We start from the raw sequence: 144,179 nt of genomic DNA, 5'->3' as shown, positions 1-144,179 counted from the left end.
GGGTCGTAATGGCATGGGCGTATTTCTGTTGGCGTGACGGTGGAGGTTTGGTCATCTCCAGTTTATCGCTGATGTGGCGGCCTTCAGTGGAGGTCGGGTTTTTGGCGGTTTGGCAGTTGTGGGTCAGAATGACCCTGGCGGGTTACCGCGGCCGCGGCGGTGTTATGGCGGTCTCCTGACCGGCGGTTACTGCCTTTTACCGCCAGGGTCAGAATGACCCCCTAAGTTATAAACATAATTGTTTAACGAGTTATCATATTTTCAAATGTCTTTCATTGCATGCCTTACCTGGCAATTAGTTCAATGGCTCTACTCTGCTATGAAATTGTTTTCTTGCCTTCTTCTACTATGAGCTCCTTACAGGTTCGAAAATGGATGTAGATAGTTGCCCTGTTTTAATGCTTATTCGCAGCTCCAGATGACCACCAGGCATCTTTTAACTAATGAAAAATGAATACTGAGTTGTAGATTTAGTATAACTGAAGCTGAAGTGAGCTTTAAAAAACAGGCTCAGATGGAGTAAATCCCATCCAGCCGAGATCCTAAGGTTTTGTTTTTCTTCAGCGTTTGGTCTCCTTTTCCTGTTGTTACAAATATTGCCCATGTGCATTGTGTCCCCTCCTTAGATCCACAAGCCATAGTAAGCTTCTTATTGGCTGGCCTTAACCTGTCAGGAACATTCCAGCTGCCATTGTGTTATATCAGGGTATGGTCTCCGGGGCTGAAATGTGGGCTGCAGTTCATTTTACTGGGTCATGGTAGGGGTACCTGACCGGGGATAGTGTAAATCTGCCTGAGGAATAAATAATTAGTAAAAAATTTGTAAAAAGGTTTTTTTTTTGGGTTTCCTAGATCCACTGATCCACTTGAGTATTCACACAGGGGGCCACACTGAGCCCATGGATCGATCCGCAGAACTCAGAAACTGCAAAAAAAGGGTATTTATGTATTTTCTACTAATCTTATAGAAGTTCATTACATTCATATGAAGCTCATATGAAGGTTCATTGCAACCTCCTTCAATTTTAGATCCGGGGAGCGGTGCACCTGCCATTTTGTTTTCTTGGAAAGGAAGCTAAAAGAGTCAGGGTACAGATTCCCTGACCGGAGGGGAGGAGGATGATATGAATATGGTAAAGTTGTAACTAGTTTGTAGTAAATACATAAATACTGTGGCCCTTGTTATTACATTGGCAATAATAACCACCTATCGCCGCAGTGACTGCCTCCAACATACGACCGCGGCGTCGACCAGCCGTCCACCAGATTATGAGCACTGCCTCACCTCCGCCACAATAAGGGTGGAAATCCAGCAGTGTTCATACTGGTGGACGGTGGTGACCTTGCACTGCTAACACCAGCACTGCCCCACCAGTAGAACACCACCAGACGTATTTTGTGCAGAAATACGGCCTGGCGGTGTTCTGCTGGCGGGCTGCTGCAGTCTGTAGCAATGCCCCTTCCTGTTCCATGCTGGATGACCTCATCGCTGTATAAGGTAAGTTGGGCATCAGACAGGGGACGGGGAGGATGGATGGTGTTTTTTGTGTGTGTGTCTGAGTGTGTGAGTGTGTGTGTGAATGCGTCTGTGTGTTGTGTTGTATGCGTGTAAGAATGGGGAAGTGAGTGTATGTCTGCATGTCAGTGTGTCTGTGTGTAAGAATGTGTGTGAGTATGTGTGGACGAATGCGTATGTGAATGCATGTATGCCAGTGAATTAGTGAATGCGTGTATGCTAGTGAATGAGTGAATGCGTGAATGCGTGTATCAGAGGGCGTGGGGGGTTTTTGGATGGGGGAATGGGGGTGTCAGGTGAGTGTTGGGATTGGTGGAGCTGCCTACTGGTGACACGGAAGAAACTCCCTGTCACCGGTAGGGCCTACTGACATGGTTTTCATGTCGTTGCTAACGCAATAGAAACCATGGTGATAGGCCGGCTCATAATGCTGCCGGCAGTAATCTGTGGGCCGCCGGGTAGGAGATTGACATCTGTGGCCTGGTGGCTCATACCGCCGTGGCAGTATGAGTGGAAAAGTAATGTGTTTACTGCAGCCAACCAACCACATTCACCATGTGGCAGTATGTACCGCCAGCCTGTTGGCGGTAATACCGCCACAATAACCCTGGCGGTCAAAAGACAAACAAAGGTTACAGGGACATTATAGTTAGGTTCAACATTACACACACAAAACAATAGAAATTCAGCGTTATAGTTACCTGAGCTAACTATAACGTGTGCCCCCCCAAATTCACAGCTTATTACCTCACATAGGACGTCACTGATGACATGCTCAGTGACACCACTAAGTTTAGTGTGGGTATGCGCTTTTGGGTGCAAGGGTATTTTTAGGGCTTTGGGTGGATATGGGCTTTTGGCTTTACATAAACATATGTGTGTGTGTGTATATATATTTATACATATGTGTGTGTGTATATATATATATATTTATATACAGTTACCTATAATATTTTACATCTGTTTACAACACATGTCTTTAGAATGAAAATATAAGAATTTTACAGGTAAATATAAATCATTATACATACAGTATATACATACAGAAAAAAGGAGTTATACTTACCTGTAAAATCCTTACTTTTTGTGGTAAAGGCATATTTATAGTAAAGAAAGTAACTGGAAAGACTTTCATTGACTTTCGATGTAAAGACGCATTAATTATTCAGGTGTTGTTGTAAAGAAATTTAGGCAGTCATGGTTCCATCATGCAACCATTTCCATTTGCTCACTGCCTGGAAGCTGCACAAAACAATTGGTTGCTGACTTCCTTTATGGATGTGGCTCCCAGATGGAAGTGTGATACATACATGTCAAGTGGGGGCAGGAATGGAACACTCAAATAATGGATCTTTTTAGAGCTCTGCACGTCTCAGTCAGTGTGAGAGCTCGGTCCATGTCTCAAGTAAGATGAAATGTAAAAGATCTGTGAAGTCTTTACAGTTTCATAGCCTTCTGAATTCTCACTAGCGTGCATCCTTCCAGATTTATTGCCCTGCGTATTGTAATTGTTTTAAGCATTAAATTGTAATTGTGCCCTTACCTAATGCAAGAGAAATACATCCTTTGTACCCTGTGCTTTTATTATGGGGGCACTCCATGGACAACTTCTAGGTTTCTGCAAAAAATAATCCAAAGGGTTGAAATTGTTCTTTAAACGTGCGACTCGGCTCACCCATGTTCTAATGAGAACCCTGGTAATCAAAATAGTATAGAACAGTGATTTCCTAGAATTGTTCCATACTTCTGTCAGGAAGGAACCTTGGGCCAGATGTAGCAAAAATGCAATTTGCGACTTGCAAATTGCGAGTCCCTGCGACTCGCAATTTGCAAGTCGCAAATTGCTATGCAGTACGGTGTCTCAGACACCGACTGCAACTCGCAATGGGGTCGCAATGACCCACCTCATGAATATTCATGAGGTGGGTCGCAAATTGCGGCCCCATTGCGAGTATAGGCACTCGCTAACATGGAGGCCTGCTGACGTCAGCAGGCCTCCATGTTAGCTACCTGCTGTTCAATAAAGCATTTTTTTTTTTTTTGAAGTGTAGCCCGTTTTCGCTAAGGGAAAACGAGCTGCACTACAAAAAAAAACGAAACCTTTAGTTTCGGATTTTTCAGGGCAGGGAGTGGTCCCTTGGACCACTCCCTGCCCTGAAAAAATAATATGGGGTCCAGTCACAAAGGGGAAGGGGTCCCATGGGGACCCCTTCCCGTTTGCGAGTGGGTTACCATCCACTTCAAGTGGATGGTAACTGCGACTCCATTTGCGACCGCGTACGCGGTCGCAAATGGAGTTGCATACCACTCCGACTCGCAAATAGGAAGGGAACACCCCTTCCTATTTGCGAGTCGCAAATGCATATTGCGAGTCGGTAACGACTCGCAATATGCATTTGTGAATTGCAAACCCACGTTTGCGAGTCGCAAACGGCGATTTTCGCCGTTTGCGACTCGCAAAAGGGTTGCTACATCTGGCCCCTTGTTTCCTACCCTTTCTTGAAACAAGTTGGTATCTTTTTATTTCTTTTTCCAAGTCAAGAAAAATCTGTATTCTGGACATCAGACTATGATTACACTCTTATTGTGTGTGACCTTTGAGATATATTGGGGCCTATTCACAAAGATGAATTTACATGTGAGTAAATCGCTACAAGTAAATTTACTCTAACACTCAGCAGTAAATTCACTATTACTACTTTTGGCCATTCACAATTTCCATTTTAGAACAAAGTGTAGATTGAAATGTCTACACCACCTGAACCCGGAGATGGAGCCAAAGTTATAAGCATAAATTTACACCTAGTAACATTTCACACGTAAGCAGAGTTCTCTTCCACCAGGGCGGAGATCTCCCTATGGGAAAGTATAGGGAAAATGTAAAAAGTTTATTAAACTAAGCAGAAGTATTCTTATGATAATATTAATGTAAATTAATGTTATATATATATTTTAAATGTGAACATGATAATAAAATGCTACTGCACTATTAGCTTCATTTTGGAATAGTTTTGATTAAAAATGTTTCCATGTATTTAATAATTATTTCTAATTACAAAGAGTTATGTATAGAATTAATTTAAATTAATTTAATTATTTTCTAAAATACATTTACATTTGTTTTTAAATGTAAAAAGGTTATCAGAATATGTTATCACAACATAATATTTATTTATAATTTTGTAGCATGAAGTTGAAATATATTAATTTATTTTAACATTATATCCCGTGGGGTTTTATTTTAAGTCCCGGCCTCCTTTATTTTGTATTGTAGGGTTTTGCAGTATCAGTGGATGGGTATGTGGTGATGGAGGTACCCCAGGTGCAAACTGCAATACATTTACTAGTTTTTCGGATCTTTTTTTAGCTCTAGCGAAGCATTTGAATAGCAATAGGTTTACTCTTTTGTGGGTGGGCATCTGTCCCTCTAATTTCCTACATTGCTCTTCTCAAACTCCTTACTCCACTCTAAACCCCTCCTATTGAGCAGTGAGCATTTTCAAGCCACTCCCCTATGTCCCTCCCACATTTTCTTCCAAGTAGCAAACTTACATTTGTGAGGATGTCCCCATAGAAAAGGTGGGAGATGTGGAGACAGAGATTTCCATTTGTAAGTTTGTGAATGCATTTCGTAATAAGTAAGAATTACTACCATAGTACACTTTACATACTACATAATGCAATTTGTGAATGAGGTCAATTTTGTCATCACAGCATTAGAACACTATTGTAAATTGGTGTTTCTACTTACCTTAATGCCACCACAATGCAGATCCTAAGCATCCTAAAGATGAAGTATTAGTATTACAAACCTAATGTTCTTCATTTTTATTGAACTTTGATGGATGACAATTTGAGGATTGTAAGGATTCATGTTAGAAGTTGGGTTTCCGGTTAGCAGAGGTGTGCACCCTGTCCAATGAGGAACCACAGTGCATCCTGTCCAAGCAGAAACCACAATCCTAGTCAGGGTAATTCAGATACACACCATGAATTAACCTGTGCTCACCCTCTGATAGCTTGGCACAGAGCAGTCAGGCTTAACTTAAGAGGCAATGTGTGAAGTATTTGTGCAAAACTTCAATCAGTAACAAAGTGAAAATACCATGAAAAGACTCCACACCAAGTTAAAACAATAGATTATAATTTTATGAGCAAAACAAAACCAAAAGGACAACAATCCAGTGAATAGAGCTCTAGATGTGAATTTGTAAAGAATGAATGTGCAAGTAGTGCTTACAAGCAATGAGTGCCTATTAGGACATCTAGTCATGCTGGACCGGGACAAAGTCAAAAGTTCAGGCTGCCTGCAATGGAGTGCAGGCTGGCTACAAGACCCACGCAGGGCCCACTGAGCAACAGTATCTTAATCCTTGTCACAGCACGAGATGAGCTGATGATCACCATGCAGTTGGGGTGTTTCTCTACACAACTGCGGCGATGCATCAGTTCTGAGGGTAATACGCTGATCCAAGTGCAGCAGTTTTAAATGTGATGCACCAGATTAATTCACATTGGAGGGGCGATGTGGCGATTTCTCCATGCAGTAGCGGGGATGTGTTGATTCTGAAGCTGTGGTTCTGGAGGTGATGCAGCTGTTCTGAGGGCGATGAGCCAGTCCAGTCCCTGCAGTAGCGGTGATGCATCGATTCAGATCTCACAGAAAGTGATGTGTTGGTTTTAATCAACGCTGCTGCATTGATGCGCAGGTTCTGGCAGATGCATCGCTTTATACTTACTTCCAAGGCCCTGGATTGGTTTGGCACCACTTGGCAGAGCAAGACTTGCAGCAAGCAAATTCCAGATGGTGTTTTTAGATGGGAGGGAAGACATTGATGTCCCTGAAACTTTAGGACAGGAGGCAAGCAGTGAAGCCCTTGGAGTCACTTTGGTCCTGGGATGTAGAGATGCAGGTCCAGTCCTTCTCACTCTCAGGCAAGAGGGCAGCAGGTCAGCTCAGCAAAGCAGAAGTCCAGCAGAGAAGCAGCTCAGGAGAGTGGCAGTACTTGTAGCAGCACAGCAGTCCTTCATCCTGGCAGAGTATCCACAGGTCCAGATGTGTACTGAGTTGGTGATGTCAGAGGTCCAGTACTTATACCCACTTATGCCTTTGAAGGGGGGGGACTTCAAAGAATAGTATTTGAAGTGCACAGAGGCCCTCTCTTCATGCGCTGGCTCCAGACCCACTAATAGGGTGTATGCAGCTCTTGGTGTGTGGCTGAACATTGCCCTTTCAGGTGTGTCAGCCCCTCCCACCGATCATGCTCAGGATTGCCTATCAGGATGTTGATGGCTTATTAGCCATATCTAAGCTCCCTTTGTGTGTGGCTGCCTAGAAGGAATACACATGCGCAGATGTTGTCCCACCCCAGACGTGTATTGGAGACAGGCAGCAGGCACCAAATGGTTAAAGTAAGAAAACACCAACTTTCTAAAAGTGGCATTTCCAGAACTGCAATTTAAAACTCAACTTCACTTTAAGTTGTGATGTTGGATTGTGAGTTCATAGACTCCAAACTTAACAAACTTCTAGATGAGGAATTACACTTATAAGATGTAATAATGTAGCCCCAGTGATATCATATGGGCGAGATAGGCCTTGCAGGAGTGGAAAACACATTTGGGAGTTTTTCACTATCAGAAAACTTAAAACTTAAAAGTACATGTCCTGCCTTTTAAATACATTGCACCCTGTCCCATGGGTCATATAGAGCCTAACGTAGGGGTGACCTATATGTATAAAAAGGGATGGTTTAGGCCTGACAACAGGTTCATCTCACTAGGTGGAAATTGCAGTGTAAAACTGCACAGACAGGCTCTGCAATTGCTTGCCAGAAACATGGTTAAGGAGCTACTTAGGTGAGTAGCACAATCAATCCTGCAGGCCCATTAGTAGCATTTAATTTGCAGGCCCTAGGCACTTGTAGTGCACTTTAATAGGGTCTTATAAGTACATTAAATATGCCAATTGGGGTTAAGCCAATGTTACCATGATTTAGTGTGAGACAGCACAAACACTTTAGCACTGGTTAGCAGTGGTCCACTGTACAGTGTCCTAACTCCAGCAAAAACGAGGTCAGAAAATGGAGGGAGACATGCATAACATTGGAGGAAGACGACCCTAAAGCTGTCTTGTGAGGCAAATGCAGTTTGCACACAGATATCTGAAGCAGCCACATAAACTAAAGATACTATTATACGGATGCAGATGAAATACACTACAAAACGACAAAAACAATTTTACCTACTATTGCCTACTTAGAGCCCTCAAACAATTATTTATACTTCTAGTAAACTTATGGACATCATCATACATGTTACATGAAAGCAAGAACAGCAACCAATTCAAGAATCATTGAAGAACGTCCAGAACTCCGGAACATACAGGTTTTCCAAATCTGAATGAATACAACTATACTCTCTAGGAGCCTATTCCAAGGTGTTAGATACAATTTGTGAAAAACTCAATGACATACTTTCAGTTCGTATTTAAAGAGTTCAAAGCGCTATAACAAGTGCTCAAATCGATGGGGTGGACTCAATACTCCAACAAAGTTCAAAGACCAAAACAGAATCACGTCTTCAAGGAAGAAAGCCGTGAAATATAACAAATCTATGACTTAGTGTGCACTTACCTGAGAGTTAAGTGCTTAGCCTTAACAGCACTTGAACTGGAACCAAAAACCACAGGAAACTCATGTAAGAAGCTCAGCAGAAGCCGGGCCATAGCTCATGAATGAAAGTACTAGAAGCGTTGCAGACGCCCAAGACAAGGAGTCATCAGAAAGGCTTTGAAGACCAAAGTGCTGTAAACTCCAGGCAAATCAGGAGACAATTGCAGGGAAGTGACTGACACAGGACTAGAATATTGGAAAGTTAGTACAGGAACAATGCACATAGGGCACAAGACGGAGTTGTGACAGTTGTGACAGTTTCCTCCCACAAAGGACAAATTACTGGGCATGGTTTGTTGGGTGGCAAGAATGAAATGACTGAATCAGACGAGGGGCATGAACATTACTGGATGGTTCCCAAGAATTCTCTCTGGGAACTCATCCTTTTCATGCAATGAGGTAAAATAAATGACCCTTAATGCATCATGAATCTAAAACCCTCTGAACTTTAAATTCAATATGGCCATCCAAGGTTACAAGTGGAGGAGGACGAGCAGGTCGTGTCTGTGTTTAAGGAGGGAAACTTGGAACACAGGATGAACAGGAAAATCATCAGGCAGTTGCAGCTGGACTTTTACAGGATTAATAACCTTTTCAATTGGAAAGGGACCAATAAACCAAAGTTGCAACTTGTAGGGACTAGGCAATCATAAATTCTTTGTGGCTAGCCAGACCTTATCTCTGCTTTTGTACTCTGGTGGTCTTTGACAATGTTTATTAGCATGTCTTTTCATATTAACCGTAGCCTGTCATGAGTGTTGTGCTACTTCTTGTTGTGAGGCAGCAAGTAACTTTACAAAATCTCATATTGCAGGTACATTGTCAGATGTTTTAACAATACTTTCAGGTAGCATTTGTGGATTGATGCCCGTTCAACAAAAAATGGGGATACCGCAGTACCCCAGTGGCAGAATGCTGTGAATTGTTATATGAAAACTCTACAAAGGGCAACAAGGACTTTGTCTCTTTCGGAGTTAAGGTTAGAAGACATCACAGTGTCTGTTTGAGTACTTAGGCCCTCATTTCAACATTGGCAGTACTGAACACCTACCGCCATGGTGACGGCCACCAACATACGGCCGCCGTGGCTACCAGCCGTCTACCGGCAACATGACCGCCGGCGGTATTCTGCCAGAATGATTGCAGAACACCGCCGACGGTCATGGGGGCAGACGGCGGTAAGGCGGCGCTGCTGACAGCAGCACCACCATGCCAGCAAAACACAGCCGACCGTATCAAGACCAATAACACAGCCTGGCGGTGTTTTGCTGGTGGACGCTGCTGCTGACAGCAGCACCACGGACCGTCTCCAGCCGGAGGACCCTCTCCAAGCAGGGAAGTCGGGTTCTCTGACCAGAGAGGGGAGTGGGGGGTGTTGTGTGTATGTGGGGGGTGTTGTGTGTATGTTTCGGAATGCGTGCATGCGGGTGTGAGTCGAGTTGAATGAACACGTGAATGAGTGATTGTGTGTTGTGGATGCATGTGTGTAACAAGGTATGTTGGTGTGTGTCGCGGTGTGTGGGTATGTATGTGTGCATGCATGGGTGGTGGTGGGTATGGGTGTGTGCATGTGTGTATATGTGCGGGGACAGGAGAGGGAGGGGGAGGTGGAGTATGGGGGAGGACTCTGGAGAGGGGGGCGGGGGCAACCCCTATCAGTGTCAGGGAAGGAATTCCCTGACACTGATAGTGCCTACCGCCATGGTTTTCGGCAGTATATTTGGCACGGAAACCATGGGGGTAGGCCGGGTCGTAATCCTGAGGGTGGGATTGTGGCGGCTGCTGGGCTGGAGACCGAAGTCTCCAGCCCAGCAGCTTTTACCACCCTGGCAGCCGGTGTGTTAAAGTGGTGGATTTGGATGGCGGTAACCGCCATGGTCCAAATCCCATTTTTTTTACCACCGGCCTGTTGGTGGTATTACCGCCGCTTTAACACCGATCGCCAGGGTTGTAATGAGGGCCTTAGTTTACTTGCTCTGTCTACCCATTGGTTTGTGGGTGATAGGCAGGTGAGAGTAGAGCATTCATTTCCAAAGATGTGCAAAGACTGAGCCAGAACCAGGAAATAAACTACGGATCCCTGTCAGAAAGTATAAAGGAGGGCAGACCGTAAAACCGCAGGATATATTGCACAAATAGGGTGGAAAGAGTCTTGGCACTGGGTATTTGTTTCAAGGCAATGAAGTGGGCCATTTTGGAAAGCAAATCAACCACCACCCAAATTGTTTTGTGACCGTTGAAGGTGGGCAACTCAGTGATAAAATCTATACTTATTGTATGCCAGGGATGTGGGGACACAGGCAGGGGCGGTGTGGGAAGCCTTGTTCTGAGAGCAAATGGGATAGGTCTGGAGATAATTATGCACATCCTTGGATACCACCAAAACAATCACTGACAAATGGCTAAGGTTTTTAGAAATCCAGGATGCCGTGCCAATGGGGTGTCATGACACCGAGTTAGAGCTTCTTGTCTTAATTCTTTTGTGAGAACAAATTAGGTGGTACCATGATACGGAAGATTGTTATGAATATGGTTATATTTGTCTGTCACCCACACTTCCTCCTAACTCACACTTTGTCTAATCACATTCACAAATTATTCTTGTACCTAGAGACTATTATGTGTTCAGATCCTATGATGATCTGTGGTGTCAATTCATGAATCTGATTCAAATAACCCCCCCTGGATAACAGATCAGCCTTAGTGCCTCCTTACAAGTTTGGCGGTGATGAGAACACCAACTCGCGGTGGCAGTTAAACCGCCACAGCTTTGGCAGTCTGACTGCCAAATTACGACTTTGACGGTCAGACAGCCAAAGGACCAATATCCTAACATTGTTCCACTGGTCAGCCCAGCAGGTACGCGTATTGCAATGGTACTGTTGGTCAGCGGCGGGAACATTTTAATATGCTCAGGGGAACGTCACACCTATGGCGGTGGCATCCTCACTGTGAGTTTGGCAGTCCTGTAGTGGGACTGCCAAACTTGTAATGAGGCCCTTAGTCTGTAGCATGCCTGGGCGATAGGTAATTATGAAACTGTATTTGCTAAAAAACAATAACCATTTTACTTGTCTAGGGGTCAAGGCCTTTAATGGTCGCACTAATTGGAGATTCTTATGATAAGTGTCAGGCTCTAACCAACACTCTTTTTGCAGGAGTGAAATGGGCACAACGGAGATTCCTGACTTTCCTGCAGGTCTAGCAGACTAAGAGTTAAAGATCTGGCCTGACCTACCAGGACAAAAGGAAGGTGGCAGATAGTCACCAGACTCTGAGTTGCCTTAACTCTTATAGCTTCTCCAAAATAAAACAGCAATATTTTAAAACTAAATATTCATAAATGTGAGTAGACTATTTAGAGGAAGAACTGACTCTTAGATTACCTTATGTTCCTTCCTCCTTCCGTCAGATGCACTGATATATCCAAGTGTACATTAACTCCTAGTAACCAAACATCTCTATATATTTTTTAACATACAGATCTATAAATATACATTGACCTGGTCTCACTAGCACATACCTATTGGTATTCTCGTATGTGTAGAATTTCTGCTATCAATCATACGCAAGTTGCACAAAATAAAATACGTAATCAGTTCATGTCATTCTAGAGTATATGAGAAACAACATGAACATAAGTAAGCAAATGCTAAACAAAAAAATAAATACTTAATGGAATCTTTGATGCTCTGGTTCCAAACTAATGTCCAAGGCCTTTCCAGAATTGAATAGGTGATCTTAAATATTTGTCTTTGTACGAATTATACTGGATCATTAATGCTAAAGTTCTTTCATAATTGATGGTTTCTTTCAGGCTTTTCACATCAAACAAAACATCTGATCCAACAGATATCCATCAGATAAGCATTTTCTATCAACAGTCCACAAGCGTCGTAAGCGTGTTACCCAGTTTGAAGACTTTCAAGGTTTTCAACGTTGTATTTTCTTTCTTGTCTTTCAGAGTCTGGCATCTTTCCGACTAAAACTTTGAGGAAATGAAGCCCGATGGGCCCAATGCAGGAAAATGACGAACCTGACAACAATATGTGGAGAACGTGGAGACAGCAGGTAAGTGAATGATCCAAAGAGGACTTCCGGAATGCAAGCAGTTATTCGTGGTGCAGTGCGCAGCCTTAAAGGCTACGTGCTCTGCCAATTAAAGGGACCACTCAGTCAGGGTGCCACTCATGCAGCACACCTGATAGTACATCCCCCTATGGTCCTCCCAACCGACATGGCTTTATCAGGATAATGATGATGACAAATGAGTAGAAGGTGGGCACGTACATTACATGCAGGTTCCCAAGTGTGATCTTTCAGACTGTACCCTTTCCATTGAATCAAATAGTATGGTCTTTGACATATTCGGTTTGAGTCCATTATTTCTTCAACTTTGAATTCATGTTCATTATCCACAAAAACATCTGGGGTGTTGGTGGAAGAACAGTTCCTTGTATAACAGTTTCTAATAGAGACACATGAAACACTGGATGCGCTTGTATTTGTGGAGGTAATTCTAATTTCATGGCGACGTCATTGACCTTCTTTACAATTGGATAACGGTCTATAACCATTAGTTGTAATTTCTGAGGTCCTTTCACATTAATATCCCATGTGGATAGTTATACTTGATCACCAACTTAATATTCCAGATTTGGTCTACAATGTCTATCTGCTTTTCATTTAAAAACAAGTTTAGCTTGGTCCAAATTGACTTGTGCTGTTTGTTATGTGCTTGTGCTTTGATCTGTTCCCAATAGTTCTGAACTGCAGGGACCTCTGAAGTGGAGGCAGGTGAAAATAACAAAAAAATGAGGGTGAAAACCATGATTACATTGGAAGGGCGTGATTTTAGTAGAACTATGCTGTACATTATCATAGTCAAACTCTGCTGCCCAAAGAAAGTTGTCCCAATCTGCAGTACTATTCAACACTTAAGGCCTCATTACGAATTTGCTGTCCTTTTCAAGGACCACCGAAGCCACTGCAACAATAGACCGCCAGTCCTGGAGATCTTTTGCCCACAGGCTGAAACAGCATTTTTGCCCTCTGGCCCAACGTAACACTCACCACAACATTGATGCCGGCTCATAATTGAGCCAGCAGCAATATTGTGGTGCGTTGAGTGTGACAGCACCCATCGCGCATTTCACTGCCTGTAATTCGGGCAGTGAAATGCACAATGGGGCTGTGCATGGGGCCCCCTGCACCGCCCATACTGAGTGCATGGGCAGTGCAGGGGCCCCCAGTGCTCTCCGATGCCCCTAATCCACTAGCCTTTCCATGACCGTAATTACCGCCATCAAAAGCTGGCGGATGGGGACTCGTAATCCCCAGGGCAGCGCTGCTTGCAGCGCTTCCTTGGCAGATTACAACCGCCGGGACCGCCAGGCTGCAGGGTGGCTGCAGTCTGGCGGTATCAGCGGTTTGACCGTGGCGGCTCCACCACGATCATAATGGGGTGGTTGACCGCCCTGCCTGTGGCGGTCCAACAGCCACACTGGTGATGAAGGCCTTGCTATTTTATGTACTGTTCTAAACACAGATTTAGGCCCGTATTTATACTTTTTGACGCTAAACTGCGCTAACGCAGTTTAGCCTCAAAAAGTTTAGCGCCGGCTAACGCCATTCTGAAGCGCCATGCGGGCGCCGTATTTATTGAATGGCGTTAGCCGGCGCTAGCAGACCGGCGCTGCCTGGTGTGCGTGGAAAAAAACCACGTACACCAGGCAGAGCCGGCGTTGGGGAAAATGGCGTTAGGGCGTCTTAAAAATGGTGCAAGTCAGGTTGACGCTAAAAAATCGCCTCCACCCGATTTGCGCGATTTTTAACGACGCCCAGACGCCATTTACATGACTCCTGTCTTAGTAAAGACAGGAGTCATGCCCCCTTGCCCAATGGCCATGCCCAGGGGACTTATGTCCCCTGGGCATGGTCATTGGGCATTGAGGCATGTAGGGGGTACAAATCAGGCCCCCCTATGCCAAAAAAATATATAAAAAAAAAAAAAATTGATACTTACCTGAACTTACCTGAATGTCCCTGGGATGGGTCCCTCCATCCTTGGGTGTCCTCCTGGGGTGGGCAAGGGTGGCAGGGGGGGTCCCTGGGGGCATGGGAGGGCAGCTGTGGGCTCATTTTGAGCCCACAGGTCCCTTAACGCCTGCCCTGACCCAGGCGGTAAAAAGAGGCGCAAATGCGGGGTTTTTTGCCCCGCCTACTCCCGGGCGTGATTTTTGCCCGGGAGTATAAATACGATGCATTTGTGTCGCAGTCATTTTTTTGGACGGGAACGCCTACCTTGCATCTCATTAACGCAAGGAAGGCGTTCACGCAAAAAAATTACGCTCTTTCCTCATACTTTGGCGCTAGACGCGTCTAACGCCAAAGTATAAATATGGCGTTGGTTTTGCGACGAATTTGCGTCGAAAAAAACTACGCTAATTCGGCGCAAACGGAGTATAAATATGCCCCTTAGTCTTTCTATCTGACCATCTGTTTGAGGATGATAACCGGTGGACAGATGAACCTCTGTTTGTAAAATCCCTCACAAGGCTCTCCAAAACTGTGAGTCAAATGGAGGACCATGGACAGACACAATTCTTGACAGTAGGCCATGTAAACGTACAATTGATTGTAAAAAGATATATGCAAGTTCCCTAAAAGTGGGCAACCCTAGTAATAGAGTAAAATGAGCCATCTTGGAAAACATATCTACTGTGACCATAACTGATGTGGGACCATGCTCTGTCTTTGGTAAACGAGTTATGAATTCCATGGAAGTAGTATGCCACAAAATTGAAGGATTAGGTAGTGGATGCAATAAATCTGTGGGTGCTTGATGTATGTCTTTGCTTTTTGTGCACCCGGTGCACCTTTGCACAAACTGTTTGGTGTCAAATACTAATGTAGGCCACCAAAAATGTGGCTGAACTAACTCTAAAGTCTTCTTTTCACCTGGATGGCCAGCTAATCTATGTGTATGACACCACAGTAACGTTTGTTACCCTAATGTAGATAAGGAAATAAATATTTGTTCTTGTATGTAGTATATATGATTTATTTGCTTTCTATCATGACTATGAATAATCTCTTCTGCTTCTTTGGTTTTCTGTGATGCAGCTACCACTGCTAAAAAGGAGTCTTCAGGAATCACTACCCCTAAGATGCGTTCTAGGGGTGCTATAGTAGAATGTTCTGTTTTGCATTCTCTAATCTCATGCCCAAGGCAGGATAATGTGTCAGCCCTGCCATGATCACAACCCAATTGAAATTGGATTACATAATCACAATCATTAAAGAAGTGGATCCATCTCAACTCTCTCATGGATAGGACCTTAGCGGGTTTTAGAAATTTAAGATTTCTATGATATGTAATCACAGTAATGGTAGGTAAGGCACTCATTAAATAATGCTGCCATTTATCAAACGCCTTTTTGATGGTTAATAATTCTTTGTCACCTACAGAATAGTTTTCTTCAGCTGGACTAAATCTGTGTGAAAATAACCTAGTGGGTGGAGCAGACTAGTTTCTTTGTGCTAGAACTGCACCTACAGGTACATGAGATGTGTATACCTCTACTATACATGATTGTGAAGTATCAGGATGTTGCAGAATTGTGGCAAAAGCCTTTTTCAGTTGCTGAAAGGTCTGTTCAGCTGGCAAGGTCCAGTGAAAAAAACACCCCTTTCTTCAATAACTACATTATAGGGGTTACCGCAGTGCAAAAGTGATCTATAAATTGTCACTAAAAATTGGTGAATCCCAAAAATCTCTGGACTTCTTTCACTGATTTAGGACACTTACATTGTGAATTTCACAAACAGCTTTTTATCTCTTAGTTGTTGTAAAATGTCTCTTACATGTTTCTTATATTCCATCATGGAGGGAGAGTATTTCAAAATGTCATCAATATAAGCAAACACACACATCCCAAAAATCTCTCAAGAGTTTACTAATAAAAAATTGAAATGCTGTAGGAGCATTACATAAACCAAAAGACATTACTAGATATTCATATGAGCCAAACCTAGTGCGAAAGGCTGTGTTTCACTCATCACCCTCCCTGACTTGCACCAGGTGGTAGGCACCCCATAAATACAGCTTAGTTAATACTTGAGCATCCTTCACCTGATCTAAAAAACTGGAAGCAAGAGGTAAAGGATAACGGTTCATAGTAGTTACATCATTGTGAGCGCTGCAGTCAATACAGGAGCACAGCTCATCCCCTTTTTATGTACAAGAACAAAGGGGATGAAGCAGGAGAACAAGATGGTTTGATAAGTCCTATTCCAAGCTTATCATCAAGGAATTCCCTAAGATGAATGTTTTCTTTCTCAATTAATGCATAAATTCTACTACACGGAATGTGAGCCCCAAGAACTAAATCGATTTGACAGCCAAAAGGTCGATGTGGCAGAAGGGTAGTTGCCTTTTGTTTATCATAGACATCTGCTAGATCTTAATAGCAAGGGGGAATCTGTGGACCGGCTTCATCTAACAATATTGCTACAGTTTTTTGTGCTCTGAACCAGAGGACAAATGTAAACAATGTTCCTTGCAAAATGTTGAACAAAAAGATAATGTACAGCCTTCCAAATCAATATCTGGATTATGGGGCTCTTTACAACTTTGGCAGCCGCCAAGCTGTAAACGCCGGGCGGCCGCCAATGCGGCCGCACTCCAGCAGTGCCTATTTTGACATGTGGGCCGCAACATGGGAGCCGGCTCCAAATGGAGCCGGCGATGTTGCGGCCGTGCGACGCGTGCAGTTGCACCCGTCGCGCTTTTCACTGTCTGCTATGCAGACAGTGAAAAGCTGCATGGGGCCCTGTCAGGCGGCCCCTGCACTGCCCATGCCAGTGACATGGGCAGTGGCATGGGCAGTGCAGGGGCCCCTGGGGCCCCACGACTCTCGTACGGCCAGACTTTTCCTGGCAGTTCAAACTGCCAGAAAAAGGCTGGCGGTCGGGGGCTCGTAATCCCCTGGGCAGCGCTGCTAGCAGCGCAGCCCAGGCGGATTATCACCGCCGGGGCAAATGTGGCGGAATTCCGCAGCGGTCATGATACCCCAGGAAGCACCGCCAGCCTCTTGGCGGTGCTTCTGTCATTTTAGCCCTGGCGGTCTCGTACCGCCAGGGTCAAAATGACCCCCTATGTGTTTCTAGCCATGGCTTGGAACTGTGGGGCTTGAATAAAACCAACTTTAATCTTTTCCTGTGGCTCTCCTGTACATTTAGCCACAAAGTAGTAGTGGAATCAGCAAATGACTAAAATGAGTAATAGGGCACTAACATTTATAGTTTTTACCTCATCAATCTGAGCTTTACTCTCAAAAGGAATACCATATAATAATGCTAAAGATTTGTCCATAAAATTTCCAGTAGCTCCTGAGTCTACCAACAGTTTCAAACAAACTGGACCGCCAACCAAAGACAATTGAGCTGTCACAAAATAGTGATGATATTGTTGTATAAAAGATGATTGAGCTAAGGTTTTCAAGTTTATATAATTTTGTAAACACTAAACACTTGCCTCCCTAGGTCTCGGGTAACCTAGGATCACAGTTCTCCTTTTTTCTTAGGTTTCCACGGACAATCACGTACAAAATGTCCCTTTTTGCCACAATACAAACAACATTTTTATACCCTACTTCTTTATCATTCTTCTTCACTCAGAGGGTCCCTAAGTCTCCCTATCTGCATGGGCTCAGGGTTATAAGTCTTTTCAGGGTCAGATCCCTTTTCCTTATAAACTACGGTTTTAGTGTCAGACCATCCTTTATCATGACAACGCTCCACCAGACGATGATCAAGTTTCACTATTAAGTCCATTAAATCATTACAAGTCTCCTGAGGATCTACTACTTGGACAAAGGGATCTTTTAAGTCATCTCAAAGTCCCTTATAAAATAAAGAAATCCCCTTACTTTTAGGCTAACCTGATTCTGCCACTAGTCTTTTAAATTAAATGTAGTTATGAAAGTCAATAGTTTCTTAGGTTATGTAATTAGGTGTCCACAATGTGAATAAAACCTTGGCAATCATGTACATTTTTAACTCTGCTTTAAAAGTGGGATAGTTGTACAACAATGGGTCATCTCTTCTACTAAAGTTATAGATCAAGTCGCAGTGGTGCCCCCTATATATGACAATATAAAAGGCACTTTTGATTGCTCATTAGGAAATCAACAGGTCTGCACATAAAATGAAAGTGACACTGGCTTATAAATATTTAAACTTTTGTAGGATCCCCAGAAAAATGTTCAGGGGGGCCAAGGGAATGGTGGGCGGAGTAGTGACATGAAGTATGGGAGCTCCTATACCCTGACTAGTTCCTGCAGCTGCAAACTGAGCAAATGTTTACTCTGAGGATTTCCCTCCCTGGCTTAAACTTTGGATATTACAATTTGTGTCAGTTACACCCTCTAAAGTATACACTCTCTGTGCTAAAGACCTAGGCCCTCATTACAACCCTGGCGGTCGGTGGAGAAGTGGCGGTAACACTGCAAACAGGCGGGCGGTAAAAAAAATGAAATTACAAGCATGGCGGTGACCGCCATGCAAAAACGCCACTTCTCCACTCCGACCGCTGGGCCGGAGACTTCGGTCTCCAGCCCGGCGGCCATCACTACACTGCCGGCAGAATCACGACCCTGCATACCGGCATGGATTTCATGGGGTTCTGTACCGCCACTAAATCCATGGCGGTAGGCACTAACAGTGCCAGGGAATACGTTCCCTGGCACTGATAGGGTTCTCCCCTCTCCTCCTCCCCCTCCCCAGAGTCCTACCCCCAAACCCACGACCCCCCCTACCACCCTCCAAAGGAGGTCGGACTTCCCTCCCCACCCCCCCAACATTGACACACACCCCTACACGCTCACACACACACAACAACTACACATACACGCACACACACATACATGCACTCATACACACAGACATACACGCACACATTTTTCATACACACAACACCCCCAGCATGCATACACACACTCACATACCCTCTCTACACACTCACATGCACACCCCCATGCATGCCCACAACACACAACACCCCCCACCTTCCTCCCCTAACGGACGATCACCTTACCTGGTCCGGTAATCCTCTGGAAGGGAACGGGATCCATGGGGGTGGCTCCGCTGCCAGCTACCCATCACCAGAACACCACCATGCCGAATTAAGGAACGTGATTCGTGGGCAGTGTTCTGATGACATGGCGGTGGAGGTGAAGCAGCCTCCACTTCCCTGCCGAGCGCCAGTATGGCTGCTGGCGGCTCTCTGTCCGGAAAAGGGCGGAGGCTGTCAGCAGTCATGATACGCTGTGCAGAAAACCACCTGCACTGGCGGTCTTCAGCATGGCGGTACCTCGGCGGTCTTGCTAAAAGACCGCCGAGGTCCAAATGAGGGCCTTAGTCACTTTTTGTAAATTGCCAATCATGTGATCCAGTTCAGCCAAGGTAATATCATGTGCCTCCATTTCACTGTGGCAAAAATTCAACGTGGGCTCGTTGGTCTGTCAGGCTCTTATCAATACTCTTTTCACTGGAGTGCAGTGGGCAGGACAAAGATTCCAGACTTTCCCTGCAGGTCAAGAAAACTAAGAGTCGGGCCTGACCCACCGGGAGGAAGGGACGGAAGTAGATGGTCACCAGACTGTCACCTTCTGAGTTGCTTTGACTCTTATAGCTTCTACAAAATAAAACAGCAATATTTTAGAACTAAATAATCATAAATGGGACTACACTATTTAGAGGAAGAACTGATTCGTAGATTACCTAATTCCCCTTCCTCCTTCTGCCAGGTGCACTGATCTATCCAAACATACATTTACTGTATCTAAAAATAACAATAACTACAATTGTAATCCTCTGGTAACCAAACATATATATATATATATATATATATATGTCAACGTAGGTTGCAGCCCGGATGGGGTAGCAACACCCTGAAATTCCAATCAAATTCTTCACACTCTAAGTGATCCGTATTCCACCGAGTAAAACAAAAGTCCCAGTCACATAGAAATTGTTCTAGTGAGTATTTTAATGGCACATACCGCACTCGACGCGTTATGGAAACAAAGTTTCCTTGTTCACGAGCAACAAATTCCATGACAGTTTCTGTTTATATTACAGTTCTATGTGTGTGTGTATATATATATATATATATATATATATATATATATATACAAACATATATATATACATACATATATATATATTCACTTAAAAAAACATTAAAAATAAAGGTTATAGGGACATTATGGTTAGGAAATAGAACTCAAAAAATCAAAGGCTACAGAGACTTTATTGTTAGGTTCTGAATCTACTCGCACAAAACCATAGAAATTCAGCAGTTGTAGTTAGAGTTATTTCAAGTCATTATAACTTGCGGCCTAAGGTAACTATAATTTGCCCTTGCTATGCACAGTTTTTTGTCAATAATTTGACCTCTAATGTTTCATTCATATTATTATAAAAGTTGTCATAAGTGTTGTAATATCTGGGATAATTAGCAATGCATAGCGAGGGTGCAAGTTATCGTTACCTTTAGCCACCCCCATTTTAAATAATGATTTTGCCCTGGGAGGTGATAGTCCCCGGGACGCCTGCACATCTTTGCTTCATAGCTCCGGGGAGATGGCTAATAGAAGCCTTACAGGGGAGCCCCATGCATCCCACCTCCTTATTCGATCCCCCAATGCTCCCGGGACCTGACCCTCATGGTGGTGAAATAAAAACAAGCATTTGCAATGCAGTTGGTCTCACATTTGCGGGAGGTAGAGTATTGGCCTTGTAAATGGGTAAGTGGACTTTTTTTGACATATAAATTGGTCAATCCTGCCTCATAATTTGGTTCTTTCCTGAAACATAATTCCACTGAGCAAGCACCTCTGCATGACCATGTGTGATAAAAGCAAACTTTTAATGAGAAACATTGAAACAGGAATTGTCAAGAATAGGGTATTACAGCTCTATACAATGATGAAGAAAATTAAAGTGCTTAACCCTAGTTAAAGAAGCTTTGCGCTGCCATTTTGTAAGCTGTGCGCAAATGGGATGCTCTGCCTCTCTGTAACTGTGATGTGAGGTAACTAATAAACAATGTGAAGTAACTGTAGTGATGCAAAGTGCTCTGATACTGCCCATTGTGCTGTGAAAAACTTGAAAGCGCCATGGCCACCATGAGCACAAAGGAAAAACAAAAGAGACAATGACAAGTAACTGGTAGTTATGCAAACAGTTCCAATACTGCCCATTGTGCTGTGTAAAACTTGAAAGTGCTATGGCCGCTTTGAGCGCAAATGAAAAACAAAACAAACAGTGACAAGTAAATGGTAGTCATGCACAGCGCTCCAATACTGCTGACTGAGTTTTTGCGCTGTGTAAGAGTTGAAAGCCCCATGGAGCATGAAGGGGAAACAAACTAAACCATGTACAATGTGAAGTAAGTGGTAGTCATGCAAAGAGCTCCAATACTGCATATTAAGTTAGCGCTGTGTAATACTTGAAAGCGATATGTAGCGCAAAGGATAAACAATGTGAAGTACCTGGAAATCATGCAATAGCACTCCAATGCTGCTGATTAAGTTTGCACTGTGTAATACTTGAAAACGGCATGGAGCTTGAAGGGGAGTGACAAGAGAGAAGTTTGACCTAAAAAAGTTTTTAAGTAGCCCAGAAACCACGGGCAAAACATGAACGCTGAGCATGCTAATAGTAGTTGCCCAGTGCTCTTGAGGTGGGCTAAACACTGGAAAAGGCACGCATGCCTTTGACACATGAAATAAAGGGATTTTTAAATGGCAAGCCCACGCATGAATGAAAGTGATCGGTGTGACATGGGCGTGGTGAAAGCTCACATAATAGATCACAACAGGTCGGAAGTGCTTGTGTGCTTGACCTAAAAATTAGTACTTTGCTTCCTTCACCTGTGCTTTGGTTGCATTGTTTACAGAAATTGTGAGTGCATAAAAACTTGATTTCCATTAATTTAGATACCCATTTTGGTGCTTATCCTCTGCAGGTATTTTGGTGTCAAACCCTACATTCATTGCTACTGCAGAGCACCTAGTTGAGCATTGTTCGCTGTCATAATGCTACAACGCTCAATCAGTCCCTATCGCAGTGAAGGTACTACAACAAAAACTTTGTACTAGACAGGTTGAACAGTTTTAAGAATCTCCGCTAGAAAGGAAAGTGGCCATCCTCTAAAGAAGTGAGGGCCAGATCCTCCAAATGAGGGTCACAGGAGCAACGAGACAGGGCCACATTGTTGGGTAATACATCCAGGGAACTTTTTTTTGGTTTCAGCAAAGAAGAACTCAACCTTCCTTTCTGGAAAAGGCTTTGATAGAGCACTCTGTCGAACATGGGGGCTGCATAAATCACGGTGTGTTACTGAGAAGCATTAACGCTCTGTGGCATTCTCCCCCACGGATTGATGGTCCCGGGGATGCTGGCTTCACAGCCTTGGCAGCCACGCTGGACCTGGTGCAAATCTGGAGTGCGATAAACAAACCTAGGAGTGAGAAAGGGCTCTGTCAGGGTCAGCAATACAGAGGCGGGCTGCAGATAGGAGGGGCCACCATGCACCCGTATTTGTTTCCTAAGGTAAACACATGTGGCCAGCGAGGCCACCTCTCAGCAGAGGACGCCCCATAAAACAGTCAGCAACGCAGGAGGAACAATGTTGCCATTATTGTTCCAGCCAAATTTCACCACAACAAGCAATGCTGCTGAGCTATTTACCAAAAGAAGGATTAAACCAGCGGTACTGATCCAGCATGGAGAGACCACATTGACAGATCCGGAGTGTGAGGCTGGTGGCAGAAAAACAGAAACCTCATCGGTAAACACAGCAGGGCTGAGCATGTCCTTTAGTTTTAATCAGCACACAAAATTAATATATTATGTTCCAGAATTGCCAGTTCTCCATTGGAGAAAGCAGCTTTTGCCGCAAATACTTGAAGGTGGCATACAGCACGAAGGATAAACAATGTGAAGTACCTGGTAGTCATGCAAAGCGCTCCAATACCGTCGATTAAGTTCACGCTGTGTAATACTTGAAAGCGGCATAGAGCGCGAAGGATAAACAATGTGAAGTACCTGGAAGTCATGATAAGCACTCCAATACTGCTGATTTAGTTTGCGCTGTGTAATACTTGAAAGCTGCATGGAGTGCAAAGAATAAACAATGTGAAGTACCAGGTAGTCATGCAAAGCACTCCAAAACTGCCGATTAAGTTCATGCTGTTTAATATTTGAAAGCGGCATGGAGCATGAAGGTGACAAACAAGAGAGGCTCAACCTAAAACTTTTTAAATAGGTAGTCCAGAAACCATGCGTAAAACACAGAAGCTGACTATGTTAATAGAAGTGGGCGGATGCTCTCGAGGAGGGCTAATACTAAGAAAGCCATGACATATGCATGCCTTTGAGAGATTAAATCAAGAGAATTTTAAAGGGCAATCCCATGAATGAATGAAAGTAATGGGCGTGACACGGGCGTGGTTTAAGCCCACAGAATAGATCACAACAGGTCAGAAGCGCTTGCCTGTTCGACCTAAAAAAGGGCAGGAGAACTCCCTTTTGTTTTTTAAATGACAGAAAATTCCATGGATCATGATCTGCAGGTTTTCCTGTCATTCTTTAAAAAAATACGTTCTATCCCTGCCGGGGATAGCCACGGCTAGGAACTGAGGGCAACCCTACCCTGGCCTCTTTTCTTTTTTTTCTACCTTTTTTGTGGGATTTACACCAAATCACAAAAAGCACACTTTCTGGACCAAGAGCTTGCTTTCTGCCAAATATTGTATAATTCTGTTCAGCGGTTCAGGGTGTAGTCGTGTTCACAAATTTGAAAAATCCCATTGATATAGAATGCGCAAAAAGTATTTTGGGACCCCGCTTTTTCTCTCAGCCCCTGCTTGACAGATCACTCTGAAACATTCAACACAGCAGCTGAACCAACAGAATTATAGGTTTTGAAACTTTTCTGAAGATTCATCAAACTGCATAAAAGTTACAGACAAAACAAAAAATGCTCTGCCTATGGAACAAAAAGGTCCTAACTATAACTACCTACTGCCGACTGCCAGTAGGTAATATATATATATATATATATATATAAAAAAAAATATATATATATATATATGTGTGTGTGTGTGTGTGTGTGTGTGTGGGTGAGGACTTCCGGAACAACAAGCAATCATTTGTGGTGCAGCGTACATCCTTAAAGGCTACGCACTCCACCAATTAATGGGACTGCTCGGTCGGGGCGCTGCGAATGCAGTGCACCCGACAGTCAGTATATATGGCATGGTATATATGGTAATGGTATGTTGTGCACCTACTATGCACTTATGCCATTTTTGGGAGCACAACTTAATTGCCAATAGTTCTCGTTCTGGTACTATATAGTTCTGTTCAGTTGGCAACAATTTTATTGAAAAAAATGCTACTGGATGCATTAGTCCAGTGGTGCTGTCACACTGCAACAGAATACCTCCTACAGCAACCTGAAAATTATCTGCCTCTACAAAGTGTGGTAAATTGGGATTCAGATTTCTGAGCACTGGAGCCATAGTGACTTTCTCTTTAAGTAGTTTGAATGCATTATCGGCATCACCAGACCAGACAAAAGGTACCTTACTTTGTAAAAGCCTGGTATTGGGGCTGACTATGTCAGAGAAATGGGTGAAAAGTGGCTATAAAGGTTTGCAAACACTATAAAACTTTGCACCTCCTTGACCGAGGTTGGTGCCGGCCAATCCAGGATCACCTGTACCTTTGTCTGATCCATGGTAACACCTTTTGAAGATACGAAATATCCCAAGAACTCAACAGACTGTGTGTGAAAGGTGCCCTTGTCTAGCTTGATGAAAAGGTCATTTTCTCTGGGTCATTGCAACACCTTTCTGACACGTTCTACATGTTTGGTCATCATCTGCGAGTAAATGAGTGTCATCAATATATACACCACACAAATGTCCAGTAGGTCTTGCAGCACCTCACTTATTCAAAAGTGAAACATTGCAGGGGTATTACATATCCCAAAGGGCATGACTGTATATTAAAAAAACCTGAATTTTGTTCAAAAGGCTTTTTTTACTTATTGCCTTCTTTAATACAAATGAGGTGCAATGCGCCTCGCAGATCTAATTTAGTATACACCTTGGACTTTCGAACCTGGTCAAGCAGGATGAGTATGAGAGGCAATAGAAACCTGTTCTTAAAGTTAACCTTATTCAGGAACGCCCTTAAGTCACCATTCTTCTTTGGTATAAAAAACAGCAATGAAGAGGCTGGAGAAGTGGAACGGCGGATGAATGACAGAGCCAATAATTCATCCAGATATTTTTTAAGGTATTTTGTCTCTGGCACCAAGAGAGCAGAAACGCAACTGAAGAGACGTGTTTCACCCAGAATTAATTATATGCAGCAATCATATTCTCTGTGGGGAGGTAGTTGAGAATGAACACATCATGAAAATCTTGGTATTCTACAGGAACCTGAGTGGTACATTCTTGAATGAATGCTGTACATGTCGAAGGAGATACAACTTCCTGTGTCTACTTATAAGAAATGGTTTGAACAAAAATGGGAATCTAGAGTAACTGTCAGACAATTACCCATAAAATCAAATTTCCACAGCAGCAGATGCCTTTTAACCAACTCCCTCCAACAGATGCGTGCTCAGACTTTAACTGATTATCTGAACCCTGCATCCTCTAGGGGGGAAGGGGAATGGGAATAGAAAAAGAGAGACCACCTGCAGGTCCAGTTCCAGCCTGTGTTTCCCACTTGGAGATAAGATATTCAGTGTGTGACTCTGAAAACCTGCACCTTTCTTCTTATTGGGATTTCTTTAAAGGAAGGACCTGCAGTTGGTTGATAAGAGCATAGGTAAGTACATTCCTACTGCAAATTCAACTGTTCAGCATTCACATTCACCCAATTCTATTGTTCTCCTAACCTGGATCTTTTGAGAGACTAGCCTCTCTCTAACAGAATGTTAACTTAACATCTTCTTTTCTCCTGGAGTCGGAGGTTTCCAAGGTTCTCTGGAGAACAGTTAAAAAGTTCACAAATATACAAACTACTACTGTCTTTTACAGGAAATGAAAACTCCTTCTCAAGGTTCACTTTTCTCAATCACAGTCTCTAGGAATTAGTCTTAACACTGAGGTTTGTCTCTATGATTGACAAGTCTGCAAAGTAAAGAGTTCTTGGATATATATGTACATATATTGGCAAGTCTGGAAATCATACAAACAGATTCCTTACTGCAGTTGCTTGAAGTTCTGTGAAGCCAAAACGAATTTTCCTCAGAAAGCCGATAGCCAGTTGTTGGAAAAAGGAAAAAATTCAGCTTCTTCAAAGGGGAAAAAGTAGCTGGTGTGCACACCATAACAAGAAAAAGAATTAACTACTCAAAACTGGAAGAATTCTATATGAAACAAAGCACCTCAGGAACACTGCTCATTCTCCTCAGGATGACAGTTGAAGTGCACAGCTCCCAGAGAGAAACAGCTGGAGGGAAGCTTCAAGCCAATACTAAGGTAGACACACTAGAGCACTGACCTCACAAGATTTGTGGCCACTATTTTGAGTGGCAGTTAAACCTAAAGAAGCTAGTTCTAAGAACAGCTTCCGCAAGAGCCACTGGGAGGAAGGACACTGCTGCAACCAACGTGGGTACAAGAAAAAGGGGAATAGTTTTTGCTGAGAGAAGAACTTAACAATGCTGGCAATAGTTTTCTTGGCAGTAACAAGGCAACAAGACTAATCAATGAATAGATTGTAAATCTGAAGCTGAGGGACCCCTTAATTAATGCCAAAGTTTATTGTGTCTAAGAGGTCAAAGATCAGGCACTCTGTATACCCATTTTTGCACACAATAATGATGGAAACTGTTTCATATGCAATTATTCTGCTAAAAAGTGGGAGGGCCTGCACTAAACTCTTACTCAAACTGTTGACCCCTATGTCAGCCGGGCTCTATAGATTTCCTGTATCGAGCTTGAGAGTACAGAACAATGCTTTCAAATCCTTTTAGGGTTGACAGTACACTCACAGGCATAATGTCCTGCTTCACCACAATACAAACATAGATTTAACTTTCTTCTTCGATCTCTTTCTTCTGTGGTTCAGAGGCCATGTAAACCCTCTATTTGCATATACTAAGGGTTATCCTGATTCTTAATCTCTAACTCTGTACATTCTGGGAGTGTCACTAGAAGTCTAGGTTCCCCTCAAGAGCGTTCTCCCTATGTTCTGTTTAGCTATGATCTTACCAAACCACTTAATCAATAAACTTAGAACAGTTCATTGGGAGATTCAAAGTGTGTGCCAAAGAGTCTTTCAAGCTATATCTCAACCCTCTACAAAAGAGGAAAGTTTGTTTCTCTTCTGACCATTGGGTTCTGTAACCAGTCTACAGAAGGTTGTGATATCAGTCAGCAAATCCTTACTGCTCTGGCACAAATTCAACAACTCGTCATTACAAGCCTGAACAAAGGTGTTTAGCAAAAAGATGGTGCATTGTCTCTTCAAATTTTCCAAAATCATGCAATACAGGATCATTGCACTCAAAGAGGGGAATAACCCACCTAGAAGCTGTGCCGCAAGATAGGAGATTAAAAAGGCTATTTTAGCTGTGTCACAAGGGGAGGTTCTGGGTTTTACCAAGAATTGCAGCTGGCACTGTCTTGTGCGGCTTGGCCTTCTGTCACACACTCACCTGGTTCCAACTGTGAGGCCGATGCTGGACCTCCAATCTCAGCTCGGGCTGCACATTGTAACAAGTAGCCACTGTATGGTTCCATCAACAGCCCCCAGTGGAGTAGGGGGATGGGCCAAAACTAGAAAAAGAAGAGCCACGTCTTTGCAGGAACTGCTCGACTGCCTCATACACTGTCTAGAAGGTTAGAACTCCCGGCACCTCAATATCTTCTATACAGATGTGATACACTACAAAACAACAAACAACAATGTTATCTACTATTCCCTACTTAGAACACTCAAACAATTATTTACACTTCTGGTAATCTTACATGCATCATCAGAAATATTATATGGAATAGAGAACAGCAATCAGTTCAAGAATAATTGAAGAACTTCCAGAACTTCTTAACATACAGGTTTTCAAAGCCTGAATGAATACAGCTATAGTTTATAGGAACTTATTCCAAGGTGCTGGATACAACTTGTCAAAAACACAACATACTTTCAATTCGTATTTGAAGAGTTCAAAGTAATACATGTGTTCAAAGCGCCGGGCCTCAGGGGGATGATTTAACACTTCAATAAAGTTCAAAGTCCAAAACAGGATCACATCTTCAAGGCAAAAAGCATTGAAATATAACAAATCTATGGTTTAATGTGCACTAATCTGAGATTTTAGTACTTAGCCTTAACAACACTGGAACTGGAATCCCAAAAAGATGGGGCACTCAGTGCAAGAAGCACACCAGATGCCTGGGTGTTCTCTGGGATGCAGAAGATCCTAAAAGATTGCAGCATCCTGTTAGTCTTGAAAGGGTGCAGAGCTTTAGTCCCCACATGGGGAGATCCTGGTTGGTAGCATTTGTATAGTATTTTAGGGGTGTAACATGTCTGCACCTCGGATGAGATGCCTTTTGTCCTCACCCTGTAAAATGAACATGCTTCTGCTCAAATATTTTGGACTTGCTGATCCCATCCCAGAGTCATCAGAAAGATTGAAACAATTGAGTTCTGAGACCAGGAACTGTTTTGTCTACTTGCTGATCAGTCTCCACAGCTTTTCACTATCTTAATAATCAAGAAAAGGAAACATTTAGGTGATCAATTATTCATGATAACTTTAGAGCTTAGGTCTATATTCAATTATGTTTGTGTGGTAATGCAAACAAATTGGAAGAAAGCACAGTTATGTGATTTTCACAAGGTGCCTCCAAGTAGAATCATGGAGACAACAGATGACAGACTGGGCATTATTGTTTCTGCTAATGACTTTTTTCAATTGTTTCATCCTTTGAAAATTGCTCTGAGGTTATGGACTCAAATTCAATGACTTCATTAATGGGTTTGTAACAGTGTAAGAGTAGTTTTAAATGGGTTTGTAACTGTCTAGGTACATATAAAAGATGGGACCTGCTTGTCTAATTGTTTAAATGTTCAATTTGCAATCTTTATTTATCATCAGATTGAAACACCATGCAATAACATTACCAATATTGATAAATATCTATTGGTAGAATCAAAAGGATATCCAGATAGTGACAGCAATCATTCCATGCCCCTACAGGGGTTATGATTAGTACCCTGTCTCAGTCTGCTGATGTCTGGTGAACTCTGCTGCTGTCATCTCCACCTCCTGTCCCCCTCTAAGTCTCCTGCCATATTTCATCTTTAGATAATGTGTTTTTCTTAGTTTTAATTGCCCCACTTGCTTATACTGCTCAGAACTAATGTGCCCAATCAATTCTGAACTTCAGACCTGTCCTATGTGCAGCACGTGTTCTGCACTGTCTTGATGCTGCTGTCTACTAACATTGTGAGAAGGTGAACAGTCTATTTGACTAAACTTTCTTGTCTGCTGTCCCATGAGGAGGGCTATAACTAAATGTGGTTTCTTGCTTCCTTTTAAGCCTAGATAATTACACCAGAATATTTTTAGAGTGAGTTGCCCTAGTTAGATGTTTTTCCAAATTATTTTTGTCTTTTTCTTTTGCCCATATGTGTTATGGCATTCCACACATGCATGTCCAAATTCATGTTAGAGATAAGGATGGCCTAACCTGGAAATTGTACTTTGATGATTTATTGATGTCACCATTATCTGCTTTGAAATCTGAAATTAATATGCATATTGTGGTTTTGCTAATTTCTTTCTTTCTTTTGGAGTGTCTAACAATATTGATGTTTAGTAGATTTAATCCCGTTAGACGTTTCGGTCAGCCAATGGTTTTCATGTATGTTTATAACTTAGTTTTGCACACCATATACATTACTTTTATTGTGGGATATTAATAAAGCTTTGAAACTTTAGTTAGTTTGGAGTTTGATTCACTGTTTGAGTTCTCAATGGTGTCTAGAATTGTTTATGGTTTGAGTGACTGATTTGTGGTTGAATGCATCTGACTACCACACTCCTCAGTAAGCCCAAAGATCCAGTTGTCTTTTGAAGGCAGGATAGAAGATAGTGTCTCGCCAGCTTTCTTGTGGTTTCTGAACCCGAGGTGGAAAGAGGACCACGGCGGGCACGCTAGCAGTTTTTGGAAGCAGAGTTATGGTTTTGGCTTATGAGGAGGAGGGTCAAAAATTGGTCAGAATTTGACCATATTGTGAGTTTGTTCTTGGTTTAGTGTAGGGTTTGATGAAATTCCAGTGTTGTGTCACAGGTGTATGGTATGTGTTTGGAGTAGGGTTTGTGTGCTTGCAATGATTTTGGCTAAATTGTGGTGAAGTGTAAGGTATGAAGTGAGTATGGAATTTGCGTCCTCCAAGTAGATGAGTAGGGAGTTTGTGTAATCCAAGTAAGAAAGTGAGGAGTTGGTATACTCCAAGTGAATGTTGCGCTTTGTGGCAAAAATTGCCCACATGGTTGTAGTTGTTTTTGGGTCCTGCGAGGTCTCAGACTCAGGAGTATTGTACAAGTGTGTGGAGACACTTGGTTAATTTATTGTCTGGGGTGTGGTGAGGTGTTGGTCAATTGAGCACTGTTAACAATGCCAGTAGATTTCCCTTGAGTGTGTAAGTTGTTGGTTGGTATTAGGTGAATTCTGAGTGCAGAGGGAGGATCCGTATCGACTGGAGTGAGAATTGCGGGTCAAATCTTACTTGCGTTTGTGAGAAAGCCATAGTTGGAAGAGTAGCTGTTCGTGCGAAAGGCCACAGTCTTACGTTCCGTACAGCTTTCAAAGCATTTGAGTCCTACCCATAGTGAGCAGACAGGTTTGGTTTTTGTGCTTGCAATGTTCACATTTAGATATTTACGTGAGAGGTGTATGAGACGTCTCTGAAGAGTGTCGCAGCTGCAGAGCGTAGTGAATATGACATTATTTGAACCGTGCTGAGAAAGGTCGGTTGGCGAAAAAAGCCACGCACTGATTTGTGGAGAAGACTGTGCTGCTATAGGTTGAGAACAGCTTGCAAAATTGATTGTGGGATTGAAAATGATTTCCTGGTTTCATAGAATTTGTGTTTGTGAATTAAATTTGTGTAAAGAATGACGTTGTTCAAAGCTTTAAGGAGTTCACTGAGAAGAAATGTTTTTATTCCAGTTGGAGAGGATGAGCCTACTCCACCTGAAGGTACTCCAGCATTTGAGGTAATGGAATAAAGAGGAGTTTCAGCACGTCTTATGGGTACATCAATGGTGTAAAACAACTGAGAAGGAAGGTAACGTAGCTTTTCTCTGTTACAGACCTTTTAACTTAAGGGTATTTGAGAATCTGAGGAGGGTGTTGTATGAGTCAAAAACCCTTCCTGCACAATTTAAAGCACTTGCCATTTTGGAATTAGTTGCAAGGCAGAAGGAGGCTCAGAAATTTGAAAGGAGAATGAGGAAAGCAGAACAAATGTTGGCAGAGGCTAGATGGGATAAGGAGCAGAAAATATGGAGAGCAGATACATTGCATGCAGTGAAGGTATTTCCAGCAATTACACAGGAAGGTGATAGAAGTGTTAATCCTAAAGCCAAAAAGAAACCTGAAGAATATCCAGAACATACGTTAGGTGAAAATAGAAAGGTAGCCGACATCGAAAGTGATTCTGAGAATGAGTTTATAATTCAGTTGTTGCAGAATCGTCCCCCACTGTACAATGCAGTTGAATCAGTAAATTAGAATGTAGTTCAGAATATTGCCACAGCTCCATATGCACAAAGCCAGGTTCAGATAACTACCTACTGCTAATGTTGCACAGGTGCCAGCAGTTTATCTGGTGGTTCCAATTGTTAATACAGCCCAGAATGTCACAGTTCTACTAATGTGCAGCCAATTAAGAATGCAGGAATGACTCAGTTTGAGTCAATGCCTAATGTACAGACACCTGCACACATTGTGAATTTGGGACAGACAATGCCTATGTATTCCCCATTAACAACACCACAGAATGTTACCCCAGATCAGTTAAATCAGACTTTTGGTATAGTATTTACTGGTCAAGGTAAAGGATTATGTTGCTGCCAAGTCAAACGTATTTGTCAGGATCAGATCCATTGACAGTTTCTGTAACAATAGGCCTGTCAATCGAGTTGTGTGCCTAGGGTAAAATGAGGTTGGTTCCCAGATTTCAAATTCAGTATCAGCAATGAATTTTCCTTTTGGGATTAATGCAGAAATGGAGAGACTGAGCACTACGGTGTCAGCCATGACCCCTATGAATTCTTTTAGTTCGAACCAGACACTTGATAGAGTATGTTCGTTGAATGATGTGACGTGTCTCCCATAATCAATGGGATCATCTGTGATGGCTCAAGAGCGGGCTACAAGAGCTCCATGTAATATTCCACAGTTTACACCCAGAAATAATGTAAATAATATTAGTTTACAAGGGCTGACAGCTCAACAACTAACTGAATAGTTAGACAATTTGATTGGAGCATCAGTTGCAGGAAATACGCGTGGGGGAGAAAAGACATTGAAGATGGATAGACTAAAATTGGAATTAAATTAAATGATTGAAGGAACACTTGAATTAGACAGCTTAGATTCTTACAATGAAAACGAGTTGCAATTTATGTGTAAGTACGTCACTCTTCGAGCAGGACAGATTTCTGAGAAATTAACTAATTTAGCCGAGAAATATGAAATTTAAGATGAATGAATCCAAACTGCTAAAGAGAAGTTACAGATTGCAATTCGATTCGAGAGACATTGCAAACATGAGATAATCTGGAAAGAAAATTCACATTAAAGAACTAATCTTGAGCATTCACACATGGAGAGTACTAGAAAATTGGGAAGGCAGATGGACAAAGAAGAGAGAAAAGATGAAAAAGCTGACTTCATCTACAAATGATGTACAGCAGACTGAGGGAACTTAAAATGATGCCAATGAGTGAAATTCCAGGAGGGAATTTTGTTCATGTTCCATGGAGCAGAAGTGACATGCTGTCATTTACAAATGATTACCAGAAGTTGGGGGAAAACACAGTGGAATGCTGCCAGTAAACTGAGGGGTTTGTCAAGCTTGCAAAGTGTCTGTGGGAACATTTGAACACTTTATTTGAGATTGTGGTTCCATTAGATTTTTTGGTTGAGTGTAAACGGAGTGTTGATTGGCCAATGTGTGAGCCGCCAAGGGATGCAGTAACAGGTGTGCTGTCTGAAGAGGTGATGAAAAGCTATTACAAGGTGATTGAATTTTTAAAAACTAGATTTTCCACCAAATATGTTGATTGGCAAAGACTTGACAGGACAGCACAGGAGACGAAGAAGGCTGCACTTATTATGAAAGATTGTTGCAGGCATTCGAGCAATACAGTGGCACAGAGATTATTGAACCGATAGATATGATTCATTTTGTGTTCAGATTTGTTCAAAGATTGAAGCCTGAAATTAGCAACATAATTCAGAATTATTTAGTTTATTGGCAAGGTAAGCCGATTTATGAAGTATCGCATTACACAAAATACTGCAGTGACGAAATTGAGTTGAAGCAGAAAAGACTAAGAGAGAAGACAATGGTGATGCTAATCAAATCTTCCTAAACAGCAGGTATACAGGGATTGTAAGAAATGGTGAAAGCAGGAGGAATGCAGGGAACACAGCAGCAGGGCAATATGGTGCCCCAGTTCAGGGGTAGAGGTCATGGAATTTGAGTAGACCCAAATGTTAATGTGGCTGATGTTCAAATCATGAAGAAAATCCTTCTTTATGCATGCATCAACGTTGGACATTGGAAAAGGGAGTGTCCCTATAATATTGTAAATAATTTGGTGCAAGGTGATGGTATTGCGCAAATGGTTGACAACAGTCAATTTCTAAATCAGAGTTGAAAGGCCTCGAAATCAAAACACAAACGTTCCTACTGGAGCAGTTCAAATGCAAGTTCCCCAACAACAAGTATAATTTCATCAACAGCAAATCCAAGCCCCACAACAAATGCAGATTCCACAACCTCTGACGGCACAGCAACAGCTAATGGTTCCTCAACAGAACATGAACCAAAGAAAAAATGCTAATTTTCTAATCACACAATACTCATTGGTTGATTTCAATAATGATTAAATGAGTGAAGAATGTACGAGTGAGTTCAGAAGAGGAAGAATGTGTGTTGGCTGGCTCACTGGAGGTAGATCAGCAACGTCCTTATGTGAATGCAAGTGTTCATGGTCATGATGTTTCATTCCTGGTTGACACTGGAGCAACTTGTTCCACTGACAGATCTGTCAAAGTCCCTAATGTTCCCCTTCAGGTAGGACAGTCCAGGTTGTAGGAGTAGGAAATAAGCATTTGGTAAAACCCATTACAGAGCTCATTCGAGCCAAAATAGGAACATTTGAGGATCTGCACCAATTTGTAATCTGCAATTCCAGTCCTGTGAGTCTGTTAGGAATAGACCTATGGCCAGATTTACAAGGCCATAGCACGTTTTAGTGCCACACTAGCGTCATTTTTTTACACTAATGTAGTGTTAAGGAGGCCATTCTCCTTTGCCATATTTACAAAGAGGCGCAATGCTTGCATTGTGCCACTTTGTGCCCCCTTGAGCCACATTATACCTGTGCCAGGCATAATGCATGCAAGGGAGGGCGTTCCCCCACAGGGGGGCCCGTAAAAATGGCAACATAAAATTTACAACATTTCACTGCACTATTTTTTGTGTCATTTGTAATGCCTGCCCAAAGCAGGCATTAAAATGACATGCCCATTACTTTCAATGGGACTCCCTTTACTTTGCATGATTAGTGCCACAAATTATGGCGCTAATCCTGCAAAGTACCACAATAACGTCATCAATTTTGACGCTATTGTCCTAATGTGTGCCGTATAGCAAATATGGTGGACATATGGTGTTGTTGGGGGGAGCAAGGTGGCACAAGAAAAGTGGTGCATCACAGCTGATGCACCACTTTCTTGTAAATCTGTCCCTTACTGTGCAAATTAAAGTGCTCCATCATGTGTACTCATGAAGAGAGAGCAATTCAATCAAATAGTGATGATGAAACTTCCAGTCAAACTGATGAGATGTATCCTCTCATTACGCTGTTTCCTGCCATGATAGTCAAAGACCTGCCTGATAAGATACAAGACATGGTATCGTTGAGAGTTTGAGATCTCTCTGCAAAAGCCAAATGCAGTTTTTCCCAGAACGCCACAGTATAACATGACTCTAGAAGTATTTAAAGGAATTACCCTAATAATTACAGACTTTGAATCCCCCAGTAACTCAGAGAGATGTCAGAATGTTTTTGGGAATGGTGAGCTATTGTCTCTAATGGATCCCAAATGTGTCAGTAATTTCCAAACCACTGCAGAAGTTAACGCACAAAGAAATTACAGACCCAGTGCCCTTTGGTGAAAAATTTATGAAAGCTTTCACTGAATTTTACACAGAGTTTGTGCAGCGCTCCAGCCTCGGGAATGACTGATTACATGGAAAGCTTTTCAATGTTTTGTTATGAACATGATAGTTGTGCTCTTTCTGTTTTGACACAGTTGCATGGAGGAATGAACAGACCTCTGGCATATGTTTCTGCCACATTGAATCCTGTTGCTGCTGCTTTGCCCAGCTGTTTAAAGGCAGTGGCAGCTACTTTAACTGTTTAAGTCCCACATTCAGTTGAAGTTCTTTCAACAAGAACGAAGACCCAGTATTTGATCAGTGTCCATCTAACCCATAATGAGTTATTGAACCTTGGCTCTACTAATGTAATAATCAGGAGGTAATCAGTACTAAACCCAGCTACATTGTTGCCTGTTAATGTTAATGATTCAACTGATGATAATGAAATGAAACATGACTGCCTCAATGTCACTATACTGTGCACCTAACCAGACCTAATATTCAAGACACTCCTTTGCATGAGAATTATCAAGTTGTGTTTGTTGATGGCTCCTGCTTAAGAGACATCAAAGGACCACTGAGAGCTGATTATACAGTTTGCACCCTCTCAGGAGTAGCCAAAGCTTCATGGCTTCAAGGAGGTGTTTTTGCTTAAGTAGCTGAATTAGTTGCTCTTACAAGAGCAGGCTGTGTATCAGAGGAGCTCAAAGTAACAATATTCACAGATAGTCAATATGGATTTACTGTTCTGCATGATTTCGGGCAGTTATGCCACCAGAGAGGTTTTATAACCTCTTCAGGATCACCCATTTGAAATGGTGAAATGATTCATAGTTTGTTAAATGACTTGCAGTTACCTGAGAATATTATGCTTGTGAAGTGCACGGCCCATCAAAAGTCAAATGATTATGTATCATTGGGCAATGCTTTTGCTGACCAAATTGCCAGTTAGTGTGTACTTCATTGCATCACCTTCAATGAAGAGTGGGGTGGTGGAAGCGACACCGGTGAGACAAATCAAAGTATCCTAATGTCAGTGGTAGATACCTGAGAAGAAATCAAGAACTTGCAGAAAGAGGCAACAGAGAAAGAACACAGAGGTTACACTAAAGCAGGTTGTGTTCAAAGAGAGGAAGACGAAGTCTGGATTTCAATTGAAGGGAAAGTTGTGTTGCCTATTGTTTGTTGAACTCGATGGCTAGACAATACTATGGTCAAGTTCTTCTCAGCAGAGATGCAATAATTCGCACATTCAAGCAGACATGGTATAACCCAAAATTTAGGTTGATTGCAGAAGTGGTATGTCCCAGATGTGTTACTTGCCAACAAATTAATGTAGAGAACACGCAGTCGTTGATTCGAGCCACATAGGCAGATCGGCAGGTCCATTTAATAGAATGCAACTTGATTTTATTGAGATGCCTACAATGGATTGAAATATGTGATGATTGCTGTGTGCATGTTTTCCCACTGGATAGAGGTCTATCCAAAATGTAGGAATTACATTCTTACTGTAGCTAAGCTGCTGCTCAGGGAATTAATACCAAGATTTGACTTCCTGACTTCTTTGAAATCAGATCAAGAAACTCATTTTAATAATGAGATCATAAAACTGATGTGTGCAGCACTGAATGCTGAGCAAAAACTGCACTACAGTTACAGACCAGAGGCATCAGGATTGGAAGAGATGAATGAAACACTGAAAGCTCAACTGGCAAATGTTTGTGGCTTTACAACATTGAAATGGCCTGATGCATTGCCTGTTGTCTTGATGAGCATGCGTCGCACCCCTGACAGGAAGACAGGACTGTCTCCGCATGAGATCCTAATGGGGCATGCAATGAGGTTACCAACAGTACCTGCAAATGCACTTGTGAACATAACAGATGACTTAGTGATGGATTATTGCAAAGGTCTGAGTGAAGTGGTTCGCTCTTTGTCTCATCAAGTTGAAGCAGCAACAGTTCAAAAGGCTCAAGAACAGTGCCACAGCTGGAAAGCTGGAGATTTTAATCTTATTATAAAAGCATGTAAGGAAGACTTGTCCAGAGCCAAGGTGGAAATGACTGTATCAAATTGTCTTGGTGACAACAACAGCTGTGAAGTGTGCTGGTATTCCAAATTGAATTCATGCAAGCCACACATGCAAAGTTCTGTGTCCTCAAGCTGTGGTAGAAATGCAAGCAATCCTAATGCAGACAGAGATGCAGGAGAGCAAAGTCAGAGCCAACTGAGTCCTGCCAACACAGCAAACATTGTGTATCCAGTTGCACCCGAAAAGAAAACTGTGAAAGGAGCCAAATGCCCTGTAGTCACACATGAATGGTTGCTGATGAAATCCCAGGTATAACAGAAGCAGTTGAAGAGTCAAATCAAAGTGAAGATGAAGATGGTGCTGCAAGAAGAACAGAAAGGAAAAGAGTACCAACTTGCAGATACTCCTCACCTGAATGGATATATCTTGTCACAGATGAATGGGGGAACAAGTTTATGGCCTTTTGTTTTGACCATTAGAATTCAGTTAAACAGTCTGGAACATGGAATCGAAATTGAATTGAGTTTTGAAACAACCTTGCAGATTGATCAACAAATAGATTACACTCTGCAAGTGACTATAAGTGATCACCAGACTGTGTTTTATTGAAAACGAACATTTGAACTATTTTTGAGAACCTTTAATTTAAAACTTGATGAGCTTTTTGAAGAGTGAGAACTGCTGTAAATAGTGCAAAAAGAGTTTGAAAAGCTACTTTGGTTTTTATTATTTGCTCACTTTTGCTTTTATATTATTATTTTTCTTTTCTTCTCTGATTCTACAGAAGCCATGAACCTAGGACATGGTAAACACAGTTAATGTAAATATGTGTGCATTGGTTTGGCTATAGAATGTATGAATGTGTGTATTTTATTGATCACAGGAATGAGTGTTTCACTGAAAGGGGAGATGCAAGGTACAGCAACTCCAGTGCAGAGAATGACAACATCTAAGCAGGATAGGTTTTATAAGGATGAGGGATTGCTTCATGTAGATGGCATAAAGGGAGATTTGTCTTTCAATATTTATTGTAGTTTGCTTTATGAATATGTGGACATGATGAATGTGCGTAATTGTTTTGTGTGTAGACATATTCCTTCATCAGTACAAGAAGGAATCACCTATTACAGCTTACCACTGACTTATGGAATTAGTTACAGTTTATTATTAACACACTTCTACAATCAAGAATACATTCAGTATTTCTATTCTAACTTTGATTTAGTTTTCTCTTTTGCTCCTATTAATCAACATTTGAGCAGCATTGCAAAAGCTAAGAATATAGATATAGTAGGTGGGTTCTTTGAACCTACATTAACTTTTGGCACTGCTTATACACACTAGAATAACTTAACATGTCTTCTTACACAGGTAGAAAAGGAGTTGATTAATCTAGTTGACGACAGAAGAAAAGTAATGAAAGACAAGATAGACAAGGGTATAGTTTCCAAGAAGAAAACAGTTTTGTTGTAATCTATAAATCTAACTGTTATTCAATCACATTTCACTTAGTAACGTATTGATAAGTATCATACTCAAAAATAGTTGTATTCATTAATATATAATTAATTTATTCTAATGTTATAGTGTGTATATATATATCTGTAAAACCTGAATGGTATGTTCCAGTAAAGTAACCTCTAACTGATGGATAAGCGAGCGTACTGAGTTCAACTTAGAATGTTGGTCAGATATGAGATGGTGGTTGAGGAGTCTGTCTGAATAAACAAATTCAGCTTCCTTTTGTTCCTGCCTGGTTATTATACAGTATTTATTGGTGACGAAGGTGGGATTAGACTGTGCAGGGGCCAGTGAATACTCCTTACCCATGTCCAGGTGCTGCCATCTCACCGGTGTTAATCATAGGAGCATTGTCCTCGGAGGAGGAACTATGGACTGCAAGGAGCAAAGTATGCTTGTTTGACATACCACATAAACTTGATCATTTAGTGGTAACTATTTCCCTTTCATCAAAACAAGGAGGTGGGACAAGCTACCTGAACTCCAAAAGTAAGAGGCAGGATTGGACTAGTTTTACGGCTGTGCGAGGTCAACGCATGGCTGGGAAGTGGAGGAGCAGACAGCTGTATAAGGGCAGCGTACCCACCGAAGCAAGTTCTGTGTTTTTTATGGCCACAAAGCTGAGTGACTGATTTGGCAGTCTTACATGACGGAATAACAGAATAAAACCTTACCTAAGAGTTGCGATGACCTAGTGTGTTCCATCGTTCAACAAAGGAGGGAATGTTGGAAGAGCTGGGTTGAGTGAGTTCAATCTGAGGTAAAGGAGCTGAGCTGTTGTAATCACTGTTCGTCAGCGCTGTGAAGCAGAAGGCGGGCAATGCACTGGAACGGAGAACGGCTGAGAATATAAGCAATTCTCTCTTCAATGCTGGGTTTGCCCAGGTAACGATCACCGTCCTCGTAGCGAGAAAGACCGGAGCAGCAAAGAAATCCAGCGGGACAGTTCCAGGTTGGAGGAAGAGTCAGAACTGACAGTCCTGCCACTCCTTCATGGATATTCAAAGGAAGTAGGAGGAGTGTCTTGGATCGCAGCAAGGAATACAGGAAGAGTTGGGCTTGTGGACATGTGTACAGGACGAGCGTCTGCCCATTCTCACAAACCTGAAGAGTGTCCTAGCTGACAGACAAGGAAATGGGATGGGCCTTGATTAATAGACGATTATACAGGCTGAACGATTACCTATCCTTAACCCTTTCCTTTACAGTGAAAATAACATGGAACTTGGTTTTAAAGAAAGTAAACAGGAAGGTGTAGTGGGCAGGTATGGGACTACCCTGGTACGCATGGTGGGAGGAAAATCATTTATTTTGGTGAATTTATTGCATAAGAACCTTACACCCAGATGCCAAATAGGGTGTAGTATACACTTATGCCAGAAGTTTGGTGCATTATAGTAGCAAATGTCAGTTACCTAACAGTATTTTGACATTTCAGGAAATACTCTCACCTTACCTTTCTGTGTAATTATATATTGTTCCAGTATGGCAGCAGCAAGTATGTCACAGCCACCTCCTTTTCTTAATGAATAGGTGAACCCACCTTACCATGGAAGAATTGGTCAAAACTATTTGAGTCATATTTAATAGCAATAGGTGGAGAAACATTAACACTAGTGAGAAAGCAGCACATTCTGTTGCACAATTTGAGTACTCAAGGGAGAAAAGCATAGGAAAACCTATCAGAACCTGACATAGAAGAAGAAGAGGAAGGGGACAACCTAAATGAAAACACTCTGAGCAAACTTGAAAGTACTTTGGTTACAAGGTGAATGTGGTTTTAGAGAGGCATACATTTTTCAGTAGAACACAAGGGAAAAATGAAAAGGTGTCTAGCTATATATAGCATGTGTTAGTGGTTTGGCCAACACTTGGGAATTTCGGAACTTGGTGACTCTTTAATACATGATCAATCAGTCAATGTCTGATTGGAGAAACTGAGGTCTTTCTCAGCGGAAGCAAATGTGAGCCTACTGTTAGTCTGTCAATGATCTGCAAGCAGGTGTCCCTTCATAGCCTTTGCAATGGGTTGCAAACTTGGCCTGTTTTCTTAAGGGTACTCCAGCCCTTTGATTCGACCAGCATTTCATGCACTTTCGAATGGAAGTTATGTGGTGCTGAGTGACCAAAGCTGTTGCAGTATGCAACCAGGAATTGCCTACGCAATTTCAGTCTCTAGGGTTGTTCCGTGTTGTGGTAAGTTTTATTCCCCCCCACACAAGAGATAAAAGTATCAGAAATGTGGCCTCACATTGATACTGCTAATGTAAATTATGACAAGCTGAGCAGACTAAAGGTGCTACTTTTCCCAAAACAAGTCGCTGAGGTGCTACTGGGAGGGCAGTGTTGGTACAGGGTGGCGGCTGTACCTTCAGCTGGGGTGGTCACAGAGGTATCTGCCACCACCAATGAGCTTCCATCAGAGGAGGTATCTGAGTCAGTGTTGTCACCTCCTATCCCTGCCGTGGTGCTCCCCTCACCCTCCATCCCACTGGTTCCCTTGGCGTTGGTGGACTCTGCCTCCTGGGTCCTGTGGGATGAACCTCCCTCTGTCGCCAGTGTCCCGGCTCCTCCGCCAGATGATGCTAATGCACACATGGGCAGTATGACAGAAGAAAAAAGGGGTGGAAAGAGAAAGGGAGCACTAGGTCAATTACTGCACCAACACCACAGAAGGCGTATATAGTATCGTCACACACAGGGATCAGGATTGAGCACTATGCATTGCTCCTCCAAACAATTGGCTATACCACAGCAAGATGAGGGCCCACTACTGCCAAGTGCACCCCTCCTGGGACCCACTAAGTTCTGTCTGACATGGAATGTAACTTAGCTAGATTAGCTTGTTTTCACTTTCAACAATTACCCTTGAGCTGGATCATGCTTCAATGTTTGGCCTGGCATTAAGGGACACCCAATAAAACTGACACCCACCACCCGGATCCCATGGCACCTAGAATTTTTTGTTGCAATGGCCACCGTACTCACCCCCTTATGGCTGCTGTGATGCCCTCAAGCGCCCATCCAGCTCAGGGAAGGCCACCACCAGTATGCGCCCATCGGGGGGGGGCAGGTTCCAATGGGCACCCCTTCCTCGTTGGGAGGCCATCCCCAGCTGGTCCTCTGCGCTCTTCTGTCCCAGTGTCTCAAGTTCTCCCTCCGTTTCTGACAGTGGGTGCTCTGCCTGCCATAGACCCCCAGGGTCCACATGTCCTTGGCGATGGCATGCCATAATCCCTTCTTTTGATTGGCACTGACCTGCAGACGCGATACAGATGGGAGGACACCATTACACATACAATCCAGCCTGTCACACATATGGCCCACCAATCCCGTTTCTGTTACCATTGGCACACACATTGGCCAGTGCACACCATGTACACCACCACAAGACATTCCCCCCCGATGACACGATGCTTGCACACACATCTCCATGCATCCTTCCTACATGCATTGAGTCCAAAGTGTACTCACCTCTTGGTCTGGAGGCTCATACAGCAGCCCGTACTGGGGTAGGACCCCATCCACCTATCGCTTCAACTTCTCCGAAGTGAAGACAGGAGCCCTTTTCCCAGTCACACAGGCCATAGTAGGTTCCAGACACAGGTCACAGCAGCACACGCAGTGTAGGTGTTCTACTGTTGAAGATCAGGAAACAAGTGAGGAATCAGATAGAAGATGGCCGTCACATCTGCGGCGGTGTACACTGTCACCCCCGGCACAGATCCCCATTGGCCACTGTACTCTATAGAGCCCCATATTATCCAATGAGGAATTGCACTGTGATGCAAGACTACCTTCCGCCACAACGCCCAACGATGGTGGAGTTACCTCACCTCCACCTGTCCCTACATGCAGGACAGGCGGTCACCATTTCATGGTGGTAGAAAATGATCAGATTGACCTTAACTGCGTCACTGCCTAGATTTGCACATACCTTGACATTCTCACGGTCCCATCACATAAATGCACTATGTACACTGAGGTGGTGGTTCCATTGTTCAAATTGTGACAGCCTACTCACTCTTGTGCCCCTTAGATACCTACCACTGTGGATGAATGGAAGGAGAAGACGAATCCCCATGTACAGACCCCTTGTGGACTTGGCTACACTGGAGAACAGGCAGATTATATTGACTTATAGACTGGACAGAGTTACAATCACAGAGCTATATCCCCAATTGGAGCCTGACCTGGTTTTCAGCTATCTCTCATCCCACTGGGATCCCTCTCCTTGTGCAAGTGCTATTAGTGCTCCATTTCCTGGCAACTAGATCTTTCCAATTAACAGTCGGCTTGGCAGCTGGAATGTCACCGCCAATGTTTTCAATCGTGCTGAAAAGGGTCTTGTCTGCCCTGGTGAAACACATGTGCAGCTACATTGCTTTCCCCCAGGTGGAAGATTTGGCCACTGTGAAGGCAGGATTCTATGCAATGGGGCATATCCCCGATATTAATGGGGCGATTGACAGTACACAAGGTGCGTTTTTGTCCCCCTGCCAGAATGAACAGGTGTTCAGGAATCGGAAGAGTTTCCACTCACTGAATGTGCAAATGGTGTGCCTGGCAGACCAGCACATCTCCCACGTCACTGGGTCAGTGCATGACACCTTTGTCCTTAGGAATAGCAGCATCCCAAATGTGATGGCCCAACTACAGAGACACAGGATGTGGCTAATAGGTGAGCCAGAGTCCCCACCCACTGTATGTCAGTGAATGCCTTCAGGTGCCATCCCCATAGGATTGTGTAAGGCTAAATGTTGTCCCTCAATACTTGCAGGTGACTCTGGCTGCCCAAACCTATTGTGGCTCCTGACCCCTGTGAGGAAAACCAGGGCTGAGGACCGTTATAATGAGGCACATGGGTGCACCAGAAGAATAATCAAGTGGACCTTTGGCCTCCTGAAGGCCAGGTTCAGGTGCCTCCATCTGACAGGTGGATCCCTGTGCTACTCACCCGGAAAGGTCTGCCAGATAGAAGTGGCATATTGCATGTTGCACAACTTGTCACTCAGAGAACATGTGCCTTTTCTGCAGGAGTAGGGGACTGGAGATGACCCTGTGGCAGCAGTGGACCCTGAGGACAGTGAGGATGAGGAGGCAGAGGATTAGGATTAGGACAACAGAAAATCAGTTATACGTCAATACTTCCATTGACACACAGGTGAGACAGTGGAACTGACCATTACTCTGACCATTGATGTTTGCTGTGTGGCTGTAGCATGATGACATTCACTTCCTTTGCATCTCAACTTACTGTCATGCTTCTCATTTTCCAGATGTTGGTGATATGACAACAATGGCCTGATGTGATCACTACAGACAGTTACAGGTCATTACTTGTATGTGTTCAGATCGTTTGCACTAGATGTGACTGTTCCCACCAATGCACATTTTCAACACATAAAACGGTGTCACTCAAATTGTGTTCAAGGGTGTTTATTGTATTGCAAATAAGTGACTGAAAAGTGCAATGGAAAGGGGTGATGGTGGAGGAAAGTCCTGGGTATTGTTCCAGTCTGATTGTAGCACAGGTGCAGTGTCCAAGGGGAAATAGGAAGGGGAGCAAAGGCAGTTCAAAGTGGACAAGGTGACAGGGTGGGACACAAGGGGGACAATCAGGAGAGTCTCATTTCCTGGTGGTGGTCTTGATCTTGGCAAGTGTCTCTGGCTTCTGTCTGGGTCACAGGGAATGTTTGCAGGGTGGTTCACCTTTTGTAGGGGAGGGGTGCTGGGGGCCTGTGGGTCCTGTGGTGGGGCCTCCTGTCCACTAGCTGCAGCGGATGTGGTGGACTGGTCAATAGACTGGCTAGTGGTAGGGGACTGCTGCTGTGCTGTCCTTTCCCTCATGATGTTCAAAAATTCTGCCAGCACCCCTTCTATGGAGATCATGGTGATGTTGAGGGCCTGCAAGTCCTCCCTAATCTCCTGGTGGCGTTCCTCCTGCTGCCGCTTGTTCTCCTGCATGTTTTTCAGGACCTCACCCATAGTGCCCTTGGGTTGTTGGTAGGCCCCCAGGACATTAGTGAGTGCCTTATGGAGAGTCGGTTCCCAGGGACATTTCCTCCCTCTGGCGCACATCGGTCCTCCCAGTGTCCCTGTTGCCCTCTGCCTCTGTCCCCTGAACGGTGTGCCAACTGCCACTGACCCCAGGTCCCTGATTGTCTTGGGGGTGAGGTGTGGACTGGGGTCCCTGTACAGGTGGGCACACTGCTGATTGACGTGTCCTGTGGACAGAGGTGTGGGTACCATGGGTGGATGCTGTGGTTTTTGATACTGATGGGGGAGGCTCTGTGGTGGACTGTGAGTAGGCTGGGTTGACTAACTGACCAGTGGTCCCTGATGGGCCAGGTTGTTGATTCAGACCCTGACGTCCAGAGTTACTGTAATCACTGGGGGCATCTTCTGTTGGGGGACTTGATAGTTGTGGCACCTCCTCTGAGATTAGCTGGGTCACCTGTGGGGATATAAGTGATGTATTATACTTCATGCCTGTGACATATTGTACATCCCTATCTTCCCCTCTATCGTTGCTGTTGCCCTGTCACCTTTGAATATGTATGCTGATGTATTGTGGGATTGTTAGGACCCCTATGCTGTTCATGCTTTTGGTATGGCTGTCCATGCAGGGCTGGGAGGGCTGTCCATGCTTGGCTTTGGGGTTGGTCATCTGCATTGGTGCAGTGTGTGGGATGGAGTGGAGTGATGGGAGTGAGGGTGAGGGTGTGAGATGGCATGCAGGTATGGGGAGTGATGAGTGGTAAATGTTGACTTACCAGTCTCCAGTCCTCCGGCTACTCCGGTGAATCCGTCAGGATGCAGTAATGCTAAGACGTGCTCCTCCTATGCTGTAAGCTGTGGGGGAGGAGGTGGGGGTCCACCGCCAGTCTTCTGTATGGCGAGCTGGTGCCTTGCTGCCACGGTAAGTACCTTCCCTCGTAGGTCATTCCACCTCTTCATCATGTCGTCCCTTGTTCTTGGATGCTCTCCCACAGCGTTCACCCTCTGCTCGATTCTCCGCCATAGCTCCATCTTCCTTGAAAGGGACATCTGCTGTACCTGTGCTCCAAACAGCTGTGGCTCTACCTTGACTATTTCCTCCACCATGACCCAGAACTCCTCGTCTGTGAAACGAGGTGCCTTTGTGGGGCCATGGGTGTTGTGTGTGTAAGTGTGTAGGTATTGGGTAGTGTAATTGGGTGTGCGTAGTGCAGTGCATGAGGCATGTATGGGTGTGTGTGTAGTTAGTTGTTGCAGTAGTCTTGATGTCTGTCTGGTGGCAATGATATGTATTCGTAAGGGGCTGTGGGTAATGTGGGTGTGTGTTTTATAGTGATGTGAGTGGGTGGGTGGGGCGTGTGTATGGCTGTCAGGTGTGTGTTGTTTGAATTGGCCAATGTTGTGTAGTTTAGTATTTAGGTGTCCATTCTGAGTGTGGCAGTGTGTACTGCCAATGATTACCGCCGTGGTGATTCGTGGGTCATGATGTTTTGGTTGTTGTTTTGCTGGCGTAACAGTATGGTTGTTGGTATCGACAGTTTACCACTATCCTTTGGGCTGGTGGATTTGTGTATGTAGCTGTATTCTGTTGGTTCGGTGTGTGTGTGTGTCATAATATGGCAAACGGTTATCCGCCACGGCAGTGGTATGTTGGCGGCTGTCACCGTGGCAGTAAGCAGGATTTACCGCCAATGTCATAATGAGGGACGATATTTCTTCGTATGTTTTTACCTGTTTTTAACATGTTTTAAAATGTAATTTTTTAGCTAGTCCAAAGCACTTTTTAGATTGGATTCCTTCACCTTCGGTGGCATCCTCCTGTAGCATCATACTTGTTGCGGAAATGGGGAGGGTGTTGTGAATCCTATCTTGTTTAAATGGGAAACAGGAGTTAGCTTAGCCTTCTGGCTTGTGGACCTGTGCCCCGGTCACCTAGTGACTTTTACCCTACTTAGCTTGCTCTGTTTTATCGCAATTATTTAATTATATGTTTTCAAGATGGCTGCATTGTTTCTAGCTAGGCCAATGTTTTAGTTTCACATTATCAGTGCCACCGCATTAAGGCATCACTATCAAGCGACAAAGATAAACAAACTGTAGGTATACACATTAGGTACTTTCCCACTTCATGCCTTCGAGGAAATTGTTTACATAAATTGCCATCCCAAGCATGTCTTGTTATCTATTGTTTGGTAACAGACCTACGTCAGGGGTCAGAGCAGATTTGTATAAATATACCTCACTTAGACAGATAGTCAGAGGGATTCTGACCAAATGCCATTGCTGCTATCGATGCTGCACATCACCTTGATGCTGACCCAGTCCTGGTGTCCCTATGGAGCCTCAGCAAGAGACCTCATTCCAAGGTAAGGAGGGTTAGGGGGCTCTTCTCATGGACATGGCATTAGCAGATTAGGTTTAACACACCTAGCTCTCTTTAGGCTACAGACTAGGTTCCCATTATTAGGGTATTAGGACATATTTCACATCTCATGTCATTTCATGTTATTGCAAGATGGTGGGTGTTACAAATGGGGTCTTTGGTTGACAGTTAGGTTACTCCCTGTTCAAGCAAGGACCCTCACTCTAGTCAGGGTAAAAGAGAATCACCCTCAGCTAACCCCTGCTTACCCCTTGGTAGCTTGGCAGAGCAGTAGGCTTAACTTCATAGTGCTGGGTGTACAGTATGTGTACCAACACACACAGTAACTTCAGTTTAGAGAAATAGGAAATATTTATCTAAACAAAACAAGACAAAAACAATAGAAATCCGACATACACAAGTCAAGTTATGAACTTTTAAAGATTAAACAAAAAAATAGCGCTTAAAACACAAAATGCTTCGATGAGGTGTTAACACGGCGTCGTGACAGAGTCGTTTCCAACAATCTGACACAAGCGGCGCTGGACATGGAGTCGCGTAGATTCCCAAGTACACTACCTTTGGTGAAGAGTGAAAACAAGTCGATGCGCCAAGTCGGGGATCACAGCGTCTGTGCAAAATGTTGAATCCGCGCACTTCGAGCAGCGTCAGTCATTACGTGGTGCTGTGACTTCCACAGAGTTGCGGACTTCAACGGGGCTGCAGCAGCGTCGGGCCTGCAAAGGTCGTCACGTTCCAGCGAAGATCACTGAGTCGGTTGCAGGCGGCGTCACCGGATTCAGCAGCGGCGGCGGTCCGAAGTCGTCCGAAGTCAATTTCCTTGGATTTCCACCAGCTTTCCTCTCAAGGGCCCAGAGACTGGATAGGGCACCACTTGTCAGAGCAGGAGTCTCTCCAGAGACTTCAGGTGCTGGCAGAGAGAGGTCTTTGCTGTCCCTGAGACTTCAAACAACAGGAGGCAAGCTCTAAATCAAGCCCTTAGAGATTTCTTCACAAGATGGAAGGCACACAAAGTCCAGTCTTTGCCCTCTTACTCTGGCAGAAGCAGCAAATGCAGGATAGCTCCACAAAGCACAGTCACAGGCAGGGCAGCACTTCTCCTCAGCTCTTCTCCAGGCAGAGGCTCCTCTTGATGTCCAGAAGTGATCTAAAGTCTGTGGTTTTGGGTGCCCTTCTTATACCCAAATTCTCCTTTGAAGTAGACCTACTTCAAAGTAAAGTCTCTTTTGAATGCGAAATCCTGCCTTTCCCAGGCCAGGCCCCAGACACTCACCAGGGGGTCGGAGACGGCATTGTGTGAGGACAGGCACAGCCCTTTCAGGTGTAAGTGACCACTCCTCCCCTCCCTCTTAGCACAGAAGACTCATCAGGAAATGCAGACTACACCCCAGCTCCATTTGTGTCACTGTCTAGTGTGAGGTGCAACCAGCCCAACTGTCAAACTGACCCAGACAGGGAATCCACAAACAGGCAGAGTCACAGAAATGGTATAAGCAAGAAAATGCTCACTTTCGAAAAGTGGCATTTTCAAAAGCACAATCTTAAAATCAACTTTATTTAAAGATGTATTTTTAAATTGTGAGCTCAGAGACCCCAAACTCCATATGTCCATCGGCTCCCAAAGGGTATCTACACTTTAATCAGTTTTAAAGGTAGTCCCTATGTTAACCTATGAGAGGGACAGGCCTTGCAACAGTGAAAAACTAATTTAGCAATATTTCACTGTCAGGACATATAAAACACATTACTATATGTCCTACCTTAACCATACACTGCACCCTGCCTTTGGAGCTACCTATGGCCTACCTTAGGGGTGTCTGACATGTAAGAAAAGGGAAGGTTTAGGCCTGGCAAGTGGGTACACTTGCCAAGTTGAATTTACAGTTAAAACTTCATACACAGACACTGCAGTGGCAGGTCTGAGACATGATTACAGAGCTAATTATGTGGGTGGCACAATCAGTGCTGCAGGCCCACTAGCAGCATTTGATTTACAGGCCCTGGGCACCTCTAATGCACTGTACTAGGGACTTACTAATAAATCAAATATGGCAATCATGGATAAGCCAATTACATACACATTTTGTAAAGGAGCACTTGCACTTTAGCACTGGTTAGCAGTGGTAAAGTGCCCTGGGTAACAAAAACAGTAAAATCAGAGTCCAGCACACATCAACTACTTGGGGAACAGAGTCAAAAAGTTAAGGGAGACCACGCCAAGGATAAATAGTCTTAACACGTGTCCCCCCCAGCTAAAAGTTGGGAGCAACTACCCAACCTCATGGGAATTCTCATCACTAAGGCGGAAGAACCTGGACAGACCATCAGCATTGGCTTGTTCTGCACCAGGATGGTGTTCCACCGTAAAGTCCATCCCCTGTAGGGAAATGGACCACCTTATTAGTTTTGGATTCTCACCCCTCATCTGCATTAACCATCTGAGGGGCCTGTGGTCGGTCTGAACTCGGAAGTGAGTCCCAAACAAGTAGGGTCTTAGCTTCTTCAGTGCCCAGACCACAGCAAACGCTTCACGTTCTATGGGACTCCACCTGCATTCCTGGGTAGTAACCTCCTGCTAATTAAGGCTATGGGTTGATCTAGGCCCTCTTCATTAAGCTGTGAGAGTACTGCTCCAATACCATGCTCTGAGACGTCTGTTTGCACAACAAACTCCCTGGAGTAGTCCGGTGCCTTCAGCACAGGTGCTGTGCACATGCCAGCCTTCAGGGCATCCAAAGTGTTCTGGCAAGCCTCTGTCCAGATCACTTTCCTGGGTTGCTTCTTAGAAGTCAGCTCAGTTAAGAGGGTAACAATGGTACCATATCTCTTAACAAACCTCCCGTAGTATCCTGTGAGACCTAAAAAGGTTCTCACTTCAGTCTGGGTCTTAGGAGGCTCACAAGCCAGAATCGCGTCAATCTTAGACTCTAGGGTTGCCACCTGGCCACTCCCCACCTGGTGTCCTAAGTACACCACAGAACCCTGCCCTATATGGCACCTATTCGTCTTAATAGTGAGGCCTGCCTTCTGCAGGGCCTCTAACATTCTCCAGAGGTGTTGCAGGTGTTCCTCCCATGTGGAACTAAACACAGCAATTGTCATCCAGGTAGGCAGCACTGAACTCATCCAACCCAGCCAACACCTGGTTGACCAACCTCTGAAAGGTGGCAGGGGCATTCTTCATCCCAATTGGCATCACTTTAAATTGAAAGTGGCCATCTGGTGTAAAGAATGCTGACCTCTCCTTGGCCCCCTCAGTTAAGGCAATCTGCCAGTACCCAGATGTTAAATCAAACGTACCGAGGTCCTTGGCAGCTCCCAACTGGTCAATGAGCTCATCAGCTCGGGGGATGGGGTGTGCGTCAGTCTTGCCGACTGCATTGAGTCCCCGGTAGTCCACAAAGAACCTGAGTTCTGGAGTGGCACCAGGTGCAGCAGCCTTTGGGACCAATACCACTGGGCTGGCGCAAGGACTGCTGGAGTGCTCAATAACCCCTAGGGTAAGCAGTTTGGATACCTCATCCTTAATGCATGCCCTGAACCCGTCAGTCACCCTGTAAACCTTCTGTTTAATAGGTGTAATGTCCCCAGTGTCCACATCATGTGTGAACAAGTGTGTGTCTCCTGGGATCAGGGAAAACAGTCAGGAAAACTGTCCCAACACGTGGCGACAGTCACCTTGCTGCTCCTCAGTCAGGGAGGGAGAGAGGATCACTCCCTCCACTGACCCATCTTTTTTTCCTGCAGACAGGAGGTCGGGAAGAGGCTCACTCTCCCCTTTTACCCCATCATCTGTCGCAAAGAGCATGGACAGTTCAGTCCGCTCGAAGTGAGGTTTGATGCGGTTGACATGCAGGACTCTTAAAGGGTTCCTTGGAGACCACAAGTCCACTAGGTAGGTGACTTCACTCTTGCGCTCCACCACCTCAAATGGCCCAGTCCATTTGTCCTGGAGCGCCCTAGGCTCCACTGATGCCATCACCCACACTTTTTGTCCAGGTTGAAACTCAACCAGAGTGGCATTCTGGTCATACCAGTGTTTCATGTCCTCCTGGCTTGCTTCCAGCTTCTCCTGAGCGAGACTCCTGAAGCGGGCATTCTGGTTTCTTAGAGCCAGCATGTAACTGAATACATCCTGGGGGAGTTTACTAGGAGCTTTCTCCAAAGCTTCCTTAACCAGACTCAAAGGTTCTCTCACAGGGTGGCCATAAATCAGCTCATAGGGGCCAAAACCAAGTCCCTTTTGAGGCACCTCCCTGAAGGCGAACAGAAGGCATGGCAAGAGGACGTCCCACTTCCACCTCAAGGGCTCTGACAGGCCCATGATCATGCCTTTTAAGGTGCGCCATGATCATGTCTTTTAAGGTGCGGTTGAATCTCTCAACCAGACCATTACTTTAGGGGTGGTAAGGGGTGGTGAACTTGTAGGTTACCCCACACTCCTTCCACAGAGACTTCATATACGTGGATATGAAGTTGGTACCCCTATCAGATACCACTTCCTTGAGGAACCCCATGTGGGTAAAAACCCCCATCAATGCACGCCCCACCACAGGGGAAGTGATTGATCTCAAAGGAATGGCTTCTGGGTACCGGGTGGCGTGGTCCACCAAAACCAGGATAAACCAGTTGCCCATGGCTGACTTGGGATCCAGGGGGCCCACAATGTCAATGCCTACCCTCTCAAAGGGAGTACTGACAACAGGCAAAGGCTGGAGGGGAGCTTTACATTTCCTCCCACTCTTGCCACTTGCCTGACAAGTCTGACAAGACCTGCAATGTGCATCTGAATGCCTGCGTATTAGGGGCCAGTAAAAGTGGGTGACAAGCGTCTCAAAGGTCTTGTCCTGCCCCAAATGTCCAGCTAAAGGCACATCATGAGCCAACCCCAGTAGGAAGGCCCTGAAGCACTGGGGACCAGTAGCAATCGGGCTGACCCAGGCTCAGGAACCTTAGGCTCGCTATACGGGAGGTCATCATCCAAATAAATCAGGTGTGATCCTGGCTGCTTGCCAGCCGCCTGGTCTGCAGCCTGCTGCCGCAAACCCTCCAAAGTAGGGCATGTCTTCTGTGCTGCACAGAATGCCTCCCTGGTGGGCCCCCCTTCCTGCTGCCACTGCAACAGCTCAGGGACCTCCCCCAGTTCAGCCACCTGTTCCCCTGTATGCTCCGGTGCGACACCCTCAGGCTCCGCCTCTTCCCAGACCGTGGGACTTCTGGGGCCGGTTTCCCGTGACCCCTGTCCTTTCTCTTCTTGGCGATCCCCTGGGCCACTGTTTCAGGCTCCAGGGGCTCTTGATTACCCTGACGGGCTGCCATTGACCGGGTGGATACGCATACCCACCCAGGCAGACCCAACATCTCCAAGTGACACCTGTGTTCCACCTCCTTCCAAGGGGAATCCTCCAGGTCACTGCCTAGCAAACAATCAACAGGCATGGTTGGACTCACAGCTACCTTCAAGGAACCTGAGACCCCCCCATTCAAAGGGAACCTGTGCCAATCTGCACAGGCGCTCTGAGTTGTCCACTGCAACTACTTGGTGAAGTACCCGGGGATCTATCTTCTCTTCAGACACCAGCTGACTCCTCACTGTAGTCACACTGGCTCCTGTGTCTATCAGAGCCTCCACCCTCTGTCCATTAATGGTCACCCACTGCCTGTACTTCTTAGTGTTTTCAGGCACTAGGGTTCTCTGGACCATCTCACTGTCCCCTAGTGAGACAAGGGTCATCTCAGCTGGTTCCCACCCACCCAAAACCAACTCCTCCCCAATCGCTACACTGGCCAAACCCTGGGACGGCACACCAGTGGGTGCTGGTGTACTTTTGGGGCATTTGGGGTCCCCCCTAACATGACCCACCTGGTCACATGCATAGCACTTACATGGAGGACCACCTGCCACTTGCTTCCCTGTGGAGAACAATGGCTTCTTTTCACTGGGGGGTTTGGAATCCTTACCCTGGGAATCAGTCTGTGGCCCTTTACAGAACTCCCTCTGTTTACCCTTACCCCCCCTTTCTTTGGAGAGGGACCCTGCCCACCCTTGGCGTGGTCTCCCCCATACCTCTTCTGGACCCTGGTGCTCTCCCAGCGGTCTGCATCCTACGCAAGCTTCCTGGGCTCAGTCAGCTTGCTATCAATCAGGTGCTGGTGCAGCTCTGGAAAACATAAACTGTACAGTTGCTCCCAAGCAATCAGATTGTAAAGCCCCTCTATTGTAGTTACCGTACTGCCCTTCACCCAACCATCCAGTGACCTGCAATAAGAATCAAAACATTCCAACCATGTTTGGGATTCCTTCTTCTTGTAGGACATAAACTTATCTTTGTACTGCTCAGGGGTAAGACCATACCTTGTAAGCAAGGCATCCTTCATGCTAGAGTAGGTGAGATTCTGAGCATCCCCTAAGGCTGTCAGTGTATCCCTCCCCTCTACCTCAAAGTGCTTTCACAGACCCGCCCCCCAATGAGCTTCAGGGACCAGATTCATGTGGAGAGCAGACTCATACCCCTTGAACCACAAGTATATGTCATCCTTCCTCTTGTAATCTTTCACAAGATCTTTAGTAATGTTCATCCTCCTCTCAGGCTGCACTGTAGGGTTACTGCCACCATCTCTACTGGACTGGCTTCTATGATCCATCTCTCTCAAGCTAAGCTGATGAGCCATAGCTAACTTCCTTTCCTCAAGGGCTAGCCTTCTCTGCTCCAATTGGTAATCCCTTTCTGCCTGTCTGTCTTGTAACTCCTCATGTGTCAGACCCTTAGATGAGAAACTGCTACTTGCCCTGGAGACCATCTCCCGGGACATAACAGGCCCACCCACAATACCATTGTGTACGGAACACTCTTCCTCCTCCTCCTCATCTCTCTCATCCTCTGTGTGCCCTTCAGTGCTCTTGGCTGTCACCAAGGCCCTCAGCGCCTTTCGCAGCTCCTCCTTCCTCAATGAGCTCTTATTGGGACAGTCAAAACTTTTACAGAACTGCTTCAACTGAGCTTTGGTATAACTCTCCAATTTCTCAAGGTCAAAGTCAGCTCCAACTGATGCATCTCCAGCTTGGGACATGATGAAGATTCAAAAGATCCAAAGTCGGAAAAGCAAGTTCCCAAATGAAGTTTCAAAGAAAGTCAATCAAGGAATCAGTGAAAAATGGAAGTAGAACAAAAACAGTCCCAAAGAGAAAAAATAAACAGATCACCAAACAAGTAGTATGTGGTCACGTAGTGGTCTGAACTCAAACAGTACACTTAATCACTGTATGTCAAGTACAACTACAAGTCCAAATCCCAACCGCTGATCACCAATGTTAGAAATGGGTCTTTGGTTTACAGTTAGGTTACCCCCTGTTCAAGCAAGGACCCCCACTCTAGTCAGGGTAAAAGAGAATCACCCTCGGATAACCCCTGCTTACCCCTTGGTAGCTTGGCAGAGCAGTAGGCTTAACTTCAGAGTGCTAGGTGTAAAGTATTCGTGCAAACACTCACAGTAACTTAATGAAAACACTACAAAATTGCACAACATCAGTTTAGAAAAATAGGAAATATTTATCTAAACAAAACAAGACCAATGACAAAAATCCGACATACACAAGCCAAGTTATGAATTTTTAAAGATTAAACTAAAATATAGCGCTTAGAAACACAAAATGCTTCGATGAGGTGTTAGCACGGCGTCATGACGGAGTCGTTCCCAACAATCTGACACCAGCTGAACTGGACATGGAGTTGCGCAGACCCCCAAGTACTGTACCTTTGGTGAACAGTGAATACAAGTCGATGCGCAAAGTCGGGGATCGCGGCGTCTGTGCAAAACGTTGAATCTGTGCACTTCGAGCAGCGTCGGTCATGACGTGGTGAGGCGACTTCCACAGAGTCGCGGACTTCAGCGGGGCCTCAGCGGCGTCGGGCCTGTGAAGGTCGTCATGTTCGAGCAAAGATCACCGTCAGTTGCAGGCGGCGTCACGGGATTCAGCAGCGGCGCCGGTCCGAAGTTGTCCGAAGTCGAATTCCTTGGATTTCCACCAGCTTTCCTCTCAAGGGCCCAGGGACTGGATAGGGCACCACTTATCAGAGCAGGAGTCTGTCCAAAGACTCAAGGTGCTGGCAGAGAGAAGTCTTTGCTGTCCCTGAGACTTCAAACAACAGGAGGCAAGCTCTAAATCAAGCCCTTGGAGATTTCTTCACAAGATGGAAGGCACACAATGTCCAGTCTTTGCCCTCTTACTCTGGCAGAAGCAGCAACTGCAGGATAGCTCCACAAAGCACAGCCACAGGCAGGGCAGCACTTCTCCTCAGCTCTACAGCTCTTCTCCAGGCAGACGTTCCTCTTGATGTCCAGAAGTGATATAAAGTCTGTGGTTTTGGGTGCCCTTCTTATACCCAATTTCTCCTTTGAAGTAGGCCTACTTCAAAGTAAAGTCTCTTTTAAATGTGAAATCCTGCCTTTCCCAGGCCAGGCCCCAGACACTCACCAGAGGGTCAGAGACGGCATTGTGTGAGGACAGGCACAGCCCTTTCAGGTGTAAGTGATCACTCCTCCCCTCCCTCTTAGCACAGAAGACTCATCAGGAAATGCAGACTACACCTCAGCATCTTTTGTGTCACTGTCTAGTGTGAGGTGCAACCAGCCCAACTGTTAAACTGACCCAGACAGGGAATCCACAAACAGGCAGAGTCACAGTAATGATATAAGTAAGAAAATGCTCACTTTCTAAAAGTGGCATTTTCAAAAGCACAATCTTAAAATCAACTTTACTTAAAGATGTATTTTTAAATTGTGAGCTCAGAGACCCCAGACTCCCCATGTCTATCCACTCCCAAAGGGAATCTACACTTTAATCAGATCTGAAGGTAGCCCCCATGTTAACCTATGAGAGGGACAGGCCTTGCAACAATGAAAAACTAATTTAGCAATATTTCACTGTCAGGACATGTAAAACACATTACTATATGTTCTTCCTTAACCATACACTGCACCCTGCCCTTGGGGCTACCTAGGGCCTACCTTAGGGGTGTCTGGCATGTAAGAAAAGGGAAGGTTTAGGCCTGGCAAGTGGGTACACTTACCAAGTCGAATTTACAGTTAAAACTGCACACACAGACACTGCAGTGGCAGGTCTGAGACATGATTACAGAGCTAATTATGTGGGTGGCACAATCAGTGCTGCAGGCCCACTAGCAGCATTTGATTTACAGGTCCTGGGCACCTCTAGTGCACTGCACTAGGGACTTACTAATAAATCAAATATGCCAATCATGGATAAGCCAATTACATACACCTTTTGTAAAGGAACACTTGCACTTTAGCACTGGTTAGCAGTGGTAAAGTGCCCAGAGTAACAAAAACAGTAAAATCAGAGTCCAGCACATATCAACAACCTGGGGAACAGAGGCTAAAAGTTAAAGAAGACCATGCCAAGGATGAAAAGTCTAACAGTGGGGGTCTTTGTATTAATGACTCTTGTGTCCACAATTCTGTTCCTTACATTATTCATTATCCTTATCATTGCAACCAATGCAACTTATCGTAGATTGCAGTTTTGCTAATGCAACCTACTGAAAACTTTAGTGCATCTCTTTTATTGCCTGTGTTTGATTGAGACATTTTGGTTATTGTATGAAAGGGCTAATCTCCGTTTAACCGTGACACTCGCTGAGATGTCACACTCTTGAGTCCATGCATGCCACTGATCACTTTTTACTATTTTGGTTTTTGGTGAGGTGCTGCTTGTGAGCCAGGAGGGTTGGGACGACAGCTGCGACTTTTTGTAGGACAGGCATAGTCATCTACAAACATAAGTACTGTCATCCTTAAACCAGCAGTCTTGCCTAGAACAGGAGTCAAACTACGACAGGTGCACAAACAGTTCTCACATTTGAGAAAAATTGCTGGCTCACAATCCTATTTTGAAGGAAGCTGTGGACATCACAAAAATCATTAAGCACACAACAGACTGTATGAAAGAAATGAAACACTCCATCAAAACAGACATGGTAAAAGAAGTTAAAGTATACTCAAAACATGATGAGACAGGAATGAACAAAGATGAGGAATTCAGGATACATGAGGTGTTTAATTAAAAGGTACAGATTCTAACTAATGAAATTGGCAAAAACAAATGTTTTAGGTGTGATAATGTTAGGCACTTAGCTAATAGCCCTTTGTGTCCAGCACACAATTGCACATGTGGAAAGTGTGGCAGGAAAGGGCATTACGCGTGTGCTTGTAAATATGAGAAATATGACAAGAAACCCATACACAGAGTGGAAGAAGTGCAGGAATTGAAAAACAAATTTGTTTTTCAAGTTAAAGAAACAGAAGGTGTTGATAACCTAGATAATATGTATCCAGCTTGTGACATTGAATTGGATGGTGTCAGGGTAAATGTGTTTGGGGATTCTTGTTAACCTTTCACTTTCATGGATTACAGTGTATTCGAAAACAGATTTCAAAACAGAGGGTATAAGTTATAACCTGCAGATATAAAGCCAGGAGTGTATAATAGAGACCCCATACCACCAGTGAGGATGTTAATCATGCGTATAACCTTCAAGGATCGCCACACTATTGGCAATGTATATACTTGTTGGGATGGAAGCAACAAAAAGAACTGGGAATTAAGTTAGATCCCAATAACGAGGAACAGGTATTGACAGTGGAATGTTCACTGAGATGGAGGGTCATATGCAAGGAATTCCCTAAACAACTTGAGGACAGGTTAGGGCTTCTGAAGAACTACCAACACAAGATTAAAGTAAAAGAAAATGCGACTCCAGTGATTCATAAGGCCAGGCCCAATCCCCATCCTTTGCAAGAACCATTAAAACAAGAACTGAACAGGTAAGTGGGACAAGGGATAATAGATCCTATGGAAAACTTACTTTGGTTAGCTCCCATTGTGGTCACCAAAAAACCTAGTGGCAGAGGAATAAGACTGTGTGTTGATTTGAGAGATTTAAATACCAACATATGGGTTGATTGGTTCCCCCTCCCCAGGATTAGTGAAATGTTCAGTATGACTGCATCAGCAAACTATTTCAGTGTGATAGACTTATTATCGGCGTACCATAAAATTTAACTCCACCCTTTGTCCTGACCCCTCACGTCTTTCATAACATCACATGGTGCATTCAGATTTCTTAGGATGCCCTTCGCTTGCTTCAGCTGCAGCTGTTTTCCAACAAATCATTTAAGGCACTGTGCAAGGGATTAACCAAGTAATGTACTTTCAGGATGATATCTTAGTACATGGAGAAACTGTCAGTGATCATAATCTGACATTAAGGAAGGTATTTAAAGCCTTAGAAGAAGCGGGCATGACTTTTAGGATGGTCAAATGTAAAATAGGAGTAGAATCAGTGGAATACCTAGGCCACAATATAACAAAAGAAGGAGTTAAACCCAAATGGGATTTGGTTATTGCTGTAAAAGGTACACAGGCGCCCACTAACAAAGAAGAACTAAAATCATTTCTGGGCTTGGCTGAATTAATTGCCACATTTGTATACAATTTTGCTGATGTGACAGCACCAATGATAGCCTTGTTAAAAAAGAACCATATTGCCAATGCTCAGTGTTTAGGACATTTCGATCCTAATAGGAAAACATTACTTCCCACTGATGCTAGTGAAAAAGGTTTAAGGGCCACTCTTTCCCAAATAGTGGATGGTCAGGAAATAATAGTAGCCTTCACGTCTAGATAACTCCGAGATGATGAAATAAACTATTCTACAATAGAAAGAAAAGCCTTGGCCTGCAACTGGGCCATAATCCACTTCAATTTTTTCTTTGGGGGTCTACCATTCAGAGTCAGGACAGATCATAAACCTCTCGCCTTCATGTTCTCTACCAAGGGGAGGGAGCATACTACACCACATGTAGCTAAGTGGATGCTGAGTTTAGAAGGCTTGAACTTTTATATTGAATATGTACCAGGTAAGAAAAATGTCATAGCAGATTGCCTGTCAAGAATACCAAGGAGGGAAGAGGAAGCAGTGAGACATGATCTTCTAGAACCAGTGTTAGATATTGATTTAGCAGGTTTAATAAAGGAAGAATGGGATAGGGACATAACTAATGATCAGGTTCTAAATTTGATTAGGGAGAAGATTGTCAAAGGATGGCCTGTGAAATCTAAAGACTTGGTAGAGGAGCTTAAAGGATATTGGGAGGTAAGAACAGAGCTTCACATTTCCAACATTATGGTGATGAGAGGTGAAAGGATAGTACCTCTAAGAGAATTATGGGATAAATTGGTGGAGTTAGCTCAGGAAGGTCATTTGGGAAGGCATCTTACCAAGAACAAACTTAGGGCCACATACTGGTTCCCCACAATGGACAGCATGGTGGAAAATACAGTGAGGGATTGTGTTAAATGTGCAATGAGTGATAAAAGTAAAATTATACATAAATCTTCATTGTCTCCAGTTCAAGTGCAACTAAAACCGCGGGACAAGTTGGGGCTGGATATTTTGGGTACTCCCAGTCACTCTACTGTGAGTGGAAAGTACATGTTGGTGTTAGTATATTATCATGCACATTGGATAATTACTAAATTAGTGAACCATGTTACCATCCAGGTTGCGGTTGAATTTCTAACAGATGCTTTTATGAAGGAGGTTACCATAGTGGCCGAATTACTGACAATGGGGTACAGTTCACATCAAACACAATGAAAGAATTCTTAAAGAGGATGGACATCCAACATTTTAGAATGGTATTGTACAACCCCAGAGCGAATGGATTAGTTGAAAGCGCAATAGAATTATTTGCAAATTGCGTCAGTGTCATGAGAGTCAGGAGAATTGGCCCTCAAACACATGTTGTGATCATACCATACCACATCCAATCTGATCACATGGATTTCACCCTTCCTTTCATTAAAGGTAAGACCTCTCGGAACTAAATTAAAACAAAATTGGTTGATAGGTGGGGAGCCCCAGTGGGTGCACTGAGAAACGGTTCCAGGAAGAGTCCAGCACCATCAAGAAAAATACAAGAATTGGTATGATAAGAAATATGGTACAAAAGGTAGACAATGGAGAGTTGGTCAATAGATAAAAGTCAAACTCCCTGAATCAAATCAAAGGGAGGGAAGTACATTTTCTAAACCCATGAAGATTACAAGAGTACAAAGAAAAGTTGTGACATTGGAGGATGGTAGAGTATGGAGTATAGATAGATTATCCAGAGGAGACATTAATGGAAACAATGTAAGGAATGGGTTAGATGAGAGGGTGGGTAACCCACTCAAACAGGAGAGAGCACCCAGACCTTCAAGAAGTAGAGCGACTCCACCATGGCACAAGGACTATGTATTTCATTAGTAAGGAAGGGAGATGTGTTGTAATCTATAAATCTAACTGTTATTCAATCACATTTTAATTAGAAACGTATTGATAAGTATTATACTCAACAATAGTTGTATTCATGAACAGTTAATTAATTTATTCTAATGTTATAGTATATATATATGTAAACCCTGGATTGTGTGTCACAGTGATGTAACCTCTAACTGCTGGATAATGGAACGCACTTGAGTTCACCTTAGAATGTTGGTCAGACGTAATATGGCATTTGAGGAGTCTGTCTGAATAAACAAATTCATTTTCCTTTTGTTCCTGTCTGGTTATTACAAGTTCACAACACACCTGATACACAAGGATGCTTATCTTTAGATTGGCAACATGTAGGGAAGCTTTGTCTGTATATGCCACAATTGAAATCTGATAATAAGTTCATAGGAACGAGTGAATGCAGACATGTGTATTTGTTTAGAAGTGTATGGGATTTTATGCTAAATGGACAAGACCCCGCTGTGCCTAGTGTATATTACATCTGTGGAAAGAACGCTTATTACAAGTTACCAGAAGGACGATATGGCACATGCTATTTAGGAGTGGTCTTACCGAAAATCTATCAGGTAGACAACATTGACAATCCAGCAGGGATTGAGAGACTTCAAATGAGATTTAAGAGAGGAGCGAGTAGTTCAGAAATTAATGGAGATATTTTTTGAGCTTTTTTTTAACAGTGGGTATGATCTTGAATGACATAAAGATAAGGAAGTTATCAACGATTGTAGATAAGATGTCGACTGATTTTTCAGGTACGATGCTCCAAAAGGACACAGAAATGGTTGCGCTAACATCTATGGTTTTGGAAAATCGTCTTTTGTTAGACATACTTTTAGCAAAGGAAGGCGGAGTCTGTTGAGTTTTAAAGTCGCAGCACTGCTGCACATACATACCAGATAATGGTAAGGAGATAAGGACATACCTTTCTAATCTGACAAGTCTGAAAAAGGACTTGAATGACCTGAAACAGACAAATGTTTGGGAGACGATAGGCAAAGGATTCTCTAAAGTAGGATCTTGGATTGGAGATTTGGGAAATGGATTTGTAAGAATGATTCGGAAACCTTTATTGATTGTGATTGTGCATAATTTGTGCACCTGGATTTTACAAAGCTTACAATTTCTGGAAAAGACAAAGAGTAAAGAATAGACAGAGGAGTGAAGAGAGGGACATGGAAAATATGAGAAACAGATAATATCAGACTATGAAGACTTTTGATAATTATCACAGACCTAGACCTATGCCTTATCAAACCACAAGATTTTAATTTGTCTCATTGTAAATGAGGAAAGTTCTTTTGTGACGGCATATATTACCCTCACAGGAGGGACAGATAGAGATCAAATTTTACTAGTACATTAAGCATATGATGACTACAAACCTTTGTTTAAAACCCTAACAGAGAAATTAACGTGGAAATGTTAATTGTGCATGTTTGAATTATAGTGCAAAATCTGGCCTCCATTCATATTTTGACATCACGTTTTAACATGAAAGACATTGCACATTTATATTTGAGTGAATTACTGATATGAATTAATGTTAAAGGCATTTTCTGTAAGAAAAAAGTAGAAATCAAGCATATTATGAGTATTAAATTAACAATGAATTAATCGTTCTTATACTGATTTGAATGGAATTAACGTGAGTTCTTCATGTGCTAAAAAATAAATGTACATTTACACTGTTTTAATATGCTGTAATTAATGTTTGTGATTAAATAATTTGATTTGCATATTTGATTCAGATGGTAAGATGCGCAATAGGGTTCATAAGTATTAAATTGCATTAAAATGCATGTAGGCTTTCATAGCTTGACTAGGTCTGAAAGATTCATTCTTGCAGTGGTAGAGGAAAATTACTTGCTTAATTCTGTTTACTTTGACCTGAGTTTTTCCCTAGGTTGCTTACGTGATATTGAATGTCCTATTGTATTGAAGGCAAAGAACATGTTTCAATGTTAACTAAGTAACAATATTTGTTCTAGCTGTAGAACAAGACAGAAAACTTATAATTTTCATGTGAGAAATGTTTAGCCCACCCTGTGTACCCTGAGAAAAAATCTTGAAGTAACAATCAGCTAAAAAATGTAATATTTTGTCAGAACTATATGAAATCATTGAAATGACTATGCTGCGCTTTTTCTGAGAAAATCCATATAGTTGCAAACTTGATTGATTCCGCAGCAACCACTGGATGTTGAATCTTGTGCTTACAATAAGCATACCGGAAGGACCAATTGAAAGGCCCATGGGTTTTTCTAATTAGCAAGGAACTTTGAGTCGATCTTCTACTGTCTGTCAGAGTCTACTGATGTCTGACAAAGTTGTCTGCTGTCATCTCCACCTCCTGTCTGCCTCTAAGTCTTCTGCCATATTTGATCTTTAGATTATGAGTTTTTCTTAGTTTTAACTGCCCCACTTGCTTATGCTGCTGCTCAGAACTAATATGCCCAATTCATTCTGACCTGCTGACCTCTACTATGTGCAGCTCGTGTTCCGCTGTGTCTTGATGCTGCTGTCACCTGACATTGTGAGAAGGTGAATGCTCTGTTTGACAAAACGTATCTGTCTGCTGTCCCATGAGGAGCGGTATAACTAAATGTGGTTTCTTGTTTCCTCATCAGCTTTGCTAATTACACCAGCATATTTTATAGTGAGTTTCCCTAGTTAGATGATTTTCCAAATTATTTTTGCCCTTTTCTTTTGCTTTTGACGGTATGTGTTAGCCCATTCCCACACATGCAAGTCTAAATTCGTGTTAGAGAGAAGGATGGCAGAGCCCAGAAATTGATTGTAAAGATTGTATTTGGATGATTTACTGATGTCACCATCATCTGCTTTGAAGCACAATATGCATATTGTGTTTTTGCTCATTTATGTCATTCTTTTTGCGTGTCTAACAGTATAGACTTAATTTCTTTAGACATTTCGGTCAGCCAGTGGTTTTCATGTATGTTTATAACTTAGTTTTGCACACCATATACGTTACTTTGATTTTGGGATTGCGATAAAGTTTTGAAACTTTATTCAGATTTTGAGTTGTCAATGGTGTCTAGAATTGTTTATGGTCTAAGTGATTGATTTGTGGTCTAAGTAATCTGACTACCACACTCCTCACTAAGTCCAAAAATACAACTGTCTTCTGAAGTGGGATAGGGCATGGTGTCTCACCAGCGCGCTTGTGATTTCTGAGCCCAAACTACGAAGAGGACCTCCATAGGCACGCTGGCAAGGGCTTCTTGTTGAGCAGCCAGGCCACTCTGGATATTTGGTATTCTTGTTAAGAAGCTAGGCCATTCTGGATATTAACAGCCCTAATTTGACTTGGTAAATTAGGAGGATTTTGGCTTAAGCAGAAGTTGGGCCATAGGTTATGTTACTTCCCCGAAAGACGCAAGTAGAATGAATTGATTTGACAATGAATTATCGGTGAAAGCAAGGATTGTACACCCTTAAGCTACAGCAAGGCAGCCATTTTACAGCGTCTCCAAGAAGGCAGTAAAGAGCATTTGAATGCAGCCGACAGCTGCCACAATGGCACTTTTTTCTACTGAGGAAAGGAAACCATAGGTTTTAAGGTTTTGCCTGTGGTATCGATAATCTTTGCACGGGTCACGTGCACAAGTCTATACGCAGTTATATACAAACATTCTTTTGGATATAGCACTAGTATACTGAAGGAATCAATATTTTGCCACAGCGTACTACTGTGTTTTCATTTAGGAAGAAAAAATAGTCTGAATAGCTTTCTAGTCGTCCAAAATATATTCCAGCCATATACTGTGGCTGTCCTTCCCCTCGAAAATAAACTATTTCCTCCATATTGAAAAGCACTCATTCCAGGCACAGAACAAGTACCCTAATCATGAAATACACATTATAGAAGTGCTGCAGTATATCTGTTTTATGTCTGATGTCTATACTGTCAGAATACACTGTCGGGAGGAAAAATACAAGCCATATATTTTTTCTCTACCCGAACAGAATCTAAACAACACAGTTTCCTTGTATTCATGCTTTGAAGCATTGCACAGCGTCTGGAGTTCTATAACTTTTCACACATCGTACACGAGGCTCGTGAAGTAAAAGTCTTCATAAAACTGAAATTACAAAGCAAAATTTGTTTAGGCCAAAAAAATGGAATTTTGATTTGGAAGGGATTTTAAAACCTCTTCTTGCAACCCTGGGTTTTCTTGCCTTCGCAATGAGATATATTTTGCGGTGTTCAAAGACCCTTTAAGAGGATTACACGCAACAGCACATTTTGTTGTTATCCACTAAAATCACAAACATACAAGGATAATGCGGAAACGAATATATCCCCCGGAAGTCATTATATCTGAATAGATAATAAAGATTAGCAAATCCAATATGTCGTTATATTCTTTGGTTTATGTGTGTATTAATATGTGGGTGGGTGAGTGAAAAATAAGTACATCTTTGAATGAATAAATGAGTGCATGAATAGATGCATGTGTGAGTTCATGGATGAATGGATGAGTGTATGGATGGAGGAAAGATTTAACGTATGAATCGTTGAATGGTGCATTATATAGATCAAAGGAATTGGTAAGTGCATGGATGAATGAATGCAGAGATCAGTGACATGTAAAGTGACACTCTAAATGAAAAGATGCTTTATTTGTGATGTTATTAAACAGCGGCATATTAAAGGACAAATGGACAAGCAAAAAAGACCAAAAAGCAAGTTTTGTAAGCACCTGGCTTAGGAAATGCTTAGTAAAACTAAGCCAAAAACAGAGAGACTTCGTACTCTCATACCAAAGGCTACACTGCAGTCATGTGAAAGCAGGCGCTACAGGGTTGATCTTGTGTAAATGGCCGATCCATAGGGCCCTATCCCCCGCTCCCCCACTGCCTCCCACCCCGTGCTGTGACACAGAGTGTAAGCTTCCACCATCAACAGAGAGAGAGAGAGGACAGAACTAGGCTCCCACTAGAGCCACTGGCTATTGAAAAATCAATTCACATGTTGCCCACATTACAGTAATAGCTTGGTGTGATTGTTTTCATGACATATGTCAAATTTCGTTTTCACTGGTGTAGGGTCATTTCATTTTCACATTAGGTGTATGAATTCACTTAATGAGAACTGCGCGATTTTTCTCTCTAAATAAAACGCTCCTTTTCTTCTCACTAAATAAATCCATTTAGAGGACTCCGGGAAAAAAGTAGCACAAACATTTATGTAAGAGGGTAAAGAGAATTGTCACTTTCTCCTAAATTTGTGAAACCCTCTTTAAAATAGGGACACAGTGCAGGCCATCTCAGAGAAGAGCTGCTTTTCCTGTGTACAGGGTCTTTCTTTGTCAGCTGAGTTCACAGGGAAGCAGCTTCACATTTTAACCACAGACAATCACAGGTAAGTGGTGGCTTCAGGTAACCGACCATGCACAGAAATCCTCTGTTCCTTCCCTAGATGGTGGTGGAGACTACAAGCAATAATTCACTTTTTTGCCATTCTAAAAAAGTGCAACCACCCCTGGCAAATACAACCAGGGAGTCTTTTCTTTTCGTGCCCTACAGCCTTATCAGTGGCACGATGGGCAGCACAGGTTTAACGCAATCTAGCTCTAGCTAAGGCCTACATAATTATACATTTCATTATACATCACATATTTCCTCCTCTGTTTCTTTATTTATAGATTTCACACAAAGTAAATTTTACTGGCCAATCAAAGAAGCACACAGTTAACACTCAGATACTTTTAACGTTCATGTAGCCTCAAGTTAGTAGTTCTAGGTTTCTTAGAAAGCTGAGCTCCCAGGCCTGGGACTGGTATTTTAGTGCCCTTGTATAGACCTTATATCCTCTAATTCACCAAATGTGAGTTCCTTTGCAGGCTTGTGCAGTGGATAGCGACAACTAGAAACTCCAGAGGGCCGAGATGAAGCCTTAAAGACTGATGGAAAGGAAGAACCCTGAATCCAAGATTCCGCCTTCTACCTCCGCATCTCCCTCATCCACCCTGGCCCATGTCTGCCCCAGAGTGGAGCTGCGGTAACGCTCCTGTGGGTGCCCCACTGAAACACTGGACATGCGGTGAGACCTAGGGAGGCGTCAGGAACTTTGCGACACCAGATAGTGAGTGCTTGTGGGCAACATGCTGAGAGTCCTGGAACTTGACTGTGTGAGGAACTTCCCGCAGTGGAAGCACACAGAGTGGAGTGACCTAGTGAGGCTCCACTGGAGGACCCTAAATTGTCTAACAGCATGGGTCCATCTCCCACTCATCGATTTGATCCGCGGGCTCTGCACCAAATAATTTGCCTCCTCCTTGTCATGAACTATGGGGCGTCGCTGTAGCTTCTTTGCAGTCTTGTCAGAGCCCCTCTGTGCTCAAAGTAAGGTACAGAAAAACTACCATTTCACTGAGGTCTATCAAGGAGACCTAGGTTGAAAGTAAAATGGCCCAAATTTCAGCATCAAAACCACATATGGAAGATTGAGACAGACCTCACCAGACCCATTGGTATGAATATAGAAATATAGAGGGGCTTTGTTTATTAGGCAAACTCAGAAGAGCCTGAAACAGAGGGACATATGAATGTAAACTCAGTGTGACTCAGAAGTTCACTCTTGTGATTGCATTCTACATCTATTGAGCTGACTGCTGAGTGAACACTGATTCAGCCCAGGGGCACTGCGGACAATAAGAGTGCAACTGCATTTCTCCTTTCTTCACCCTAATTCGGAGCCCCTGAGCATGCGTCTAGTTAATCCCTGATACCGACACACTAAACCAATTGCAATAAAAATCATAATACACACTTGATAAAAGACTATCTTGCATCAACTAATTCTGAATACTCTCAAATACATTGGTTTAGCCTCCTCTCACTCATGTAACAATCACGGAGGACTTGCAGGCCCTGGGCTTAATTGAAGATATTCAACTGGTCATCCAAGAGCTCCATAAGGACTTTTCACCATTTTACCAAGATGTTTCCAAATTTCTATTAGATTTTGATCACTATCTCCAATTCATAGAAAAATGGGTGGATCTTCTTGAGTCAACCTCGGTGGAACACTATCATGAGCAAGACAAAATGCACAAAAGAATACTGTCCCTTGATAAAAGATAACAAGAGATGCAGAACAAAATTGACGATGGGGAAAACCGATCACATTACAAAAACTCACAGATCATAGGCATCAACTTGAACATTTGGGATGCAACACTAGCCCAGAACATCTAGAAACTTTTCAGACCCATTTTCCACACCCCTGAGGAAACCAAAATAATCCTGGACCAGACCCACAGGGCCTTCCAACGTCAATGGAACTTTCCCCAGATATCTTGACTCACATTCATTTCTACCAGATGAAGGAATACAATGCAATGGCTGCAAGCCGGTTTGATAATATTCAATTTGAGGGAGACACTGTTGCTATTTTTCAAGATGTTTCAATACACATACTGAGAAGAAGGCATGAGCTCCAAAACATCACAACCCATCTACACTCTGAAACTATTTTTGACCTCTGGGGCTTTCTCTTTCACCTCTCATTTACTTACAAAAGAAAGAAGCATTCAATCACTACCAAACACAAGACACAACAAATACTTGAGCTATTGCACCAAGAAGGAGAAGATCTGTCAACCTCACATTTGAACCACGGTCAAGGCAGAGACAATTAATAAACAAAAGCAAAAGAGAAGGTAGACAACTCGGCTGAACCAAGAATAAGGACTTGGGAGAAGAAGAATCTGATGATGATTGATGTTCAGACACCTCTCCACATTCCAGGGTAAACTAGATTAACTGGTTCCTGATCAGTTGTGGTTATTGTATGTTAACAATTTGTGAGGGCTACTAGCATCCTCAAAAAATGCCTGCACTCATCTTAGAGATTCAACCTGAAGCACTGACGACTCAGAAATGATGAACTTGGCTATCATTTTCTTTAGCTTATCACATAGGTTGTATGCTGTCAGGGCCTGGGCCACCTAGTGGGTAGGTGCCCCTCCCCTTGTCTGATGGAGACTGACTCTCAAGACGTGTGGCATCAGAGACTTTGATTTTACACCAACTGCCTGTTATCACCTTTGTTCTACTGTCTCTCTTTTATATCCTAAGTTTAACAGTATCCCGTTTTAGGGTACAGGAATATCTAGGTGTCCTCTGGGAAAACAATTTCATGATTATGGAATGAGGGTCTAGGGTGGCTCCTCATAGTGATCATAGAATCCAGTGAGGAGGGGTCAGAATGAGATCATTATAACTAACTAGACCACATAGTGCTTTGATTAGCAATTCTAACTCTAATTATTCAAGTCCCGAACTCCCCACAAATTCATAAGATGTTTTTGGAATGACTAGATGACTAGGAAATAAATGTAGCTTTAGTGCAGGAAACACACCTCCTGGACTGCAATTTATTCAGATTAAGGTCCCTATTGTATACCCTGCAATTTTACTCTTAGGCTGTCACCAAAACAAAAAGAGTGTCAATATTTTGCATAAGGGGAGTCACTTTCACTCTCACTGAAGCACATTTGGGAGAATATAAAGCACATACTGGCGAACAAAATAATTACGCTGATAAATGTCTATGCCCAAACAAGAAGAGAGAGGCAGTTTTTAGATGTGTTCTTCAAGAGTCTCAGACTTTGCCTAGGGTCTCCTGATAATGGCCGGGGGCCTTTATTTCCAGATGGCATCCAACAGAGGGTCCCTTAGGCTCACTAGGTGGCACACAACCACTCCACAGCCTTTGACACCAGGATTAGTAGACATCTGGGGCCATTCCCAAGCAGGCGATGAGAGACCCATGTTTTACGTCAACAGTGATAGAATGCTCTCTACGACAAATTATGTATTTATTGAGCAAACCACATTCATACCATATTGACTTGCATCATTGGGATGCAGATTCTTTAATATCATGCCCCAGTGTCCCTGGTGTTTAAAGATGCAGTATTTGGCATGCAGTCCCATAGCAGACACTGATGCTTAAATGAATTAGCATTTTGTGACCCCTTCTGCCTCCATTCGCTTATGGAACGCTATTTTCAAGAGAACATACAAAGGAAGGTCTCCTGGGATGCAATTTGGGATGCAGTCAAAGTGGTCATTCGTAGTGAACTCACACTGCTACCTTCTGCCTAAGCAAGGAAAAAACAGAACATTGAGAATAAGGGAACTCAAACACAACAATATGGTGAATAAACAGGGAGCTCAAAGAGGCAAGAGTAAGCTAAAGTAATATTTTCTGGTCAAAACAGCTCATAAAATGTTATATACAAATAAACAATAATATGCCAGGAGCAATAAATAAGACCACTAATATCCCATAATCTGAAGTTGCAAACCTTGTGTGATAATATTAAACAGATTACAGATCCTAGTGGGAAAATACAAATTTCCTGAAGGAAATTGCCAAACACTTCCATACTTTTTACTCAGATCTGTAGAAAATTGAGGCTTTTCCAGAACCGACAAATATTGACCATTTGAGAAACGATGTAGTTTCACTGCTTGAGTGAAAGGCTGTAATTACCCTTAACAAACATGAGGTCAACAAGGGCAGGTGAGTGTCAGGTGGCTTCATAGCCACATTTGGTTAAGCCTTAAAATATATATGTATTGTACCTTTGGCTAAAGTCTTCAACCATGTTTTAACCTCCCAAAAAGTATCTAACACCATGATGCAATCAGAAACAGTCTTTATATTGAAACCTATTAAAGACACCAAGAATTATTAGTTGTATCAACCTATTGCATTATTCATTACTGATGTTAACAGTTTACTAAAGCTTCTTACATCTTGCCTTGAATACCTCTGGCCCATCTTGATCTGCCTAGCTCAGTTTGGTTTAACCAAGGGCAGACAAGCCCTGAACAATGCCTGCTTGGCTCTAGATATGGTGGAGGTGGTGGTCAAAACACAATCTTAGATGTTCCTTCTCTCACTCAATTTGGAGAAGGCATTTGACAGAGCCAAATGGATTTTTTAGCCCTGCTTCTAGACAAACCAAAACTGAGTAATAATATTGCATCTAGTCTATTGGCAAATTTTCACTCCATCTATACCACCCAGGTACACAAAATTAACAACATTGCTCATATTCAAGGTGCAAATGTGGGGTCTTCTACCTCTAAGTTATCACTCTATGCAGATTACATCCTTTGCTTTATTACACAACAGAAATAATTCCCCCCCACCCACCCATAGAATTAAGAAGCTTCAGTAAGGCCTCACGATTCCTCAACAATTATTCCAAATCTACTGATTTCTGTATTCCAACACTCTTAGATGCAATATTGACAGATGCTTGAAACCAGAGCATTCGAACACCTCAGGCTCCCCAATAATACCTAGATTTTAAAATTACAACTAATTTGACTCAGGTATACAATGCCAAGTTGACTCTGTTGTTGGATGTTAATTTTAAGGCCCGTTATCAGTGGGACAAGCTGAAGATACTTTGGTTTGGACACTTAGCAGCTATAAAAATGCACTTTCTACCACACCTACTGTACATTGCCAGATGTTCCCTCTTATATTACTCCCTATTTCTTTGACAACATACAAGACACATTGACAGCAATCACCTGAGGTGTTAAAGCTCCTAGGATATTTAATAAATACTCAATTTAAATCCAGAGACGAAGGTGGCTTATATATTCCACTAGAGACTTATGTTTGAGCTGCCCAACTCTGACCCCTAGTAAATATTTTGCATAAAGCTTCTGTGATGTTCTGGGGCCCGATAGAAAAATGACTCAACAGTACCAGAGGGAAGAAGCACAGAGGGACTCCACTTAAATAGAATTGTTTTTAAAAAGTGGTTCAATTAAGAGGAGGATTTCGATTCTGTATAGATTATTGAACAGCTGTCATAAATTCAAAAAAACACCATATGCCTATACCTGGGTAGGCAAATCAGAAATGCAAAAAACTGAGGATTCCTTGTCACACATCTGGTCTCATGCAGTGAAGATGTCTATTTCAACTTAACACAAAGAAAATAATTACAAGATTGTTTGACAATGGTATCTCACTCCAGTTAGACTTCTTGCAGTGTTTGGATCACAAGAGACATGTTGGAGATGTTTTGGGAAGAGAGGAATGCTGGCCCACATGTGGTGGTCCTGTAATCAGGTTCAGACAGTCTGGAATAGTGTAACAGACGACATCAAACTAATACCTGCTATTAAGCTTCCTAGTAACCCTTTTAGGATTATTCTTGAAAGATGGGGGCAAAGATGTAGAGCATCTGCTAACCACCCACACAGGCAAACTCCTCACACTCTTTCTACATTTAACAGTAGCCCATGGTTGGAAACAACCTAATCCACTGCCTTTAAATATGTGGTGGTCCATGGAAAACTGCTTGTACTGATATCTGATAATAATGTGGGTACATTTGAGAAGGTTTGCACACCTTTTAGAATGTTTATCAAAAATATGGGAGATAAAGAGGTGGCCCATGTCATATGTCCTTGGTTTTGCACAGATTCTAGGTTTGTAGGCCCAGTCCTTCGGTGTCATTGGATGAGGGAGATGATCTACGGAACTTTCTAGAGTACAATTCAATCCACATACACATGTATTTGTCAGTATAAGAAGCGGTGCATATGTAATACACTCTGACAATAATTGATGGCAATATTTAATATAATGTCATGGGAGAATTTGAGTTCCTACTCCTCTCATTCACCTTTTGATGTTTCCACATGTGTTGTACTAATATGTTCATCAGCCTTCTGAAGATGCTGCTGAATGTGATCCTAGAATGACACTTATCCTGTATCTCATAAAAGTCCCTAAATAAACTTTTGAAAAAAAAGAAGAAAGCAACCTGTCCTTCCAACAAACCTGACGCAAGCCGAGTTCTGCATGGCCCCAGCCTGCTCATGCAGGACCTCACAGCGTGAGTGCCATATTGGTGTCCGACACGGGTCTGCCTTTCTGCTGCCTCATTTTGCCTCAAACTACCAAAGTTCCACTATATTAGAAGTTATTTTTTATTTAATTTAAGGAACATATGAAAAAAGTGTGTTAAAATCACAATGACAGTGTGAGGCATTGGCAGCATGTTACCTATATGTACCTCTACATGAAATTTTTTGTCTCTTTCAATACATCCAGTAAAGAACTCATTGAAGTCTTCTTATGCACTACAAATACCATTGTCACAGTATCCTGGCTTTAGCCAGATTCTCCTTCATATTACATCCTAATTTGTTTCCATCTTTCTAACGTCCCTGTTATAAGATCCCTTAATTGTAGCCTATTGTTCTACATTCCAGACAAAAGTGTCAAATGGATAGCATGTCATCTGATGATCATTTGTTCACCTCATACACACAAAGTCCGGAGAACCCCACTTTGTGTGCTGAGGGTTGATCTCTTGGCCATAGATGCCCACCTTTTGTTCGAAAGAACCAACACAATTTTGAAAGCTGTTCCTGGTATAGATTGGGTGAATGCTTTCACGAACCATTCTCAATCTCAATAGAATTAGTTACTCCTACCAGAACAGGGTCTAGGAGGCAGCTAGATAGGGCTTTATTAACAAATCAGGAACAGCACGAATATATGCAGGCATTTATACCTGATTTTTTTTGTAATTAATAGAAACACAGCCTTGCTGTTTTCTGTTTGGGAAGCATCTAGTTCACGGCATGTGGCCCCATCATCGCTTACAAACCCAATCAAAACAAAGAGCATTTAGGCAAATAAAGGAGCTACAACAAGCAGTTGATTCTGCTACAAAGGCTATTATTAGCTCAATAGGTAAGTGATCTGTAGCGAGGGTTATAGAGGAGGCTAAACAAAATGTTAGGGATGTTTTTCAATCAGGAGAAATTAATAGCTCTAAAGCCTATCAGCAGCACTGTATGGGGAGAGCCAGTGTTGGAGTGTGACTTTTAGAATTAATATTAACATGAAAAGCTTGCAATATAATGTGTAATGAAGCAGCGTAGAAGATATGTTAACCTAGGAGAAAAATAATGTACGTGTTTGAAATGTGCCCACGGGGAGTGGCCACCAATGGCTACGATGACTAATGAAACTGACTAATGATGAATTAACAATGTACTAATGTATGGTTTTGTATTAGCACTAAGAGTTATGTATTAGGGTTTTGTTAAATTAATCACTAGGCCTTAGTTAGCAAGGGTCTGGGCCTAGCTGCCTGGTCTCAAATTAATTGTTGTTTTTCTAACATGCACTGTGCTGCTTTCCTGAAGGAGACGAAGCTGTACTTTTCCAGAAGCTAGAGATATGTGTGTAGCCGTAGTAAATTCTTTCTCATGGGACCCGACTTGCTCAAGGAGAAATTCTTGCTGAATGCAACAGTGTAATTCGCAACAGGTGCAAGGTCGCCTGGACTAGGAGAAGACAATGAAACTACTGACTGGAGCGACAAGTGTAACTTTTCTTACCTTACATTCCACCCGTTGAAGACGTCAATCACAGGAGCCAATCAACTGCATGAGAACTGTGTTAGGTGAAGATTCTAGTAAGGTGTGTGATGGATTATTGGACAGAGATAACAATGCACCAAATGTTGCCAAATGGGAAATTAGAGACTTGTTTGACAACTTTGATATAATGGCATGACCCACGGAGAAATCAGCCATTACTGAGCTATCATTCTGCCATTCTTCGCCATTCTTCATCATCCTTTGCCATTCTGAGAGACTTTGTGTTTAACTGTCTTATACTTTAAACCATCCTCATCCTACCCCTTGTCCGATATGCACTTCTCCTCCTTATGAGGGAAGAGGCTTTTCTTACTATGCCCTACTGAGACTTACCTGCCTATCCTGGCTGATGGCGAATCGACTCAGGTCCTGAGGACGAAGACTGACCCTGCATGCTGACTCATTCGGATGGGTAACTATCTGATGATAAATTGTAATTGCCTGTTGCCTTTTCTTTCTAGGTACCAACTGCTATTTCGATAGAGGCCATAGTTAGATGTTTTACAAATTCATGTTGCTAAATTGTTTTGCATGAAGCCCAACATGCTGATGCTAATTCGAGGTTAGTTAAGACCGTTTTGATAAAAAAGGCAAATCCCCATTGAATATGAACTCCTACTGACCTATTAGTCTGCTTAATGCTGACTATAAGCTTGTGACTAGAATATGGGCTATATGCATTATTCTAGTGGGCCAGGCATTGATTCATAAGGACCAGAGCGGTTTTGTGGCCAATCACATCAAGGCTGCAAATATTTCTTGCTTCACTTGCTAGATTTATTTTCATGTAACCAAACGCCTGCAGCAGCAATTATGGTTGACGCCGGAAAGGCGTTCGACCTGGTAAACTGGGATGCCTTATTTCTCTGGTTGTTGAAATTAAACTTTCCTTCGCAATTTGTCCAGCCTAGCACTATCTGGAATGTCGAAGGAGATTCAAAAAGACAGGGCAGTTTTTCACCTCAAGTGCATTAATAGTAGCCCGATCTTTAATTCACCAAAACTGGAGGACTTGTCAGGTTCCTACGTTGCACCGATGGTGGAGGAGAATGATAAGGATGAAATAATTCGAAGAAGCTTATGCAAAACATTTTGGGGGCTATAGGAGGTTCATTTGAATCTGGCGCCATTCTGAACCCCTTGAAGCAATCCCAGACTTGGTTGGCCCCATTAGAAATTCCATATCTTTTGTCGAGATCCATTAAATCCACTTTAGCAGGGCCCCTCAGCTGTTTTTTTGATTTTTGCATCTCCCCATTTCAATTTATGTTCTTATTTATTTACATTATGAAATGTGTATTATATTTAGCTGTTAGGATTTGATCTTTTAAGTATTATGACAGATTCATGTATATTGCACTTTATAAAATGGATACTAGGTTAACGTTTTAGGGATAAGGTAAAGTGTGATGGGCCAGAGAAAGCTTTGCATTACTTTAACTTATTCCAATGCATTCTAAGAATTAAGTGGTGTTTAGATATGTGTATCCTGATATTTTACTATAGATCTCTATGTTATGTTCCCATCCTATTGTAAGACTTTAAAGTTAGAAATCTGTAATGATGGATATCGACTTGTCCTGTTGGAGTGTGTCTTTTAAAAGCAATATTACCATGAAAGGCTTGCAATATATTGTGTGATGAAGCTACATAGAAAATGTGTTAACATAGAAAATAATGCACATGTTTGAAATGTGCCCACAGGGAGTGGCTACCAATGTATACGAAAACTAATGAAAGCTTGTTAATTCTGAATTGTTATACAATAATGTTTTAAATTTGTATTAACATATCATAATTAGAGTTATGTAGTAAGTAGTTGCTTATTAATTTATAAACTTAGCTTAGCAAGGGTCTGGGCCTAGGTGCTTGGTCTCGTACTAAACTGCATTTTCTAATGTGCAATGTGTTGTTTTCTTGAAGGACACAAAGCTGTGCTTTTCCAGAAGTTATGTGTGTGTGTGTCGCCGTAGTAAATTCTTTCTCATGAGAACCGACTTGCTCCAGGAGGCATTCTTGCTGAATGCAACAGTGTAATTCGTAACAGCTGCAAGGTTAGCTGTAGTAAGAGAAAACAATGGAGACACTGACTAGAGCGTAAACTGTAACTTTTCTTACCTGACATTCCAACCGATGAAGACGTCAATAACAGGGACCAATCCGCGACATGAGAACTGTGGTTTGTGGAATATTCTGGAAAGCTGTGTGAAGAATTATTGGACAGAGATAATGATGCACCAACGTTTATCCAATAGGGAGTTATGGGCTAATTAGGTGGTTTTGATTTAACAACGTGACCCAGGAAGAAACCACCTAACTTCACTCCAATTCACTCCATTTTGCCCTCTCCATTTGTCATTCTTATTGCTCTAGCGTTTTCCTGAGTACTTTAAACCCATCCTCTGCCCCATTTTTTGCTTGATGCTTACTTCTCCTCCATATGAGGGAAGAGAGTTCATTCCGTAGCTACACTATATTGAGACTTTGCCCCATCCTATCTCTGCTTATGGTGAATCGACTGATGCCCTGAGGACGAAGACTGACGAAGTTTGCTGATCTGTTGGATTGGTAACTATCTGATGCAAAATTGTAATTGTCTGTTTGCCTTTTCTTTCTAGGTACCAACTGCTACTTTGATAGAGGCCATAGTTTAGATGTTTTCTAAATTTGTGTTTCTAAATTGTTTTGCATGAAGCCCAACATGCTAATGCTAATTTGAGGTTAGTTAAGGCGTTCACTAATATCGGATGCAAATAGACAAGTGACTGAATTCTTGCTTTGTTGAATAATGTACTAAAGATATTCTGCTAAAGTTGACTCATGTTAACGTTGTGTTTTGTTCTAATGTTCATGACCTATGCTTTGATAAACTGTGTTCTAAATTGCTAACTAGAAGAGTGCTAATGGGGTTTATTGCTAATGAGATTAACAGAGATGACACTAGATTGTAACCAATAGGGAAATAAATATCCTAACAGTTAATTATCTTGTTGTAGTTATTCATGACTGAAAGGTCATGGTGTGTTTAACTTATTGATTCTTATTAAATGTTACTGATTAGCTCGTTGATTAGGTACTAAGAAAATTGATTGGATTATTGATCTATTGATTTGTGATGCCAAAAAGACATCCCTTACTGGGAAGTCCCCGAACATGGTCCAAAGGTTCGTCGACCTAGGCATGTCTCCTTGTAAGTTTACTTATCAAGGCTCTGATGCACTATCAGTTTTTGGTAGCAGAGGTGATGGTTTGGCCCTTTGGGGCCCCAGTACAAAAGAACATGGTTTGTTAACAGTTTTAGTAGTAGTGCAGATGGTTTGGTCCTTTGGGGGCCCCAGGGCAAGGGACTACGGTTTGGCAGACTGTTGCTAGAAAAGGTGTCGGGTTTTGGTAGAAATTGATGGGCGTGGTTTGGAAATAAGCAATGTGTATCGGAAAAATTGGGTTGGAAAAATTATTATTTTTTCAAATATGCAGATTGCAGAGATGATGTGCCCCTAAACCCCAAATTACTTTCCCGGAATTTCGGAGCTTGCTGAAGGAAGTTTGAGTATGTTCTCGGCGTTCCAGTGATAGTGAGAATGAAGTAGATTTTGCGCTTGCACATCTTCTGCAAATCGCAGGTGAATTGTGAAGTTTGTGATGACTCTAGGCCAGATGATGATGTTTTAGTAGGAGTGTGCGTACTCCACAGTATGAGAGTAGGGAAGTCGGCGAACTTCATGTGAGTGTGGCGCTTTGTTCTAAAAAATTGTCCACGTGGCTCTTGATGATGTACGGACCCTGCATGGTCTAAGACTGCGGAGTATATTGAGAAGTATATGAGACACTTCGTTTATGTTGTAATTTGTGCGGTTTAATAGGTCGATGGTGAAGACGACAAGTCGAATATGAGTCAAGGTGAGTGAATGAAAACTTCGATGGAAATTTGGTGAGCTCTAAAGTGCACTAGAACAATAATCCATTGACAAGTCGAGAGTAAAATTTGCGGGGCAAATTTTGCTTGCGAGTGCGGGATCTGAGAAGGAGAGAGTAGAGGCCAAGGCTAAGCAAAATCTCTGTAAAGTTCTGAAGCAATTGTGTTACCCTTTCCTGTAGTAAACCGGCAAATATTGAATTTGTTTTTGGTTAGTGCTTTCATTATATTGCATTAGTTTTGGGTGAATTTGAGAGTGGGAGGACAAGCCGCATGACTTTGTCAGCCACAGTGTGTGTGACTGTGACGTCATTGGAGCTGCGCTGGGATAGGTTGGTTAGTGAGAAGGGTTGCAAACGGATTGGCAGCCATCCGTGAGAGGCAATTGGTTGAGAAGGTAGGCGAAGAGAGTTCTGGGAATTAAAGTCACTTCCTGATTTGATTGTGAACAAAATAAAAGACTTAAAAATTAAATTTTTCAAGGCTTTAAAGAGCACCTTTAGGGGAGATGCATATATTACCGTGAGTGTAGGGGAGGTTACACCGCCAGAGAATACGACCGGCTTATGCTGCAATGGAGGAAAAGAGGATCACGCCATGTCTTTGGCTAAAGCAATGGTGCAAAGCTACAGAGAAAGAGGGGTGCTTAGCGTTTCCGGAGCACGGAACGTTCACTTTGAGGATTTTGGAAAATTTGCAGAGAGTGCTAAATGAGCTAAAGCCACCTCCGAGGCCAGCACAGTTTGAGGCATTAACAATTTGGTCGCTGATGGCAATATGACAGCAGCAACAGAAATTTGAGAGGAGAATGAGGAAAGCAGAAAAGACACTAGTGAAGGCTAGATGGGATAGTGCACAAAGAGTTTGGAGAAGAGAAATAGTAGATGGAGTCAGGCTGTTTCCAGCAATAGCTCAAGAAGGTGAAGACAAAGGGGCGGGAAAAGCCACTTGTAAGACTGACAAAAGTCCTTCCAAAGACAAAGAGGCTAGGAAGCCCTGGTCAGAGGTAAATGACTCAGACAATGATGAGTTCCTTAATCAGTTACTAAATGATCGACCGCCGCTGCCATATGCGATAGATGCCAAGAGACTGAGTACTAGTACATGTCCTGCAGGCTCTACCCAAGAGAAGGTGACAACGAAGCCGATACAGGTTAGTCCTGTCTCGACACCAGTCCTGGTGCAGAGTAGTTTTAGCATGCCCACTGCTCAGGGTATGCAATCTCAGTTGCAACCACCACAGGTTCAGAGACTTTACCCCAATGTCCAAATTTTGGAGAGTACCACAAATCTGATTATGCCGACAGAGCCAATATATGGAAGACCCCAGTTGATTCAGACTGAGCTTATGCGACCAAGGGGTAATGACTCAAGAGATGACAAGAGGAGGGTTCGTAGGAAGTCCCCAAGGAACGACACCAGGTGAACCGACATTTGAGGGATCTAGGTCCCTGTTAGACTTCAGTCCGATTGGTGCTCCTCCAGAGGCAATGAGACAGACAGGTTTGAGACTGTTAACTCCGCAGATCTCGAGTGTGAATATGCCACAGACACCTTTAGCGCAGACTGGGAATATCTCATTACAGGGTTTAACAGCACAACAGCTGACCGACTGGCTAGACAAAATTAATACTCCAAAGACTACTCCTGTAGCCGCAGGGAGAACGGAAGGAGAAGAACATCTGAATTTTGTGAGGTTGGGCATGGAGGCAAATGAACTTGTTGAAGGGAGCATGGGAGTGAACAGCTTAGAGTCATACACGGAAGCAGAACTGAGATAACTAGAGAAGTGAGCAGGGTACACCAGAGGTTGGCAAATTTGGCAGATAAGTACGGCATGGATTTAGAAAATGCCAAACATCTGAAGAGAAGTTATAGGTTAGATTTTGAGCCTAAGGATTTTGACACATGAGGTCTACTGGGATGAAGGCACACCTCAAGGAGATACTGCAGAGTGCACAAGTTTGGGGAGCTTTAGGAAAGTAGGAAGGCAGATGGGCAAAGAAAAGAGACAAGAGGAAAAGTGACAGCGTAGAGCAGCCAGCAAGAGCATTACCGGATACTGGTACTCTAAAAATGTTACCAATGAGACAGATTGCCGGAGGGGTTCTTGTCAATGTACCGTGGACTAGAGGCAATATTCTCTCATTTACGAATTACTTTCCTAGGCTGAGGGAAAAGCCGATAGAGTGGTACAAGCAGACAGACAGGTTTGTGAAGCTTGCAAAATGCCTTTGGGAAGACCTGAATACTCTCTTTGAGATCATAGTTCCAGCTGATTTGTGGCTTGAGTGAAAACGAAGCGTGGATTCGCGGATCGAGGAACCGGCAAGGGATAGAATCACAGGAGCACCTTCTCCTGAGGGGATGAAGTATTACTACAAGGTGACTGAGTTTCTGAAATCGAGAGTTTCGCCAAAGAATATTGATTGGCAAAGGATTGATCAAACTGTTCAGGAAGCCAAGGAGTCAATACATGCCTACTATGAGAGGTTGTTGAAGCCATTCAAGCACTAGAGTGGTACAGAGGTTGTTGAGGCAAAGGATATGAATCACCTTGTGTTTAGATTTGTTGAAGGGTTGAGACCTGAGATTAGCCAGATGATTAAGAGTCACTTGATTTGCTGGCAAGCAAAGCCGATTGACGAAGTGTTACAGTATGCGAAGTACTGTAGTGACGAAATTGAGTTGAAGCAGAGAAAGTTGAAAGAGAATGCAATGGTGATGCAAATTAAGGCAGCACAGTCAGGGATGCAGGGAGGTTGCCTATAGCAGATGGTGCAATAGCCGCAAGGAAATGGAATGTTTCAGGCGCAAGTGAGAGGTAGAGGTCGAGGAGGTTTTGTGAACCGAAGTCCAGATTTGAACACTGTAGTGGTTCAAAAAGATGTGCAGGGAATGAAGAAGATGTTATCTTGTCCTGCTTGTGGGGTCGTTGGACATTGGAAATGGGAGGGCCCGATGATGGTGCAGGAGGGTGTTGTTAAACAAAGCAATTATATCAGTTCATTTCAAAATGTGAGAGGACCGAGACAGAGGGGTCCAAATCCGAATTTACAGAATATTGTAAATCAAACGCAAGGGTTTTAATCCATGTAGCAGGTGCAGATGCGACGGATACAGCCGATGCAATTACAGCAAATGCAACAGCAGGTTCCCGTGGTACCTAGACAGCAAATGCAATTGCCTTTAGCACCAATGGAACAGCAACAGGTGATGCTTCCTCAACAGGTCACAGGTCAAAGAATGAGTCAAAATAACACAGTGCAACAGTACCCATTGCATGGTGAGAATGGAATAAAAGGATGAATGGTCGGATGAGATTTCAGATAGTGAAGAGTGTAGGCTGGCAGGGTCCTTAGAGGTTGACCAGAAAGGGCCCTATGTTCAGGGGAACGAAATGGGTCATAAGGTTTCATTCTTGGTTGACACAGGAACTACACACTCTACAGTCAGAAGTGCAGAGGTTCTGAAACTGCCCCTTTCAGGACGGACAGTTAAGGTAGTGGGAGTAGCAAACCAACTCCTGACTAACCCAATCACAGCTCTGGTTCTGGTCGGCACTTTCCAAGGATTGCATAGATTTGTGGTTTGTGATTAAAGTCCAGTATCCTCACTGGGAAGAGACTTCCTATGCAAGACAAAGTGTTCAATCACCTGTTCCAATAAGGGGATGGAGGTCCAGACAAACAGTGATGATGAAGGGGAAGAACAGATTTCAGAGCCTGAAACTGAGACCACAGATGAGGAATACCCTCTGATTAATTTCTTCCCAATGTTTACTGTGGCTGATCTCCTGGCAGATTTACAGGGAACAGTCCAAGAGAAGGTGTGGGACTCAACAGGGAAAGAAGTAGGACTGATAAAAGGAGTAGAGCCAGTTAAAGTCAGTGTGAAGCCAAATGCTGCGTTCCCCCAGATACCGCAGTACAATATGGCACAAGATGTCCTTATAAAGGTTGCGCAATTAATTGCAGACCTTGTAAAGCAGGGAGTCTTAAAAGAAGTGATGAGCAGTCCATGTAATTCACCAATAATGGGACTGAGAAAGCCTTGTTGGAAAGTTTGGATTGTCCAAGATTTGAGAAAAATTAATGACATAGTGGTGAAATGCTGCCCAGTGGTGCCAAACCAAGCTGTGATTATGTTTCAGATTCCCTACGATGCAGAATGGTTCACAGTAAATGATCTGTCCCATGCTTTCTTTTCTGTGCTTCTTCGTGAGGACAGCCAATTTCTCTTCAGTTTTAAATTCCTGGACAAGGTTTACAGTTGGTGTTGAATTCCTCAAGGGTTTTTGGAATCATCTTCCATATTCAATCAGATACTGAAGAAGGATTTGGAGTCATTGGAGCTGCCTTTCCAATCGACTCTAGTGCAGTACATTGATGATTTGTTGATCGCATCCAAAACAAGGGATGAGTGCAAGTATGATTCGATTGCCTTATTGAATCACCTGGGAAAGAACGGACACAAGGTGTCTCCAAAGAAGCTGCAATATTGCCAGAAAGAAGTGGAGTACTTTGGGCATCAAATTGAGAAAGGGTCGAGGAAGTTATCCAGGGAAAAGTGACTGCTGTATTACAGATGAATCCCCCAACAACACAGAGAGATGTTAGGATGTTTTTAGGGATGGTGGGTTACTGTCATCAGTGGATCCCGAATTTATCAGTCATCTCCAAGCCATTGGTGAGACTGACGGTCAAAGAGGAGCCGGATGTCATAGTGTTGGGAGAGAAGGAAATTAAAGCGTTTACTGAGTTAAGAGAAAGCATGTGCAGGGCTCCAGCTTTAGGTATGCCTGATTACACGAAGCCTTTTGTTCTGTTTAGTCATGAACGTGATGCATGTTCTTTGTCTGTCTTGACACAGGTCCATGGAGGTGTAAACCGACCAGTAGCATATTTTTCAGCTACTTTGGACCCAGTTGCAGCAGCCTTACCGGGTTGTCTGTGTGCAATAGCAACAGTTGGACAAAGCCTCACACAGTGTGAAGGTATAGTGATGGGACATCCAATAACAGTCATGGTCCTTCACTCAGTTGAAATCCTGTTGACCCGTACTAAGACGCAGCACATGACAAAAGCGAGACTGACTAAATATGAAACTATTATATTGGGGTCACCAAATGTAACGTTGAAAAGATGTACAGTATTGAACCCGGCAACTTTGCTTCCAAATGAAAATACAGAAGTTGAAAATATCGAAGATGTAGAGCATGATTGTCTTGAGGTAACCGAAATGTGCACCAAACTGAGGCCTGATATTAAAGATACCCAATTAAAAGAAAATGACCAAATTATTTTTGTTGATGGCTCATGTTTGAGAGACTCAGTAGGAGTGCTGAGAGCCGGATATGCTGTATGTACGATTTCTGGTATCCTGGATGCGTCTTGGCTTCAAGGAGTGTATTATAGTCAAGTAGCTGAACTGGTAGCTCTTAATAGAGCTTGCCATGCCTCTGCCCAGTTGAGAGTGACTATCTATACTGATAGTTGATACGTATTCGGAATTGTCCATGATTTTGGCAAATTGTGGTCACAGAGGGGTTTCTTGACCTCCTCTGGTTCGCAAGTGGAAAATGGTGAGAGAATTCAGGAATTGTTTATGCGATTCAGTTACCTCATGAAATTGCTGTGGTGAAATGCAGCGCACACCTGAAGTCACAAGAATTTGTTTCAATGGGAAATGGATATGCAGATCAATTTGCATGGTTTTGCGCATTGAACTGTATATCGTTTAAGGATCAATGGGAAATGTTACCTAAAAAAGAAAATGAGACATGCACAGGTTACGCCTTAAGGGTGATTGATACACTAGAAGAATTGAGATTGTTGCAGGGACATGCCAGCAAGGATGAGAAGCGTTCTTGGGTTAGGATGTAATGCTTACAAAGACTGGATACCTTGTGGGTCTCAGATGAAAGGAAAATGGTCTTGCCGAACAGTCTTTTGTCACAATTTGCAAGGTTAGACCATGGTCAAGCACATATTGGGAGAGATGCCATGATCAGGTTGTTTAAAATTGCCTGGTTTAACCCGAAGTTCAGACAAGCTGCAGAGGTAATTAGCCATAGGTGTGTCATCTGCCAACAGATGAATGCGGGGAAAGGGACAGTGGTGAATTTGAGCCACACTGGGAGAGCTGGAGGTCCATTTAGCAGAATGCAATTGGATTTTATTAAGATGCCCGTGTGTGCAGGGTTGAGATATGTGCTGGTGATTGTATGTATCTTTAGCCATTTGATTGAAGCGTACCCTACATGCAGGAATGACAGCCTCACAGTCGCGAAGCTGCTGCTTAGGGAACTGATACCACATTTCGGGTTTCCGATCTCTTTAGAATCAGATAGGGGAAGTCACTTCAACAACGAGGTGGTTAAGTTGCTGTGTGCAGCACTGAACATTGAGCAGAAGTTGCATTGTATTTACCGCCCTGAAGCATCAGGACTAGTGGAACAGATGAATGGTACCCTGAAGTCGAGGATGGCAAAAATGTGTGCAGCCACGAATTTGAAATGGCCTGATGCATTACCTTTGGTGTTAATGTCAATGAGAAATACACCTAATAAGAAAACAGGACTGTCCCCTCATGAGATTCTCATGGGCCCAGCTATGAGATTGCCCGCAGTGCCTGCAAATGCTCTTGTGAATATCACGGATGATATGGTGTTGGACTACTGCAAGGGTCTGGCTGATGTGGTCTGTTCTTTTTCTCATCAGGTGGAAGTTACCACCCTGCCACCGATAAATGATCCAGGACACAACCTGAGAGCTGGTGATTGGGTTGTCGTCAAGAAGCATGTAAGGAAGACGTGTTTGGAGCCACGTTGGCTCCCTATCAAGTGATACTAACGACTACTACTGCTGTGAAGTGTGCGGGAATTCCGAACTGAATCCACGCCAGTCATACGAAAAATGTGACATGTCCGACTGATGAGGTTGTTGAGTTGTTGAAAGTACCAACAACAGAGAAGGAAGTCTCAGGGCTGGAGAGTGATTGAAGGGGAACTGAGACAGAAGGAAAGTCCGTTGAGGGCGGCTTAGTCACTCCAGAAAGAGACGAAGGAGAAGGATCCAGAGGGGCGATGGGGAGCCTATCTCAACTGAGGCAGCAGGAAAGCCAAATCAAAGAGAGGTTCTCCCAGAAGCAGATGGTTATGGGAATGAGCTAGAGTATTTGACAGACCCAGAAGGCGAAGGAGTCAAGGTGGAAGAGAGTCAGAGTGTCCAAACTCCTCCTGAGCAGATTGCAGGTCCATGAAGAGAAAACACCATGGAGCCAAGAGAGGGCGAAGGGTTGCTATAGGAAAGATCATGGGCCAGAGAGATACTGAAAGGAGACAAGTGGCCAGAATTGCAAGTGAAAAAGGGAGAAGTGATTGTCGAAGATGCCATAGAGGAAGAAGTTGATATAACAAGGAGAGAATATCTAAGTGAAGGAGAGTTGTGGAAGAGAAAGAGAATAGCAAACAGAAGGTACGTAGGTCCTGAATGGGCGTATGCAACGACTGCTGAATGGCAACAAGAGTTCTTGGTGTTTCGCTTTGATCGAGAGATTCCAGGTCAGTACTTTGGCACCTGAGTCTGGCTGAAGAGACTGAATTGGTGTAAAGATCGAATTAAAGGAAAAATTGAGAAAAGAGACTGAGAATTTACCGGATGAGACTTTGAGAACCTGAATTGACTTTGAACCTGATTTTGACAAGCTGCTAACCTGAATTGACAAGGATCCCAGGAGTGAAACTGAAAGCTGTAAATAATTGCTGAAGGAAGACTTTCGCTTGTTTGACTCTGCTGCAAAAAAAAGAGGAAAAAAAAAAGAACATGGAAATCCATTCTGACTGTCCTCTGTTGTTGTTTAATTAACCATTCTCCCCTTTCTGATTCTTTACAGATCACGGCTAACACTGGGCAGGATAATAGAGAGAGTAGGTGTTGGAAATATTTGAGTGTTGGTTTGAGTGTTGTGTGTGTGATATTCATTATGGTTGTGGTTGTGGGTATGACACTAATGGATAAGAGTGGGGCTAACAATGCTACAATTCCTGAGACTACCCCTGCACTAACAGCTTGGGAGTGGTTTGAGCTGGATATGAGATATTTGCAACTAACACAAAAGGGGAACTCTCCACTAACGTTTTCTATCGCTTGCTGAGTGAGTATGTTGACACAATGGATGCGAAGAATTGCTTTGTGTGCACACAGATTCCTGTTTCGGTACAAGAGGGGGATATCTATCATAGTCTGCCACTAACTTATGGGATAAGTTGTGGCCTGTTACTAACAAGATTCTATAACCAGGAAGAGATTCAATATTTCTATTCAAATTATGACCTTGTCTTTTCTTATGTGCATGTAATAGAGGATTTGAGTGGGGTAGCTAGATACTATAGTATAAAGTTAGTTAAAGGATTCTTTGAGTCGACATTGACGATTAGTACATCTTCTGCACATCGCAATAATTTGACATGCTTGCTTACACCGGCAGAGAACAGCTTTCTAGATCACACGGAAGATAGAAGAAGGGCATTAAAGGGCAGATTAGAAAAAGGATTGCAGCAGTGGGTTTTTGCTAGTAGTGAAGGGTATTGTGCAATTAGGGAACAAGGGAAGCTAGCTTTATATGCATTACATGTAGGGAAGCTTTGCATATCTAGGCCAAAAACATATTATGACAATGTGTTTGTGGGAATGAGTGAATGTAAGCATGTGCTTTTGTTTCAGAGTAATTGGACGTTCATGTTAAATGGACAGGATCCAGCGATCCCAGGGATCTATTACATATGTGGACTTAATGCTTATTACCATCTTCCAAAGGGATAGTATGGGACATGTTATTTGGGGATAGTGTTCCCAGAGATATCTCAAGTTGACGATTTGAAAAGGTTTCCGAAATTGTCTGAATTACATCGTTCTAGACAGAAGAGAGAAACGCTGCTGGCGTAGTAGGAGACATATTTGGGGCGTTAATTCCCACAGTGGGAGTTATTTTGAACTACATAAAGATTCGGAAGTTGTCTACTATTGTGGATAACATGATGACAAACTTTTCAGGGGCTATGCTCCTGATGGATACTGAACTTGCTGCGGAGAGGGCTATGACTCTTTAAAACAGGCCTGCTTTAGACATTCTTTTAGCAAAAAATGGCAGAGTCTGTAGGATGCTTAATGAGCATCAGTGTTGCGCATATATACCAGATAATAGTAATGAGATTAGAAGTATGCTTACTAACTTGACTAGGGATAGTACAGACTTGAAGGAGTTGAAAGAACCAGGTGTCTGGGAGAAGGTTGGGAAAGGATTTGCTTCAGTGGGAAATTGGCTTAGTAACATTTGGCATGGGATCTTGTCTAAAATAGTACAGGAGATATTGATTGTTATAGCTTGCCTATTTGGATTGTGGGTGGCATGTAAAATTAGCAAAAGAATAACATTGAAAATGGCGAAAAATAATAAGAGGAGGGAAGAAAAACAAAGGGAAAAATTGTATAGGGAACAATCAAGGGGGAAGCCAATAAGAGAGGAAATAGAGTTGAAAGAATTTTAGGATGTAAACTTTTTGGGGAAAGTTTTATGTGATGACAAGAGTCATCAGAGGAGGGATTGTTGGAGTGTGTCTTTTAAAAGCAATATTAACATGAAAGGCTTGCAATATATTGCATGATGAAGCTACATAGAAAATGTGTTAACATAGAAATGTGCCCACGGGGAGTGGCTACCAATGTATACGTAAACTAATGAAAGCTTGTTAATTCTGAATTGTTATGCAATAATGTTTTAAATTTGTATTAACATATCATAATTAGAGTTATGTAGTAAGAAGTTGCTTATTAATTTATAGGCTTTGCAAGGGTCTGGGCCTAGCTGCCTGGTCTCGTATTAAACTGCATGTTCTAATGTGCAATGTGTTGTTTTCTCGAAGGACAAGAAGCTGTACTTTTCCAGAAGTTATGTGTGTGTAGCCGTAGTAAATTCTTTCTTATGAGAAATGACTTGCTCCAGGATACATTCTTGCTGAATGCAACAGTGTAATTCGTAACAGCTGCAAGGTTAGCTGTTGTAAGAGAAAACAATGGAGACACTGACTAGAGCGTAAACTGTAACTTTTCTTACCTGACATTCCAACCGATGAAGACGTCAATAACAGGGACCAATCCGCAACGTGAGAACTGTGGTTTGTGGAAAATTCTGGAAAGTTGTGTGAAGAATTATTAGTCAGGGGTAATGATGCACCAACTTTTATCCAATAGGGAGTTATGGGCTAATTAGATGGCTTTGATTTAACAACGTGACCCAGGAAGAAACCAGCTCACTTCACTCCAATTCACTCCATTTTGCCATCTCCATTTGTCATTCCTATTGCTCTAGCGTTTGCCTGAGTTTATTCTGAATACTTTAAACCCATCCTCTGCCCCATTCTTTGCTTGATGTTTACTTCTCCTCCATATGAGGGAAGAGAGTTCATTCCGTAGCTACGCTACATTGAGACTTTGCCCCGTCCTATCTCTGCTGATGGTGAATCGACTGATGTCCTGAGGACGAAGACAGACACTGTTTGCTGAACTGTTGGAGTGGTAACTATCTGATGCAAAATTGTAATTGTCTGTTTGCCTTTTCTTTCTAGGTACCAACTGCTATTTTGATAGAGGCCATAGTTTAGATGTTTTCTAAATTTGTGTTTCTAAATTGTTCTGCATGACGCCCAACATGCTAATGCTAATTTGAGGTTAGTAAAGGCGTTAACAATTACCTTGTGCAAAGAGAAAAATGAATGAGTTCATGCTTTCTTGAATCATGTATTACTGAGACTTTGCTAAGTTGCTTCATATTAATGACGTGTCTAAATACTGAATGAATATTCTCCATGCTATGGTAAATTCGGTTCTAAATTGCTAATTAGAAGAGTGCTAATGGGGTTTATTGCTAATGAGATTAACAGAGATTACACTAGATTGTAACAAATAGGGAAATAAACATCCTAACACTTAATTATCTTGTTGTGGTTATTCATGACTGAAAGGTCATGGTGTGTTTAACTTATTGATTCTTATTAAATGTTACTGATTAGCTCGTTGATTAGGTACTAAGAAAATTGATTGGGTTATTGATCTATTAATTTGTGATGCCAAAAAGACATCTCGTAGTGGGAAGTCCCTGAACGTGGTCCAAAGGTTTGTCGACCTAGGCATGTCTCCTTGTAAGTTTACTTATCAAGGCTCTGATGCGCTATCAGTCTTGATGAATGTTTTTTCTTTTTCTGGTTGTATGCGCTCAGTAACAAAATTAAAGCTGTTTAGCTTTCTTTCTTCTCAGGGAAATACTTGACCAGAAGAGCCAGGATGTGTTTTTATGGAGGTCCAGCAAGTCCATTGACTGGAGTGAACTTCTCACGGAAACTCATAATGTTGAAGAAAATCTAAGCCATATGAAAGGTATTAGCTCTTAGTTCCTCTATACAAGAGGCTAAGGCTTGTTTCCAATTTAGGTTCCTTCATCCAAGAGCTAGACAACACTGACTTCTCAATAGTAGGCATTGCAGTTGTTAGTTTGACTTGTCTCCAGATCCTTTTGGTCATGTCCACATGCTTGGCCATTGGTTCAACAAGTAGTCTTTGGGGACCTATGGATCATTGTTTCAGTCCCCTATTTGTCTTTAATCTTGTCCCACAGCTTCAAGCAAAGTGACAGCATTTATAACTTTAAGTAATTTCAACTAACCTTTTCAATCCTTCACACTCCCTTTACACTCAAGCGGAAAACATGGGCTTGAGATTAACGGTTCCTTCAGAAAAGCTTTCCAGCAAAGAGCCCCTCATGAGGCTCATCAGAATTTCTGCACTGGTGCAACAAGGACAACAAGCGAAGATGTAGCATGCTTCCTAATGGTGAGTGAGGGCTCTTCCTCCTAATAAGCAAATGTTTTGAGTGACTTATGTGTTTGCAATGAATATATTTTGAGCCAATAAATATTTCGGAACAGTGTACAGGGTTAGTTTGTGCTTGATGGTCTGACATATATCCTTACTGGCACATTTATAGTGAAGATCAAGATCTCATGTATATGGCTGCTTATTATTAAAAATAAGATGGTACAAGCTGATTTAGATCTAGGTCACAGCCTCATACTTATTGATCACTCACTGATAACAATACAATTTAAACTCAGCTCATCAATAAACTGTGATTCTGATGTGTGAAATTTTCAAAACTATTACCAAAATGCTTTTCAATCAACCTAGCCCACAAACTGGGGCACCACCAACAACTTTAAAAGAAGTATGAAACCGAGGTGTTATCATGAAGTCAGCCCTCTATATGAATCCTCAAATTAATCAAGTAAATCAATCTACATTTAATGCCACATGGACACTATGGGGATGATTATGAGTTCGACGGACAGTTTACACTGTTCGCTGATCTTCCGATGGGAAGGGTGCCGCAATACAGGCTACCTCCCTGACGGTCCCATTAAGAGATTCCTGCTAGGTTAGCAGACGAAAACCTAAGTTTCCACCCGCTGGCCTAGCGGGAAACAGCCCACAACATTGTCTCCGGCTCGTAATCGAGCCTGCGGCAATGATGTAGAGTGCAGGGTGCCCCAGCACATGTGTAATGTTCACTGTCTGCAGAGCAGACAGTGACCATTGCAATGGTGCTAGCCAGTTGGACCCCTGCACTGCCCATGCCAAGTGCATGGGCAATGCACGGGCCCCCCTGGGGCTACTTGCATCCGTTCTCCACCGGCATTTTCATGGCGGTGGTACCGCATGAAACTGCTGGCGAGAAGAGGGTTGTAATCCCCAGGGCAGCGCTGCTTGCAGTGTTGCCCTGGTGGATTAGTACCTCCGTCACCTCCGGACCGCCGGGATCAGCAATCCTGGTGGAGGTGGTGATTCCCTGGTGGCCCGACCATCAGGGTTGTAATGTGGCGGTCATACCACCCGTATTGGCAGCGGTCTGACAGCCATCCGCGATTCCGGCAATCTAGTGACCACCAGACTTGCAATGAGGCCCTATGTCATATTTTTCTGCATGTTGGTTTCCCAAGGAAGTTCTTATCAACTGCCTCCTTGCTCATACACAACTGCACTATGCAGTTTCAGCAATGAGAAGATGTCAAAGAATTCAGAACACAGAAGCGAGACAACGTCCACATGTAAGAGTACAATGTCACAACTTACCTATCCTAAAATCCCCACACCGGCACCGTGGAATTTTAAGACCTGCCCATAAAATATACTGCATGATACACAAGGCAATAAATGGAATGGGACCAATTTTGCTACAGGTGATATTTAAGGCATATTCTCAGAAAATGGCATTGTGTTTAGGATTAATACCCCTGCTAACCATACAACATGAAAGGAAACCATTGTTGACATCTCTTTCTCTGCCAAATTATGGAATTCACGTCTGACAAGGATGCAAGTCTTGGTTCACCTCTTGAAACTCAAGAGAATGATAAACTGTTTTTTTTTCTAATCTGAGTTCAATTGACAGTTCACCATACTACCTCAATGATTTTCCTACTCAACATAGGCAAAGCTCTCCAAAAAATAGACTACTAGCTAGTGCAAAAAATAATGACTGCAAGAGTGATGTACCTTCCACACAGTGGGAAGAACTGAATTAGCTCTGGCGGGCAAATAATAATAACTTGTAAATGACAACAATTTGGGTGCCTTTTGCTACTTGTAGCATTGTACCGTTTAGCCCCAATATGTACATTGAAGGCACCTGTGATATTGCTAATCATTATTACATTTAATTAAATATTGAGTGATTCTGCATGTTTCTCCTAGCAGGAAGGTGACTAAAAATGAATCAGAAACTAACTGACTGCATGAAAAAGTTATTTACTTACCTTCTGAGCTTCAGTTTTCCAACTGATTTCAACTAATAAAGATGACAACCTTTGAAGAGTAGCATGGCAACCAGACTACAAACACAATGACAATTGTGGTATCTAGGTGCAAGACCATGTAGCTAATAGTGTGAAGCACCTGCACAAATCATTTGCGAAAGAGTCCTTCGACTCAAATTGCATCAGCCAAGCATTTAATAGATCAAGAGAAATCTTCAACATCTTCCACAAATCAGTTAACCAACGGCTTTAAAAAACACCCCAGCACCATTGTGAGAACTTGCCTTCATTCTTTGACTTAAAAATCATACAAAATATAAAAGACCACAAGAATTGAAACAATTCACCAAGGTCATTCATAAAGTCTAGTACCTGAGCAAAATCAAGAAAGAAGATATGATTGTGCAGCTAGAGGCATACATGCAACTGAACAAGCTGCTCCTCCTTCAGAATTCTGACCGACAATGGAAATTAAACAAACCTGGACAGCATTATAGAGGATTTCCAAATTGGAGTGGAGGAAACAACCATTCATTGCTCTGTAATTTGTCTGGTCGTCATTTCAGACCAAAAGGCTGAAAAAGTAGATCTGAAAGGCTGCTAAGTGAATTCGATCTTTTCCCCATGACTGCATTACACAGTCATCTGTTCCATGTAGCATTAATCATCTTCTTTATGATTCCTTCTGTTTAACAGTTATATCTGTCCTTTAGATCAAGTAATTTAATTCAACAATCCATATTTCAACATGAATGCAAACGACATTCAGATGTTCACCAGCCTGGAAAAAGTTTCAAGGTGCTGAGACAGTATGACAAAGTATCCAGGTCATGCATTCTTTTGGCTCAACATGATTGCTAGTGGTGATAATAATGGTTTAGTTGTAATAGTGGTATTAATGTTAGTGACAATGTTGTTAGTAATGTTGGTAGCAGTAGTGGTAACTGTGATGGGGTAATGTTGGTGTTGGCAGCAGTGGTAGTGATGTTTGTGGTACTGGTAGTAATGGTGGTGTTAATGGTTGTGGTAACGGTGTTAATAATGATGCTATTCATTTTTTTGCAGTGTTAATAGTGGTAGTAATGGTAGCACTGGCAATAGTAGTGCAATAAAAATTATGATGAGGTAATGTTGATGGTTTTGGTGATGTGGTACTGGTGGTGGTAGTGGTATTAATGGTGGTGGTGATAGTAATGACAGTGGTGGCTGTTACATTAATAATGGTGATGATAATGGTGGTAGGACGTTGTCATTATAATGGTGAGGTAGTTGTAGTAAAAATGACACTGGTAATTGTTGTGTTGTGCTTCTGTTGGTTTTAACGGTGGTGGTGATGATGATGGTATTGTGGTTATAGTGGTGCTGGTAATGGAGAAATTGGTAATGGTGGCAATTTTGCTATTGTGGTAATGGTAGTGGTGGTGGCAGAGATGATAATAGTACTGGTAATGGTGTTAATGGGAATTGTGGTGGTATGGATGGAAGAGGTAATAGTGGTGGCAGTGTTAATGGAGGTGCTAAGGTTGGTGGTAGTTTTGGCAGTGGTAGGAATTGTGGTTCTTGATGTAGTGGTGGAAATGGTAGTGACAGTAATGGCAGTGGTAGTGATTGAAGTGGTGGTATGGCCTATGGCGACAATACTAATGGTGGCGGTGGTAATGGTGGTTATGATGGTAATGATGGTTGTGTTAATTATGATGGTAATGGTAGTTACGGTGGAGGAAATTGCAATGGGAGTAATAGTAGTTACACAGGGGTAATGGTTTTGGTTTTATAAGTTATCATTTTTGTGGTGTTGGTTGCAATCTGTTACAAATGGGGTTTCTAGTTGGCAGAGTATACACCCTTGTCCAAGAAGGGACCACAATCCTAGTCAGGGTAAGTCACACACAATCTAAATTATCCTGTGCCCACCCTCTGGTAGCTTGGCACTGGGCAGCCAGGCTTAACTTAGAAGCCAATGTGTAAAGTATTTATGCAATAAATCATGCAGTAACAGAGTGAAAACAAAACAAAAATACACCACACAGGTTTATATATATAGATATTGTTTATCTGAATAAAATAAGGTAAAAATGACAAAGATCCAATAAGCACAAGTTGAAATATCACTTTGAAAAGTTTAAATTAGTCTCAATCCTTAGCAATAAACAGTGGTATCCTTATTACACACAGTATCTGGAATGCATCAGAAATAATGGTGCACTGAGCCCACAGAGGAGGAGATGCGTGGAAAAAAAAGGTGTTGTGTCAGATATTCTGGCGTGGCCCAGAAGATGCGGCATTTCTTTCCACGCTGCAAGGGGTTTACATAATTTTTCGGTGGGCAGTCTTGGTTCCTCACTGCGATATGGGAATATTTTGACACCCAGGGATGATGTGTGAAAATCCCTGATGAGCTGGAAGAAGGCACGGGCGCTGCGTCGATCCGGTAGGCGATGTGTCAAATGTTTCAATAACAAGCCAGCCTCTGCGTCAAATTTCCAATTCGTAAGTCGGGCTCCGTTGTTCCGGTCAGCTGTGTGGCAATTTCTTGATTGCAATGCAGGCTTCGCGTCACTTTTCAGGAGGCATTGCATCGATTTGCGACGCACAAGGAATTTCCTGAAAAGATTACATTTTTTTGGCCCGGAGACTTCAGGAACAGGAGGCAAGCTCAATCCAAGCGCTTGGAGAACACTTTTGGGGGAAGGCAGAGTCCTTTCAGCAAAGTCAGAGGCCAGCAGGGCAGCAGGGCAACAGCAGTGCAACAGCAAGGCAGCAGTTCTTCTCAACAAAGCAAGCCAGGTGAGTCCTTTAGGGGGCAAAGCAGCTCCTCTGAGAGGGTGCAGGTGTAGGTCCAGATGTGTCTGAGTTGGTGGGGTCAGAGACAGTTTATATACCCACAAATGCCTTTGAAGTGGGGGAGACTTCAAAAAGTGTTTTTGAAGTGCACAAGTTCCTCTTCCATCCCAGTCCTGTCTGGCAGGGTCCCAGTTGGGGGTTTATCAAGTCTATTGTGTGAGGACAGGCCACTGGCCTTTAAAATGTAAGTGTCATGCCCTCCATCCTTTCATCCCAGGAAGACCCATGCAGTATACAGATGAATGCAGATGTGACAGATGTGACTGAGAGTCCTGTGTTTGTGGTTGTCTAGGTGAAATGCACAAGAGAGCTGTCAACCAGCACAGACCAGACGTTGATTGGAGACAGGCTGTAAGGCACAGATGGTTTTAAGTGTAGAGAAATTCTCACTTTCTAAAAGTGGCATTTCTAAAATAGTAACATTTAATCCAACCTCATTGATAAGCAAGATTTTCTATTACCATTCTGGCCAAACTAAATATGACCTGGTTACCACTTTCAGATCAGAATGTACCACTCAAAAAGTATATAAGGCAGCTCTAATGCTAATCCATGAAAGGAGCAGGCCTCACAGTAGTCGATAATGAATTTAGGAGTTTTCCACTACCAGCATCTATAAAACACTTATGTACATGTTCTGCCTTTTACCTTCACAGCAACCTGCCCTATGGGTTACCTAGGGCCTACCTTAGGGGTAACATATGTAGAAAAAGCGGAGTTTAAGGCATGTCAAGTACTTTTAAATGCCAAGTCAAAGTGGCAGTGAACTGCACACACAGGCCTTGCAATAGCAGGCCTGTGACATAGTTAAGGGACTACTTATGTGGTTGGCACAATCAGTGCTGCAAGCCCACAGGAGCATGTAGTGCACTTTACTAGGAACTTATAAGTAAATCAAATATGCCAATTGGGGATGTACCAATGTTACCATGTTTAAGGGAGAGAGCATATGCACTTTAGCACTGGTTAGCAGTGGTAAAGTGCAGAGTCCTAAAACCAGCAAAAACAGTGTCAGAAAACTGGAGGGAGGCAGGCAAAAAGGGATGACCACCCTAAGGTTGTCAGGTCTAGCACAATGTGTATAGAAACCCACCCCTAAAGATATTGAAGGGAAAGGTAGAAGCCAAGAGGCAGCAAGGGTTTGGAAGTCACAGACAACTCCAGTCAAACTCAATATCCATTCAAAACTGTATATTTTAAAATAAATAGATCTATTATTTCCATGTGAGACCACAAACCTTAGGGGTAACACAAAAGACAGAAGATGGTATCACTTACTGGGCCTGAGATACGGACCCAAATGCACTAATAAAGCCCCCACAGTATGGACCTGTAATTAAAATAACCTGTGACCATCATATAATTTCACTCTGTAGGGAGAGTCGGTGTGCCCTCAATTACCGCTGGGATCAATTGAGTCTTCTGTCATTTATTACAGGCTATCTTAACATGTTCCAGTTAATGGGTGCAAGATGCAAGAATGTATGATTCATTATATCACACTTGCTGTTACACACCTTCATTAATATCTCAGTGACCCTGGGTGCAAGGAAGGACCAAGGGCACAGGTGGTTATGAACACTGAAAAATAGTACAATTAAGACGTAGAAAACAAAATACTGGCCCAGTTCCTCTTTATCATTTATAGCTCCCGGATGCCCCTTGGATACAACACTTTCTTAGCCCACTTGGAGAGGAATGGCAAAATTCACCAACCTTACTTGCTTTACTCCTGCAGGAATGGTCTACTGATCAATTGTGAAACAAGTTATGGGTCCACAACAGAGGACAAAGCACCTATTGGTTGACAACAAGCATTTTTCTACTGTTAAGCCAGAGCATCGGATATACGGACGACTTATTTATTTGCAGTTTTGAATAGCATGAACCCGATCCAAAAGTATTGCAACCCTTTATATGATCACCCATTATTTTTATCAAACAACACATTAGTTTTTGGTAGGCATGAGGAGATTAAGGGCCTCATTACAAGTCTAGCAGCCTGAAACCCCAACCGCCAGACCATGGGGTGCAGACCGCCCTAAAGCTGGGGATTCCCCTCTGCCCTGTTACGAAGTTTCCACTGGGCTGACCAGCAGAAAGCTCAGAAATCTGAGACTTTCACTGGTCAGCCCAGTGGAAACCGAGCAGTGCCATTGGCCTCAGCTCCTCATGGAGCAAAGGCCCGTGCCCTCACACAGAGGGTGCCCCCCAGCACCCATGGAAAGCACACTGTCTGCCGTAGCAGACAGTGCACATTGTGGAGGCGCTTTGCATTTCCACAACATGGTCGTGGGCAGTGCAGAGGCCCCACTGTGGCTCCCAGTACTTCCTTACTGCCAGCCTTTTAATGGTGGGCACCCCACCATGAAAAGGCTGGCAGTAAAGGGACTTGTGATCTGCATGGCGGCGCTGAACTCAGTGCTGATGTGGCTGACCACGACTCCGACCGATGCCAGCCCATCGGTAACCATGTTCCTGGCAGTGGCGGTCCCCTGGCAGGGTCGTAATTTATCCGTCGAACCACCGATAAGGCCCCAAGTGGTTTGCCCAGAATCACAGGTTATTGAATATAGAATATGTCCATGTAAGGGTGCCTACAGCAAGGACAATTGGGTGATGCTGTGGAGTATATTTTATGCAGCCTGGCTAGTGTCAATTAAGCTTGATGCAGGATATTGTGTTGGATATTTGTGAAGCAGGCATTCTGCAAATCCTTACGTGGGTAATGAATCTCCTGCTGCCATTCATTGGGAGTCAAGGGGTACCCCAAGTCTTGTTCCCAACAGCCCCCACAGCTCATCTAAAGGGTCTACCTTATTATCAGGGATAGTTTTCACGATCTAGGATATGACGCTTTGCCAAGTCCCTACCTAAAAAATGCCAGAGTGAGAAAAGTAGTGGTTGGTGCAGTGGCCAATGTGCCCATAGGCGTTCTACCGTGGCAGCCAGGTGTCTATATGTTATAGGTTGCCTTGCCAGTAGGGAAGTTTGTTCATAAAATGGGTTTAAAATGTGATCCTGAAATAAATCACCCATTGTGCATAGATTTCCAGAATTCCATCTTTTCTTTGCCCACAGCTACACGAAAGCTGGTGAGGGAAGTCAACAGGATGTGTGCACATGGCAGCATTCTCAGACCAATTTTCAGGTTCTTCGGTAGCAGCTGTGAGCTACTTGGAGAATTCTGTTAGGGTGTACAGGAAGAGACGATTGTGGAAGGAACAGATCCTGTGACCTATTCAATACATCCCGTTCAATACTGACAACACCTCTTGCAGGTTAGGTTTTGCAAGCCAGCAAGTTGGCCATTGGAGTTGCGATGCTAAATAGAAATGCTCAAGGTTTGAGCCTTGGTGGCCCCACGTGATGGCAGACTGTTACAGTCTAGCAAGAATGACTCTGCCTTCATTCCAGATCTAATCCCCAATATTCCATCAAGCATACGGAATGTCTTGCAGGGAATGAGTAGATGCAAATTTCCAAAGGTATAAAGCAGTCACGGAGACATTACCAAGTGTGCTGGGCCCAGAACTATAAGAAGAAGTGCATGCCAAACGTGATTTGGGGCCTAAGAGAAGCAATGGCTTTCATTAGATTACCTTCAAGCAGATCGGAGGAGGAATGCCATATGTTGATGCCCAGATAACAAAACATGAGAGCTTCCCACTTAACATGGTGAGTGTTCACAATTACTGATTAAGCAAGACAGTCTGAGTGCATTGGAAACAAGCAGATACTTGACCAGTACACTCCCAAGACCGAAGCTGCCTTTAAAGCATTTACGTACCTGTTATGACTTCTACAGAATCTCATACGTCATCCGCGTAGAGGGAGATTGCATGTATCTCACCCCACAATGCCACCACCTAGGCCCAGCCAGACCGATGCAGTCAATGTGCCAGGAGTTCCATCACCAAAGTAAAAAGCAGTGGCAAAAGTGGGCATCCCAGATGTGTCCAATACTGCACTGGAAAAATGGAAAAAATCAGTTGTCCAATTTTTAAACTAGCTGTTGGATCTGTGCAAAGTAACTTGACTTACCGAATCAGCCAGCCTCCCATACCCACCTTCCTCAACACTGCAAACATGTACTCCCAGGCTAGCATGTTGACTGCTTTTTTTAAGTCTAGAACTAGACAAGTAGAGTAGGGCAAAGCAGGATGTGATTCAGATTGCATGTAGTCTGAGAGTGTGGGGCAGTTGTGTGCTTTCAGAAGCTGTAGCAGATGGACAAAGTGGCCCCAAGAAAGTCTAGTGGGAGCCTCTTATGTACCTTCAGGTGATTGAGAGAATCCTGATGTGGGGTTAGATCCCCCCAAAGTTCTTACTGTCCATTGTCTCTACTCCAGTTGAGGCTAACACCCAAGCATGTGATGCACCTAAATTACATCTTCAAATGTCTGCAGGGTGACCAAGGACAGCAGGGCAGATGACATACTGAGATGAGAGTTTTCAGAGTATATTTCAGAAGAAGCATCATCAGAGCCTTCAAATAAGTGAGTGAGGTAGGGGTTACGGAGGTGAGCCACTGTGGCAAGGGCAGAGAGTCTTCCACATTGAACCTGTGCAGGTGATGGGACACTGGAGACACTGGAGGCTAGTTTGCATGATGAGGACCTATGGCTCCATTCACTCGTAGTTCGGGTGGCTTAAGGCAATTCCTCCACAGCATAGAACCACTTTCCTCTGGTGTGTCAAGCCTCTGGTGTTCAACTCAGTCCCAGGTGTTTCTCAATTTACGTTTTACTCCCATGATGGACAATCGTCTGCATTGGAGCACCATGGTATAGTCTGAGAAAAGTAGAACCTCTGCATTTTCACAGGTAATCTGGCCCAGATGTCTGGCAGCATGTAGTACCGCATTCTTATCTCTAAAGTTGAGTAGCTTGGTCACAACGGGTATCTGGGCAGGGCACCAGGCAGAGGGTGGCATTCTAGAGGGAAGTGTGGGAAAGCCCTGAGGTGAGACTTGTGGTGGGGTCACCCTGTCCGCTACCTCCAGAAAGCCAATGATGCAGAATTTGCTGAGATCATCCTGTTTTCCCTCTATTAGTTTGACTTTGTTGGTAAGGTCCTCTACCTCGTCATTGAGGGAATGCGTTTGTGGTTGGAGACCAAAGATGGCTGATTCCACATGCTTTACTCTGTCCGAGAGCTTCTGTTGGTCCTTTGTGCAGAAGCCCCAACTCCAATACCATGGCGCCCATCATTCAACCAAGGTCAAGCCTGGTCTTCATTATGTTGTTAAAAAAAGTGCCCAGTTTCATAGTTATAGGGTACACTGTGGGCAGAGACAACATAACATTTGGTGCAACATTTGTGGTTTCCATCACTGTCATAGAGGGCATTCTTCCAGGTGTTAACTGTTCAGGATAGGGCCTTCCTGCCTTTCATTGCACCATCTTCCTCTACCCACCAGTGCCCTTCCCACTTATGCAAGTCGGGGAAAGAACAGTTTGAAAGAAGTGCTGTCATATTTGTTGGAGGCCCGCCATACCCCAGCACCACACATCAGTACTGCTTGTACTGGGAAGACATGAGCAGCCTCTGTTTGAGTCGTATTGTTTGCCATTCGGGGAGTTCAATACCCTGTCTGTGTTGGGGGACCTCAATGAGGGCAACATCCAGAATGCAGACTGTGCACTAATCTGAGCTTGTCTCAAGGGCAACGTAAGAGTAGCATGATTGGGCAGATAACAGCCTCACCGGGTAAAGCAAAGGGGCCTAGATGTGTCCTATGGTGAGGACACCATAGGGGGTTTGCTGTCTGTGTTCCACCCTGCCCCACGTCACTCTTAGCAAAGTCCCTCCTCAATCGCACCCTGACGGGAGGATTCATAGGCCTGATGTGGCCCATAGGCTTCACTTATCTCCTGGGTGCCCCTGTGTGCTCTGTGCACCAGGGCCAATTGTGGACCACTGCTACTGAGGGGCTGCGGGTTACCCCAGCATGTCTCCTGCCCAGTCACAGTCCCTGAGGAGGCTCCCTACTTTTTTCTAGCAGCTGCAACCACAATGGCTAGGTTGTGCGGCCTTGGTACGCAATAGGGATTGTCTTGGGGGCCAATCGTGCAGGTTCCTCTGTGGCCCTCCACAGCTTAGCATCGATCATAAGGGTCACACTGTTTATTCTGGGAGTTTCTCACCACCCCCAGGCTGATTGATGTTGAAGGATTCCAGGTCGTCTCCCTGGAGCTATAGAAACTTGTGTCCACCATTTTGCGGAGCTTAGCCACACCCCAAGTGAGACCAGTGCAGCTGCACCTGATGCTGGTCCGGGGGGTGTGCTGTGCATATAAAATGACTTATGGGTTTAAAAGCACTTGCTGCAGAGTTCCTTCTGTGTCCAGCAGTCTTCAATAAAAATGTCAAGATAACACTGGTGACAAATGTGTGCCTAAGATGGCCAATGGACAGGATTTCTGCGATGGAGCTCTAGGGTCTGGCATAACAATCTGATGAATTTCCTGGTCGTGACCCACCATCCCATCCCACAAAAACAGAAGATAGCAGGCCTTGAGGACATGAAAACTTTGGGCACAGAATGAAGGAGAAGACAAGAAAGAGCAGGGGAAGAAGCCATATCTAGATCAGCAACCCATCACGCCATGCTATGGCCCTACAGCCCCTGCCTCATCATGACTTGAGTCGGTTGCAACTGAGTTGTACACAGTGCGAAGACTCACCCAGTCAGTAGCACGGTGAGAGGAGTTTTATGAGCAGCAGACGAAAAAGTGAGCTGCACTCTGCATCCCAAGAGCAAGCACCTGATGGCTGGTACTGCTAGGTAGCATTGCAAAGTGGTGCACTATAGCAATGGGGCTTGGACCTGAATGAAGTCCTAGCACAACACAGAGTGGTGGAGACACAGCTGTGCTGACATACACTCAGAAGCACGTGAAGTCAATCTTGATTCCCACTCACCAACCATTTTCTGCTTCTACCCTTACTGTTCCATGAGAGTAGCAGCAGGGAGACTTTGGGCTCATGTACAGAGAATGACTTGACACAATCCACCGCTCCATTTGGGCGGGGAGCAGCCACCTTTGAGCCTCCACATTCGATAGTCGGTCTAAACATATTAGAAGGATTACCGTCCTTTGATGTGACAAAACTGTGGAAGAACTATTCTTATTTCCCTCTTCTCACTGCGATCCCCCCTTCTGATACCAGATACTAAAAATTGTGTTGGTACTATAATCTCCTTTGAGGACTAAAAAACTATGGAAGGACTACTCCACTGAAAGGACTGGAAATTAAGGACAACTCTACTTAGGTCTAAAATCTGTTTAAGAACTCTCTTTTCACAGTTCCTCAGAATGGGGCAGACATTTTGGAACTCTCTCATGTGCTTATAATTTCAAGGGTAAACGATTACTCTCCTACTAACATAAGGACTACTGCACAGAAACGTTTTATTATCTCTCACATAAATCAACATCAAATGCTCCCACCTCTAAGTGACACAAAAGGAACTAAGGGCCATATGTACAAACACATTTTCCCATAGACACAGAATGGGCAAAACTGCTTGCTACATCTGGCCCTAAATCATAATGAAGCACCACACAGGCACACAGATCATAGGGACACACATCTATTAACACCAAGATGGCCTGACAAAAAGTCACTTCTCCAGAAAGATTCAGCAATAAATTTGGCCCTAATTACCTACAGAGTCTCTCCAAAAGTGCAGCAAAACTATTCAAACGGAGACGTACAAAGGCCAACCTAGAAACACTCATCTCTGGCTCCTACCTATGCCTAAAGAAAGGCACCTCAAAATCAGACCTTGTCTTCTTGACGCCATGTACAACAAGGTGGAGAAAATCAGTCCATGCACTCTTACAGATATCAAACTCCACCAAGATACTCCACGGTCTTAAACTATCTATCTCTCCCTCCCACCTATCTCAAGCATAAGAAGCAATATCAATCTACAAGAATAGCATCATACTGCTCCAAGCATTTAACTCTAATTTTAAAACCTTTGATCAATGGTTCCCCAAATTAAGAGCATCTATACTCCTGAGTACTCTCCAAGACTCTCAGAGTAAACAACAACTTTGCAGATTCTGCAACACAACAAATCAATGTCCAATCCAACTTAAATTAACTTCTCCACTCTCCACGACTTGCCAATTACATTGCAGCTACACATGGCCAGCAACACAACAAGCCAAGGCCCAAAACCAACTGACAGCAACCGTCTAAACTACTCCATCTCTATGACAGACATATGACAGATCCACAACAACAACAGGATCTATTCAGGATCCCAGTCGAACTCCAGGCTCATATAGTCCAGGTATTATTTTTCTGCCACTCGCCTACATGATTGCACTGACCAATAGAGAGGAGCAGAGATTTGACATCATCTCACTAGCTGAGTCAGATTCAATCGAAAGGAGCCTGAAACAGCATCCCTCAAGGACAAGTACATTAACTGACTCCCATCTGGATTTGACCCTCATACCACAAAAAACTCACAAGACTGCCCTCAGAAAGACCACCGGTCATTCACCTAGCTTAGTTTGACAAAAGATTCTAAGCACTATCACATCAACACACAAATTTCAGACCACATGCAGTGCATTATTCCAACTCAAACTACTAAAGAAATTGAAACCATTCCTGCAACCACCAGATTTCAAACTAGACTACAATTATGAGTGGTCTACAGGCTAGAATATGACTGTGCAACCCTTTCAGATCTCCCACAGTCGAGAACGGCAACACTCAAAGTGAGCCTTAATGCAGCAACAGGACTCTCATGTTTCTCAACTGGCTCCCTCTCAAAGCCAGAACTCAATTGAAATGTACCATGGAAGTATGAGTGAACTAAAAGTAGACCATAAAAAATTATGTCTATGTCAGACTGGGGCTATGGAAGGATGAGAAGAATTGTTGGAGGGTGGTAGTGAGAGAACTTGTGGAGAAGAAGATCATTGGGGGACGGGGGTCCTGAAAAAGACTGTTGCACTGGGCACTATCAGTACTAAAGCCAGTCGTGCTTGTGAAAGCCCTATTTGGCCAATCCAAAACAGTGTGGTTATAGCTGGGGGCTGGAGTAATGCACGAGAACTACTCAAATGTGTGCAAACACCATTTACAAAAACAATTTAAAGTAAAAACACAGAAACAAGAGCAAACATCAGCTAAATATATGGGGATGTTTAAGCTTAAAAGTTGTGATTTAGCCCACGTTTTTTAACACATTTGTTTTTCACATGGGAGTAGTCATTCCATAGCAGAGGGTAGTCTTGCCTGTAACCAGGGGCATAACAAAGGACCCTAAAGTCTCTGTGGTACATTGGGGCCCTCACAATTTGGGAGAGCTCTTTCAGAGTAAGGCCAATGATTATCACCTTCATTTGGAGATCTTAGGGGCATATTTATACTCCGTTTGCGCCGATTGTGCGTCAAAACATTTGACGCACAATCAGCGCAAACGTTGCCCCATATTTAAACCCTGACGCCCGAGCCCGCGGATGACAAAAATCCGCTGTGTGCGTCATTTTCTGGATGCGGCAACCCGCCCTGCGTTAATGATATGCAGGGTAGGCGTTCCCATCCAAAAAACGACGCACACGGCCGTGCGTTGTATTTATGCTTCCGGGCAAAAATGACTCTCGGCCGGGAGGCGGAGCAAAAAAATGACGCAAAGCCCGATGTGCGTCAAAATTTAACGCCTGGGTCAGGGCAGCCGTTAAAATGGGGCAAACACACCTGTATTTAATCAGAACACACAGAACAAACAACAGAGCAGCAGAGCAGCAGAGCAGCAACAGGGAGACATGGAGGTGATTTTTATCCAGCGTGCACGTAGACGCAGAGCCCTGCAGCAACAACAGCAGCTACAACAGCAGGGACCCCAAAGGCAGCGCAGAAGGGAGGAGAGGATATTCCGCCCAAGAACAACCCTGCATGGCCTCAGGGAACACGACATCATCCAGAGGTACCGGTTGAACTGGCAGGCCATTCAGCAGCTGCTGCGAAACATTGAACAGCAGTTGGCCCCCACTTTGGTGACACCCCGCACTATCCCAACAGAAACAAAGCTGCTTGCCGTACTTCACCTGCTGGCAAGTGGCTCCTTTCAAACAACTGGTGCCCTGGTTGGCGGAATATCACAACCATCATTCTCCGCATTTCTGCCAAAAGTACTGGATGCCATCATTCGCCTGACACCCCTCCACATCTGCTTCCCTAACACACTGCAGAAGCAGCAGGAAACTAAACAGGGGTTCTACGCCATCAGTGGCTTCCCACACGTTCTTGGTGCAATCGACTGCACACACGTACGCCTTGTGCCACCTGCTGCAACTGAACACCTCTACCGCAACAGGAAGCACACACTTTCAAACAACGTGCAGGCCATAGTCGATCACCAGGGATTGATCAGCAACATCGTGGCTAAATATCCTGGGAGTGTACATGACTCCTTCATCTTCCGTCACAGCACCATCAACCAACACTTCCAGGATGGACGGTATGGCAATGGACTACTTGTTGGTAAGTACAGAAACCTACTCATATACACACTGCACAGCAACCCTCTAGGACACACAACACATACACCACAACAGCAACACCTAGACAGGAACACACTGAGGTCCTCACATCACTAGCCATGTTTCTTAACTCACCATTGAACCTGTCACACATTGGAATTTACTGTACAGCTTAATGTGAAGACATTAATGAGTGTGGTTGCCTAAATGTCACCTTGCAAATTGTAAGTGTCACAATAACCTTTACATTAATACATTGCATAAGTTTCAAGGGATGGGATGTCCAGGGTACTTTGATATGAACGTGTTAACAACACTTTCAATTTTAACTCTGCATGGAACTATCATCTCACCCCCAGTGAAGACACACGGACACCTGTATCACAAGTCACATTGCTAGGGAGGACACACTCTATTGCAATTCCCAAAACATACTGCTGACAAACGGTTAGCAGACAAGCACTTGCTCAGCCAAGGAAAAAACACAATGCAGAAGGTATAGCCTACAAGTATAGGTTGTCACATTAGTACACAAAAGAGTCACAGACAACACAAGACAACTACTGCCATTAAAGGTCTTTTCAATAGTGCCAGCTACATCTACATGATCCCATTCTGTGTTTTTCTTTCAGCTGATCAGGGGTATGGCATCCAGCCGTGGCTAATGACACCATTTGGGAACCCGACTACTTCTGCAGAGCGGGCATACAATGACGCCCATAAGAGGACACGCAGCATTGTCGAGCGCACCTTTGGGATCCTAAAGTCAAGGTTCCGCTGCCTTGACATCACTGGCGGTAGCCTACTATATTCCCCAGAGATGGTCTGTAGGATCATACTCACTTGTGCCAAATTGCACAACATTTGTGTAAAAAGGAACATTCCCCTCCTGGAACCAGACCCATACATGCCTGAAGACGACAAAGAGGAGGATGCTGGCCTGCAACAGGAGGGGGAACAACCAAACACGGCTGGTGGAGTGCGTAGGCGCCAACACATTGTAAATAATTTATTTTCTTAATATTTACTATCACCACTTAATGCGCAATTGTAAATAAACACAGATAACAAACACCACATCATGGTTTGGCCTATTCATTTCTGCCCACCTTTAGTTTGAAATTGCTGAAGAAGAATGTCGTCTCATTGAGCAATAATGACATAACAATCATCACACAAAAAATATACACCACAAATGTAATGGCCACCATACAATGGTCAAATACACACACCATGTAAATGACAGACATCCTGTACAGTTCACCTTTGAAGGGCAATAGCTGAGGACCACACATATGACTCACATACATGTAGGAAACATGGATCATTGCAGCAGATGACACACAACTAAAACACCATCACTCAACTAGGGGAAAACAGGCCTCATACATCAGCCAGTTCACATGCTAATGCTTCAGGAACAGGAATTTTAGTACTAGACTCTTGCCAACAGTAATTCCAACTACTTACTATCATTGCAATGACTATCTGTCACTAGAGTTACACATAAGCAGAACATACACAGCACAAGTGCTACACCTATGACAACCATCCAGCACATCACATCCCATCTACATGTCAGGCCTTTTCTAAAAACAATACACACACTTGCAGCTGCTCACACCCCACCTGTCTGAAGAGGTCCCTGGAATGCCGATTTGTGTACACTCAGATTCCCTCATCTACACACACACACTCACAAGAGTCATCCAGTGTGCCACACCCTTTACTATGCCGACCATTGTCATACTACCATCTCACTGCATGGAACACAGCTCATAAAATACACTGCCTTGGAGTTTATAAGGCCTGGTATCACCTGTAGATTGATTCTTCTGTGAAAGGTACTGTAGGCTGTTTATCAGCTAATCCCATCTGACAGGACTAGTGAGACACAGATGGAGGCCACACCTGTGATCCCCTCCATGCACACCACCCAAATGTACATGCCCTGTCCCTGCAGATGCCTCCTACTACATACATGTTTGAATGTGAGCCATTACATCATTAAGCTTTGACACTAATGTTGCCGTGTAACACTTTATCAGGGTTCAAGTGTCACCTTCAAAGCAACACAGGACATACACAGTGTGACATCTCAACTGTCTAATGCTCCCTCTGACCAGTCCTAGTCAGAACACGTGATCATGTGATTACTGAAAGAGCTTGCACCTGATTGACCCAGCATCCTGTCAGCCTGACTGGCACCTGTCCGTGCGTCACTCTACAGATACCTGGGGTCCACCTATGGACCACACATGCTGTCCAATACCTTTTGTACCTCAGACAATAATTTGTCATTAGCCTCATCAATGTATACTCAAATACATAGTAGTGCATCATCTGACTGTCATTTGCATCAGATTTGTGACAGTGCCCATGAATAGCCAAATCTTGGCCCTTCCGTTGTCTGACCTTCATTAATGCCTAAACTTAAAAGTGTGACAGTGGACCAGGACCATAGTGTATGATGGTGTAAATGGCCTCCATCAAAACCAGCAACCTCAGATAATGTCCATGAAAAGTCAACACATATGAGGACCCTGACTGTTCAAAACACTGAGTAACACTTTTTCAAATGATAAAGATGAGTCGTGTGTTGAATACCAGCCATTTACTTCTGCACAGAGGCTATGATGTTTCATGATACATTACCATCCACAGAGGCCAACTGGAGTACAAATGTTGCAATGACACATGCCAGATCCAGACACCTGAGACATTCTCTCACTCAGCACAAAAAGGTTGCCCATTCGAAAGTCTCATTACACGTGTTCAGTGACAGGGTGGGACCATCCATGTGTAGGTGACCATGTCCTCAATGGCTTCTCTTCATTCTTGCTACAAACAATGCCCAATTAGAACAAGATTAGCTGCCACTAACTCATGAGGAGACCTGGAAGTTACAGTGACAACATACACCCTGACAGTTGATAGTGGATCTACATTGGACCACACATATAAACATGTGCCATCCAATCAACAAAATATTTGCAAGCAGCCGATCACAGTAGTGTCCCAGTTGGAACCTAGCAGGAAGAATGAAACATGCCACTAAACCAGGTAATGCATAAAGGACCATATACATCAACAACCTATTTGTCATCAGCACATGAGGAACGTCGAGATTTAGCTAAAAATATTAATGCAAAATGGTATGTCAGATTGCTCCAAAGAATCAATAGGGCAAACGTCAAATGGGCAAATGGGATTATTGAATGGCAAACAGTGAATCATACCCTATGGGCTTCCATGAGCCTGCTGCTGCAGGTTTAGCTTTACTGAATAAATGAAACCCTTGGATAAATTAGCAAATCTGGAAGGGCAAACCCTAGGGTGCTGGGGGCCTAAGTCCACCTCTACCGCCCCCCAAATATACATGAAATATGCACATGTGAAGTACACACATGCATAAGGCGCATGTGTGGCCTACATGTCAAAAGTTAAACACATATAAGATACACAAATTCATAATTAGGACATGGTTACCCCCATAAAAAGTGTAGGTGACAATTGCACTACCTATTTGGCCTATAGATAATTTGGATTACCGTGATAAATGTGGACACATTTTTGCTAAGGAATACATCCTGGTATCACATTCATCATTTGAAATTAGCCATCAGCAATTACCCAAAATATGTGTACAATTATGGGTAATAACCATTTGGAGCAATCATTACTATTACACTGTGAATGCCTTCTATACATCCTATAAGGGACATGTGCCATAGCTAAGCCCAAATGTGTATCACTTAGCACCGTTTGGTCATGACAAAATTCTCTTCGCAATTTGACAAAATAAAGACATATTTGTCAAAATGCGTCATATTTCCACGCATACAGCTTGTGCGTCATAAATTTTGACGCATAGGAGTGCACATAATGCTGAGTCAAAAAATATCATTTTAAAATAAATATATTAATAACCAGCATTACATGGCCACCATATTTTCTATAATGCGTCATATTTCCACGCATACAGCTTGGGCGTCATACATTTTTGACGTACAGGAGTGCACATAATGCTGAGTCAAAAAATATCATTTTAAAATAAATATATTAATAACCAGCATTACATGGCCACCATATTTTCTATAATGCGTCATATTTCCACGCATACAGCTTGGGCGTCATACATTTTTGACGTACAGGAGTGCACATAATGCTGAGTCAAAAAATATTTTTAAATAAATATATTAATAACCAGCATTACATGGCCACCATATTTTCTATAATGCGTCATATTTCCACGCATACAGCTTGGGCGTCATAAATTTTTGACGTACAGGAGTGCACATAATGCTGAGTCAAAAAATATCATTTTAAAATAAATATATTAATAACCAGCATTACATGGCCACCATATTTTCTATAATGCGTCATATTTCCACGCATACAGCTTGGGCGTCATACATTTTTGACGCACAGGAGTGCATATAATGCAGAGTCAAAATTAATTTTCATATTTGGTCATCATATTTGCCAGCGGCTTAAATTTCAACTCTAGAACTGTAAAATAAGCCTCACACAAATATAAGGGAACAATGACGAAAACATTTTTGACTCTGCATTATGTGTACTCTTATGCGTCAAAAAATATGACGCACAATCTGTATGCGTGAAAAAATGACGCATAACGGAAAAATAAAAACGGCGGCCATTTTATGCAGGATGTGATGTAATAGGATATCCTGTTTACAGATTCTGTACTGTGGGTGTACTTTCACTTTCACTTTGCAGTCTCAGATTATTCTAGACTGTGTGGCTGTGAGGAAAGTGTTGTCCTGTGTTTTAGTGCTTTTGTGTCCAGTGTACTTCTCTATTGTGCTTTTGTCATCATTGTCTTGTTGTTGAATACTGTCTGAGTCTGTATTGTATACTTTTGTCAAGTCCAGTGTTTCTTTTATTGTCTGTGGGAGTCTGTTCTGAGTAGTGTAATTTTGGGGTTAGTTGGGCTCTTATTCTTAAGTTTTCTTTGTTTTTCACTACTCTACCTTTCCCCATTTCCCCCTTTTCCTTTTTGTCCAACTTTTTCAACTTTGTTAGTGCAGAGATGTCAGGTAGGCCACGGCTTGCCAGGATGGGTAAGGAGGAATTGGGGGGATTTATATGGCTTGTTTGCCATTTCCTCCCACTCATGCTGGAGGCTGGGGGTCGTGTGATACAGGGGTATCACACGGAGGCACGTAAAGTCCGGTGGGGGAAGGTGCGCCATCACTTGGTCCGTGTCTATGGTAGCCTGAGGAATGACCATCAACTCAAGCACCGCTGGGCTGATCTGATATCCAGGGAGCAGGATCTGCTGGACCACCTGCGAATCAGGATTGGTGGACATGTTGGTGAGTACAAATCAATTACATGTGAACAATTGAAAGCTGTGTGGGGACATGTGATGATTGTTACCCAATCTGCTAGATAAGTAGCTGACTGTGTGTAATGCTAGGGAAACCTACTGGGTAATTGTTGCACAATGTGTAGGAAGACAAATGCTAGCAGTCAGGTAGCTCATGTTTTCTACACATACCGGTTGCCTGTATCTGTATGTAATGTAGTGTTGCCTTTGTGTCAGACAAGCGACACGTTAATGCCTCTATTTGAACTCTACAGGTCACAATAGCCAGTGAAAAATGGATGTTGAAACATCATACCTACATATGTAGACGCCATAGCTAGACTGAAATTTGTAAACCCAACATGATGCTATAAATGAGTGCTGCCTTCATGTCAATTGAAGTTAGCTATGTTGTCCACACATATGTCACATGTGTGTCTGGTTGGTGTGTGTTGAAAATGACCACATAGGCTGTTTGAGTTTGAGGGGTCATGCAGTCCTCAAGTAACCAGCTTTTGGATGTCTCTCTGGGATGCACGTGATGAGATGAATGCACCCGATATTGTTGGGGCATACTAATGGAGGTGCATCTTTGACACTACATGACTGTCCTGGCCACTGCATGTGTGTAGTAGGGTGTGTAACTGTAGCAGGAGACTCATCCAATGTAAATGTTGATCAAGAATTATTCCATGCAGTATGAGCATGTGTGAAAGTGTTTCATTACGCATGTCATATTCTCACATTGTCTTTGTAATTGCAATTGTTTGTCATTTCACGGAGTCTGAGTATATTCTTCCTTCCATGCTTTACAGGTGGACCTGCACCGTACACCGTGGGAGAGGTGGCTCATTTTGAGGACCCCGACACCTACAGTGAGTGTTGCATGTGTGCTATTTTTATTGTTTGCTAGTGATGCATGATGGACTACTGTGTGTTCAACAGAATTCAAGGTTTGATGCGCTGCCCATTCATTAGTATTGTTCCATTAGTGGGATTTCAATTATCACTTCAGTTTCAGTAGACCTATGCTTATCCATCTCTCAGATTTAGGGTCTGTAGGCCATACCAGTCGGGCCCGCTATGGGGAATGGGATGAGTCATGTGGAATACACTGGTTAATGTAAGAGTTGCTCTGGGACTTGGCTTGGACTGAGTCTGCATTTCAGACTGACATTCTCCCAGATAGCTTCTGCAAAAGGCTTGTCTTAAATATGCAGCTTCCCTAGTTGAGGATGGACTGAGTACACTGTAGGTTGGATCTTCCGGGGGCATGTACTACCACAAGTTGAACTAGAAGTGTGTGGGACTAGAGTGCAATGGCCTAGGTGTTCATTCTACTCATGATCATGGGTGTTCCTGCTCCTCTGTGTGTGTGGTAAAATATGCCTCACTGGTAGTATGTGATGCTGGCCGAAGTCAGTACATTTTGACATGTGTGGACCTTGGATAGGACAAGGTTTGGCTGACTCCAATTTCTTGCTAGCCCTTCATTGGTGTTGTGTGTGGAGGCAAATACTTGTTGAGCTTTCTATACACTCCTGGGTGTGTATTGAATATGGGATTGTTGGTTGTTCTTCCCACCCCACCCTCAAAGACTGCCATGTGTTTGGGAATAGGGTACCTAGGACTGTAGCAACCAGTATGTTACACATACTTGTGACCTTTGGCAACTTTGTTTTGAACCTAGTGTACATATTCGGTTATGGCACATGAGTTCTATATTAGCAAAAAACAATTACAAATGGCATATATTGAGGGTTGTGATTGTTATCACATAGAGTGACATATGTAGTGAAGTCAGTAGGCGGAAGAGGTTCAGCCATAATGTCAGCTGCATTATCCATTATTTGGATGAGAAGTTTAGGCTGATGTCACCCATCATGTAGAGACATGGATATGCTAGGTGTGAGATGCCCTTTTGTATGCAGGCTTCCCATGTACTTCCTCTGAGACTTTCAATGATGTATGTTGTGAAAATCGCTGTAACAAATACAGTACAAGTAATGTGCGATTGACAGATTGTGCTATTCCACCCAATGCATTTCCTATGGTAAATAGTTGCCCTTTCTCTTCACAGCTGCAAACATGAGTGCCGCACAGAGACATCAGTTCGAAAGGTGTGCAATGAGATACCGGCACATCCTGCAGGTGCAGTCGGGGTTCAGAAGGATGGCCCGATAATACCAAGCGGATCGGGCCTCCGGAGCATGGTGGGCCTCACCACAGGGTGGCCCAACATTGCCCACAAAAGCCACCACCACCACATCCACCAGTTCTCCCCAAGTGGCCCCAGCAACGGCGGGGACAGTTGACCCTGCCTCTGCAGCACGACCTGGACCCAGCAATTTCCGAGCTGCAGGACAGTCCAGTGGGCAAACAACAACTCCAACACCGTGCACCTCTGCCAGCACACAGACTGCAGCAGCCCCTCCTATTGACCCTGCAGCATTCCTGGCATTAAACAGGAAAATGGACAAGTTTATTACCAAGGTGGACAAGCTAAGCCAGGATGTGGCCTACATTAAGAAAAGGGTTCGGTCCATCAGGCGGACCCTACGGAGGGCCAACCTCTAGGACTTTATTGCTTGTTTTAAATTTATCCCTCCCCTCTCTCCTCTTTCCTTTTTGTAATGATAGTTGGGTTTTGGGGATGAGTGTTAGGTTAGTGTAGGTTGTTAGCTTAGTTAGTGTTAGGGAGGAGGGTGGGGGGTCCTTATTCTTTCTATTTTTCATTTTTGTGTGGGTGGGTGGGTGGGGGTCAATGTTGGGATTCCTGTCTGTTTATAAAAAAATAAAATAAAAAAAAAGGAAAAAAAATATACAAAAAAATATATGATTGTATAGGATAGTATAGTGTGTGTGTAGGTTAGTATGTGTTGTCCTGCATGTGTCCTGTCTCATAATGGTGGGGGGGGGTTGATGTTTAGATCGATTCGTTATATGTGTAGAGTAAGTTTAGCTTAGGTTAGTTAGGAACAGTTGTGGGTTAGGAGTAGTCAGGTTAGATTAGTGTAGGTATGACTTTTCTCTTAGTTGCCTCTGGTGTGAATACATAGGAATAAACATATAGTTAACCCTTTGCATTATGCGTTAACTGCTACTTGATCATGGGCTTGACATCAGTGTAGGTGAATGTTTTTCTATGACATTTGTGTCCTATGCTACCCACCACAGAAAATGGAGGTTTAACATGGCAGCTACCCCTGTGCTAACTTGGTAAGTATCCACCATTTGGTAGACCCACCATTAGTAGTTTACATCGATCACCAAGGATTTGTGTTGATGAGTAGGTATTCTACATCACAAAGGGGGTCATTCTGACCTCGGCGGTAAAAGGCCCTTACCGCCGGTCAGAAGTCCGCCATTCTACCGCCGCGGTAAACCGCCACGGTCATTCTGACCCACAACTGTGAATCCGCCAAAAATCCGACATCCAAGGAAGGCCGCGGAAAACTGGAGATGACCAAACCTCCACCGTCACGCCAACACAAACACGCCCATGCCATTCTGACCCACGAATCCACGCGGCGGTCTTTCAACCGCGGTATTCCATTGGCGGTACACACCGCCGCGGTCAAAATACACACACCTTTACAAAACACAGCCACATTGGACAATTCGAAATACACACACCTGATACACATACACACACCACACCCACACACCCATTGCAATATAAAACACACACCCACATCACCCACAAACCCCCACTAGTTGGAAATCGGAGCAAAGGTGAGAGCGAGAGAGATAGAGATAGAGAGAGCGAGCACAGCAATAGAAAACCCCAACACACACAGGAACCCAACTTCATCACCCACACCACATCCACGCACACATCACCACATATCACCACGCACATCACCACAAACACCACCCCACACCTCATCCACACCACCCATGGCACCCCAAAGACACCCAAGGTTTTCGGACCAAGAACTCCGGGTCATGGTGGAGGAAATCATGAGGGTTGAGCCCCAGCTCTTCGGCACACAGGTGCAGCACACCACCATAGCAAGGAAGGCTGAGCTATGGCAAAGGATCGTAGACAGGGTCAACGCTGTGGGACAGCATCCCAGAAATCGGGAAGATATCAGAAAGCGATGGAACGACCTACGGGGGAAGGTGCGCTCGATGATCTCCAGGCACAACATCGCTGTGCAGAAGACTGGCGGCGGACCCCCACCCACTCCACCCCAATTCACAGCATGGGAGCAAGAGGTGGTAAACATCCTGCATCCTGATGGCCTCGCTGGAGTACACGGAGGAATGGACTCTGGTAAGTCGAATCTCAACTACTTCACCCCCCCCAACCACCAGCATTCCAACCCCCCCCTCACCCCCAATCTCAACCCCCCAGCACACAACCTCCCTGCCAATGTCTCACCAGCACAACCCACCCTAAACAACACCAACCCCTGAATGCCAACACAAACCATAGACAGCCACCACCAAAGCATGACCATTTCACATACCCATACACCCCCCCCCCAAACCCTCACAACACCTCCCACAAGGGAATGCCAGCACTGGGGGACAAGGGCACTCAAAATGCACGCCATGGCACACACAGAAACAATAACTATACTCCTTTACCCCTGCAGGGCCCGAACGCCAACACACCGCCACGGAGGGTCCAGATTTGTCCATCCCACCCCCAGAACAGGCCCCCAGCGAGGACAGCAGCTCTGTCGACCTAGAACCTGACGACCAGCCCGGACCATCGGGGACCTCTGGACAGTCGGTTCCCCACACACAGACACAGGCCACAGCAGACCCAAACCCCTCTGGGAATAACAGCACAGCTCCCACCCAGCGGGCCCATGCCTCTGTCTCGCGGACGCGTCAATCAGCGGTGTGTCCGCCACTACAGGGCACCCAGGCTGACCCAACACCCCAACAACAACAGGGACCTGGGGGCAGTGGTAGTGGGCACACCGTCCAGGGGACAGAGGCCCGGGGAAACAGGGCAACTGGGAGGGCTGCTGTGCGACAGGGGGGGGAGGACAGGCCCAGGGAACCGACTCTCCAAGAGGCCCTCACCACCTTCATGGGAGGATACCATCACTCCCAGGAGACGATGGCGACGGTACTGGCCAGGTTCACCGAGATCCAGGCACAGTAGGAGGAACGGTACATGGGGTTCAGCAATGAACTCCGGAACCTCGCTACCGCTATGGGGACCATAGTCCAGGCCCTCAACCGTATAGAAACAACATTGCGGGACCATGTGGCACCACAAAGGGCCCCTGTCACTAGCCAGGAACAGCCTACCACCTCCGCCGGCGCTAGTGGTCAGGAGGCCCCCACAGAACGACGGGCCACCAGAACCCCACCTCCTGCTGAAGAACAACCACCCCGCAAGAGGAACCTGAGATCTCAAAGGAAGACAGAGTAGGATGCCAAGACCCCCGCCAGCCTAATATCCCCCCGGATGTCATTCCACTGTCCCACAGTGTCACCCTGTCCAACCTTGAACTGCCCCTGCTCCATCCTTCCACAGGCATATGGACAATGCACCTGTGCGACCAAGAACTGGACTCTGCCATGGACATAACTCCTCCCTCACCCATCACCGTTTTAATATCATGTACCAATATCTAGCACTATAAATAAATCACTCATTGCACTGAAATCATTCTGGAGTCAGCCTGTATTATTGACAAATGTATAACACATTACTTATCAATAATGTTCTGTAATTTATGTGATGACAACATACCGATGTCAATAAGCATTAGTCCATGGGCTAACCAAGCCGAAGTCACGCAGTGGGTCATACAGCACTGAAAAGGGAAGGGAAAATCAAACATCAGTTTAAAAGAACTGGGGGGAAATACACAAAGTAAAGATGCAGGGGGCTTTCTGTAAATGTTAAATGGCGTGGCTGATTCCTACCTGTGTGCTACTGAAAATACTGTTGAATAACTCTGTCCCTGTTGTCTGGGTCGTCCTCTTTGTCTTCCTCCTCTTCACTCTCCGCAGGCTCCACAGCTGCTTCAACACCACCATCTGGACCATCCTCCTGCAGGAAAGGCACCTGACGTCGCAATGCCAGATTGTGAAGCATACAGCAGGCCACGATTATCTGGCACACCTTCTTTGGTGAGTACATCAGGGATCCCCCTGTCATATGCAGGCACCTAAACCTGGCCTTCAGGAGGCCAAAGGTTCTTTCTATGATCCTCCTAGTTCGCCCATGGGCCTCATTGTACCGTTCCTCTGCCCTGGTCCGGGGATTCCTCACTGGGGTCAATAGCCAAGGCAGGTTGGGGTAACCAGAGTCACCAATTAGCCACACACGTTGTCTCTGTAGCTGTTCCATCACATAAGGGATGCTGCTATTTCGCATCACATACGCGTCATGCACTGACCCAGGCAACATGGCATTCACATGGGAGATGTACTGGTCAGCCAAACAGACCACCTGGACGTTCATCGAATGGTAACTTTTCCTGTTTCTGTACACCTGCTCATCGTCTTTTGGGGGTACTAAAGCCACATGGGTCCCATCAATGGCACCAATTATGTTGGGGATATGTCCAAGGGCATAAAAATCACCCTTCACAGTGGCCAAATCAACCTCCTCAGGGAATACAATGTAGCGCCGCATGTGTTTCGTCAGGGCAGATAACACTCTAGACAAGATTTTTGAAAACATAGGCTGAGACATTCCAGATGACATGGCCACTGTTGTCTGGAATGACCCACTTGCCAAAAAAAGGAGGACTGACAGAACCTGCACTAGAGGGGGGATCCCTGTGGGTTGGCGGATGGGGGACATCAGGGCTGGCTCCAGCTGGGCACACAGTTCATGTATAGTGGCACGGTCAAGTCTGTAGCGTAGTATTATATGGCGTTCTTCCATTGTCGACAGGTCCACCAGCGGTCGGTACACGCGAGGATTCATCCTTCTCATCGCAAGTCCCAGCGGACGGTGCCTAGGAAGGACAACATGGAGCACAGAGTCAAGCAACCCACAGGTACGTAACCACAGCTTGCACAGTAATTGACTCGAAATGCAGTGAAAGGCTTGTATGAGTGGCAATGCAAGGCCTAGGCCTCTGTGACGCAGTTGAAATTATGCCATGTGGGCCCTTGGAATGGCGGCTGCCTGACCTGTGAAGTGGGACAATGGGATGTGAGGTCACTGCGCTAGCGTGGCACACCGTGGCGGTAGGCGGTCGAAGACCGCTGTACGAAGGCGCATCGGTTAACATCGAACCCTATGGGTTTCATGAGCCAATGACGATGTGCGCCAGTGGTCGCGGTACGCACCGCCGCGGTACGCACCGCCGCGGGCGTGACCGCCATTTTCTATCTCCTTAATCACTCGAGACCTGATCATCCACAGGAGAGGACCTATACTGCAAGTGCTGCTGTGACCTCGGTCTGGAAGATACAATGGCTGCTGCGACTGGGGAAAGGGCCCCTGCCTTCACTTCTGAAGAGTTGGAGAAACTTGTGGATGGGGTCCTCCCACAGTATGCGCTACTCTACGGTCCTCCAGACCAACAGGTAAGTACACTGAGTGCACATTGAATGGGTTATGCCTGTGTGGAGTGGGGTGGATGTAAGTTGGTGGGGTGGGGAGAAAATGAGGAGTGCAAGGCACGGCAGATGAGAGAATGTGCCACATGGCAAGGTTGGGGAGGGGTGGGCATTCACATCTAACAAGCAGAAAAATAACGTTTTTTCTTTCCCACCCTGTACATGTCAAACAGGTCAGCGCCAATCAGAAAATCGACATTTGGTGTGCCATCGCCAAGGAAGTCCGGGCCCTGGGGGTCTACACCAGACGGGGCACCCACTGCCGCAAGAGGTGGGAGGACATCCGCCGCGGAACCAGAAAGACCGCCGAGTCACTGCTGGGGATGGCCTCCCGACCTAGGAGGGGTGCCAGTCGTACCCTGACCCCCCTGATGTCCTGGATCCTGGCGGTGGCCTACCCTGATTTGGATGGGTGCTTGAGGACATCACAGCAGACACAAGGGGGTGAGTATCTGCACATTCTGCTATCTTTACGCGCAGTTGAGGCGTCTGGGTGGGGGAGGAGGGCTGTGGGTGACAGTAGGCCAGGGCGCTTTCTGTAGTGTAGTCCCCTCCCTTAGACATGGCCCTGTGCCCCCGCCCCCTACCTCTGTAGGGTGCCAAGTACAGCTAACCATGGTCCTGCATCACACATGTGCGCGTTTGTTGTCCCTAGACCTGTTGGCCGAGTCAGAAATACTGAGTAGTGTACCCCGATTGCGCGGCTTAGTGCATGAGGCACCTGTGTCTGTCCTCTCCGCCAACGGTGTTGACATGGCATGCACTCAACCTGTTTTCATTTCTCCCCCCACCCTTTTTCTATCTCTTCATGTGCATGTGTGCATTAGCATCATCAGGCGGAGGAGATTTGGCATCGGAGCACGAGGGAGCTGCAAGTCACAGGCCCCGGTGGGCACTGGAACAGACACCGAGGGCACCAGTGATCCGGAGGGCGAGGGGAGCACCACCACGGGGACCGGTGAAGACACCAGCGACACGGACACGTCCTCGGTTGGGAGCTCCCTAGCGGTGGCGGCAACATCCGGGCCCCCCGCCTCTACAGGTACAGCCGCCACCCAGCGCACCAGCACCGCCCTCCCTCCTCAGCCTTCGCTCCATGCCCGCTCGCCCAGGAAGGCGGGTGTCTCCTTCGCCCCAGGCACCTCAGCCCCTGCCCCTGTCACCCCTGCTGCCCTCAGTGAGGAGGTCATTGACCTCCTTCAGACCATCATTGTTGGGCAGAGTACCCTTTTGAATGCCATCCAGGGGGTAGGAAGGGAGGTGCATCGGAGCAATGCCTACCTGGAGGGCATTCATTCGGGTCAGGCTGCCCATCAACGATCGTTCAATGCTCTGGCCTCAGCACTGACGGCAGCCATTGTCTCTGTTTCCAGCCTCCCTCTTCTAACTGCCTCCACCCTTTCTCTGTCTCCTGTTCCTCAGCCTATCCCATCCACACCATCAGACCAGCCTGCACACACCTCAACACCCAAGAGCAGCTCATCCAGACACAAGCACCACAGATCCCACAAACACTCACCCAAGCAACACCCAGATGCAGACATTCCAACAGTCACTACAAACTCTGTGTCCCCCTCCTCCTCGTCTCCCTCCTCCCTCCCTGTGACGTCTACACTCACACATGCATGCACACCCCCATCAGCCAGTGCTTCCATCACCAGCACACCCTCCAGTCCAGTCCGCACACGTGCAGTCACCACCCCCACTGCCATTTACACGTCCCCTGTGTCCTCTCCCACTGTGTCTGTCACCCCCTCTTCCAAGACACATAAATGCAGGCAGACACCCAAACAACAGCCAACCACCTCACGACAGCCTACGTCTCAGTCACCTGCACCCAAAGACAGCACACCTGACTCTCCTACAACCACATCCTCTTCCTCCACTTCCATCACCACTACTCCTACCCTTTACCTTGGTCCTAAGAAATATTACCTCTCTAATCTTAACCTTTTTCCCTCCCCTGACCCACCCCCTCCATCTGCTAAGAGTCCCAAGAGCACCTCAGCCACCACCAGCCCTGCTTCGAGTGTCACAGTGGTGCATGGGTTCTGGAGTCCACCCTTTGGCGGCAGTGACACTTCACTCAGCAGCAAGGACACATCCAGCCCCCCCCCAGGCAAGAGGACCCGGAAACTAAAGGGCCGTCGTGAGAGGACCGACACGGCTGCCCCCAAGGAGCTCACTTCGGCCACTTCACCTGCCACAACAGCCAGGGGAGGGAAGGGCCCAAGAGCCCCATCTAAGGAGCGAAAGGGCAGCAGGGCGGAGAGGTCAGCCAGCAGGAGCGCGGAGCAGGAGGGCCCCACAAGCCCCATCCCGGCTGCAAGGGACGAGAACAAAGGGCCCAGGACTCCGTCCCCGAAGGGGCCTGCCACTGCACGGTCGGAGGGCGAGTGAGCAGGGAGTCCAGGCCAGGTCTGGCTCCCTAGACTTACTGGAAGAGCACCGCTGAACAGGGCCCGCCGTGCAGAAGAGCACCGCTGAACAGGGCCCCGCCGTGCAGAAGAGCACCGCTGAACAGGGCCCTGCCGTGAAGACAGTCACCGCTGAACAGGGCCCTGCCGTGCAGAAGAGCACCGCTGAAGAGGGCCCCGCCGTGAAGACAGTCACCGCTGAACAGGGCCCAGCCGTGCAGAAGAGCACTGCTGAAGAGGGCCCCGCCGTGCAGAAGAGCACCGCTGAACAGGGCCCCGCCGTGAAGACAGTCACCGCTGAACAGGGCCCCGCTGTGCAGAAGAGCATCGCTGAACAGGGCCCCGCCGTGCAGTAGAGCACCGCTGAACAGGGCCCCGCCGTCTCATGCACCGCTCCGCTGGGCCCCACCGTCTCAGGCACCGCTCCGCTGGGCCCTTCCTGTCAAGCACCGCTCCGCTGGGCCCCGCCGTCTCAAGCACCGCTCCGCTGGGCCCCGCCGTCTCAAGCACCGCTCCGCTGGGCCCCACCGTCTCAAGCACCGCTCCGCTGGGCCCTTCCTGTCAAGCACCGCTCTGCTGGGCCCCGCCGTCTCAAGCACCGCTCCGCTGGGCCCCGCCGTCTCAAGCACCGCTCCGCTGGGCCCCACCGTCTCAAGCACCGCTCCGCTGGGCCCTTCCTGTCAAGCACCGCTCCGCTGGGCCCCGCTGTCTCAAGCACCGCTCCGCTGGGCCCCGCCGTCTCAAGCACCGCTCCGCTGGGCCCCACCGTCTCAAGCACCGCTCCGCTGGGCCCTTCCTGTCAAGCACCGCTCCGCTGGGCTCCGCCGTCTCAAGCACCGCTCCGCTGGGCCCCGCCGTCTCAAGCACCGCTCCGCTGGGCCCCACCGTCTCAAGCACCGCTCCGCTGGGCCCTTCCTGTCAAGCACCGCTCCGCTGGGCCCCGCCGTCTCAAGCACCGCTCCGCTGGGCCCCGCCGTCTCAAGCACCGCTCCGCTGGGCCCCACCGTCTCAAGCACCGCTCCGCTGGGCCCTTCCTGTCAAGCACCGCTCCGCTGGGCCTCGCCGTCTCAAGCACCTCTCCGCTGGGCCCCGCCGTCTAAAGCACCGCTCCGCTGGGCCCCACCGTCTCAAGCACCGCTCCGCTGGGCCCTTCCTGTCAAGCACCGCTCCGCTGGGCCCCGCCGTCTCAAGCACCGCTCCGCTGGGCCCCGCCGTCTCAAGCACCACTCCGCTGGGCCCCGCCGTCTCAAGCACCGCTCCGCTGGGCCCCACCGTCTCAAGCACCGCTCCGCCGGGCCCCACCGTTTCAAGCACCGCTCCGCTGGGCCCTTCCTGTCAAGCACCGCTCCGCGGGGCCCCGCCGTCTCAAGCACCGCTCCGCTAGGCCCCGCCGTCTCAAGCACCGCTCCGCTGGGCCCCACCGTTTCAAGCACCGCTCCGCTGGGCCCTTCCTGTCAAGCACCGCTCCGCTGGGCCCCACCGTCTCAGGCACCGCTCCGCTGGGCCCTTCATGCAAGCACTGTTCACGGTTCACTGTGCACACCATGCATCCTCCTTGACCAGTGGAGAAATTTATCCACCTGATGGACTGTGGCTTTGCACTCCCCAGGATGGTACAGTGGGCACCCCACCCACTGTAGAGACATTGAGAGACTGTGGCTTTGCACTCCCCAGGATGGTACAGTGGGCACCCCACCCACTGTAGAGACATTGAGAGACTGTGGCTTTGCACTCCCCAGGATGGCACAGTGGGCAACCCACCCACTGTAGAGACATTGAGAGATTGTGGCTTTGCACTCCCCAGGATGGCACAGTGGGCAACCCACCCACTGTAGAGACATTGAGAGACTGTGGCTTTGCACTCCCCAGGATGGCACAGTGGGCAACCCACCCACTGTAGAGACATTGAGAGACTGTGGCTTTGCACTCCCCAGGATGGCACAGTGGGCATGGTGGCCCCTTCGTGGATCTGGCGTCGTGGACTCATGTGGCTGTGGTGCCCCTCCCTTCCCTTCCCCCTGAGGTGCCTGTAGTTTTGTCATCAGATGCCCCTGCAGTGTTCTCTCCAAAGGACTCAGGTCTCTTGTGTGGGCTTTGCCCTTGTGTCGCAAAACTTTGGCCCACGGACAAATCGAAATTCGTAACATTTGCTAGGCTAATTGCTTCGGTTATCCACTGCTGTGTATATGGACTTTTTGAAATGTAAATATTTTTGATAGTTGACCAATACTTCTCAGAGCCTATTTTGTACATAAACTTTTATTCCCAAATTGATTATGTAATTGCATTTTTTATGGGGTTTTGGGTGGTGTCACTGTGACTTGTTGCTCTGCATTGGTGTGTACATATTGGGGGGGTGGGGGGCGTCGCATATGTGTGTGCCCGTAACATTTTCTCGTCCCCCCTCCCCTGTGTCGTAGGTGTGGTACTCACCGTTGTCGTCTGCGCCGGCGTTCGTACTCGTGGTAGATGAGCAGGTAGACGAGAGCAGGTAGGATGTTTAATTCGGGTTCCATGCTGTCCTCCTTCCTCGTGGAGTGCGTAGAGGTGAGCGTTTTCCCGTTCGTAGTCTGTTTCCGCCGTGTTTTTATCGGCGGTGCTCCCGCCCTGGAAAAGGTGGCGGATTGGTGAGTTGTGATAGTGTGGGCGGTACATTGTCTGCCGCCTGCCTGTTGGCGGTGACAGCCGCGCTGTTTGTGTGTCCCGCCGTGGCGGTCGGAGTGTTAAAGTGGCGGGCTGTGTTGGCGGTTCCCGCCGGGGTCAGAATTCCATTTTTTGGACCGCCAGCCTGTTTGCGGGTTGGCCGCCGCTTTATCACCGACCGCCAGGGTTAGAATCACCCCCAAAGTGTGCTTCCAGACTTGGTATTGTGGTAAATTTATTAGGTCGGACTGCAGTGTGATGTTCAGGGACATCTTTGTAGATGAGGTGTTGTTAACACTCTTGTCTTGTTGTCTTCATTGCTGACATTGATCATGTGTGTAAAAATTCAGCATGACTTCCCTTCATGGAAGTATACTCAGAAAGTGTGATTGATGCAGTGTTTAGTTGTGTTTGCTTAGATTATGCTGCATAAATTCATTTTTTAGTATTGCATGGTGCCTACATTTCTCAGCCACCATTAGTTGACTTGGATTGCTATAGATGGAGCATTATTCTGTCCAACACAGCATAATTGTGTGTGGTTTGTCCCTTCATCAGTTATTCTCCTCAGGATGGTCAGGCTATGATGCAATCCTGGCCACTGCACAGATGTATCAGACTACATGATGTCAGGACAGTTGTATTGACAAGCTACATGGTTGTCACACAGGCACTTTAGAGTTACCTACTGCACAGTTGATGTGTCAAATTACACAGAGACATATAAGGTGTGCAAGTGCTATTTATTGATAGGTGCTGTTGTGCAAAATGTACATTGTCCATGTTTGCTGAGTCCGTTCTGGTGCATTCTTACATGGCGATCCTACAGAAGGGGTGTGGATGATGCTCCTGACATGCTGGGGTGATGTAACAGACAGTCCAGAGGGACAGGATTTGCCGAATAGTAGGAGAGAGACATTCACTGGCAATGCTGACAAGTCATACAGTGGTTAGCAGAACAGTCTTTTAGTATAGTTGTAGTGAGACTGGCATTTGACAAAACGAAGGACCTTGGTCAAAGTAGGCCATGGTGCAGGGACTAGTGCTTCCGGGTACTCTTCCGAGAGAATGTGATCTGTTCCATGTCGTCTTCTTCTGATGTGTGTGTTGCCTGGTTTGTCCTTGTTGTTGTTGGTTGTGAAGGGGCAACACACACCTCAGTGTTAGAAGACGTGGAGTCAGACATCCCGGGGGCTGCTCCCTGTGAAGTTCTTAAGGGCAGTACTGCTGCAAGGAGGGCCTGCTGGTTTTTGAGAATAGCAGCCACATCACGATGGTAGGCAGCCAGGTCAGCCCTGAGGGAGTCATGATTGCATTCGTGCATGCAGTGGAAAGTATGGGGTGCGAGGTGTTGGGGCAACTCTCTTACTGCAGTGGTGAATTCCTTTCTAGTTTCTTGTAGTCCTTGCAGTATGGATGTTAGGGCTTGCATAGCTGCTGCCTGATCTGCAGATGACAACATGCACGAGCGCACCCCCTCAAGGCTGGCTGCCATATTTTGCATCCTCACCCGCACCTCCTTGGCCAGCTCCCGCTGTACACCAACTACAGTTCTTTCAAAGCTGGTGCCAGTGTCGTCAGAGTCCTCAGCTGTATTGGAGCTGGCAGGTCTTACAATTGGGGGGGTGGGTGGTTCTTCTGTGATGGCTACTTGTTCTGTGCTCCTCCTTGTGACTGAAGGTGGGGTCTGGAGGGTTTCAAGGACCTTTTGGATGGTCTCCTGGGGAATGTTTATGGGCTCGTCATCCATGTCATCAGGGAAATCAGGGACAGGCAGATCGGCAGGAGATCCATGTTCCTCTGCAATGAAACAGGGTACAATTAGTGTGTCTGTGTTGTGACAATTTTGACGTAACATGCAAGCCTTTTGATGACTTTACTTTGTGATCTTGTTTGGAATTGGTATCTGCTGTCCTTCATATGGGCATTGTTATAGGCCTATGGCCCACCTGTGTGTCACATGTATGATATAGAGTTATCAGACTTGTCTGCCTAATCGCCTCTAGGTGTTGCCTTGTACCAATTAGGGAATAGCCATCTTTTTGTCCTACTCAACCCTCCGTGTATATCTATTCTTATGGTGAGACCTTTCACTGGCTGTGCGTGTTGTGATTGCCCTGGCAGCACACTTGCCTCTCAGGACCTGCCCCAAAATCTGTTTGTTCACATTGACCTAATTGTAATTGTTATGTGGCATATCCTATGCATGGCAATGTTACGATGTGATATGGATGTAGACATTGTTGATGTTTCCAGCTGATGTTGGGTAATGTGTGTTTAATTGGATTGCCCTGTTTATCGTATCAATGTCCTATTTGGTCCTCTGACTGTGCAGGTGTGTTTCAGTGACCAGTTGCATGTGTCCCCTCCTCAATGTTGTTGTCTGAGCAGCATGACATTAGTGATGTTGCCTTGTTAGCCAGGCACGTGAGGGACCCTGACGTATGCAGTATGTGTGTGTCCTTAGTGCTGTGTGGCTCCTTTTGCTGTTTACTTTGGCTGATGTATGTGTCAACTATGGGCATTGACATTTGAGTGTACTGGTGCCTTTGTCTTATTTCTGGAGATTGTTGCAGATGTCATCCTCACCCCCTAATTTAGGTATGTATGTTCCATGGGGAGGTTACTGCCATTGGCTACTATAGTTGCACAGAGATCAGAGGTGTTAGGGTCAACTGTTGTTGCAGTTACATTGTAGTTGTTGTTTTGGCTACTGGATTACTGATAGGGACCTAGTTGATGTAGGATATATTTTGACTGACGAGTGCCAGGATGTAAGTTTGACGGAGTGGCCTTCCCACCTGTCGCGGCTTTCCCTTAGCTCCATTGTTGTCATGACAGGATGCCCCCATGAGACTGTTGTTGGTGCTGTGTTATGTCGTGCCCCAGCTTCTGTCTGTGCTGGGCATGCCCCCCTGCTGTGCCCCTTTACCCATGCCACTCCATATATATGGTGACTTACATGCATTGTGTAGTAGGTATTCCCCACCCCGGTTGCAGTTAACATTATTGCATTATAATTCCCCATGCGACTTACCCTGCATGTGCGTTGTCTCGTGGTAGTCTGCGCTGTCCTGTCCTTGAATCCCTGTGACGATCTCCTCAGGGATGACGGCTGCGACCATCTCCTCCATGTGGTCCAGGGCCTCCTGGTGTGCTGGACTCCCCCCTCCAGTCTGCAGTGCTGCCTTCCTGTTCCTGGCCATTTTTTCCTTTGGCCTACGTTTGCAGTCATGCCAGCGTTTCTTACACTTGGTGACTGTCCTGCGTACTTCTGCCACACTGTTGATCTTGTCAACAATTTGTTGCCATATGGCCTCTCTCCTGCTGATTGGCAACTTAGAGGTGATGAACAGTTGGTGCTGGTGTTCCGTCACCTCTTTAACCAGGATTTCCTGCTCCTCTGCACTGAAGCGACACTTTCTTTTTTTAATATATATGTCCTGGTTCCTGTATGGATCATCCTGGCTGGTTCCTGGTCTGCTGTCATCTTCCTGGGGTCTGTAGTGGCATCTGGGATCCATTTTGGCTCTCCTCCGCTGAAAGGGCAGTGCTCGCGGATATTTTTGACGCTATTGCGTCAAAAAAACCAGCGCTTTCCGGGTTGCGCTGTCGTAAATCGACCCACAGTCATTTACGTCGCGTTAACGTTGTTTTCCTTTACGACTTGACACCGCTGTGTGCGTAAAAAAAAAATGACTCCCACCTTTTGGTTGCGCCGCCATGTGTCAAAGTATAAATTTGACGCCCGCACGGCGCATCGAAATGGCGTTAGCCGGCGGTAAATTTTTTGACGCAAAACCGCGCCGGCGCAGCTTTGCGTAAAAAAGTATAAATATGGCCCTTAGTGTCCTCTGCATACATTTTGGGTTGTCACTAACTGAGGAGGGTGAAATCGTCTTCAAGCAAGAATCATAATTCCTGTTGAGGGGAAGTTACAGCAAACCCCAAATTAATCTGCGCTTAGCCCTGTAGTAGCTTGGAACAAAGCGGGTTTAAGAAATGTCAGCTTTCTAAAAGTGGCATTTTTGGAATGTGACTTTCAATTTGACATTATCATTAAAGAGAGTTTTAAATTACAATTCTTTAGACACGGAACTCAAAATCCCTACGTGCTCCCAATTGAAAGTTATCACATATTAAATGTAATAAGGCAACCCATTGTGATCCTATGGGAGAGGTAGGCATTGCAGTAGAGAAAAACTAATTTAAAAGTTTTCACGACCAGGACATGTATAAGTTCAAAGTGCATGTCCAAATTTTAAATACACTGCACCCTGCTTTAGGGGCTGTTTACCCTTGAGGTGATGTTTATACATTGAAAATTAATTTTGGGGCTAAGCAAAATGTTTATTTTGCCAGGTCGATATGGTAGCTTACAACTGCCCACACAGGCTGTAATGGCAGTCCTGAGAAATGTTTTAAACGGCTACAATAAGTGCTGGTGGCCCACTATTACCATTTGATTCACAGGACCTAGGTACATGTATTACCATTCTACTAGGGACTTACAATTACATTGAATGTGTAAATTGTGTGTAAGCCAATGTTACCATTTTTAGGTAGTGAGCGCACACACTTTAGCTCTGGTTATCAGTGGCAAAGTGCACAGAGTTATAAGGCCAACAAAAATGAGATCAGCAGAAAATGTAGGAGTAAGGAAAAACATCTGGGTGAAGACCACTCTAAGGTTGACAAGTCTAACAGCCTCTCTCTATACCTTTGGAAAACATATTTTTACACTGGCCTATGGTGATGTCTTACCCTGTTGGACACATTACATATTATGTACTGGAGCTCCAGTTAAGCCTAGTAGGGGCCGAATAACAAAAGACAAAAAAACAGTCCTGAAGGCTCAAGAATCATTCACATCACTGCAGTATTATAGGGGGCTGCAGATGCTTGTGAGGTCCCTTCTATAATACCCTCTTTCTGTAATATGAATCATGTCTTAATGCATTTTGAGCCAGTACAGTCATGAGGGGCATTTCCTCATTTGCTCTCGGAACTGGCCCTATGCGAATGAGGAAACACTTTGCCTTTGAGCCTGCAGCACACTATAGATGCAGGCTGAGAGTCAAAGGAGCTAGCAGAAGCAGCAGGAGACAAAACAGGGGTTTTACCAAATTAATGGCTTCCCACACGTCCTTGGTGCCATTGACTGCACACATGTACGCATTGTGCCACTTGCTACAACCAAACATCTACACCGCAACAGGAAGCACAAACACACTCCATTAATGTGCAGGCCATTGTCGATCACTGGGGTTTGATCACCAACATCGTGGCAAAGTATCCTGGGAGTGTACATGATTCATTCATCTTCTGTCACTGCACCATCAATCAACACTTCCAGGATGGACAATATGGAAATGGCCTACTTGTTGGTAAGTATAGAAACCTACTTATATACACACTGCACAGCAACCCTCTAGGACACACAAAACATACACCACAACATCAACACGTGGACAGGAACACACTGAGGTTGTGACACCGCTAGGCATGTTTGATATCCTCACCCAATGGGAGACACACCTAGGGGCAAATGACAGTTCCAAATAACAACAGATGCCACTCCACAGACACAAGGGAAAAATGTTAAACAACACAATGACAAAGACATGGCCTCAACCGGCAGTACATTTGGGAAGATTCATCTTTCAATATCACATCAATAACACTCAATCCAACACCCTTCAAACCAATACTTACTGTGTAAGGGGTGTGTAATGTGTTCTGCTGCAGGTCAAACACCATGACACACATAGCATGATGATGACTACAATGAAGGTCACGTGAAATCATTAAGGCTGTACCAATATCTCACATCACTCCTGCTCTCACATTGCCCACTACAAAGAAGCAAGGGGACTGTGCGAAGAACACATATTGATGGGAGAATATTGAAAGTGCACATTCCTACACATACGCATTGTGACAAATTAACAAACACAAAACAGATGTACTGGCATACGGACCTTCTGAAACTCTAAATGACAACCTCACAGCCAAGTTAGCCATCTGATCTACAACATGTTCAGTAGTATAGGTACACAATACAAACTGAGTCGACTTGGCAAGGGCAGAGAAATAGGTCAGCAGTGAACTTGTCACACATGTGAAAATAGTGCATAGTCAATTGTTAACATGTCAGTGCTCACAACGTACGGAAATGTTTTGCACATTGTCACCTTGCAAAATCTAAGGGTCTCACTGATGGTTAAATAATTCCATTGCATATGTGAAATTATATGGGATGTCCAGGGTATATAGATGCAACCGTGTTACCACCACTGTCAAATTGATTCTGTGTATGGAAGTATCATCTCACCCCCAGTTAAGACACAGGGGCACCTATTTCACAAGTCACAATGCTAGGGAGTACACACTGTACTGCAACTCTGCAAAAATACTGCTGACATCCGGTCAACAGCCAAACACCCGTTCACATAAGGAAACAACCCAATGCTGATGGTACATCCGAGAAGCCTAGGAATCCACACAATAACACAAACACCAATGAGTCACAGACAACACAAGAGAACAACTGCCATGCAAAGTAATATATATGGTGCAAGGTACATCAACATGTTCTCAATCATTTTTTCTTTCAGTTGATCGGGGGTATGGGATCCAGCCATGGATCATGACCCTATGTGCAAACCCAAGCACTGCAGCAGAGCATGCCTATAATGAGGCACATAGGAGTACACGCACTATAGTCGAGAGGACCTTTGGCATCCTGAAGTCAAGATTCAGGTGCCTCGACATCACCGGAGGCAGCCTCCTATACTCACCAGAAATGGTGTGCAAAATAATTTTGACCTGTGCCATCCTGCATAACATATGTGTAAGAAGGAACATTCCCTTATATGAACCCAACCCACAAATGCCTGAAGAGGAGGAAGTGGAGGATGCTGTCTGTCAACATGAGGGGGGCCTTCCAAACAGAGCTGCAGGATTGCGTTGGAGATAACATATTGCCCAACATTTCTTTTACCTCTACTCACCCATCACCACTTTGTTACCATATGTAAATAAACACCTATATTAATCACTATATCATGGTCTGGATAATCATTTTTGCATAACATTATCTCTAAATATCAGAATCAGAGTGTAGCCTCATGGAGCACTGCTGAAATACTGATTAGGACACAGAACATTCCTAAACTAGTTTGATGCATATGAATGTACAGCCACATTCACTCACACAGTAAATGACATATATCCTGTACATTTCACATTTGAAGGGCAATAGCAGAGTATCACACCTATTTCACACATACATGTTGGCAACATGGTTCATCGCAGCATATGGCACACAACTAAGACACCATCAGTCAATAAGGGAAAAAATGCCTCATACATGAGGCAGTGGATGTGCTATTGCATTGGTAACAGGAATGCATGAGCAGACCCTTGACAGCAGTAAGTCTTACATCACCTATCTTTGCAAGGACTATGTGTGACTAGATTTCCATATAAGCAGCAAATTCATAGCGCAAGTGCCCCAGGTATGGCTAGCATTGCTCACATGACATCCCCTGCACATGGCAACCCATATCCTAAGTTCAGAAACACCCATGTTCCCGGTCTTACCCCACCTTTCTTCACAGGTCCCTGGAATGGTAATATGTGTCCCCAGATAATCCCTCTTCTACACACTCCCAGACTCACAATGTAAATCCAGTGTGCTTCCCTCTTTAGTATGGTATGCCATAGTCATTGTACTTCTGCCTGCATGGACGTCTGGTTAAGTAATGCACTGGCTTGTAGTCTGTTACCACCTGAACATTGCTTCCCATGTGAAACGTACTGTTGGCCCTTTGAACTTGAATCTCACCTACAGGACTTGTGAGAGACTAATGCTGCACACACCTGTGAGCACCTCCATGGAGACCAGCCATTTGAACATGCACTGCCCTTGCAGCTGCTTGGAATAGCATAGAAGCAGCCATTTTATCTATAACACTGTTATGCCTTGCAGTATAAATCAGCTGTGTAACACAGCCCTTGGGTTACATTCCAACACACAACACAAACACAGTTTTCTGTTTCCACTGTCTTGTTCCCCCTTTGACCACTCTCAGTCCTGAAGGCTCAAGAATCATTCACATCACTGCAGTATTATAGGGGGCTGCAGATGCTTGTGAGGTCCCTTCTATAATACCCTCTTTCTGTAATACCACTCTCAGTCTGACCATTGTGTATTTACCTTGTGAAATGTTTGGATCCTGATTGACCCTGCATCCTGTTAGCCTGACTGGCTCCTGTCTTTGCGTTACCCTAAAGGTTCATTGGGCCTACATTTGTATCATAGTTGCTTTCCCAACCCTCATATTCCTCCTGGGGTATTGTGTCAGGTGGGTCTACAATGCACACTCAAATACATTGTATAGCATAATCAGTTTATTTATTGTACCATGGGGTGAACTTGTCTCCAAATATCCGAATCATGGCCTATCCCTTGCCTTGGTCTCATGTATGCATGAGTGACAAATTGTGACAGTGTACCACGGCTGTATGCATGGATTGGGTATGGTGCCTCCAGCACAACAAACAACATCAGATAATGTGCATTAAATGTCTATAAATGTTAGGGCCCTGACAGTTCAGACGCTGATTCACATTTCCCCCCACATATTGATGGGGCTTGCATGGTGAATAGCTGTGAGATTAATAAGCACAGAGGCACAGATGTTCCCGGGTGCAGTGGGAATTTGAGAGGTCAACCTGTGTACATATGTTGTGAGGAAACCAGCCGGTTTAAAATTCATGATCCATTAACTTTGTCAGCACACCAAGGTTGCCCTGTTGTCAGTCTCATAACACGTCTGCAGTGCCATAGCTGGCCATAGCTGGACTATTCCCATGTGTGTTCTCAATTTCTCACAGCTGTGAAGGACACTTTGTAGATGCAGGAAATGGCTCCACAGACTCATGACTAGACCTGCACATAACTGTGACAACATAGACCCCAATATTTATACAGGGTAAACATTGGCCCACACATATGAACCAGACACCTCTGTGCATTTTACCACTGGAAATATGTGAACAGGTGCTGCTTAGTCTGCTGGTCCTCCATTGCCACAGGAGAGACATGGCTCTGTTATATGACTCCAACTGTGGCATAACATTACAATTTTGTATTATATTTGGAACTCTGTGTCACAAACACGGTACCCACATAGTATGATCCCATGCCTGACTCACGATGGGTTAACCAACAAGTGCCTAGGAAGTGGTATCCAACATTCCAGGACATGTGATGGCTAAGTTTTGGAACATTGACATGAACAACCGTCTGCTTTCTATCCAGTGCATGCTTTGTCATTGGTGGTGTTTATGTTAAAAAAACCTAGGACGTGCACACAGCAGTTGTTGCTATGTGTATGACTAACACATGTCCTCTCTCATTTCCACACTGACTTGCATCTGGGGGTTGGACACATTGACTCCACATGCATACAAGCAGATTAGCAAAAATGCATCTTGTGATGTTCACACAGTGGGTCAACAACAATAGAAGTAGCCAAATCACACACATTGACCCATAGGCATTGAGTTCTTGTAGTGAGTTGTGTCACCTTGCTATCCTCTCTTGACGCAAAACATGCCCAAACTGGGTAATACATAATTGTATCCCACACGTTTGCGTCAGTGAAGAGTAACAATCCGGTATACCAAGTAGAGAATTATGGTCCGCAGTAGTATGATCTGTCACATGTGCCCATACACCGTAATGCCCAAAGTGGGTGCAATCAGCCTATCTCTGTATTGTCACAACTGTCATGTCCCACTAAAAATGAAAAATGACACAAACCCAGTTAATGATAGAAATTTTGACGCAAACGCGTAAAAAAAGACGCACATGTGTCTAAAAATTATGCATATGCATCGAAATATGACGCACAATGCCCTGAAACATCCATTGGCCCTGAGCGGTAATTCCCACACTGTACCCTCAGAAATTGGTTAAGTATGAAACATATTTAACAATATGGATGCGAGGTTATTTGTTATCATGTGCGTCAAAAAAAATTACGCACAGACTGTAAACGTCATAATATTTTGACGCATAACAAGAAAAACGCACTGCATTTGAGGCAGGAAGTGATGTACTAGGATATCCTGTTTACAGATTTGGCACAGTGGGTGTACTTTCACTTTCACTTTGCAGTCTGAGATATTTCCTGACTGTGTGGCTGTGTATAGACTTCTCTCTTTGTGCATTTTGTGATTTTGTCTCCAGTGTGGTCTTTAAATTGTCTTTTTGTGTATAATAACTGTCTGTGGTATCCTGTCTGAGTTTTTTGTGGTCATTTGTGTTGTCAACATTTGTCTTTGTTGTGTTGCGAGTCTCTTGTGGATAGTGGTAGTTTGGGTATAGTTGGGCTGTGTTCGTAGTTATTTTGCATTTTCCTGTCCAACTTTCCCTCTATTCTCCTTTGTAACCCTTTAACCCCTCTTTATTTTTGGTGCAACAATGTTGGTAGGCCTCGTCTTGGCAGGATGGGAGAGGAGGAGTTGGGTGCGTTTATTTGGCTGGTGTGCCACTTCCTACCCCTGATGATAGAGGCAGGTGGTCGTGTGATCCAAGGCTATCACACAGAGGCAAGGAGGCTCCGGTGAGCAAAGGTGTTGTACCATCTGCAGAGAATATAGAACACACCACAAAATGACCACCAGCTGAAGCACTGCTGGGCTGACCTTTTTGCCAGGGAGCAAGACCTGCTGGACCACCTGGGGATTGTGATTGGTGGCCATGTTGGTGAGTACAAATCAGAGTAATGTGCATGTTTAAATGCTCTGTAGTGACAGTAGCTGATTTTTTCATATTCTGCCGGCAATGTTTTTGAACATGTGGAATGCTAGTGAAACATACAGGGCCATAGTTCTACTTTGTTAGCACCGCAATTGCAACCTGTTTTGAAGCAAGAGCAGCGCAAACTTACAAAATACAATTGTATTTTGTAAGTTTGCGCCGCCTTTGTGTCAAACAGCAACACATATGCAGTGCAAAATATGTATAGATATGGGCCACAGTCGCCTGTGAGGTATACAAATTTCCAACACATTACTGTCATTTGTTGATGCAACAGCTAGACTAACTTTCTAAACACAACAGGAGCCTGAACATTAGTGCTGGCTTCACGTCAATTGATGATGGCAATGTGGCTCAAACATATGTTTCATGTGTGGTCGGTGAGTGCATCAGGAAACATATCTTGGAATTCCAGAACTTTTCAAGAAATATTGGGCCTGATTACAACTTTGGAGGAGGGTGTTAATCCGTCCCAAATGTGACGGATATCCTACCCACCGTATTACGAGTTCCATAGGATATAATGGACTCGTAAACGGCGGGTGGTATATCCGTCACATTTCGGATGGATTAACACCCTCCTCCAAAGTTGTAATCAGGCCCATTGTGTCCCTCAATTGTTTTTGGATACATGTCTGAACTGGTTTCTGACACATACGTAACATGTTATAGCTTACCTCAGGTAGCAACTTAGACTGATATTTTTAGTTTGTAGTGCCACATTTCAATTAGGGATGGCTGGCAAAAGGTATGCACAAGGGTTCATATCTCTATGGTTGGTGCAACTCACCATAGCTGTGGCACACCAAATGAAGAAAATGATACAAATTGAGGGCTAACAACTGTCCCTGGCCCTCTGAACATTGTACCTGTATGTCTAAAATTGGTCTTAGTCACAATATCTGGGTGAATGGTATTGCAGTCCTCACAGAAAGTGGCTTTGCATGTCTCTCATGGATACACGATGAGAGGAATACATTCCATGATTTTGTCTGCTCACTAATGAAGGAGCATGTTTGCCACCACATGATAGTTAGGGCCACTGCATGTGTACGGATATGTGTGTATCACTCACTGGAGTCCCCGGGTTCTGTACAAGTTTGCAGTAGTACGTAGGATGCAGTATCATCATGTCTGAGAGGCTTTACTTTCTGAGTTTTTATTACACATAGGGCCTCATTCCAACCGCCTGGCTGGAACTGCCATATGGCCGCTCCGCGGTCGAAAGACCGCTGGGTCCATTCTGACTTTCCCGCTGGGCCGGTGGGCGCTAGCCAAAATAGTGCCCGCCGGCCCAGCGGGAAAGAGGCCTGCAACACTGAAGCCGGCTCCGAATGGAGCCGGCGGTGTTGCAGGTGTGCGACGGGTGCAGTTGCACCCATCGCGCTTTTCACTGTCTGCTAGCATACAGGGGCCCCAGGACACCCGTTCCCACCAGCCTGTTCCTGGCGGTAAAAACCGCCAGAAACAGGCTGGCGGGAAGGGGGTCAGAATCCCCATGGCGGCGCTGCTTGCAGCGCTGCCATGGAGGATTCGCCCAGCCGGGGGAAATCCGGCAGGAGACAGCGGCTTTACAGCTGCGGTTGGAATGGGCAATGAAGCACCGCCAGCCTGTTGGCGGTGCTTCAGTCGTCCGTGGCCCTTGCGGTCTTGGACCGCCAGGGTCAGAATGACCCCCATAGTATTTGTATTTTGAAGTGTTGTACAGTGCACAGACATTGAGCACATTTCTCCCTTCCATGCCTTACAGGTGGACCTGCGGAGTGTGTGGTGGCAGACAGTGTCAAAGGCTGCGGAGAGGTCTAGGAGGATGAGTGCGACGGTCTCGCCTTTGTCGACTTTGGTCCTGATGTTGTCAGTGCGTGCGATGAGGGTGGTCTCCGTGCTGTGGTTCTTGCAGAACCCGGATTGTGAGGGGTCAAGAGTGTTGTTTGCTTCGAGGAAGTGAGATAGGCAGGCGTTGACTAGTTTCTCGGCAACCTTGGCGGGGAAAGGGAGGAGGGAGATGGGGCGGTAGTTGGAAAGGATCTCCGGGTCGGTTTGGTTTTTTTTGAGGAGAGCGGTGATTTCCAGGTGCTTCCAGGGGATGGGTAGGTGGCGGCGTCAAAGCAGGAGTTGATTATGTTGTAGAGTATGGGGGCGATGGTTGGGCTGGCTTTGCTGTAGATGCAATGTGGACAGGGGTTGGAGGGGGATCCGGAGCAGATGGAGTTCATGTTTTTTTCGGTTTCTTCGTGTGTGGTGGGGGTCCAGGTGGAGAGTGTGGTGGGGGGTCAAGAGTGGAGGTTGGGTTGGGTGAGTGAGGGGTGTGCGTGGTGGGTGTGTGTGGTATGAAGCTGTTGTGGATGTCCAGGATTTTGTGGAGGAAGTGGTTGGAAAGGGCGTTGCATAGGGGCTGTGTGTGTGAGGGGTCTATGTTGCTGGCTTTGGGTTTGGCAAGTTCATTAATGATGTGGAAGAGTTCTTTGCTGTTTTGAGAGTTGTTGTCGAGGCGTGTCTTGTAGTGATCTCTTTTGGCGGTGCGTATGAGTTGGTGATGGGTGCGAATGGTGGTTTTGAGGGTGGAGAAGTTGGTTGTAGAGGGTTCTAGTCACCATACTTTCTCAGCTAGGCGGCATTTGCGTTTGGAGTCTTGGAGTTCAGGGGTGAACCATGGGGCTTTCTTGATTTTGCGGGTGGCGATGTGTTTTCTGAGGGGGGCTAGTGTGTCTGCGCAGGTGGTGATCCATTTGGAGAGGTTGCGTGCTCCTGTGTTGGGGTCGTTGGCGTGGTTGGGGGTTGTGGACCAGTTGGGAGTTTAGTCGTGCTGTTGGGATCTTGTCCCACATGCGGTAGGGTGTGGTGTGTTGATGGTAGTGTGTGGGGGGTTTGGTGAAGGAGAAATGGACGCAGTGGTGGTCAGTCCAGAGGGGTTCGGTGGTGTGGGTATAGGCTATGTGTTGGCTTGCGGTAAAAATTGCGTTGAGTGTGTGTCCTGCTTAGTGGGTGGGTGCGGTGACCAGTTGTTTGAGTCCGAGATTGGTGAGGTTGTCTATGAGGGAGGTAGATTTGTGGTCTTGTAGATTTTCTAAGTGTAAGTTGAAATCACCGAGGAGGATGTAGTCTGTGGAGGTGAGGGCGTGCGAGCTGATGGTGTCGGCGATGGTGTCGCAGAAGGCAGGGCGTGGTCCTGGTGGTCTGTAGATTAATGTACCTCTGAGGGTGGAGTTGTTGTTGATGTGGATCAGGAAGTGCATGTGCTCTGTGTTGTTTATAGTGTCTTGGGAGCTGGTGGTGACTTTGATGGTGTCCCTGTTTAGGATGGCGATGCCACCACCTGGCCTGTTGAGGCGGTCTTTTCGTTGGAGTTTGTATCCCTTGGGGGTGGTGATGGCTATGTTGGGTTCTGAGGAGAGGTTGGTCCAGGTTTCCGCGAGGAAGGCGATGTCAGGTGAGTGTGATGTGATGAGGTCCCAGAGTTCTATGGCATGTTTGTAAAGGGAGCGGGTGTTGAGGAGCAGGCAGTTGAGGCGGTTGTGGTGGGTGGTGTTGGTGTGGTGCGTGAGGGTGTTGTTGCGGGGTGTGTTCTGTTTGTGGGGTGGTGTGCGACGGGGTTGGTTGGTGGGGGCAGAGTGGGTGAGTCTTGCGTTCGGGGTGTTGTGTTTGTTGAAGGTGGGGTCGCTGTGGTTGGTGTGTGGTGTGAGGGATGAGGAGCAGGAGAAATGACAGGTGTGGCAGGTGAAGGGGCCATGAGTGTGTGTGGGGCTAGATGGGGTGCACGTGGGGCGGGGGCCTGAGTTGAGATAGTGGAGGGTGAGGAGGGAATAGGTGTGTCTGAGAGGGCCAGGGGGACTGGTGCTGGGTGCAGTCGAGGAGCGGACTGCCATAAAAGGAGGGGAGGGTGGGAGTGGCAGCTGGGAGGAGGGAGGGCTTGTTGAATGGGAAGGCTGGGGGGGAGGGGCCGCAGGGGAAGGCAGCGGCGGGAAAAAGCTTTACAGAAAAGATGTGAGGAGGAGTGGGGAGGCGGGAAGGGCCGCAGGGGAGGGCAGCGGTGGGAGAAAGCTTTACAGAAAAGACGGTGAGGAAGAGGGGGGAGGCGGGAGGTGCCTCAGGGGATGCAGCGGTGGGTGAGGGTGAAAAAAATACAGATCGGAGATAGCGTGGATGGTGGAGCGGGGAGCGACCTGCCTGCAGAAGCAGGGTCAAGGGTTGCGCCCTGTTACCGCGCCGCGGCTGCCATAAAAGGAGGGGAGGGTGGGAGTGGCAGCTGGGAGGAGGGAGGACTTGTCAAATGGGAAGGCTGGGGGGAGGGGCCGCAGGGAAAGGCAGCGGTGGGAAAAAGCTTTACAGAAAAGACGGTGAGGAGGAGGGGGGAGGCGGGAGGGGCCGCAGGGGAAGGCAGCAGCAGTAAAAAGCTTTACAGAAAAGACGGTGAGGAGGAGGGGGTAGGCGCGAGGGGCCGCAGAGGACGCAGCGGCGGGAAAAAGCTTTACAGAAAAGACGGTAAGGAGGAGGGGGTAGGGGGGAGGCGGGAGGGGCCGCAGGGAACGCAGCGGCGGGTGAGGGTGAAAAAAATTTGGAGGGGAGGTAGCACGGATGGCGGAGCGGGGAGCGACCTGCCTGCAGAAGCAGGGTCAAGGGTTGCTCCCTGTTACCGCGCCGCGGCTGCCATAAAAGGAGGGGAGGGTGGGAGTGGGAGCTGGGAGGAGAGAGGGCTTGTCGAATGGGAAGGCTGGGGGACAGGGGCCGCAGGGGAAGGCAGCGGCGTGAAAAAACTTTACAGAAAAGACGGTGAGGAGGAGGGGGAGACGGGAGGGGCAGCAGGGGAAGGCAGCGGCGGGAAAAAACTTTACAGAAAAGACGGTGAGGAGGAGGGGGGAGGCGGGAGGGGCTGCAGGGGAAGGCAGCGGCAGGAAAAAGCTTTACAGAAAAGACGACGAGGAGGAGGGGGGAGGTGGGAGGGGCCGCAGGGGACGCAGCGGCGGGAAAAAGCTTTACAGAAAAGACGGTGAGGAGGAGGGGGGAGGCGGGAGGGGCTGCAGCGGACACAGCGGCGTGTGAGGGTGAAAAAAATACGGAGGGGAGGTAGCGCGGATGGTGGAGTGGGGAGCGACCTGCCTGCAGAAGCAGGGACAAGGGTTGCTACCTGTTACCGTGCCACAGCTGCCATAAAAGGAGGGGAGGGTGGGAGTGGGAGCTGGGAGGAGAGAGAGTTTGTCGAATGGGAAACCTGGGGGGCAGGGGCCGCAGGGGAAGGCAGCGGCGGGAAAAAGCTTTACAGAAAAGACGGTGAGGGGGAGGGGGGAGGCGGGAGGGGCCGCAGGGGCAGGAAAAAGCTTTGCAGAAAAGACGGTGAGGAGGAGGGGGAGGTGGGAGGGGCCGCAGGGGAAGGCAGTGGCGGGAAAATGCATTACAGAAAAGACGGTGAGGAGGAGGGGGAGGCGGGAGGGGCCGCAGGAGACGCAGCAGCAGGAAAAAGCTTTACAGAAAAGAGAGTGAGAATTAGGGGGGAGGCGGGAGGGGCCGCAGGGAATGAATCGGCGGGTGAGGGTGAAAAAAATACTGAGGGGTGGTAGCGCGGATGGCGGAGCAGGGACCAAACATCCCTGCAGAAGCAGGGTCAAGGGTTGCTCCCTGTTACCGCTCCACGGCTGCCATAAAAGGAGGGGAGGGAGGGAGTGGCAGCTGGGAGGAGGGATTGGCAACTACTGATTGGCAACTTTGAGGGGACAAACAGTTGGTGCTGGTGTTCCGTCACCTCTTTAACCAGAATTTCCTGCTCCTCTGCACTGAAGCGACACTTTCTTTTCTTCTTCTCCCTGTCCTGGGTCTTGGGTGGGTCCTCCTGGCTGGTTCCTGGTCTGTTTTCATCTTCCTGGGGTCTGTGCAAGCATCTGGGATCCATTTTGGCTCTCCTATGCACATGTTGCAGTGTTTGGTGGCGCTTTTTGATGCAATTTTGTAAAAAAACTGCGCGTATCCTGTTTGCGGTGTCGTAAACCGGCTCACAGTCATTTTTGACGCATTAGCGTCGTTTTCCTTTACGACATGACGCAGTGGTTTGAGTAAAAAAAATGACTCACACCTGTGGTTTGCGCTGCTGTGCGTCAAAGTATAAATTTGACACCCGCACGGCGCAAAGAAATGGCATTAGCCGGCGGTAATATTTTTGACGCAAAACTGCGTCAGCGCAGTTTTGTGTCAAAAAGTATAAATATGGGCCTAAGTGTCTACTGTGTCACAAACTGGTGCAATGCTCCTTATACGTAAAACAGTCCAAAGTGTACAGTAAAAGGCTTCATGATAAATATAATATTTTTCAACAAAAACAAATCTTACGAAATCAAGCATATCAATAGAAAAGCAGTCAAAAAAGTATCGACTCCATCTGCTATTGACACTCCCACAGCCTGGATAGGACCCATTAGGGTTCTGTGACCGCAGCACCTCCTACAAATTTAGTTTGGAGGTGCTTTTAAGATCTTAAACCTACCCATCCTCCACAACCCCAGAAGTCCATACATAATTTAATGTAACTTATACGATCAGGGAGATTTATCAATTATTCATTGGTGTTATGACAGATTATGCGGGACACAAGGTTACTGACATCAAGCTATAGGCACACTTCTCACTAGAGCCAATTTAGGGGCAGATTTATGAAAAGTGGCGCTGCACCACCACTTTTCTTGCGCCCCTTAGCGCCCCTCTAGTGCCACCATGTGTGCGACATATTTAAAATAAGTCGCACCATGGCGGTAGTCAGGGGTACTAGCGTCATACATTTTTCCACTAGTCCAGCGCTTTGCCGGATTAGCATAAAAATTATGATGCCAATCCTACAAAGCACCCAGAGGCCCATTGAAAACAATGGGAGCCTCCCTTTAATGCCTGCTCTTTGCAGGCATTAAAAATGCAGATAAAAATTATGCAAAAAATCTCTTAGATCACCCTCATAGCGCCGGAACACCCCCCTTGCATACATTATGCCTGGCGCAGGCATAAAATGGGCCACTTTCTAAATATGCCACTACGTTTTTTGCCTTCCAACACCACATCAGCATAAAAAAAGTAACGCTAATGTGGTTCTGGAATAGCGCAAGGCCCTCTTAAATTTGGGCCTTACTCGATTTCAGTAAGGATTTTTCTATGGTCCTGAAGAAACGCCACTAGATCCATAGGGACTGACAAGGGTGTGAAACATGTAGACCTTATTCTGATAGTGTAGGATTCATACCCACAGATAGTATTTGGGGATCTACGGATCATTGTTTTTTGGTTTCAGTCCCCTATTTGTTTTTAATCTTGGCATAGGTCCCACCACCTTTAGTAAAATGGTAGCATTGGTACCTATAGCTAATGTGAGCTCACCTTTCGAATCCTTCAGACTCCCTTCACATTCAAGCAGATGTAGGCTTGAGATTAATGGCATCTTCAGAAAAGATCTCCGGCAAACAGCCCCTTATGGGGTCCATTGGGCGTTGCAGCACTGGCCTGATGAGGAGCTGCTGATGAAGCATGCCACCTAATGGTGGATGAGGACACTAGCTCTTACTAAGAAAATGCTTTGAGTGACCTATGTGTTTGGAATAAATATGTTTTGAGGCAATAAATATTTCGGAAGAGTGTACCTGCTTAGTTTGTGCTTGATGATCTGACATACAAACTTTCTAGCACATTTATTGTGAATATCAAGATCTCATGTATATAACTACTCATTATTAAAAATAAGTTTGGAGCAAGCTGATTTCTGTCTATGGGACAGCCTCATACTCATTGATCACTTTTTGGTAGCAAAACAATTTTAATTCAGCTCATCAATGAACTGCAATTCTGATGTGTGGAAACTTGCAAAACAATGAACAAAATGCTTGTCAATCAACCTGGACCACAAAACTGGGAGCACAAATAACAACTTTAAAGGAAGTATGAAACTGAGGGGTTATCTTCAATTCAGACTTCTAAATGAATCCTCAAATTAATAGAGTAACTCAGTCTATGTGGACACTATGGCCCTTATTACGATCATGGCAGTTCGGCCCGCCATGCCGGCAGTGACGGCTGAAGCCGCCAGCCAGCATGGCGGGCCGAACCGCCATATAAGAACCGGGTGATGGCCGCCAGCGGCAGCTGTCACCCACCGCCAGGCTCCCGCCATTAGGCAGCCTGACGGTGGGATGAAACACCATCCGCGAGGGTAGCGGCGCTACCCTGCGGATAATGTTTCTTTTGCCGCCAGCCTTTTCCTGGCAGGAAAAGGCTGGTGGAGGGGGTGCCCCGGGGCACCCCTAGGGGCCCCTGCACTGCCCATGCACTTGGCATGGGCAGTGCAGGGGCCCCAGTGCAGTGCCCCATCGCGCAGGTCACTGCCCGATTTTCGGGCAGTGACATGCACGACGAGTGCAACTGCACCTGCCGCACAGAGGCATTGACGGCGGCTCCATGTGGAGCCACCGTCAGTGTCCTGGCCGAGCCTTTCTGAGAGCCAGTGAAGGGAAAAAAGTTTTCCACCTGCCGGCTCGCAGAAACATTCATAATCTGGCCGGCGGGGTTCCGGGGTCGCTGGCGGTCAGTGTTTTGACCGCCAGCATGAACACGGCGGTTGTTTCCACCATGTTCATAATGACCCCCTATGTCATAGTTTTTCACATGTTGGTTACTCACGGAAGATCTTATCAACTGCCTCCTTGCTCCTATCAGATCTGCACTATCCAGTTAAGATGATGTCAAAGAATTTTGAAAACAGAAGCAAGACAGTGTCTACATGTAAGAGTACAACATCACAACTTACCTGTCCTAAAAACCCTGCACTGGCACCCTGGAATTTGAAGACCTGCTTATAAAATACTCACAAGGCAGTACATGGAATGGGACCAATTTTGCTACAGCTGGAATTTAAGAGTTATTCTCAGAAAATGACATTGTGTTTCACATTAATACCCCTACTAACCATAAGACATAAAAGGAAACCACTGCTGGCATCTATTTCTCTGCAAAATTATAGAACTTACGTTTGACAAGGAAACAAGTCCTGGTTTACCTCTTGGAACTCAAGAGAATGATAAACTGCCTTTTTTTCTGACAACAAAGAAGAATGACAGTATCACCAGACTAGCTCAATGGTTTTCGTCTCAACATAGACAAAGATCTCCAAAACATAGACTAATAGGCAGTGCAAAAGAAAATGGTTGCAAGAGTGATATACCTTCCGCACAGTGGGAAGAACTAAATTAGCTGTGGCAGGTCTATTTTGGTCCCATTTGCTACTTGTAGCAGTATACCACTTAGCCCCAACATGTACATTGAAGGCACCACCTGTGGCAATTAGATGTTTACATATAATTTTACACTACTACATTTAATTAAATAGTGCATGATTCTGCATGCCTCTCCTAGCAGGAAGGTGACTAAACATGAATCATAAACAAATTGAGTGCATGAAAAAGGTCTTTCCTTACCTTCTGAGCCTCAGCTTTCCAACTGATTTCAACTAATACAGATGACAACCTTTGAGGAGTAGCATCAATCAATCAATGAAGTATGTATAAAATGCAGCTAATACCCCGATATGGTATCCAGGACCTTGCCAGTCCCTGAGGCTTATTCAAACAGCCATGTCTTGAGGGCCATTCAGAATTCCGAAAGTGAGGTGATGGTCCTGAGGTGTGTGGGGAGTCTATTCCAGGTTTTTGCTGCAATGTGAGAGAAAGCCCATCCTCCAGTTCTGCTGCAGTAGATGCAGAGAGTATGGGCAAGTGAAAGGGATGAAGAGCGTAGTCTTCTCGACAGTTGGTTGAACTTTATGCAGT

Source organism: Pleurodeles waltl, chromosome 5, assembly GCF_031143425.1.
Source record: "Pleurodeles waltl isolate 20211129_DDA chromosome 5, aPleWal1.hap1.20221129, whole genome shotgun sequence".
Lineage (NCBI taxonomy): Eukaryota > Metazoa > Chordata > Amphibia > Caudata > Salamandridae > Pleurodeles > Pleurodeles waltl.
Note: the sequence above shows the minus strand (reverse complement) of the source record.